Raw genomic sequence first — 123,402 nt, 5'->3', positions numbered from 1 at the left:
TAATGCAAATAAATTTCCAGCTGGTTAGATATAAAGAAGCCATTAGAATACCAAAAGACAAATGACAGCTATCTGTTGTGACTGTTGAAAGTAAATTAGATGGTACTACTGAAACAAACTTTATTGAAAAATGGATTTAAGAAGCACACAGGGCACTTTCTGTCTCTCTTCTGAATGCTGATGCTGCAGAGTAAAGTAATGTCTGACACTTTACATCATAGAAGCTGTTCTATAACTCCTTAATGCTGTAAAAATTATGTGTATTCCTGCATTACTTGCAGGCTAAATACAGATGCAGAAAACATTTTCCAATTTCTTGCTGAAGTGCCTTGAGATTACATTTTTGTTTAAGGTCTTTTTGATGCAAGATATTAATGTTGCTGGCTTTACCATTCTGTTAAAGCAATGGGATTCTGTCATTTAGACATAGGTCACTTTAGCTCACTCAGTATTTTGTCATCTGTGCATAAGGTTTGTTGCATTTGTGAAAACTGTTGTTGTCAGTATTGTCTCTGGCAGATAATTGGGATTCTCTTTGCCATTATTGCTAAGAGCGGGGTCTCTGTCTGTGTCTGTGTCATGGTGCTGGTGAGAGCTGTGCACACAGTCTCCAAGAAGGAGATTTCTCCTCTGGATTGAGATTACCAAAAGTGCTTCAGATAGGAAGGTTTTATTTTACTGGGAATTAGAAAATGAGTTGTTGTGATTAAAAATCACTATGTGTATGCTCTTGCTTTTTAAGACATTCTCTATTGAGTTCCTAAAGGATTTCCATGGTGATACTCAATTGAAATAATGGACAGGAGTGCATGTTGAAGGGGGGGTTTATAAATATTAGAATGGAAATGTACAGCTATAGCCTTCTGCATTTGTTAGATGCACAAACAAATTTCATTTTATTACATTTGTGATGTTAAAATCCGTTACATAGTAAACTAGTAGGCTGTTCAATGTGCTGCACCAAAAGCTAAACTGAGTTTTATTCAAATTAAATTTCTCCCTTTGTAAACTGCTTCTGGTAATAGTAGATGTTACAGTTAGGCAATGAAAGTGTGAAATAGGCATAGTAAAAACACCAAGATTTTATTACCATGTAATCAACATGGTAATAAAATTGTGAACAAAATGTGAAAAAATATGCAGGGCTCTAGACTAACTTTTTGCCGCGGTTGCACTGGTGCACCTAACTTTTTATCTTACGTGCACTAGCACAAAAATTTGTCAACCACATCGCTTAACACCGCAGCTTTACATGTTCACTTGTTTTTTTAAAATTTCTGTCCATACAGACAATATTGATTTGTAAATGATTAACTAACAATCTTGTTAACACAAAGTTCTTTATTTGGAGCACATTTCTACAAGAAAGATAAGTTACCGCATTTTTTGGACCATAGGGCACACTGGATTATAAGGCGCATTAGGCGAAATCAAACCGCTTCGTAAGCATGTCTCTTAACATGTGCCATTTTGGGGTCCTTATACACACGCAATACGGTACTATTATGTTGAACATGGTACGTATTACTCTGCGAGGCTCCTGACTACGGTAGCCGTAATGCTCCATGAATCCATCAAGCGGTACGGCTTCATAGCTTACCAAAGTCGTACTAAAACATTTTGACAGATTTTTGAGCGCCGTGTACCACATAAAATCAGTTCGTGGTCAGTAAGCACAACCAGAATTCATACATAAGGCACACTTTTGAGGAGATGAAAGGATTTTAGTGCGCCTTATAGTCCAAAAAATACGGTACTGAAAAAGTTCTTGTGCTTAAAGTGCTTCACTGAGCTGAAATTTAAACTTAAAATATCTCAAGGTATATAAAATAAAAAGAAAGTCAAAATTAAAAGTACCTCAAAGGCTTCAAAATGAACATCTCAATATCTGAATATCTTACCTTGGGCATGGGCATCTGAGAGGTTCCGCCCTTGACTATCTTTGATTGGTTTAGACAATGATATGGGCATAATGTGTGTCTGTTGTTGACCACACAGAGACTTTCAGAGTTGCAGAGACTTTTTTATTTTTTTATTTTATTTTACTTGAACGGCTGGTCGCACCGGTGCGACCTAGGAATTTTTTGGCGGAACATTGGCACATTGGCGGAATGTGCAGGTGTCGCCGTGCGCTATTGGATTATTGTGGGAATTCCCTACGTCATTTCCCCTCTCTGTGCGTCTGTGCAGAGACCCGTGCATGACATACAAATCGATCAAACAGCAGGAGCACCGAGTTGGTGCTGCGGCGCTTCAGCGGCCTAAGCAGCACATTCATGATTGGTTTAGGCCATGATATGGGCATAGTGTTGTCTGCTGTTGACCACACAGAGACTTTCAGATTTGAGGAGACTTTTTTATTTTTTTTACTCGAACGGCTAGGATGCGACCTGGGATTTTTTCTTTAGTCGCACCATTGACAAAATAGTTCGCATTTGCAAACAAATTGGTTGCAATCTAGAGCCATTTTATTATTTTATCCTCAGGTTTTCAATTCTGCAAACGAAATCTAGGCTGTTTTGAACTTGAGTAAGTTCATGAAAGTCAGGTTCAGTGGCAGAGTTAAAAATGTGAAGGACAGCAGACAAGTGATCATTGCTGAAAGAGGTTGTTTATCTTTATTTGTTAAACTTCAGGACTGATAATGTTTGCTCACCAACATCTTCTGAGCACGTCTCTTTATGTATGGAAGGCTATCCTCTTTGAGAAAAGAATAAAAATCCAGCAATCACACTGACTTCAAGTGCTTTGCCAGCAGTGAATTGAAAGTGTAACAGAGTAGGTCAGCGCTCTTACCCTGATGAAGTTAGCTATTTTAGCTGAAACATCAACAGCATAGTTAATTTTTAGCAGTGACTTACACAACACCTTCTGGTGTATATAATAGTGCAAAAATGCCAATTTCAGTTCTAGGTTCATTTTTCTCACTTTATACTGTATCTGATTCAAAAGTCAGATGTTTTTTCCTTTCAGATTTGGACAGCCATCGCTTTTAACACCTGCCAGTTTGTCCCAATTTAGCCCCAGCTTATCAATTCATGCAGTTACCTCCGTGAACAAGTAACTCCCTGTCACAGTCCCTTTCATAGAGTGCGTTTCTGCCAGCTCCTTTGTAATCTCACACTCTTTTGTTATCCTACGTACAAAGATGAGAAACTGGGCTGTGTTGCAGACATAACCGCGCTCATCCAGAACCGAAGAGAAAAGTTAAAATTGTATGGGGGTTTTTTGTTTGTTTTTTCCAACTAAAGCCTCACATTTTTCAGTGTCCTTGATCCGTCTTGTTACTGTTTGCACATTTTCAAATGCTTCTTTTATCTCAGGGATAATTAGCTGGGCAGAGTCCACCAAATACTCTTTGTTAAACTCCTTATCTGAGAACAGCTTACTAATGGCTTACGAGCCACCATGATGTCCCATCAACAGGCAACTGGGCATTTTAGGATCAAGAGCTGCTGAGACATCTCTTCTGTGAAATGATGCCCTTTATTTCAGTAAGAACTTCTCTAACTGTGTCTGAGCTAACTGCAGTACAAGGTGTCATCTTCATTGATTCATCATTCATTGATTCATCATTCATTCATCTTCCTATATTCTGCTACCAGGTCCAGTCTCTTCTCATAAAAAAGTGCCCCACCCCAATAAAGAAGTGACAAACGCAATCCATTTTAATGGAATAAAATTCTGGTTTGAACAGCCTGAGTCAAGGAGGCTGAGGATCAATCTTTTTTTTTTTTGCAGGCTGGCCTGGATTTCCACTTGCGAAGATCTGCGTCTTTTGGCAGAGCTCTGCAAACATTAGCTTAAGTCCAGGGAGACAGAGTCAAAAGTTAAAAGTCCTTTGTGAGAAGTTGAGTGTTATGGTGGTGAGGACCCAGGACAATGTGGCACACTAGATCAAGGTCAAGATTTTCACTATTATGGCTGGCTGCCTTTTCAGAATCCTTTGAGTGACATCTTTACATGTTCCTGAGGCTAGGGATCACAGCTTCTGCTTTTTACTGGCATAGCGTAACAGAGAATACCGTTCACCTGTAGTCTGGTCACCTCGGGCTCAGAAAAGTTGATTGCTTCCTTATCGTCACTGGATCTGGTTACCTGCTTTTCACAGCAGTAATATAAAACATACAGGGAGTGCAGAATTATTAGGCAAATGAGTATTTTGTCCACATCATCCTCTTCATGCATGTTGTCTTACTCCAAGCTGTATAGGCTTGAAAGCCTACTACCAATTAAGCATATTAGGTGATGTGCATCTCTGTAATGAGAAGGGGTGTGGTCTAATGACATCAACACCCTATATCAGGTGTGCATAATTATTAGGCAACTTCCTTTCCTTTGGCAAAATGGGTCAAAAGAAGGACTTGACAGGCTCAGAAAAGTCAAAAATAGTGAGATATCTTGCAGAGGGATGCAGCAGTCGTAAAATTGCAAAGCTTCTGAGCGTGATCATCGAACAATCAAGCGTTCATTCAAAATAGTCAACAGGGTCGCAAGAAGCGTGTGGAAAAACCAAGGCGCAAAATAACTGCCCATGAACTGAGAAAAGTCAAGCGTGCAGCTGCCAAGATGCCACTTGCCACCAGTTTGGCCATATTTCAGAGCTGCAACATCACTGGAGTGCCCAAAAGCACAAGGTGTGCAATACTCAGAGACATGGCCAAGGTAAGAAAGGCTGAAAGACGACCACCACTGAACAAGACACACAAGCTGAAACGTCAAGACTGGGCCAAGAAATATCTCAAGACTGATTTTTCTAAGGTTTTATGGACTGATGAAATGAGAGTGAGTCTTGATGGGCCAGATGGATGGGCCCGTGGTTGGATTGGTAAAGGGCAGAGAGCTCCAGTCCGACTCAGACGCCAGCAAGGTGGAGGTGGAGTACTGGTTTGGGCCTTTTCGGGTTGAGGATGGAGTCAAGCTCAACTCCCAGTCCTGCTGCCAGTTTCTGGAAGACACCTTCTTCAAGCAGTGGTACAGGAAGAAGTCTGCATCCTTCAAGAAAAACATGATTTTCATGCAGGACAATGCTCCATCACACGCGTCCAAGTACTCAGTTCAGTTCAGTTCAGTTCAGTTCATTTTTATTTCAAACATATACATTCACCAACATTTCATAAAATCATTCCATGCAGTTGTTTGAAAAGGAGTAGGCTGAAGTATATACTTATTTAGCCCTACCCCTCAGGTTTACATCCTCATCATCTAAATTTGAACAACAAAACGTTTACAATGCCTTCAACTTAGAACATAATAACATCACAAAAAAAAAAAAAAAAAAAATTGTCATGTTCAACAAGAAAATCAAGAAAATAAACATCAGTTTGACTGCTGTCTTGGGTTAATTGCATTTTCTTCATTCTTATACTTATTTAAAATTTCTTTTTGAGTTTTATTTTAAACTGGTTTATATCACTACTGACCTTTATTTCTTCTTTTAACTCATTCCAAAATTTAACTCCGCTATTGAAATAGACATCCTTTTCAATGTTGTTCTTACTTTTTGTAATTTTAAATTCCACTTCCTCTAAAATTATACCTCCTTCTCTTTCTAAGAACCATTTACTTATTTCGATTGGGAGCATCCCTTTCCTTGCCTTATATATTATTTGCACTGTTTTAAACTTCACCAGATCCTGGAATTTTATAGCTTATGTCTTAATAAAGAGCGGGTTTGTGTGAGCCCTATACCCCTCCTGATTTATTAGTCTAATAGCCCTTTTCTGCATTATAATTATAGTCTGAATATTACTTTTATATGTATTTCCCCAAACCTCTACACAATAACTCATGTATGGTAATAGTAAAGCACAATATAACATATACAATGTTTTCCTATCCAAAATTGTTTTACTTTCCCCAAGACAGCAATGCCCGTGCTAACTTTCCCCTCACATAAGTGATGTGTGATTTCCAACAGGCCTTATGATCAATGATCACACCAAGAAATTTTATGGTATTAACCCTTTCTAGATATACATTATCAACACAAATTTCAATATTAATTTTTTTCTTATAGTTTCCGAATAACATAAATTTTGTTTTATTTAAATTTAAGGACAATTTGTTTCTATCAAACCACTTCTTTAACATCTTTAACTCCTGTGTGATCACCTCCAAAACCTGTTGAAATTCCACACCTGAACAAAGTATATTGGTATCATCTGCAAAATTACAAACTTTAGTATCTTCGATACTTTACAAATATCATTTATATACATAATAAACATTTTTGGTCCCAATACTGATCCTTGAGGTACTCCACATTCAATATCCATCAGTTTAGATTTAAACTCATTTATTTGTACATATTGCTGTCGATTCATCACATAGCTTTTTATCCAATCTAATACCACACCCCTAAACCCATATTTTTCCAGTTTGATTATTAGAATTTTGTGGTCAACAGTATCAAATGCTTTTTTTAGATCTAGAAAGACTCCAAGTGCATACTTCTTCTTATCCATACATTCAGTTATTTCTTCCATTAAATCCATCAATGCCAAAACTGTTGATCTGTTATTTCTAAACCCATACTGGCAATTTGCCAACAATTCATGTTTATCCACAAAGTTATCAAATCTCTTTAGAAATAGTTTTTCCAGTATCTTAGAAAACTGGGAGAGTACCGACACTGGTCTATAATTTGTAAAACAATGCTTTTCACCTGATTTATAAATGGGAATAATTTTTGCAACTTTCATTTTTTGTGGAAAAACCCCTTCCTGGAAAGACAAATTAAAAATATGTTGTAGCGGTTTTACAATACCATCAATTACTCTCTTTACCGTTACCATATCAATATCATGACAGTCAGTACTTGTTTTGTTCTTAAGTCCACTGACAATATCATATATCTCCTTCTCTTCCACTGCTCTTAAAAACATTGAACTTGCATTCCTTTCAATGTTTCCTCCAGTCTCCTTTCTATCATATCAACCTTTATTTCCGCAGCCAATTTTGGCCCTATATTTATAAAAAAAAATCATTGAATCCATCTACTACTTCGTTCATTTTAGTAATAGTATTTGTCCCTTCCATAAAATACCCAGGGTAGTCATTAGTCCTTGGTCCATTTTTTATTATACTATTTAATACCTTCCATATCCCTTTCATGCTATCTTTATTATCTTCTAACTTTTTGATGAAGTATTCTTTTTTACAAGTTCTCACAGCGTAGCTGGCAAGAAAGGGTATAAAAGAAGAAAAACTAATGACATGGCCTCCTTGTTCACCTGATCTGAACCCCATTGAGAACCTGTGGTCCATCATCAAATGTGAGATTTACAAGGAGGGAAAACAGTACACCTCTCTGAACAGTGTCTGGGAGGCTGTGGTTGCTGCTGCACGCAATGTTGATGGTGAACAGATCAAAACACTGACAGAATCCATGGATGGCAGGCTTTTGAGTGTCCTTGCAAACAAAGGTGGCTATATTGGTCGCTGATTTGTTTGTGTTTTGTTTTTGAATGTCAGAAATGTATATTTGTGAATGTGGAGATGTTATATTGGTTTCACTGGTAAAAATAAATAATTGAAATGGGTATATATTTGTTTTTTGTTAAGTTGCCTAATAATTATGCACAGTAATAGTCACCTGCACACACAGATATCCCCCTAAAATAGCTAAAACTAAAACAAACTAAAAACTACTTCCAAAACATTCAGCTTTGATATTGATGAGTTTTTTGGGTTCATTGAGAACATGGTTGTTGTTCAATAATAAAATTATTCCTCAAAAATACAACTTGCCTAATAATTCTGCACTCCCTGTAAAGCTGCCACAACCTTTCCATGTTTCTCTTAGGTTTTATCTCTAAATGGTTGACAGAAAAGAAAGAACACTGTTGTGGCTGCAGCTGCCATGTTTGCATAAGTTGAGTTGTTTCTTTACAGCACCCGCCCAAAGTGAATCTTAATAGCAACCGGCTCACCTGGTGGTTCCAGATGTTGTAGTTGGTGTTATCAGAAGGCTGTGATCAGCATCAATGATAAAAACAAAGGATGTACTTGAAGAAAAGACTGCCTGGGAAGATCTAAGAAATGATAGAAATGGTCAGTAAGCCGAAGTCATTTGGCAGTGAAGGCTGCAGTGATCTCCAAGGTCTTATGAGATTGGGATATCTGGAACTATCCAGAAGAGCCATTAATGGTTTGGATTCCTTGGTCGTTTGTTCTCAGTGCAAAGCTCTCATCAGTGCCATGGATACCAAGTTTTTTTTTATTTCTACTTAAATAGCTCTGTAGCTTGAGGAGGCAAATGGTTTTTGACAGAAATCTTTAATCGGATCAAACTCACTTGGATCCCTAGTCCCAAAGTCAGGTGTAATTTGTGTAGATTAACAGTAGGTATATTCTTAAAGTGCCTGGAAAGTCTGTGGTTGCACAGGAGCCCCATAGTAAGGCCTTTGACAGCTAGCTGATAGTTTTACACCTAATATAAACGTCACATGGATGCAATAATAAAATTAAACCATGTTTACAGCATCTAAAGGGCATAGCCAGTAAAGACTAACAAAGTCTAAACTACAAGAGATCATCCTCCAAAAAATGCATGGGGGAGTGTTGTTAATTTCCACATGTAGAACAAATAACAGTAACATTGATATCGCACTGTAAACTCTGAGTTTACAACACTAAAATGTGTCTAAGAAAGTCCCATTAACAAAAACACTGCAGGTTAATGAATAACTCACATCTGGAGCAATGAAGCACACTAAAAACACCACTTCAGCATCCACTTTGGCACTAATAAGCTGCTGATTCCTGATGGAAGTACAGATGGAAATACAGCGCAGCCTTCAGCGCACTTAGACTGTTATAAGTATAGTAGTAAGTAGTTTCATTGTGACATGTTTATATTACATGCACAAAACCTTTAATACTTCATAATAAAGGTGAGTAAGGATCACATCTATGCAAGGCTAACAGCTGATGTAAAGAAACACAAACAAAAAAAACACACCAAAACTTGAAATTCCCTGGATTAGGGTGACCCGCCCAAATGAAGCTTGAAAAGAAGCACAGGCCCCCCTCATTCTTTTTTCCTCCTTTAAAGTGCTGTTTAGTTCTCAGGAACTGACACCATGAATGAAAACACTGAAAAGGTTGCAGAGTGTCATAACACGAAAGGATCTTATGGAATGACTGAAAACAGAACATTTACTATCACTGCACCATTAAGAGTTTTTTACTTTATGGGTGTTTGAGCAGAGCCAGGACCTTGCTTTACTCCTGCTGTTCCATTTCTCTGCAAGGCTTCAAACATTTCACAACCTGATTCACAGACATTTAAGATGGTAAAATAGCCTGTATTTGTATAGCACTTTACTTAGTCCCTAAGGACCCCAAGAGGTTTACACTAAATTCAATCATTCACCCATTCACACACGCATTCACACACTGGTGATGACAAGCTACATTGTAGTCACAGCTGCCCTGGGGCGCACTGACAGAGGCGAGGCTGTTTCAGCGATGTTTCCACCAGCAAACACAGGCACAAACAGGCCTTTAAGGAGAAAACACACGTTTTTTCTGACAAACCTTTGTGCTTATTTTTTTGTTAAAGAAGAAACAAAAACTAATAAAATGGGTTGCTATTGATATTGTCATAATTTTATACAGATAAAATAAAACTAAGCAAAAGTTGTTTGTGTGTTTGTCTGTGCACAGCCTATATAAAAACTCACAGGCCACTTCAGTAGTTACACCTTTTTTGCCTTCAGAGCTGCTTTAATTGTTCGTGGTAGATGCAACAAGGTGCTGGAAAGATTCCTGAGAGAGTTTAGTTCATGTTGACATGATACCGTCACACAGTTCCTGTAGATTTGTCAGCTGCTCATCCATGATGAAAATATCATTTTCAACCACATCTCAAAGGCTGCTGAACCACTGATACCAGGATGGATCCATGCTTTCATGTTGTTTACACCTATCATCTGCATGTTGCAGTACAAATGGAGACTCATCAGACCAGGTGACATTTTCCCAATCTTCTTCTCTCCAATTTTGAATTACAGCCTCAGTTTCCTATTTTTAGCTAACAGGAGTGTCACATGTGTGATCTGCTGCTGTTGTAGCCCATCTGCTTTAAGGTTTGCCATTCTGTGTGTTCAGGGGTGTTCTTCTGCGTACCTTGGCTGTAACGAGTGCTTATTGGGTTCCTGTTGCCTTCAACATTCTCCTCTGGCTGCTGACATCAACAAAATATTTTCTAGTTTTGGGCATGACTGTCTGTAAACCCTAGAAAGAGTTGTTTGAGAAAATCAAAACAGTTTCTGAAATACCTGCCTGTGTTGCACTAACAACCATGCCACGTTCAAAGTCACTTAAATCCCCTTTCCTTAAACCTTTATATACTTAAATGTAGACTTTTTTTTTTTCTTTTGTAATTTTGGCTCTGTACACCACCGCAGAAGTTGAAATCAAGCAATCATGAAGTAGTTGGAGTGCAGACTTGCAGATTTAATTCAAGGGGTTTTGCAAAAGTATTGTATTATCTGTTCTGAAGTTACAGCTATTTTTAAGCATAGTCCCCGGTTTTCATTGGCTCTTCTATGGTTTGCAGAAACCCAAAACGGAACTTCACTGGCTCATGAAGTGCCAGTGTAGCTGAGTGTACGTTATGCTCAGTAAGTAACTATTGCCACCTTCAGGCCAATGATAAATATTACAACAGGATGCTGAAAAAAGGAAACTTACTATTTATCGAAAATCACTAATTTTGTGTGTAAAGTCAGACACGTAGATATCTCCTGAGCGGTTAATCCACTCAGACAGGGCTCTTTGTATTGGGCGTAACCTTTTAAATTAAATGCATGTAATAAGAAGTCACCACAGTAAGTCCCAAGATTGTTTGTGTTTAATATGAGCATTTGTAAATATAATACATTAGTATAAACAAGTGTTTCGTTAATTGTTAAAGATTGTTCCAGTCATTCTTTAAAAGGATTTTAACTCACTTCACAGATCATGAACTGCAGTGTGCAGAGCCCAGTTACGCTTTATGTACTCTATAATAAACCTAACATGTGTGTTGAAGTCCATAAAAGCTTTTTGTGCTTCCTCAAATATTCAGTGCGCATGTTTGAACCGCTACAATAACGAAACAGGAAGCAGACCGCGTTAAAGGGAACTATCTGGGATGAATTTGTTTCATTCAGCAGCTCAGGAGCTGGCTGCGCAGTCTGTGCTGCGCACTGCTCAGCTCCGCATCGGCGTTATTAATGTGAGAGCGGAGAAATAAGGAGCTGGGAAGCCTGTGAGGAGGTTAGTGACAAGTCAAAGAAACTTTAAAACACGTGTGTGTGTGTGTGTGTGTGTGTGTGTGTGTGTGTGTGTGTGTGTGTGTGTGTGTGTGTGTGTGCTGTGCAGACAGAAGCATCTCACCCGTATAGCGTGTGACTCGGAATCACATCTATAAAATAGTTATTGCTAAACTTAAAGTGCGACACTTTAATGTTCTCTAGTGCCGATGTACAACTATACAATGTGACCTTTATACAGAAAAACTATATGCTACCTTACATCATAACAGTGGCAGTGATGTGACCTGGACATTATGTGTCAGGGGCTGCATAGTTTTAAGGCAGCTTAGGATGGACCTGGCAGTAAAACAATAAAAAGATCAGTAAAAAGTAAAACAGTAAAAAGAATCATTGTTAGATCTCAGTGAGCTGTTTTGACTGCACTTTAACCTCATCTCGATTCTTGATAAAAGTGCCACTGTTCAAGCTGAACCCTGTTTGATGCAGTTTTCACAATTAGTGTGGGAGCAGATCAAAGGAGACATCATATTTTAGGCATCAGGCAACTTCAGGGCATTTTCCACCAAACTGATAGTAAAAGTCACAATGTTGCTTTTTAAATCATGTTTGTGTCTGGAAGCTACCGAGTGTTCATGTACACGATTGTGTTGTAGCATTATCAGAACATGCTACACTTGCCTTGATATGTGTTGTGGTGGTTTTGTGTGGAATTTACCCTTTTTTCTCCAGCGGTCATGTGACTTTACTGTATAAAACAATAATCACATCACTGGAAAGAAGTCATCTTTGTTTATTCTTGACATTCTTGGTGTTGTGGGGTAGCTGTTAATTTAGACTAAACAAGGGCATAGTCTCACCCTGTTCCCATGGTTACTTGGTCAAGGTTAAGATATTGTCAGAATGAGTTGAGTACTGATGTCCCTGTGAGAGCATTTAAAGTACTTTTGTGTTGCTCAGATTCTAAGAAAGTCCGTTCAGTCTTTTAAGTATATCAAAGCCAGCTGGTAGTATATCAACTCATGTAGAACTTGTGGCCTACTTCTAAGTAATCTCTGCTTTCTGTGCATGTTTCCATCTACCTCTGCACACATGATCCCAATTTTCCAAGAAAAAACTAGACTGTCTGGAACATCAGAGAAATGTGATGTGGTGATTAAGCTTTAAGGAAGGAGAAGCAGATGATAAAGGGAATAAGATGCCTATTGACAGGATTTATACTACTACTAATAACAATAATAATAATAATCTGTACAGCCAAAGATAATAATACAGTGTGGGCATAATTGTGGAAACTGTGCTACAGAAAATATATGCGGTACTTTGAATGTACTGTCCACACTTTCCACATGTAATCATGTAAAGTATGGGCTGACTGATTTACTTAATGGTTGCCTTCAGATTAAAGCTGCAAGGCTACATTTTGTCAATATTATTGGCCATTTATTGTCGTTCATTTTACAGGCCACAACATATTAGTATGCTTTGTTTCATTAAGCAAGTCTGAGAGTTAAACAACCAGCATTAAAGGTTTAGCTGCTGAATAAACTGTAGTGAAAAATTTGGACTGTCCACATCATAAATTACAACTGTATTTATAACGCAGTTAAAAAGTGATGTACAGTGCAGTGACAACCAGAAAGCTGTTAGTCATCATGCCTTGAATAAGTTGCCGAGGTTCATTTTATATTGTCGCAGAACCCTTTTAGCACTCAGCCAGCAGCTTTAAACTTATGATGTCATCACCATGTCTCAGGAGTTTTGTTGTTTGGCACGAAAACTGAAAAATTATGTTTTTATTTGGCAAATCCTACCATTCTTTTGTGGTATCAATCTGTAAAATCAGTCAGACAGTAATGGTTTGACATGTTAAAGTATGAAATGGAGAAATGTTGTGATATAATTTTCTAAGAAGTTAGAGCCCTGTGCATTTAAATTGGAGTAACAAGAGATGCTTTGCACTGTATAGATACTTTTCTCTTTGAATTAATTTCAACCGACTATGGAGGGAAGTGCAAAAACAAGTGCACAACAGAATCATTCAGCATGTCTTATTAAATGACATGGTGTTGTGCAACTGATGTAAAACAAACATGTAACAAATAATAACTGCAGCAGGACACTTGATCTGATAAGATCAAAAATTCTCTTATAGGTTCTGTGAACATCTTGTATTCGTCAAAGCTTTTTTGACAGCGTGTGTCTTTCACCTAAAACTGTCTCACGGGTTTCTGAGAAGTTTTCATCTGAACCGTTTTTCTCATGATGTTGACTCTAATAATGAGGTGGAACAGCTGCTCGGTCATGTGTTATAGCCTTATTTAGCTGAGAGGTGTTGTTTTTAAAGCGAAGGATGAAGATAAGAGCGCTTAGACAACTGTCTGATTTATTACTACACAAACAAGTGTAAGTGTATTTGTTTCTTCTATCTTTACCTTTTCATGCACATTTAATTTCTGGCTCATTTTACTTCAGCCTGCCTTTCTATTTCTTCAGATCCAGCACATCTGAGTGGACCCTTGGTCAGGTTGATTTAACCAGGTCGTGGATCGGTTTCAGAGATGGCAGACTCTTTGCCACCTGCTCTGCTGGAAGCCTGTGTGGTGGTTGGAGCATCCAGTGACAAACTCAAGGAAATCTGCCAGGTTTTTGCCTTAAAATACACTCCGATACAAAAATGTTTGACATGAGTAATTTACTATAAACTGATAAAAGGGTGATGGTAATGATAAACAGAAACCTTTACTGGTTGTATCAGCAAAGTTCTAGTTTAGGTACATTAACATCATATATTTTCAATATCATACTTCATACACTATGAGAAAAGACTCTCCTCCCCCTTCCCACCCTCTTAAATCTTTCCCATTTTCTGTCCCATTCAGACCATTAACAATGATGGAACTGTCGAACACCTCCTGTTGGAGCCGGAGGTTCTTTCAGTCTTGGCGCCACCTTTTGTTAGCAGAACACAGGCTGAGAGTGAAATGTTGAGATCACATGGGAAGCTGCGGCGCTCTTTTATCAGGAAAAAGAGGGAACTGCCTCCTTCAGTTGCACCAACACCCAATCAAGGTCTGCTACATTTGACCCATAAATACACCAGTTGGAACATAAAAAAAACACTTTATTATTAAATACAAAACAATTATTGATCTTTAAAATTGTATTTCTTAATTTTACCCATCTTAGCATAGATTCTTTGTGTCTTGGAGTTTTTATGTCTCTCCAACCAGCTGCCTTTTTGCAGGTGGAGATGAAGCAGGTGGAAGAATAGAAGATATAAGTGTACCTAAAAACATCGATCTCATGGCTTTACCTCAGCTCTGCTTCCCCGGTAAAAGGTTTTCCATAGCACACACAGCATCACACTCAAAGACACACTAAGACGACACACTCACACGTATAGTACATGTACACAGACACAAACAGTGCAAGATGAAAGCTCATGTTACTGACGTCCACTGGAACATGGTAATGGCTCTTTTAATGGGGATGAAACATTCAGATGGCGGACACTGGCAAACTTACATGTTCAGTTCAGCCAGGTCAGCATGTGAATACACATACAGTCCTGTGCAAAAGTCTTGGCCCACCTGTCTTTTTTTAATGTTTGGCTTCCAAAGAGTCAGACTTTCTTGAAACATCTGTAAATGGTCTTGAGCAATAGTTCTTTAACAAGCTTTATTAAGGTCTTTCAGAGTTTTTCTTTGGACACTGGCTGCTTTTTCACAAATCTTCAGTCAGTAAAAAATTGAGGAATCTGGACAAGTGGAGCATATGCTACTGGCAGGATCAACCAGGTAGCCCCTCGGGTGGCGGCGGCACCGCTGCGTGCGTGCGAGCGCATTATGACAGCTGGGATAGGCTCCAGCGCCCCCCGCGACCCTGAAAAGGATAAGCGGAAGCGAATGGATGGATGGATGGACAAGTGGAGTACAAAAGAAGTGGTAGACCTAAAAACAATCTACAGCAGATGAAAGTCACGTCCTTATGAAATAAGAGAAAATCCACCAAAGACCTGACACACGGACTCAGAGATGCATCTGGCCTTTCAGCTGGTCCAGCTACTGTTCACTGAAGCCTCATCAGAAATGATCTCAGTGGAAGGGTGGCTGTTAAGAAGCCTTTCTTCAGGAAGGGAAACAGGGAGAAAAGCCTCAGGTATGTTAAATTACTCAAGAACTGGAGCGAAAATCAGTGGCAACGGCTCTGATAGAGTGAATCTACGGAGGAGGACAGGAGAGAAGTACAACAGTGAGTGTCTACAGGCATCAGTAAAAATGGTGGAGGTGCTTTCATTGTTTCAAACTGCATGTTATTATGATCCACCATGCAACACCAGATCATTAGAATAGTACAAACTCTTTTTTTGCCTTATATACTGTATGTCCATTCATGTTTGCATGTTTCAATAAATTTCTGCACCTGTTCCCTGTTTTTCTAGCAAAATATAAAGAATGAAGAAATGGGGGTGGCTCAAGACTTTTGCACTGTACTCTATATATTGCACCTAAATACCATCAAAAAACACCAACAGTCTTCTCTTAAATATCATTATATTTTAATTATAGAGTTTTTCAGAGATTTTGTACGTGTGCCTTCTGGCTGTGTGACACATTGTATTCATAAAAAACACAGTGTATATGTACATTTCCACTTTTAAACCAGGTGGCCTCCAAGTAACCAGTGAACAGAAAGAGGAACAATTCCACTTCCTGGTTTTCACAGACATCCTTGGTAACAAGACCCACGGAGTAGTAATGCAGTGCTACCGTCCAATACTGGTACGCATTACTTACACATAATACTGCATATAATAGTATAATGATAATATAAGCAGTCAGCTTGTGTGCAGTGTACTGTAATGTTTCATGAAACTAACAAAGCCCTTAAAAGAAAATAAGTCCCTGTTGGATTATCTGTGTTTCCACAGGAAGGGATGTCTCTCTATCAAAATGATAGAGGGTCTTCAAAGTGTCCTAAACTCTTCTGTGCCTACAGCATCTGTGTCATATCCAAGCATCCTTACTTCACTGCACTCAAAGACTGTCTTTCATGGTAAGAAACCCAAGAACTGAACCTAATTACTCAGCAAATTAAATTGCTAAGATCAAAAAGGGGGTTTTGTGACATTTTTGACTCTTGAGGTTAAAAATAGCTGTAAGAAATCTGATTTCAGAAGTGTGGTTAGGGCAGGTTAGAGAGCCTTCTTCTTGTCTGACTCTTTCTGTTGATTTGCTAGTCTTTTAATCCAGCTGAGAACCTGTCGACTGTCAGACATGGAAGAGAGAGTGAAGGAGTTTGCGGCCAAACTGACACTTGTGCCAATTCCACCTCCTGGACAGCTGCACTTGGTTTGTGTGTGTTTGTAACCGGCTTAAATAAAGACTTTAAAATTTGTCTTTAAGAGACTTCAAAATCTGGAGCTCAGAGTAGGCCAGTGTATCCAGCACAGTGCACTACATTCGTATCCACATGTTTTCCAGATGTTTACAATACGTCCTCTGACCATCATACTGCCATCCAGAGAAGACAAGGACCACCCAGTTATAGATTTAGACCTCCACCTGCCCTTCCTTTGCTTCAGGCCACAGCAGCTGCTGCAGGTACCACACACATGTTTTGTGTTTGTGTTAATCGAACGAGTGGAGACTCATATTCATTTCCACTTCCCTCCCTCTGTTTGTCTGTCCTTCTGTCTCCCGCCCTGTAGGTCCTGTCTTGTCTCTTGCAGGAGCAGCGGGTGGTGTTATTTTCTGCTGACTGGGCTAGACTCACGCTGGTGGCAGAGAGCTTGTTGTTGTTTCTGCAGGTTAGATCAAAATCCACAGTATGTCTTTAAGGGTCTAGAGTTAGTATAAGCATGCAATACTAACTTTTTTCAAATAAAGTATTGAGAGAGTCTTAAAGGGTCAGTGCCACAGTTAAAAGGAAGGGTGCAGCTGGAAACCTTGGGAATATGGATATTTTATAAATTTTGCGAAAACCCTCTTATGTAAATGAGTGTGTCTGGATGATGAATGTTAATTGATATTAATGTTACACCAAATTTCAGTAAGGGATATAAAAAATGGATGACTCAATTATTAATTTCTCTTTAAGTATTAAAAAAGTCACATATATTAAACTTTAGAGCGTCTGTATAGAAAACCTAAATTAGTATGTCTAAAAAGTGCCAACACTAGTGGGCGATGGACCCCCTCAGTCCATAATAAAGCCATCCACTCCTTAATCTTTGGTCCATTCATTTCTTCCTTGCCTTTCTAATAACTCTTCCAGCCTCTGTTGTGGCAGCACCCATATGTTCCTGTCCTGGCTAAAGGCATGCTGGACTTTCTAATGGCTCCTACAGCCTTTCTTATGGGCTGCCATCTCAGTCATTTTGCAGACGTATCAGCTGTAAGTACATAACCTTTTACTTTCAATTTCCCATTAATTCGTCCACCTCTTGTAAAGGATAAGGTTAAGAAATGGAGTTACCCCCAAGCTCAAATATATTTTAGTAGTTCTATAATTGTTTGAGCCTGATTCATGTTACTGTCTTATTACTCTCTACAGGAAACAGATGATCTGATCTTAATTAACATTGATAATGGAAGTCTCAGCACTTCTACTTTTGATACTGTTGACCTACCAGACATTCCTCCAGTTGCTGCACACTGCTTCACACAGAGGTACTTTATTTTACTGCCAAGAACTGTAAATACTATGCTGTAATACCAGGTAATGATTAAAAAGCCAGAGTCTTACAGTCATGTGAAAAGCAAAGTACACCCTCTTTTTATTGTAAGACTTTAAATTGAAGTACATAATTAAAAAACAAATCATCTCATCCTAAGTAGGTCTTACAGTAATTTAGTTACAGCCTCAGATGAACAAGAACATATTACACTGTGTCATCGTTTATTACAAACTAAGCCAAGATCCAGTAGCGGTGAGTAAAAACTAAATACACCTTATGATTCAAAAGCTTGTAGAACCATTTTTAGCTACTGGGCAGCTAAAGGTTGGCCTCACATTTGACACTAGAATGCTTCGGTATACAGAGGAGTTCAGCTCAGTGACTGCAAGGTGCTCAGGGGTGGGTGCAAAATAAGCCCAAATCATCACCCCTCCACCACTGTGCTTGATCGTTGCTTTAAGGTGTGTGTGCTAATATGCTCCATTTGGTTTTCATCAAATATTAATCTGTGCATTAGGGTCAAACATCTCCACTTTGGTCCTTTGCCCAAAGGACACTGTGCCAGAAGCCTTGTGATGACTGTGCTGCCTTATTTTTCTAAATAGAAAAAGAATCTTTATCCTCTGTTCAGTCTTTTTCTAATTTTGCTGTCATGAACTTTAACATCTAACCTGAGTTTGAGATGCAGCTCTTGAGTTATTGGCACTTTCTTTGAGCACTGCACAGCCTGACAATGGGGTGAATTTGCTGGGATGTCAACTCCTGAGAAGATTGGCAACTGTCTTGAAAGTTTTTCACTTATAAATAATCTTTCTCCCTGTATGATAATGGACTTTAAATTGTTTGGAAAGTACTTTAAACCCTTCTGTGACTGACGGGTAGCAGCAGGTGCTTCTTTAAGATCATTGCTGTTGTCGTTCCTTTAGCATTTTATTAACATACAGCTGAATACTCCAGACCTGCAAACTGCCGAAACTTCTGCTTTTATAGAGATGCTCACATTTGTTAATGATCTTGGAAGTGCATTAGATTAGCAGCAACTGGCTGCTACTTAAGGAGTAAGGGTGTATTTAGTTTTTCACACACTGCTTCTGCATTCTGGATTAGTTAAATAAGTAGCAACATGGTGTAGAACTTGATAAGAACCTGATTTGAGGGTGTACTTTCACTTAACTTGATTTTATTTTGCAGGTGTAAGTTATTGCGAATACATTTTGACTTGGATCAGTGCCACCATGCAAGTTGCACTGACATCAGTGAACAGCGGGCACAGAGGCGAACGTGGCAACGCAGTCTTAACAGCGACATCCAGAGGATTGCACTAGAATTAATTGTCAACATTTTCAGGTTCTGAATTTATTGATCAGTCCACTATTGGTGGGAGGCTTCTTTTAAATATGTGTTAATATTTTGCTGATGTGTGTGTGTGTGTGTGTGTAACAGGGATGTGAGCAGTCATCTGAATTATGAACATCGAGTGTTTCACAGTGAAGAGTTCCTGAAAACCAGAGAGCCAGCTGAGCAACTTTTTTACAAGAAGGTAAAGGGTGACTCAGTGCTGCTTTACTTAGACGGGCGATAGATCAGCCGGCATCTTTCAACAGACATTGATGCTGCAGAGGTTACGCATCCGTAAAAAAACTGACATGACTGTGTTGCAGGTGCTGGAAACGCATATCTTCCATTCATTTCTCAAGGATCGTCTCAACAGGAAAATGGATAGCTTTGCACGAATGGAGCTAAGCACTCGTTCTGAGATGCAAAAGTATGTACATTTTTTTAAAGTTTAAATTAAGCATCGAGGTAACTGATAATATTAAAAGAGGCACAAATCTGGGGGTCAAACCGCTCTTGGAAAAACTCAGAAGCACCACAACCTTCATCAAGTTAGGATCTGTTACAGGGACATCGCGTTTGGCTGTATCAGCTTTACTTACATGTACCTGTTAAACTGGAAAGTAAAAATATATTCAGATATAAAGTTATGATGGAAATGCTTAGTACAAATATATACCTGATTATGTTCAGTATATGACAGCTACACTGCTGGTAAATGTTCAGGTGAACACTTTTTCTGCAGCGCTCTATTGTCTCTATCCTCCATCCTCTAGAATGAAGGCCATGGTTGAAGCCCCACACAGACCCACCATGCAGCAGATTCAAGCCAGGAGAAAGGGCTCCATCACAGAGAAGAGGCTGAGTAAGAGACTGGGCATGAGTCTCCCTAACTTGAGAGAAGATCAGATTATCGGCTTCCAAAGAAACACACCGCTCTCCAAGATCTCCATATCTGACCCCGGTGAGACCCCCAGGGTTAATACCCAGTTAGATATAACACTTGATTGACTGATTTAATGAAGGAAACACTGTCAAGACAAAGAAAAGCCACTGCTCCTCCTTCCCTCGTTGTCTTGTCTCTTAATCTGCCTTCCTCCCCTTTGTTTTTTTGTCTCTACCAGCACCAAGCACAACTCCAAAACCTATAAAGGTGTTCAAACTTGCAGACTTCCCAGCGTCTCTGTCCTTCCACTCTGTCCAAAGTTATTACATTGAGCTCATCCAGCAGCTCGGAAAAGCCATTTTCTCTGTGCAAAGTGAGAACTCTGCCATGCTGGCCAGGTATTCTCTTGTTATTCTTTATACGCACCTATATATTATATTATATACAGCTATATCTATATTTATGTGCTTCCCGCTGCTTAGAATCAGCTTTCCCTGTTTTTTATTCCTTTTTAAAGTTGTGTATTCTTTTATAAAGTTTTTCAGTGCTGTTGCTGACATCAGTGACCTGAGACATGAATAAAATAAGTTTGCTCCTGCAGATACTACTACTTGCGTGGTTTAATCAACACACTGTGCTCGCGGCGACTGGATGCACTGAGCGACTTCCAAAACCTCAATAAGACCGACACTGCAATTTTCCCCACTCGCTTGGTCACATGGCTCGTAGACTCGCTGCAAAGAGATGAGAGACAACAAGCTCAAAGGCGGCCTGAACTCAAGAGACTCATCCTCAAGGTCGGTTCATGCGCGTTTTCATCGTGGTTGAAGTTCTGCACCTGCTGGTGATGAAGCAGTGATGATGTCTTTTTTTTTTTGCCTTAGGTTAAGACAGACAATGAGAAGCCGCTGGTGGAGCCTGATGACCATGTAAAGAAGTTTCAGCTTCCCTGTAAGCCTCTGCATCAGGAGGAGTTTATGCGATGCGTTCAAGAGTGTAGGATTGTTAGAGATGTGGCGACCATACAGCGTTTATTTGATGCTCTCACTGACAGTAAGTCAAACAGAAAAGCTGCCTTCTGCTTTTTGAAGCTTTCTCTTATGAGCTGTGTGTAACCTCAAGATCCCTCAGATTAAAACTGTTACGTGTGTATTTGTAGGAGTGCAAGCCAAGGGAACTCACTAAAATGCTGCGGTGCACAATTGGCTTGTGAATCTCCAAGACATTTTTCAGGTCATTTTATTAAATGACCTGATATGATGGACACAGAAGTTACTTACACTAATTATTTTCTCCATTAACGCTCCAGAGTTGCCATTATGGTTAACTCAAGCAGCTGTCAGATGATCTAGTATAATCCTTTATCAATGGATTACAGCTTAACGAAGAAATGATCATTTCTGATTCGCATATCTGTCTCAGATTGAGTCTTTCAGGCCATAGTTTGGGTTTGTACAACCAAGACTTTAATAGTTTAAGATCATTCTCTTTACTCTTATCAGCTGCTGAAATTAAAAACTGTATGCTAATGCATATAAAAAGAAACTCTGTGAACAAACCAAAGCTTCCCATTTATCAGTTTTTTAACTACTTAGTGATTTCAGGGTTGTGGGGCAGCTGGATGCTTGGCAAGAAGCAATGCTAGCAAAACCCAGAGGGCTAGCAAACAACAACATCAACAACAAAAGAGCTAAAAGGAGAGTAAATACTGGCCTTTAATTCACTCTGTGGTGGAAGAACATGACTCCAAATGCTAACTGTTTCAATGCTGAGTGTGAAAATGTATTGCTCATGGTGTAGTATTTTGCCGGTTGTCTTTAGAACAGCTGTTTTCAGCTGTGCACCAAAGCAGTGGACCTTAGCACAGGCATGTTTTTGGTCTGCCGCTTTCTCTGCAACTACTAGCTATAAGCTATAATTCACAGCTCTTGGTAAAGCTGTGGATAAATGGACAAAGGAAAAACCACTGAAATTTTGGTTTGGATCACTTTAAGATTGTAAGATTGGGTGTCTTTGTCTTCTATATCTCTGTCTGTTTGCATCCAGTTGCATATGCACACCCCTCTCTCCGAGGTCAGCCAAAGCAGGTGGACCCTGAACTTTTCAGAGTCTTCTACACATTCTGGAAAGACATGGAAGCTGAAGCACAAGATGTCAACCTGCCCTCTGATGTCATTGACCGACTTGACAATAGTGAGTGTGTCTACAAGTTGTCCTCCTGTGTCAAGACTTCCCACGGTGTTGGCAAAATCGCCATGACGCAGAAACGCCTGTTTTTGCTCACTGAAGGACGGCCCGGTTTCTTGGAAATCACAAAGTTCAGAGATATACAGGTCAAGTAGCATCTTTAACACTGTTTTTGTGCCTTCTGTGTTCTCTTTCTCTTGTGTTAATAAATAAATAATCTCTTACAGGAGGTAAAAATTACCTCAGTTCCCTTTCTGCTCGTTCGTATTCCATCCCTTCGTATCCAGACGTCCAGCAGGCCTGAAGCGTTTGAGGCCAACCTAAAGACAGAGACTGAGCTCTGGAATCTTGTGATCAAAGAAATGTGGGCTGGACGCAAGATGGCAGATCAGCACAAGGTGCAGAAAACAAAAATGATCTTAAAACAGTTTAACAGATGTGATTTTATTAGACGCACCTTCCCAGTCCACATCTATGTAATGCTGAGGATTGAGGATTTAGTGTCCTTGAAGTTGTCAGCCATAGACGTTTGGCTGCTGCTTGCATGCTGCGTCTAAATTATACTTTTTACCTGTCAGCCATAAAAGGCTGATGGGGTATTGTCATCACCCTGCCTGGCGAGTGGGCAGGCGATGTGGACACCCAAGTTTGTTAGTTTGATAACTCAAGAACAAAGTGAGGTAGGACTTTCAATTTGATTCCACACCTGTATCTACTAAAAATCTCACATCATGAGTTTGAATCTCAGTGACGTCGACCTCAAAACTTGTCAGAGTTTTCTGAAAATCTTGTGACAGCTCAAGAAATAAGTCACCTGACATTTTTAAATTGATACCATGGGTGTATCTACTGGGAGGCTGATGGGTACGGCTGGTGGTCGCCAGTATTTTTATAGCTTTTGCTGCAGTGTTACTGATTTAGCTACTCTGTTGGTTTGCCATTACTTTTCTGTTCTTAAGTGCAACCTCCCTTACCCCCTTCTTTTAATCCTTTTGTTATTATTTTAGGTTTTTAATCTGACTTTGTGTCTCTAGGACCCTCAGTACATGACTCAGGCTCTGACCAACGTTCTGCTAATAGATGCTGTCACAGGCTGCCTGCAGAATCAGAGATCCATCACTGCTGCTTCAAAGCTGGCTTACTTTGATAAAATCAGACAAGAAGGTCTGGGCTCTGAGTTTGTTTTTGTTTTTTTACTGTTTCTGTCAAATCGTGTAATTTTGATAAAAGAAAAAATAAATAAATATAGAAGAGTATGTTCAGTATATGCTGTTTATATTTGTTTATCGTGTTTTTGTCTCTGGCCAGTGCCTATGATAGTGCCTAAAACTACCTCAGAGACTCTCAAACACAAGATCAACCCATCATTGGACCTGGCTGAGCCACAGACCGTACATGTGCTGCTTTATAGTCCAGGTATCATGGAAACGAGGGAGAGGCTACTTACCTTTACAACAGAATATCACTAAACCTATTTATATTTTGTCAATATTAACATTGGTTAAAAAAGCTGATTTTCTATGAGGCGTTGTCCACCTTTCTCCATACACACTGTTTTGAAGAGGATCTGATATTTGTACAACTATATAAAACAGCTATTACCATGTGATATAGTTATTGAAAAAAACTGTGTATGGAAAATGTGAAATAAGTGTTAATTAATGAATTTAAAATCAGTGTTAACTGACTGCTGTTATCTTTTTTTATGTATTTAGAACACTTTTTCTTATTTTTTGCATGTTTCTTTCTCATTTCAGGTCAGCTGACTGGTACTGGCAAAGTGGGTGATATGAACCCAAAGCTGTGGGTGGCTCTCAGTGGGGGTAAGGTGGTTGTATTCGATGCAGCGAGTTGGTCAATGCTGCAGGACTGCATCCAGGTCGGACAGTCGCAGCTGGTGAGAGGAGGCGTGCTTTTACTATTTGAGCTATGAGCTATTTAATGTATCTCTCCACTGATTTTGTCCATGAAAATGAAACATGCTTATAGATCTCAAACAACATGTGTATAAAGTTTCATAACTGTTTGACTTAGTTATTCCTATACTGAAAATGCAATAAGTTTTTGCATTGATAACTAGTAACTAACTATAACTAGATTGTTATAGTACTCAGTGATTCAAACTTTAGACCATCTTGCAACATTATCACACAAGCTGCCAGATTTTAGACCACAGCTGTAGTCAGAAATATCATGCTGAGTTAAAAATACATGGGAAGTGTAAAGCTGGGTCATGTCTGTCCCTTCTGCTGAGAGGAGGTTTGGGACATTTCCACATTAGCTTCACTGTTCAGACCCAGAGGCTACATCCAATTGTTTATCCACAGTCTATGTTTACCACACCATGCAGAGGATGTGAAGGGACACAGGAAGCGTGGTCGATGCACACATTTGTTTTGGTCGAGGGCTTTAGTGCAACAGTCAGTTGTTTTCAGTATTGTTGTTCTCTGTGTTTAATATTATTCACAGAGAGCAGGTTTATAGTAATAGAAGTAAAACAGACTAATATTTAAACATTGTAATACCTTTGTGTTCTAAGATATAGTGATTTTCATTAAACTACATGAAAGTTCCCATCACATTTTTACTTTTATCTATTATTGTTTAAGATTCTAAATTAAATTCATACTTAATTTGGACATTTGTTTCTTCTCTAATTTCGAATTAGTTTTTACCTTTAGACATTTGTAGTCTATTTGATTGAGCTACATACTCATCTTCTTATTTAAACTATTTGTTATTTGTTTGTTTTGCTTAACTGTTGTAAAAAATAGAAATTTGGCACCTTTGAGCTGAATAAAATCCATCTTATCTTATCCTCTGTGTAGAACTGTATGATAGGACTGGTCCAGGAGCAGGTGTGGATTGGTTCTCAGGACTCTGTAATCTACATCATCGACACTCACAGCATGTCCTGCAACAAACAGCTGACCGAACACAGACATGACGTGACTGGCCTCGCAGTGGACGCCAGCGACCAACCCAACAGGTAGAGACGTGTTAATCTGCAGTTCGTACAAAGCACACAAACCAACACATGCACAAAAATGAGAGCAGTCTTATTACAGTGAGTCTCAATGTGTTAATGAACATGTTGTGATGCTGTATTAAATGAGCCTTCTTTCCCAGCCTGCTGACATACTCCTGCAGCCGCGATGGGATGATCCTGCAATGGGACTCATCCAGTCTTAAAGTGAAGCGGCAGTTTTTACTCAGCTGTGATTATCTCTCCTCCATACAGATCCACAACAGTGCTCTGTGGTGCTGTGAGTACACGCTGTCTCCTCTTTCTCCCTCATTTAATCAATGTTTCTGATTATGTGTATCGGAGTAATGAGTTCTCTCTCAAGAGCTCCATGTCACAGAGCGGGCGTGTGACAGGCAATAGCAGAGCAGAGTTGATGGTAATTTACAAACGCAAAAGCAGACTGAGAAAAGCTTACACACAATGAGGGAGATGCTGACAATACATGCAGGTGAAGAGGAAACAGGTGGGAGCACAGCTGCCAATCAAAGACATGGCAAGTTAAACCAAACATATTGCACAAGAGACGACGGAGTGTCAAAATAAAACAGGAAGCATAAACACTAAGGCAGAGACTAAGACACACCTGCTTGATCAAGACTTATAAAAACAGAGACTTGACAGACTTTAAGGGGACACAAAAAGGATGAACACAGGATGAAACACAGAGAGATGACTACAGGGACAGGATGGGACTAACACGGGGATCAGGGCTTAAGATGTAACAACTTGGCAAGACAGGGAAACCATACAGCCATGGAGACAGGACACAGGGAGACCAGACTGGGGAGAAAAAAGGGTAACAAAACACAGAGACAAGACAAGGAGACGAGACTAGGACAGAGTGGACACAAAAGGGAACTAACATAAACAAGAACCAAGAATTAACAATATAAATAACAAAAACGCAGCGGTACTCGTAAATACTGAACTCCAGACTCAGTAATACAGAGCTTGAATTTGCATATTTCTTAAATCCAAGGAAGTGAATAATAAGTCCAGAAAAAAACAAAACACTGGGTTGGAGGCCCAGGAGCATGACAGTCCACTTGTTCTCATTGCTTACATACATTGCCCAGAGGTATCTTTTCAGCTTTCTGACTGGACATGCCTGACATTTTTTCTTGGTGGTCTAAGTAGACCAATTATGTCTACACATTAAGCCACCTTAAGCCAAATGTGTTTGGATAATGATTTGAGGATGTGTGTTCGTGCAGGTTGTGGTGACGGCATTGTGGAATTGAAAAAGAGTGGGACACCACAAAGAAAGATAACACTTCATAAGGACCTGCAGAGCATGCCCAGTAGTTTCAGCAGCTTCATTTATATACCAGAGGTGACTTTACAATCCTTGCTTATATGTCTGTAAATTAAGAACGCTAGTGGTGATTCATTCTGTCAATCCATGTCTCAGTCAGTAGATGGCATTCAGTCACAGTGTAGATGCAACAATGTGTCACTGAAATTCAGTTACAGGATTGTTCATGTGTTTTGTGTGTTTGTTTCAGCGGGGACAGTTGTGGACAGGCTGTGCAGACTCAGTAGAGTTGTGTCTCTGGCACACAAACAATCACAGGCATCCATTTAAAATAATCTCCCTGCCTGGAAGTTCAGGGGTCACCTGTATGATTCGTGTCAAAGACCAGGTGAGCTGTGATTAGCATGTCAGGTCACGAAATGGTCTTGTGTTTGCTGCTTTGTATTGATATTTTTACCATTGATGCCAGCATGTCTTGTGAGGTTTACACAAACATGTCAACCATTCAGTTATTTTAATCATTCAAAAATTTTCATTTATCCAATGAAACCTTTCATTGATGTCCTTTTGTATTCTTAGATCTGGGTTGGCTGTCGTGGAAGGAGTGATGCCGAGGGTCAGTGTAATGGTCAGCTGAGTAGCCAAGTGTTGGTAGTGGACATAGAGAGCCACACGGTAGCAAAGGAGCTGCAGGCACATTCAGACAGCATTCAGACTCTCTGCTCTGCCGAGGATCGATACGTCCTCAGTGGCTCTGCGTGTCGTGACGGCAAGATCGCCATCTGGAAGGTTGAATAGAGTCCAAAAAAGAAGAAGGATCCAAAGAGATGGAAGAAGAAGAGAAAAAAGAACTCAGAGCCAAATAAGAAAATTACTATTTTTGACCAGTTTTGTTAGTCTGAAAGCCAATGCATGTCTTAAACCAGCATTATTATTACATTTGTTTTTGTAGAAAAAAAGAAAAAGCAGGGTGCAACTCATCTTGCTGAAAAAAGAATGTGTGGAGGAAAAATGACCCTACCTCTCATTTATTCACACCATCAGTAAACACTTTTCTAAAATATTTATGGTTTAAGTCGTTACTCAAGTTGTATTTAAGCGTGACGTTCACTAAATGATGGCAAAATAGACTTTAATGCAAAGTATACCTCTGTGAAAGGAAAAAGTGGAAACTCCTAAAAGGAGTCCACAAAAGAGCTGCAACACTTTTCTTTTTTAATGAAACAGCAAGATATCACTGGAAATGAATTCATAACTCATGTTTGAAGACACATTATCTGTTACTGTACACAGATCATTTGTGATAGTAATACAACAAAGTTGAAAAGGCTGATGACTAAAAAAGGGGAAAACATTTGTACCGATATTTCAAATGTAAATGATATCTAAGAACAAAAAACCCCTCATCTCAAAAAGCCCTTAAACAGGGCGTTTTGAGATTTTAATTTTAGCATATTCACAACATGTAAAAAGATTCAATCTGCCACATGATTGTGTGATTTTAAACTAATTCATATGCTTCCCATCCTTTAAATATCAGTTCTACGTGGAATTGTTGTCAGTTTATTGGTGTTTTTCAAAAACAATTGAAATCAAATTTCTCTTGGAGAAATTCTTCTGCACACAGTGCTTAACAAATGTATTAGACCACCTCCCAATGTAAGGTTTATGTCACAGCTGCTGCAAATTAACAGTATTCGTAGTTATCAAAATCATTTTTTATGTTTTTAATCGTCAGTACACCAAAGTGTGCAAGGTCTTTAATCAAAGTTATATTTGTAATGCCAAAATATCGTTGTTAGTCAAAAATTTGCAAATGTACTGTTTTGCAAAAAATCATTAATTTTGATTTTTGATTAAGATCCTGAATCAAGATGCAGAAAAAATTATTTTAATTTTAATAGAAGTCCAATGTGCCAGCTCAAATTTGGGTGTAAAAATCCAAATTGTTTATTATTTGCTTAATAAACAACATAATTTTAGTTTAAATTATTTTTTGACAAATTTCTAAAATATCTGTGTGTGCTTGTATTTATGGCGGTTGCACTGCATATTAGCTATAAAGACCTCTGCCAAATTAATTTAAAAAGTTATCCTTAACCATTAAAACTGATAACCCAACATCTGGAGTGAATCACATGTGCAGTGTTAACATTTGTGAAACACATAGTAGGTTGGAAAAGGTCAGCACACATTAAAAACTTTGAATTTTGTAATTGATTTGACAGTCATAAAATTCATTATTAATATAAATACAATGCAATCAGTCAAAGATTTGCAAAAAACACACATCTGTGAATTTTTGAAATAGTGATTAACCCTTTTTTATTTTGTCAAAAGCATTTAGGAAGTTTGGAAAATTCATAAATTTCTGAAATTAAAGGCTTTAAATACATAAATCTCAGTGAAATGCAGATAAGTGTTGAATTGGGTGATATTCTCCTGGTTTGTCATGTTCTGTGAATAAAGGATGCTTTCATGCATGTCACTGGATGAAAGGCTGAAATTTCTTCTATGATCTCAGTAGTATAATTCCTGATCCCACCAACCTGTGAAATAGCAAGAGATAGATTCATCGTCATGGAATGAGAATGGTTAATTTAATGATGATTGAAGAAGAAGAAGATTTTTAAACTTACTTCCTGGGTGTCTTCTCACTCCCAACTTCCTGATCTCATCATAGACAAAGATTAAAATACCATATGGAACTGGAACAAACCACCACTGAACCCTGAAGAGAAAATAACCCAATGTGTTAACATTTAAAGAACCTTTTGGTTATTAACAAGCAAAAATGATTGTGTAAGTTAGTAAGTATAATATTAAACATTTTCTACCTATTGTTCCAACATTATGTTTTAATAAAAGATGCGTTCTGTAGATTACTGACAATTTGTTTTCTAATCTAGTCTGAACTATGATTTTAAGATGGTGACCATGTAAATGAGGACCTGTGTTTTTACCTGATGGGCATAAAGTTGAAGATATTGGGCATTCCAGGGCAGTAGCAAAGCAGATTACCCAGGCAGAGCTGGAAGACTATGGCGGACACCAGGACTCGGTTCCTGCACACGAAAACATAAAATCTCCCAGTCGGATCTTGTTACAGTCACTTATTAGACCAAAGTTACCTTTATGGCAAAACACATGGGAAATTTCCCAGATAAATGTATCAGTTTTGTGTTTAGGAATTGCAAAATTAGTGTTTAACAAAGACTCTGTAGTCAGCTGTAGCTCTTAAGAAAAGTGGCTATACAAGCGTCTAATGTTGCCACTTTCCTGACTCTAGTTTCATGTGTTGCACTTTAAGCTCTTTTTGCTTAACTTCGAGACAGTCAGCAGGGTTAGCTATCTTGGATAACAGTTAAACACTCAGACAGGAATTATGCTGGTTTTCTACTTCATCCTGCTTTCACAGTTATTGACAAACTAAAAATGTTCCCGCTTCACATTTAGCTAGTAGCAAGTCATGGTATAGACGGGTCTTTGCTGACCTGAAGAAGCCTTGCTGGAATGCAGAGAGACGTCGTGTTTTCCTGATGAGCACATCTGCGATCTGGCAAATCTCTATACTGACGAAAAACACGGTGTAGCACGTATATTCTTGATACAGCCTCTGACTGAAGGTCTGCACACAGAGAAGAGGAAATGAGAGAGTAAGTCCTTCCATAAAAAAATTACAAATATCCCTATTACCAAAAACACTTATATTAACACTGAGAATAAAACAGAAGGTCTAAACTAACCCATTCTTGTCCATAGCTGTCTTGTAAGTCTTGAAGTTTGACGTCTTCCCACTGACCCCGCAGGCCAACGCATAAGAGTGGAAACCAACCCTCCTGAGCCATGGCGGTGAAATAATCAGTAAAACCTGCAAAAGACTGGATGGCTCCTAAAAGAGAGATAGAATAAAAAGGGTCAGAAGTTTCTAAACAGTATGTAGATGCAGGGAGACCAAAATAGATATTCTAAGTATTAGCAGTACCATCTCATCTGCTGCACTTTACAGGATGGACTGAGATAGTTTTGTGTTTGTCATTCAGTTAAGGGTAACTGGGATAAGCAATTCCAATAGTAAAACTGTACTGCATGTATATTTTAATGACACAAACACTTATAGCCGCACCTATCTGGAAGTACGAGTACACAGCCAGGGCTTCGTTCACTAGGCGATCACGCCGGGGGTTCCTAGGTTTAAGGTGCATGATGTCACTCTCTGCTTTCTCGTATGCCAGAGAAACAGAGGGGAACTACACCAGAGAGAGAAATAAACATACGAGATATCAGTCCAAAGCACATATGAGACTGAAGAATATATTAATATCACTAAATCACCCACTGTTAAGGGCTAAACTGTGTGTGAGTGGTGCAAGCAAATATAGGATAACAGCAATCATCACCAGTTAAACCAAATTATCAGTGTAATGACCGTAATTAAGCAATTTTCTTCCTTAAGGAACTGGTACTAATGACATAATTACTCACAATGTCAGTGGCCAGTTCAATGAACAGGATGGTGATGCAGCCGAGAGGAAGAGGCACGCTGACGGTGATGTAGACCAGATATGGAGTCAGCTCAGGAATGTTCTTTGTTAGCGTGTAGGCAATAGACTTCTTCAGGTTGTCAAAGATAAGACGGCCTACAAACACACATATACAGGTGTGACAACAAAAGGACTCAATGTGCTTTAGCTTTAACTGTTCATTGCTTAGTACAAGCAACTGCAGGATCTTTATATTTACCATAGGTTTAACCTCAAAATCAATAGTACTCTAAGTAGGAAGATATAAATTCACTCTACATACGACCACTTTTAATACACAGCAGAGTTTCTTCTCAAGTCTCACCCTGCTCCACTCCGGTGACAATAGAAGCAAAGTTGTCGTCCAGTAAGATCATGTCTGCTGCGTTCTTCGCAGCATCTGAGCCAGCGATCCCCATGGCGACGCCAATATCGGCCTTCTTAAGAGCGGGAGAGTCGTTCACGCCATCACCGGTCACAGCCACAATGGAGCCCTGGAGTGGTGAAAGATGAAAACAGTCATTAACCTGAACACACTGGGTAAAATGATATGAGCAAACCAATCTCTTCCCCTGCTGCTTCTTCATTCATTGTCCTCACAGGGGGACCATAATATCTAATATCTTACTGTAAGGGGACCGTAAGATATTAGCATATGTTTTTATGAAACATGTGCACAACAAGTTTAAAAGTCAGGCCGCGAGTTATGAGGTGGAGGCAGGGTAGTGAGAGGTCACAGTGTATTTGTATTTACCAAACGCTGACAGCTCTCCACAATAATCAGTTTCTGCTGAGGGGATGTTCTTGCAAACACCATCTCAGGATGGTTGCGCAGCGCCTCGTCCAATTCATCGCTGCTCATGTCTTTCAGCTGGCCACCGCTGATCACACAAGCACGAGCTTCACTGTGCAGACCCATACAATAAATATACATAGTTTATTTGTTTGTCACAGACATATGCTGAATGATTGTGAGAAATAAACATTAGACTCAAATGTACAGACAGTCAAATGTATAAGCCACTGAAATGGGAATTGTTTAAACTGTGGACTGAAGCGATGCAGTCACCTCTTGTTGACTTGTTCCACAGGTATGCGCTTCCTCTGGGCAATATCTTCTACTGTTTCACTGCCTTCTGAGATGATGCCAACATTAGCTGCTATTGCCTTTGCAGTAATTGGATGGTCTCCAGTTACCATGATAACCTAAAGTTATGAGGAAATAAATTGCATTACGTGAGTAAAAACTATTTTTTAGAACTCAAATCATCTAAAAAACAAGCCGTTTAAGTGTGGCCATAGTAACGCACCCTGATACCAGCAGTACGGCATTTCATCACTGCATCGGGTACAGTGGCTCTTGGTGGGTCAATCATTGAGATGAGGCCAGCAAAGCACAATCCAGATGTGGGGAAATTCATGTCATCCGTTTCAAAGTGATAGCCACGAGGAAACTCTTTCTCATTTAGATAAAGGTGACAGAAACCTGGGAGCGCAGGGAAGGATGGTTAAAAATACAAAACCCAAAGCACCACCAAAATTAATGATGTACTATCAATTATTACGGGCCATAAAACAAAACTGATTACAGTGAAAATGTTTTGAAAGATTTGCTCAAACCTCCAACAGTGTGTGGCGGGAAAAACAAACAACTCTAGCAACATTTTAATGAGAAGCACTCTAACCCAGTACTCTTTCTCCCAGCCCTCCCAGGTCCATGTAAGCCGTCTGAAAAGATTCGCTCCACTGCTCATCCAGCGGCAGCTCCTGGCCTTTTACCAAAATGGTGGAGCAGCGTTCCAAGATACGTTCTGGTGCTCCCTTCATCACCAGCAGATAGCGCAGGTCCAGTGGATCCTCTAGTTCATGGATAGACAGCTAAGGATCAGACAAGACAATTAAGTAATGTAAAACTCCAGGTGACCACAAAATGATCTCTTTTTTTATCATTAAGAATGCAGGGATTCATCAATCATGAAAAAATATCTCTGTTGCTACCTGAAACTTGTTGGTGGAGTTGAAAGGCACTTCCACAATTTTCTTAAAGCGGTTTCGGTAGTCCATGGTGTTTCCTACAGTGAGCTCAGTGAACTTGAGCAGAGCAGTCTCAGATGCATCTCCAACCACAATCCGCTATGAGAGGCGGTAAAAGCAATGTGATGAGAACAAATCTTTTCATGAAAGAATTAGATAATGGGCCACCGAGCTACTATAACTTTATATAATGTTTATAATAAAGCAAGACTAAATGCAACATTTTGCAGGGTCAGAGTTGCACTATATGCAAGCTAACTCCAAATCAAGTCACACCAAGTTTAATTAAATAGCACAGAGTTCACGTAATTACGTACATATGAGACAGTAACACCAGAAAATATCCTGTACCTTAGGAATGGGTATTCCTTCCTGGTCCGGTTTGAATATAGCTCTGTTGCAGAGGGCTGCAACTCTCGCCAGGGAACGCCATGTCTCTGATGACTGATCAAAACTTTGACCTATGCATATTTAATTATTGTTATATAGAACTGTTTACAGCAACACAACTGGGTGATTTCAAAAGGCACTGCTTTAAATGTGCTTATTTACCAGACTGATCTTCTGTGGTATCAGCAGCGTGAATGTGGTTGTCAAACCAAAGGTGAGCTACAGTCATCCTGTTCTGGGTCAGTGTGCCCGTCTTATCCGAACAGATCACTGAAGTGGAGCCTAAGCACACAAGGGTCAAAGGTTACACACGCGTCTTCTTTACGTACGAGAGACTGGATTTTATGAGGACATTTTTACGATGTTATGAACTGCATACGTGATAAACTTTTTGATGAATGGCAATGGCAGTTTTTATTCATAAGACATTTCATTACATATGCTTCATATGAAAGAGAAAACATAAAAAAATGTAGGTTTATTATAACTTGAGACAATAAAACTGCCAAAAAAAACAATTTAACACACAGATAGATATAAACTGTCAAGCCTGTGAAAAACCACTCAGCACATTATTAACTAATATCTAAATATTGCCAAACTTGCAATGATTTTATCACCACAATTCAACTCAGTGAGACTTTAAATAATCTAATTATAAATAAAATGATCCCTTTCATCATGAAGTGATCTTATAATACGCTGTCTCTGTTGAGTAACAGTCTGATATGCTGACCTAATGTCTCCACGGCCTCCAGGTTCTTCACAACACAGTTCTTCCTGGCAAGTCGCTTAGCAGTGAGAGACAGACAAACCTGTGAAAAAGAAACAGTTTGTTATGGGCTAGTGTGTTACTACAAAGAAGAACCACAGAGAAAACGAGTAACTGCATTAATCTGTGTACTAATACATAACACGTGATTCTTCAAAATGAGCACTTGTAAAGCTGGGTTCTCTTATTATAAGACAGACAGGTATTTGACACACACAGATGTTATAGTAGATGTGAAACTTACGGTTACTGTAGCAAGTAGCCCTTCTGGCACATAAGCCACCACAATAGCCATGAAGAAGATCATGGCTTCCAGGAAGGCATATCCAATAAACATGGCAACCACAAAGAAGGTAAACCCAAAAAAGATCGCAAGACCAGCAATGATGTCCACAAAATGCTCAATCTCGATAGCGATAGGCGTCTTCTCGTTTCCGACACCACTTGCTAAGCTGGCAATCCGACCAATGATGGTACGATCGCCTGTGTTAATGATCACGCCAGTGGCCACACCTGGAGAGGAGAGGAGATACTGTATGTCTGTTTACCATGTTTAGTTACTGCTTCTGCTTCACAACAAACTGAAAAATATTAGCAGAAGCCATCATAGGCCTATTTTAAGCAAAGATAATGTGTTAAACAGTACAAAAGCCAAACCTATTATCTAATGTACCTTCCAGACAGGTTGTGGAGAAGAAAGCAATGTTCCTGGTCTCCAGGGGATTCTCGTGAGTACATTCGGGGCTCCTGGTTTGTGGTTCAGACTCCCCAGTCAAGGACGAGTTGTCAACCTGGCACACAAAGTATATTTACAAAAGATTTCCTACATATCTGCATGTTGAAATCGAGATAAGAAACAGAGGTGTACGATAATGGACCGAGCTCTTTCATGTTTTTAATTCCATTAGCCAAGTAAATGTGAACCTTTTAGTGTCCCTCCATTATTCAAATCATCAACTCGTGTTATTTAAAGAAATTTTACTTTTTAAAGTTTGATCATAGGCCTGCATTATAACATAGCATTATAACATTTCTAACAAAGCATCCAATGCTATAGGACAGTATCCTGTCCACAGTGCACTGCAGTATGTGTGTATTTTACCTTGCAGCCCTGACTAGTGATGATGCGAATATCAGCAGGGACTCTGTCTCCTCCTTTGATCTCCACCAGATCCCCCACCACTAGTTCGTAGGCATTGATCTGGTTCTTCTGACCATCACGGATTACTAGGGCTTGCTAATGTTGGAGAGTGGGTTGCCAGATTAGACAAGATGAAAGAGGATTAAAACATGAAGGCCAGAGAGATATAACAGAAGTCATTAATAATATAGGCCAACATTTGGTAACATTTTGACACCTGCATTTGTGCAACTTACTTGTGGAACTAGGTTTTTGAAGCTGGCAATGATGTTGGTACTCTTGAATTCTTGGTAGTAACCAAAACAACCGGTTACCACGACAACAGCAATAAGGACAATGGCCAAGTACAGCTGGAGTGAGAGAGAGGGAGAGACAGAGGATGTTAAAATAGGATGTTGTTGCCCTCCTTCCCACTCTCTCTTCATTTACCTCCCAGTTCTCTCCGATACTTCCTGCTCAAATCAATTTACATGAGCCATAATGCATTCGGTCTTCCCCCCCCCCAGTTGTACACTAAAGGAGAAGCAAGAGAAAGGGAAGAGTGCCGACTCACATCATCAAAGCTTGTGAGGTTCCCTCTTCCAAGTTCAATTCCAAAGGCGATGAAGCAGATAACAGCGGCAACCCACATGAGACACTGGAGGCCTCCAGCCAGCTGCCTGGCAAACTTCACATACTCAGGAGTTCCTTTAGGAGGCTTCAGCTCATTAAGACCATCTCTCTCCAAGATCTCTCGGGCGAATGAGGAGGTCAAGCCCTGTGGATGGAGTACAGAGCAAGACACATGAAAAAAAAGTGAACTTTAAAAAAGGACAGAGGAACCGCCTTTGTCTTGTTTAATGTTGCATAATAAATAATAAATAAACAAGAGTGAAAACAAGACTGAAATAAAAGATGAGAAATGTCTTACTTTATCGACACTGGTGGTGTACCTCATTTCAAGCTCTTCAATTGTTATTTCATGGTCATCCTGCAGAAGGAGACAGACAAAATTACAGATTCAGAAATCTTCCAAAGGGGAGATAGGAGTGAGCTAAGGTTATGTACTCATATCTGAATCGATGCATTTTGGTCAGATCTCAACAGCAGCTGGAATAAGTCATAAAAGTCACGTGGAAAGTCATAGGACCTTTAATCAAGTAACGCCCAATCCATTCTATATGATTAAAGGTGATAAAAGAACAGCTTTCTTAAAATCACTCACTATATCCATTTCTTTCTTCATGCCCTCCAGCTTTTCCTTCTTCTTCATCTTTTTCTTCTTCTTCTTGTCCATCTCGCCATTCATTTCAAACATGTCGTATGAGTCCTGAATGCAGGTAGATATGGAAACAATACTTAAGTCCATATATTTTTGATGGTGAAGAGACCAAAACAAAATAATTTCATACATTTGGTATACACAGTACCCTTCAATGTGACCTATTTGTATTGCTAACATTAAACTGTTATTAAATGAGGTTTATGTTAAATTAATATTTTTTACCACCTGATTACGAAACCCACAGATAAACTGTACAATTAGATAAATAATACATATGTATTTATGTATATACCTGAAATTATACATTGCTATTTTCAACTGAGCCATTTCTGTATACTGCACAGTTGTTTATAGACATCTTTAAGCATATAAACTCCTTAGAACCCATTTATAAATATACCAGAAATGACAAAACAGACCAATTTTATTCTTTAATAGATCTACCTGCTGCTCTTTTTCACACTTAATTCATAATATTCTGCGTCACCTACCTTCATGGTTGCAGGTGTGACAGGGGAAGGTGCTCCCAAATCAATGGAGGTCCACACCACTCGATCCTTCTTTGTCCCCGAAATTTTGTCACTTAAGGTACAGTCCCGAACACGCGCCCTGTTTCTCACTCTCTCTCTCTCACACACACGCGATCATACACACACACACAATGGTCTGAGACACAACAAATTTTCTGGGAAAGGTTTTTATACCTCAAAAAGTCCTTTTAATTTGCACATGCGCACTCACACTGCTGGAAACAGACTCGTGTTTATCAAGCAGCCTGCGTAAAATGTCACCTCTAGTCAGGTTACACAGAACACACACACACACACACACACACACACACACACACACACACACACACACACACACACACACACACACACACACACACACACACACACTAGCTTATGATATGAGTGAAACTGTATTGTGTATCTCTTATCTAACCTTAGCATGTTTTTCCTGATAAACTGAATGAAATTAAAAGCAAAGAACAGTGAAGGTTAAAAGAAACCAATGTCATTCTAACCACATAATCTTAACATTGCAGTGCACCCACTTCCTCCCAGTGCTGAACAACAATCCACTTTACATTGATAGATTCAGATAAATATCTAATTGGCTGAATTTTTGAAAATTATTAACTGATTATTACTAATTATATAAATATATAACAAAATGTAGTTCTAATGGCAAAGACGTGAAAAAACAGACAGCCTAACAGCTGTGCCACAGGACCAGACAGCCAATGACGGCCTGCAGCTCCACAAAGCAAAATACAAACAGAAACATCAGAGGGAAAATTGCCTGCAGCTGGGGTTAATCAGCTGTCACACCTGCTGCCAATCTCAGCTTATCCGCAGTGCTGGAGCAGGTTACCTCGACCACAGAGGAAGGTTAATGGTGTCGGCGTGTTCACTGATGTCGCTTGCCTCCCGCTGCAAGTTGAGTGTCACAGAGACTGGCACTGTGACAGCTCATGCTCGATCGGTCTAAGCCCATATCCCCCTTCGTTAACAGCATTAACCCCTCACTACCGCCACATGTGATTAATGCACTCCTGTCTGTCCACAGGTGTGGAAAGTGGTTGCCATTTATGTTTGTTTGTGATCCCCACAGCTGCATCACAGCACTAAAAATGAATGGTAAAACCAAACAAATCATGAGCACTAGATCACATATATGTGTAAGTTTATTGTGCTTTGCCAAATAGGTAAAGAACCCATTCAAATATGCATGTGATGTATATATGGTGTTTTAAAATTCTGTTATATGCAAAGTTACTACAACAAGTGAACGAACGCCTTTCAGGGCATTTGAAAATAATAAATGGCCAGTTCAGAGTTGATTTATGTATCTATATATATTTTAACTACAATAGCCTGTGGTCATGTACCAAACAGAGTTAAGGTCATACTGTCCCTTACCTGTTCCTACGTAGAACTCTTTGCATGCTGCGTAAATAAAAAGATAAATAGCAGGTACGATAAGCTGTGTTTAAGGGAGTCAATATTATACCACGCTGTATAATAGTCTAACAGTGGTTAGATAATCAAAGTATTTTTATCAGTTCTAAGCATGCAGTGCTGGAGGGTGGATAGGTGAGAGGAAACTCTCTGCTCAGATTGTCATCTGCAGCCCCAAACATGACAGAGCCTCCGCTGTGTTTTTACAGATGTCTGCAGACACTCATTGTTGTACCACTGTCCCTTCCTCATTTATACATAATGACAACAGCTTGAACGAAAAATTTCAAATTTTTAATCATTGCTCCATCAGACTTCTCACCACTGATTTTTGTTCAGTTTTTGTGTAATTTGACATATATCAGCCTTTTCTCCCAGTTTCCCTTCCTTAAGCATGTCTTCATTACAGCCAACCTTCCACTGAGACCATTTCTGATTAGGCTTTAGCAAACAGTAGATGGGTAGAATAAAGATCCAGATGCATATCTCATGTTCTGTATCAGGACTTTGCTTAATTGTTTCCAATTTCATGAGAACATGACTTTCAGATACTATTCATCTGTTGTAAATAGTGTTTTGGGATGCTACTTATTCTTTTCTCCTCCATCCAGGGCTGAACTCTTAGTCGAGGTGGCTCACAATGATTACTCAGTATATATTTATTATTGATACTGACACAAGTTTTAGTCAGTTGGTACTATAAGCAGTGGCCATTCACTGGTCGAGTAGCCATTAATTTTGCCTGAACCCTTGAACTTCTCCCTTCCTTATAATGTCCCTCCATCTATTTTCTTACCGAGTTAATTTAACCCCTCTGTCTCTTCCTCACTCTGTTGTTGGGGCTGCTGTCCCGCCTCCTGCATTTCTCCATGACTAATGCTAACAACAGCAGCCTCCTGTGACTGCGAGAAAGTCACCATAAAAGGTTTGTAACTAGTTGTAACAAGCGAGGGCTGGTTAGTAGATTTTGCTGGTACTGTGTGTGTGTGTGTTTGTTTGTTTGTTTTTTCTCTCTCTCTCAGCTTTTCAGCTCCACCTTTTCACCACTTTCATTAGACTTTCCATTGGCCCATTAAATCCAGGTATGGCACATTCAGACAGCCCAGCCCTGCCTCCGCCGCTCTGGTTTCCTCAAGTTTTTGTTTTTGCTGTAGCTCTTTGGAAATCACTTTGCCTGTCAAACCTACAATAATATAGAAAATGAAATGGGAACTAGTGATGGGTTTTTGTGGCATTCTGCTATAACAAAGTGCCTAAAGATAGAATTTAAAATTGGTTCTTTGCTAAGTTGTCTGCTAGGTGTAGACACAGCACTGGTTCACCCCTTTTTGAATGATTCATTGGTTGTTAAGTAGCTGATCAAAAACAAAACAAAAAAGAAGAAGAAGAAAAAGAGAAAGCCAAATTCCTGTGAAAAAGGCCAGGTACAAGGACAGTGCTGAAAATGAATGAAAAAGCAGCCAATGTCCAAAGAATGACTGACCCTCAGGAAATCTGGAGAACTATTGCTCAAGAAAAAAAATATGTAAGCAACATATAAAAAGTAATGCAGTGGGTGGTTCAAGAGTTTTGCACAGTGCTTTCTCCTGTCAAGTGTGATGAGAGCGTTCACACCAACTGTGACGGTAAGCTAGGCTAAGTAGCTTGCAGATAAGACAGATTTGCCCTGAATGTGAGCTTCATTTCATTCATGAACCGGTGAACGTTTGGATTTGGTTTATATAGAAATGCATTACATTATAAAATAAACAGATTTAAATACAAGGCTGGTTTTTGTCCAACGCTAAAGTCAAACACACGTTTTGCGCTATTGAACGCGACCTGGACTCTCGATTCTTGTCGGGCGACTCGAAACATTTCCAGCCAATGACAGCGACATCCGCGGATCACGTGACAGTGTCCGACGACGTCAATTTTCTGCGACCATCTCTCCTAGACACTGTCCATGTGAACAACTTTCGCCAAAATGATCGTAAATTAAAGGTAAGCCTTTGGTTATTTGGGTAGCCGGTGAAACTGTGCAGTGAGTCTGCTCTCCGAGGCACAGGCACGAGTATTATGAGGGGAGGTAGATGGAAGACCGGCGTTTCACTGCGCCTCTTCCTCTCTACAAGGTCAGGATTCAACGTTACATGACAAGACCAGCGTATTCTCTCTGGCTGCCGGGTTCCGTGTACAGAAGAGGGATTTTAATCCGCGTTACAATAGCATGTACTGCAGAGCTAGCTTTAGATGCATTATTGACGAACAGAAAGTGCGTACCACTGGTTATACAACCACTTTTATCACCATTAGCGATACTGTTCAGGAAATCTGTATCACAAGTAGAAGATGAAACATGGCTAAAGCATTTGGCGGACTTGAAGATGTGTTAACTTGTAGTGAGATTGAAAAGGCGACCCTTTTCTTATAGCCACACTTAATGTTGAATTCTCTACTGCCCCCTCAGGTTTAAAGTGGGATGGTGACACCAGCTGCTGAGCCGTGAGAAAGCCCTTCTTTCCTGTCTGTAGCCACTCTCTGTCTCTCAGACTCCATGGCTGGCCGCCTCCTGGGCAGATGTGCCCGTCTGCTCTGCAGGTCCTCCACTCAGGCCTCAGCTGCTGCTGCTGCTGCTCGCCTACCTCTATCTGCTGCTGGGCCTGCAGAGTTTCAAAAAGCCAAGGGCTGGCCATGGCTCACAGAGAGGTCAATGTGTGAAAGAACAGCAGTTACCAAAGAAGACCACTATTCAGTGAGCCCTACTCGCACACAGCTGGACGAATCGGTGGACAAGGCAACAGTGCCAGAGGACATCCTGTCTGCTTGGGAAAAGTATGGAGGTAATGGTAATCAAGCTGCCACCGCCCTCATGAAGTGGGCCCAGCTGGTACTAAAAACAAAGGGGAAGTTTAAGGAACAACAACCAGAGCTGATGACGGATTCAAGGCTCCTGGATATGATGAATACTTTATCTCGGCAGGTACATGAGTGAGGTGTACTAGCTCTGCCCTCATCTATTAAAGTTATCAAACTCAAAAGGATTTTAAGCTTGTCTGTTGAGATAAACATCTCATGTGTCTTTGTGCATTCTAGGTGTCTTCTGTGTGGAACAGCAGTCTAGTGTCTGTCTTGCGAACTCTCTGGATTATGGGCGTTTCCCCCGGCGATCTGGTGCTCAGTTCTGTCCAGACAGAAGTCCTGTGGAGAATTCGAAGGCTGACGTACAGACAGCTGGGCTACTTGGTTGACTGGGGAGCAGGCAGGAAAGGTCAGCAGGATGTGGAACTAGTGAACGCTACGCTTAAACAACTTGAGCTGCGCTGGACTGAGATTGCTGATGCGAAAACTGTCAGTGCGCTGATATCCAAAGGAGAACACATGTCGCCAAGCTTGATGGACAGACTGGAGGACAAGGTATCACACTTCAAACAACGTTTACCTTTAAAACATGGTTAAATTTCCAGTTTTGAAGTTTCAAGTTTTATTGTCAGTGTTTTAGGCAGATTTCTGTGTTTAAAAGTTTGGCCCTTCTAACTGGCTTAAAGTCATTTGCATGCAATCCCATGAGATTGCTAAATGGAGAAAGCATGTGTGAAATTTTATACATCATATTATAGAAAAAGTTGAAATATTAATGTGTTGAATACAAAATATAAAAATGATTGTGTCTGTAGTGGCAGCAGAGTGAAAGTTACTTATAGTTAGAAACGGTGTCCATATAAATAAAACTCTGTACAGAGACTTTCTCTAGTATTTAAGGCAGTGATACAGTTATGTTCTTCTTTCATTTAACTTCTTTTGGAGTATAAATATAACCTAAGAGTGGGATATGTTAATATATTTTGCCTCAGCTTACTGTCATTTTCCTCTGTGCATTTCTTCTAGTATTATTTTACTGTTTTCATCTAACTTACTATTATCATTTTTATATTATTGCTCCATTCCCTAATTATTTTTATTGTTTTTATTCTTCTTGAATTACTTGTATTGTTTCTTTGTTAATTTTAGTTGCTGTGCAGCTGGTTGCATTTAATGTGCTATATGAATAAATTGATTTGACTTGACATATATTGAAATCATATGAAGGATCCTCTTTCTCCACTTTTAGGCTTTGGAGCTTGCAGAGGGCTTTTCAGGAGAGGATATTCGCAAAGTCTGTGTATCTTTGGCAGCTCAGAGGCGCAGAAGTGTCCCACTTCTCAGGGCTCTGTCCTACCACCTTCTCCAGAAACCCTCGGCAGAGTTCACCACACCTTTGATAATGGACATGGCCTTTGCATACGGTAATAACACCATAAATAATAGGCTATGTATGTGTTATCATCACAAGTCTTTATATTAGGTTTGATAAATCTGATGAATGAGGTTTGGTTGTGTTTTTTCTATATGACTGTCTGCTCACACACTCTGCACTGCTAACAACAGAACCTTTATCATTGCTTTTAGGGAAGCTGAGTTTCCACCATTCTCAGGTATTTCAGCGAATGGCCTCAGAGTTGTTACCCAGAGTCCCTGAGCTCAGTTCTGGTGACATCACACGCTGTGCTAAGTCACTTGGTTTTCTCAAATGGCTCCATATCCCTCTCTTTGAAGCCTTTGCTGAGGTGAGTAATCTTCCCCTGATAAAAGTCATTTTCAAAACATTGTGCATCTGTGATCTTAAATTCTCTCTCTGTACATTTTGTTTTATCAGCACTACACAGCAAACAGCGACAAGTATAGTACTCCTCAGCTGTGTAATCTGCTCATGACGTTCGCCAGACTGGGCTTTCAGCCCAGCAAAGGAGACGAGTTCTTTAACAAGGTGCTAATGTCATTAAAGGCTTTTGCTTGATTGTGCACATTTCGTTCTGGTTCCTAACTAAAACGAATGCTCTCTGTGGCATTTTGATTAAAGGTGCACTCTGTGTTGGAGAAGGCTCTCTCAGGCCTGGAACCCTTTCTGAAAACGGATGTGGTTTGGTCTCTGTGTGTGCTACAGCAGGCCAAGCCCCACTATCTCATTCCCCTCATACAGCAAAATCACGTTTCCAGACTTTCAGGTAAGACTCAGTACTGTGTGTGCGTTTATCCTCAATTCTCAGTTCTGCGGTTTTTAATAAGTGAATGCAGATATGCGCTTTATATGACACAGCAAGTAAATCAAGTTTCCTCTAAATTGTCAGACGTTTAGGGTGAAATACACGGCCTGCTCCTTTAAAGTAGGAGAGGCTGGTGAATGTGCTTCAGGTAACTGATAAGGAAGCCCATATCACATTACCAAAATTCCTGGCATGCGTTGAGGCAGAAACAACAGATGATAACAGCAGGACATCCAGTCAGACCCAGAAAACCAGCACAAAGATTGTTTTGCCAAATAAAATAAAAGACTTGAAAAACATCCCTCCCACAATTCAGACCCGAATCCCCACACAGCACGTATGTGATACCACAGAGGAAAGAGATACTGGCTGAAAGTTTTACAAGCTGAAACATGGAGGAAATGTTCACCACAGCTGTCATGGAGACCGATACATAAAGCAGCTCAAAGATTGTAAACTAAATAGTCACACCACAATAAAGAGCTGACAGGAACATGTTGGCATGGGATACTTTTTTAGTGCAGTTGGTTCATTTTATTCTGACTTCATGTGCATTACAGTAATGTAATGCTTGTTTTACCTTTACTGCAAACTTCTTCAAGTATATTTAAAAGAAAATAGATTTTAGATACAAAATATGATACTGTTCCCTTAAAAATAAATACTGAGCTGCCTTGGTGGTGGTCTGCGTTCTCTGAGTCTCTCTTGTATTTTATGTTGTATTTGTTCAGTTTTTGAGAGATTTTGAGTTTGTTCGGTTGCTACCTTTGCCAGGTCTCCCTTGTAAAACCAGATTTGATCTCAGTGGTACTTCCTGGTTAAATAAAGGGAATAGATGAATTAAAATGAATCGACCCCGTAGTTTTCTTAATCACAGCTTTTAGCCCAAACTGTGGTTGGTGTGCACAAACAAAGACAATTGGATAGACCTCTTACCGCTCAGAGTAGCTGGTGAAGTAGAGCTGAGCGACTGAATCAATGTAACTGCAATGCAGGGATGCTAACCACGAAACTGTCCATGAAACTGTCTGGGCTATAGGCAAGACAGGAAGGAAATTTTAAAAATATATATATTAAAAAAAAAATGACCTCAGATTTCTCTGATTCCCTTTCCCCCCCCCCCCCTTTTTTATGTTGTGTTGTAGTGTCTTTCTGGGCATTTATGGTTAACCACCTAAATACCCTTCCTGCTCAGCAGATGGCAGTACCACACCACTATACTTCTGACAGGACAAGATTGATCATCAGTCCCATTTTCCGATAGAGACAAAACATTGCTTTGTTTCCTCAAACCTTCTTGTGAGGGTTTTGGAAGCCCTGTTGCCAGTGAGTTGTCGTCACTCATTCTCTCTTTCCTTTGTTTTTTTTTCTCCTCACTATAGAAGGAAGTCCAGCTCGAGCGGAGAACTACAAACTGAAGCTCTTGCATATCGCTGCTACTCTCAGCTTGGAGCATCCTGGTTCTTTGGGTACTCTGCCCTCTCAGAGTGTCCTGTCTGTCCCAGCCAGCAGCTCCCCCCTGTCCCCTCTGCAGAGAACCCTGAGAGAAACATTACTGAAGTTTGTGGGCGGGAAGTCAGAGGCCCTTCGCACTGGTGTTGACACAGTGTATGGATGGAGTATTGGTAAGGAGATATAATAAGCCTGGAGATATAATATGACTTTACATGCATCATCACTACTATAGCGGATTTGTTTTTTATGTTGTTCTCAGATGGTGAGCTGATCGTGGATGCTGACAACAAACCAGTTGACATGGTAACAATAAAAGCCCCTCATCTACCAAGCGGAGGAGGAGATCAGGCTTTACCCACAGGAGCACGACGGTGAGTCATAGGGAAGAGTCATGTGGGTTTGGGTACTTAAAGATTTATTTTGAGCCTTTTAATGTTGCAGCATCTTTTGCTCCAGGAATCTAAATATATTTGTCCTGCTGTTTCCCCACATATGTGTTTTTAGGGTAGCTTTCCTATCTTGGGAATTTCCCAACTTTGGCTCAAAGAGTAAAGACCTTCTGGGACGTTTTGTCATGATGAGGCGACATCTTCAGTTGGCTGGCTTCATCACAGTGGAGGTGAGGAGAAGCCAGCGTTGTAGGAGTGCCTGAGATGGTGGTGTTTTTCCCCCCACAGTGACTGAATAATTTCCTCTGTATAGGCTGAACAGCTCTGTTTGTTCTTTAGATTAGTTTTTTTTATTGCACAAACTCACACGAACACTAAAGCCAGCAGAAACAGGGATCTTCTGGTGTTTTCTCTGCTAGTGAGAAAAATTTCAAAGAAAAGAGGCAGAGAAGCAGCATCGCCGCTACTGCTTCTGTCAGGCTGATTGTGTGCAAACAATGGAGCTAATACTTGTAGGGCTGAGAGTAAGGTGGGCCCCGCTGCAGTCTGTGGTATAAATAGAGCTCCAGCCGCAGCTCTGCCTCATCTAGGCCAATCCAAGCTCTGTCTCTTCTCTCATCTAGGACAATCTCCTTAGCCAACAGTGGACTCACTTGCCTGTCGGGTTTGCAGTGTTTCAGACTCTGTTAATTGACCAACTATATGAATCTAAGAGTGAAAACCAACATTTTTTTTAAATATACATCTTTATTGGTGACAGGTGGTCATCAGCTCTGTTAACACATGCTTTGTCTGGTTTATTTTCTTTCAGGTGCCGTATTACGAGTGGCTGGAGCTCAAGACAGAGTGGCAGAAATTAGCCTACCTCAAAGATAAAATGGGGAAGGCTGTTGCCGAGGACATGGCCAAGTGAACTGGGCAACATTTGCAGGCTCAGCTAAATCGGAGCTTTCCCAATGTGGGACCACCGGGAATACACACACGCCCACGTTCACACACTCAGAGCAGCATTGCAGAGAAGCTCTCATATACTGGCACGAAAAAAAGAAAAGGGAGGGAAAAAAAAGCATATTTTCCATCTGGTTCCCTTGGAAACGTGTGGGGCTTTCCCTGTTTCCATGGTGACCATGATAAAGAGGTTTGGAGCCAGAGAGAGACTGAAATGAACACAACGGCTTCTGCAGAAATTATATGATCGAGGACTAAGTCATCAGTGGTGACAAGGCAAAACCGAAGCAGCACGGCTGTGTTTAAATTTGCTCCTAATGTGCTCAGCGTCAGCGTGTGAATATACTGAAATAACTTATCTCTGAATGTGTGTCATCTTGTGATGGAATAAATTGTTTTATTGAGATTTTTTTTACCTCCTTTTGTGTTTTAATGCTGTTGCGTTAGTTTGCTTTGAGTGGCAGCTAGTGTGCACATCACTCTCGTGTGTGTGTGTGTGTGTGTGTGTGTGTGTGTTGATGAATCTTCTCACTGCTGTGTCAGATAAAATGACGATTCATTTGATATCAAGATTTACTGTATTGAGTGGCAACATGAATTTTGTGAATGCTTTTTTTCTTAATATAACTCCACCGCGTTTGAATTAATTTTTCCAAACTTCATATGTATGTGCATTAATGTGCATGTTTACTGAAGCCCAGCAGTGCTGCCATGATGAAACAGCTAGGGTAAGCTTCACTGATAAAACACTTTGCTCACTTGAAACTGCTTACACATCATCATGGGCAGCTGCAGCAGCTCTCAGTTCAGAGGCTGTTGTGGCGTATAGAGGAAGACTGACAACTGCAAACCAGGGCAGAGGAGAGAACTTAACGATGGTTAAAGCAACCAGAGCCAAGAATGAGGCAGCAAGAAAGAAAATATTACTTAACTCGAATGCACTTTCCAAAGAAATCGATTTGAGGTTGCTGCTTCTTCTGTCCTTTGTTTCCTGCTGTTTAAAAGTTTTAGCTTAATGGTGTTAAGCAAAATTTCAGGATAAAAGTCAGATAGGGTTAAAGTGAAATTATTACCTGAACAGTATTTCTGGTAAAAAACAAAAACATGAAATGTGTAACTTTTTGTGTTGCGTGTTTCACAGAAACAATCTATGGTAGCACTGTGACAATACAGAAAATTAAATGTGTGTTTATGGTCCACACTTTTGACTCCCACTTTCTGCATGTTATTAATCACAAATATCTGCAGATTTGACAAAATTAGCTGATGACACCTTCCTGTGACTGCTTAGTGGGATTGCTGATGTTAAAGTAAGTGAAATCAAATAAGGAAAAGTGTGGCATCTTGACACTAAAGGACACTTTCTCTGATGTTCAATCAGTGACTTGGGCAAGACTGCAGGCATTTTCAAGCTCTGTACCTGAATCAAGGAGTAATAACAGAACAAAAAGTGAAGTGTAATGGTAACACTGGTGATGGCTATGTTGACAGCATGTACTCTGGAAATCTGCTACATTTTCATTTTGCTCAACTCCACTCTTTAACCTCCATCAAGACCAGGAGGTTAACAGAGCTTCACACAAGCACTGACCAAAAATGAGATTAGATCTGTTGGCCTCGAATCACTGACGAGGGAAAGCTGAGTTTACACCATCCCCCAAAGTACGTCATCATATATGATGCAATGTCCAAATGCAGATTAAGAGAAGTCATTGATTTAGTATGATATAGTATGATATCGGGCACGAATCGGGCACGGTCAAAAATTCACCCAAAATATTCTGGCTGTTGTCAGCTTCTCCCACTCCAGCTGTTAGTATATTGAACCACAAAGTAAGCCATATTATTTGTTATATATGCATTACACCACATGCCTGAGCCAGACGTCCAGCTCAGCATTCATCTGTCAGTTAAAGAAGCCCTAAACTGAAGCCTAAATAAATCTGTAGTTTTTTGCTTTCGTTTTTTAAATCACCTTTGCTCCTAGCACATGGCTTCAGGTGCAGATTTAATGGGCACAGCAGCACTTTCACGTGAAACTCACAATCTGAGAGGACAATCTGGGAGCTGAAACACAGAAACACATTTTTCTTTCAGTTTTTTAAGCTTTGAAGGTTGAGGTCAACTGTGCTGCACAGAGACTATCAGACTTTATCGGACCAGTGAAGCATTAATTACTTGTGCTGAGCTGGCACTCCATCATGGGAAGTTTTGGGTTGCCATGGAAACTACCACTGCTGTTTGTTTTGCTCACTGCTGCCACCCCCTCTCGTGCTTTCTATTTCTAGCTAGATTTCCTTCGCTTGTTGTCTACAAAGGAGGGGGAAAAACCCAGTGATTGATAGGCAGTTGATTATTTAAAGAGTCTTAATCTGAGACAAATGATTGACAAAACCACTGAGAGGCTTTCATCTTTTGTCTCAGATTCTTTTTATTTTATTTATTTTTTATTCACAACAATAAAGAGAAAACTGCCGAGGACTTCTGGGGTAAGCTGAGCTGTTGGAACCCACACATGCATTCAAGGGCACACGGTGGTTTTCTTTTTTGGAAAAAAAAAAGATATTTTAAGCAATGTTGTTAACGCCTTCCTGACAGCTTCAATGTTTTCAGTAGTTTGCTGTTTTCTGCTGTTATAATGATTATGCTAAATTTCTTTCTGTGGCATTTACATCAATGAGACACCAAATTTTTACTCTATTGCAATTTTATGAGAAAAGGTAAAAGAACATCTTTGAAAATCAGGAAGCAGCTCCACTGAAGAGGAAAGAAAACACATTCAGATTGAGTATGAATCACATCTAAGAAGACATTAGTTTGACATAAATGAGGAAAAACAAGAGTTTTCTTTTGACATGGTCAGCAGAAATAAATTATTGTTTATCACTGCTGCGACTCTGACTAATCCCCAACACAGTTACCCTTGACTCCTTATCTCTGAGTAAATGTAATGAGTTTGCACCATTTTTTAATTGAAAACATGACAGTGGCCATAAATTGCTCCATGTTGAACAATGGAACAAGGGTTCCTGCTCTAGGTGTGCAGAAAATGAACTGGCTACACTGTACAGCCAACAAAGTCGAAACTCTGGAGGACATAATGGAGCATTTTAATTCATCCACCCGCTGTTCTGACCTTGACACCATTGTTTCTTGAATTATTAATTTAATACAGACCCATTATTAAATCCTTTTAAAGAAAAACATGTTGAGAAAGCTGTTTTGAATAACTTGCCTCAAGAAATGCAAATACCCTTTTGGTCACATTTCAGCCAGAGTCATTGAAAATGGTAAATGGCCTGTATTTGTATAGTGCTTTACTAGTCCCTAAGGACCCCAAAGCGCTTTACACAACCAGTCATCCACCCATTCACACACTGGTGATGGCAAGCTACATTGTAGCCACAGCCACCCTGGGGCGCACTGACAGAGGTGAGGCTGCCGGACACTGGCACCACTGGGCCCTCTGACCACCACCAGCAGGCAGCGGGTGAAGTGTCTTGCCCAAGGACACAACGACCGAGACTGTCGGAGCCGGGGCTCGAACCGGCAACCTTCCGATTACAAGGCGAACTCCCAACTCTTGAGCTTGGTCCTAATATCGTCTTTGCACATGCCGTTGAAATGGATCATATTCATGTTAAATGAAATGAGGTGTAGATGCATATGTTAGCGGTTCTATCCCTAAAATAGCACCACTTATCTTCTTTTCGGTCCTGCTGTTTATAAGGAGCAGCCAATCAAATAAAAAAGTTGGCCTAAAGGCAGGGCAAAGGGAGGTAAAATGACCATGGAGCTGGGAAAGGGTATAATCACTACCATTTAAGTGAGAAAAACTTCTCATCTGATCTAATTATAGCAGCTTTAGTCACAATGAAAATCTTAACTCTTCTACTGTGGTTTTGATTGATAAGTTTCTTTGTTCTACTGTTACTTTGTTTCTTGTTGCAATTTGAGACCGTTATTATCAATTATAGCTTCACTGAAACAGTATTGCCACTCTGTTTCTGGCCTGCTGTTATTTTATTTCCCCCCTTTAGATGAGAAATATTTGGCATATCATTTAGATATACAAAAGAATTAGCCAATCAACCATATAAACAACAGACTTTGGTCTATCAGGTATCTTAGAACTAGATTACTTGAGTATTATAAAGTACACTGCTCAAAAGAGTGTGATACTTGATCATCACAGTATAACACAAAGTCACCTAAACTTAAGCAACATCAGTCCATTCAGAATGGAGGCATAAACCACTGTAAGCCAGGTGAACAAGACAACCCTCCTGAAGATTGATGGTTTTGCAGGTGGTGGCTACGGGTCATTGCTATCTCCTTATCCCGTCTGACTGATTTTACTCCAGTTTTGCTTGTTGCAAGTGTCCACTGCATGTAGTATGATATTGTACCTGCAGCCCATTCAGGTGGCAGCTAAACCAACTCCTTGAGGAGAGCACATCACAAGAAGGTTTTCTGTATTTCTCAGCAGAGTCTGAAGAGTGTGGGAGAGATACCAGGAGAATAGCTGTTACAGGAGCACTCCTAGAGCCCTACAAAATGACCCCAACAGAATAATAATGTGCATGTTCCTCATTTAACTATCAGAGTGAGCCTCTATAAGCATAGCATGATGTCCCAAAATCCTTTGCTCAAAGATTAACACCATAGAGACTGACTGGGATTTGTCAAAGAACACCAGAACTTGTACCCAGAGGCCCAGGCACAACCTTTTTCTTAAGCATATGAGGTACTTGCATGTGCCGTGTCCATGTGGAAGTTTGGGCTTAGAAAGCAGAGGGTCGAGCTGCAAACGAGAGGGCTATCTTTTTTGTTGTTGTTGTTTTTTGTATTTGAATTTTCTTCTATTACCCACTTAGTCTTTGTAAGGCACTTTGAATTGGCTTTTTAAATGATGCTGTTTTAATGAGAGTTGAAGATGGAGGGCAGAAACAGATGTTTTAGTGGCCCTCGGGGCAAATATCTCCTTCTTGATTCCTGTGGGATCAAATCAGAGCAAGAGGCAAAGGGTGTAATTAGCAGTATACTTTCAGGATTCATTTCTGCACATTAGATTCTCTGTGTTCCAGGTTTCTCTTTCCACCGTCTGTTTTGTTTTCCATTTGATTTATCCATTTCACTCTTGTTTTTGCAGTACCGGTTCTTTCCTTTAAGGTTGGGGGCAGCACTGAGAGATCAGCAGAAATGTGCTGACATCATCTCCAAAGATCCAGTCATAGCATGGATGGGAGTGAAGGGAAGGGTGGGGGACCAGGGAGGAGAGGAGGGAGAGAGATACAGGGAGGATGGAAGAAGCGAGGAAGAGGAGGAGGGAGGAAAGCAGGAACTGGGCATCAAGAGAGAATACTGCAGCTCCCTCTCAGATTCTACACACACACACACACACCACACACACACACGGATGAACTGGATCATGAGGCTCTAAAGCACACGCCCACAACAGCAGCATCACTGTGCTGCACCACAGAGAGAGACCAGCCTATACTCCCATCTCTGACTCTCCCTCTTTCAGTCTCTGTTTGCCTCATTCTCTTTCACACACAAACACACACACACACACACACACACATAGAGGCAGACACGTGCTGCAGGGAAGATCTGAGTGTTGGGTCGCTGAGCATTCATATCCCCCTCCCCTTCTCCTTCTTTCTCACTCTCACTCGCTCTCCTCGTTCACCTTGTCTGTTCTGGCTGTATGGTTTATCGTTGCGTCAGAGCCAAAGACAGCCAGCGAGAAGCATGCCGGGGGAGAGCACCCACAGATCCGTGCCCAGCGACAAGCATCCAGGGCAGGAACCTGAGGAAACAGGGCTCCCTGGACCAGGTAGGACCACTGGGCTTGAACACTGGGAAAGGAGAGGGTTTCCATTGATACTAATTAAGACAGAGACCAGGGCGTAATCGAGAAGAAAGGCTCAAGACTGTGTTGAGCAAGTAGTATTTAACAGATAGGATAGGAAGGATGGAAGAATTAGCAGGAAGGAAAGCAAAGGTAAAGGATTATTTGACAAGTACTAACTGCTCAAAAGTACCTGGGAGATCTCACTTTAGACCTGGGTGATTTCTGTGTGTCTGTTGACATGTGCAGGCTGAGTAAGCTGTGATTCAGCTGCATGTTTGCTTCCTCAGTAAACTGCATGTTGCCTCTCCTTCCTCCTTGCAGCTATTAGCAGCCTCCCAAGAGATTCCACCCTTTGATATCAACTATTACCTCGTCTGTTTTTACTCCTCATTACAGAATCCAAATTAGCAATCTGTTCCTTTCAGCTACCAGAGTTTTGTATGTACCCATTGATTTCCGAAACCATTGTGTAACTGCCCCCCCCAGCATCCAGCCTCAGTCCTCATCGGATTCCCAGTGCTCTTACCCCCACCCTAAATCTGGCCTCCTTACCCCCTATCACTCCTCCCACTGCCCCATGCCACATCCGCATCCCCATCTCTACATCAGTTTTATGCAAGCTGTAAGTGCAGAGCAGTGTGGTGTAGCTCCTCCCTACCCCCAGCTTCAACAGGAACATGACACAGCAGCATGGCAGAGCACAGTTTAGCACAAAAACACAACCTCACAGGTACAAGAGCTTTCATTATTTTTGTTGTTTATTGTTTACTATATAACATCATTAAATATGTAATTGATAACAAGAAGGGGTTACTTTGATCTTATTAGAGTATAGGTGAAAAGATAGATAGATAGATAGACAGATAGATAGATAGATAGATAGATAGATAGATAGATAGATAGATAGATAGATAGATAGATAGATAGATAGATAGATAGATAGATAGATAGATAGATAGATAGATAGATAGATAGAACAGAGACTCGCTCTTGGGGGTGGCAAATCCAGCACTGCATCCACTGTGACGCAGCTTTAGTCTGCTCAACTGCGGCCTGTTCTTCATACAGCAAGCTAGGTGCTCAGTTTAACTGCATTCCCTGAGACCAGGCTTCAAGGCCGGGCAGTCATATTATGTCACTGACTTATTTAGCAGCCTAGCCAAACAGTTTTTATGTACTTCCTATGATTGTCACTAAAGCACGATAGAGCATTTCTAGATGTGTTTAGGGTATATATTGCTTGATTTTCTTGAACTCAGATATGGTGTTGAAAACCAGTTCTATATTAGCCTTTGTCACTGTAGCATAGTGAGGTTTTGTTGAGCTCCTGCAGGAGGAGACAATCAGAATCACCCTGTTTATGTTCTGTTGAGACTAGGCTGTGCTGTAGCAGAGGAGTTGTCTTTTGTGCATTATGTATTGTGCATCTCTCTGACCTAACAGCAGCTTTTAGTCTATGTGGCGTGACTCAGCACATACACAAACACACCTTGATCTTAATATTGGAGCAGTGATCGGGAAGAGCTTCTAAGTGCTGATGCTTGCATCTGCCGCCTCCCCAGGGAGGGCAGGACAGCAGCGAGGGAGGAGAAGCAAAGAGCATGTGCTTAGTTACTACTACGCCCTGCTAGATACATCTGCGCACAAAGCCGAACCAAAGCGAGGATCAGATAGGAAAAGGCTAAGGGGTAATATAAGGGAGTGATAGAAAGAATGAGCTACATAACAGTGAGTGAATGTGATATCTATGCTCCGAGGAGAACAAAACACGTGCATGTGTCAGTGAGGGCGTGTGTACATGTGGCTGGCACTGAGCTGAGCCACTTGTGTGTTGTAATGACCAATCAGCATGTGAATTGAGGTCACCCTACAAATGGCCCAGTTAAATGAGGGTTCTGTTCTCGGTGTGTGGATGACAAAGAGCTTAGAGCATATGTTCTGAGGGATTTTTTGAAAAAGTAAAATTTTGCATTGTAGTAATCAAAGAACATCGAAGAACTGATTTAAGATGGCAGCTTGAATTTTAATTTTTTTATCGTCTTGCTTTTGACTTTCTTACTCATACCCAAGACTTCCTCTACTCCCTGTTGATTCATGTCCTTCATTCAGCCTGACATTTCATCTCAGTGATTTCTCCATTCCCAATGACAGGTGAGGACACAAGATGATAGCAAGGTCTAGAAGGACAAGAGGACAGAGAACGCTGTAATAGAATAACAGCTCATTTTGCCTCTGGCTAATTGTGCAATTGTGGAGGTTTACTTGGAAAGAAAGACTTGAGAGGAGAAAGAGACTTGCAGAGGTTAAGATTGTTGTGTATGTGAAGAAACATTGTTTCTGACTTCCATCTATAGAGACCAAGCTTTTGGAGGACTGGCGCACGCATTACAAAAATAAAAAAAATAATAAATAAATTAAAACAGTCTTGTTTTCAGTCCCAGTACTCTTTTTCTACTTAAAGCCATTTGCTGTGTCAGAATAACAGCTGAGGGGTATTTGTTTACTGACTGGCATTTTGGTGTAATTTTCTTTTGCTCTTTCTGAACTAATGTGTGGGCTAAGAAAAGTGAAGCTCAAACACTGAAATCTAAAGTCTAATATTATACAATAAAAGAGGCATGACTTTCAGGTGATTTAGTCAGCTTGCTTTATATGATATCTTTGTTAAATGTAAGAGTTCAAATGTATTAATATTTGGCTTTTTTTTTTAACTAATGAAGTTGTTTTATTTTCATTTCTCTTTTTCAGACATGACCAGACACCCATCTACTGACTCCACACCAAGTGACAGTGGTTCATCCCCAAGTGACAGTGGTTCTAGTCCCTCTCCTAGTACTCCACAAAAGCTGCTCCCAGCATGCACTTCTCCATTTGGACCACGACTATTTCATGTGTCCCCTAGCTCTTCTGGTACTCCAAGACCTCAACCTGAAGGCTCCGATCATCGCAACAACAGCACACCCAGACTGTCTGGAAAATTAGGTGGCCATGGACCATGTGGCCGCCATGTCCCTGTTAAGATGGAGCGAATCAAGGTGCGTGTGTTGTGTGTGTGTGTGTGCACGTATGTGTGTTTGATCATGTTGTAGCTTCATAGCACTTAGGATACCATTATGAACATTTGTAATTGTGTATGTACAATGTTTTATTCCCAGGTCCTAACTGGTTCTGAGGTGGAGAGTGACTACCAGGAGCCACAAACTATTGATACAAGGGTGGTGATGGGTGAAGAAACACTGCTGAAAACAACAGAGATCAAGAAAGGGAATCCCTTTACTGCCCCAAGTGATCAGGCTGCACCTTTACCAGATATTCAAAGCTTTTCAGATCCTCAGGCACAGGCAAAAGAGACTCAGTTGGAAACAAGAAAAGAGGAAAATCAACCCCCAAAACAGGAGGCTCAGCAAAAAGACCGTGCAGACCCCTCAGTGACTCTCCCTATCCCTTTTCACAACCCCCTGCTCCCTCCCTCTACCTCCCCAGGGTCACTCACGACAGATGACAGCTTGACGGAGAAAAAAGAAGAGTGTCAAAGCCTCTCTCAAGATGAAGTGCCTTCCCACTCTTTTTCTGAGCCTGCCTGTCCAGTTGCTTTGTCGTTTTCTGAGCCAGTCTGTGCTGTTGACCCACTACGAGTGGGTGTCCCCTCATCTCTTGACCCTGACCTTTACTACACTGCCCCTTCTACCCCAATTAAAATGGCATCTCGCTCTTCACACCTGAAACATCATTCATATCCTGGCTCCCCTGTCTCTCCACTGTCCCCTGGTTCTCCCTCTGACAGTGAGGACCTCTGTTCCCCGCTCACTTCTCCTTCTGGCTCTTACATCACAGCAGAGGGAGGCAGCTGGACCTCCTCTTACACATCCTCCACCTCCCCCTCCACATCTCCAAATCCACTCCTCACAGAAGAAACACAGGAGGCTCCTGCTTGTTTTGTGGGGTCTTTGTCTGAAATTGGAGATGAAGTTGGGGAGGAAAAGGGAAGAACAGGTCCAGAACGCGAGGAAGAAAGGGCAGGGCACTTCTGTCTGTACCATGAGGGGGATTTTGCTATGAATTCCCCAATAGGTATAACAGACACAGTCATCGTTGAGGAGGAAGAAACTTTAAAAGACGACGAGCTCAGTGTTTCTAGAGAAAGTTGTCGCCCCTGCTGGGTAACTGAGGACACATCCCCTCTGAGGAGCAGTAGCAGTAGTGACTCCCAGGAGGATGGAGGAGGTTATGAAAGTTCTCTCTGCCCTCTAGATGAGGACAGTATAGAAAGAGCTGAGTCGTCAAGACCTATCCAGTCGGGACTGAGGCTGCAACTCGAGGCATGCGTATCAGAGGAGCATTATGGACAGATGGATGTCCACCAAGAGCCTCCTTCAACCGCCTTGACTCCTGACACAGAGAACATGACCATGGCCTCATCAAGCCTTAGCCCTGACTCGCCTGTCCTCTCCCTGGATGCCTTCTTTCCTGGAGCGTTTGATAGGCTTGGTCCCAGTTCCTTCATACTATCCCAGGCAGCCTGTGCTGATGATATACCAGAGGAGGAGAGGATGATCCCTGCCTCCCTCATCTCCTTTCCCCTTCACACCAGCCTTATCTTTAAGGCCGATTCAATGGAAATCACCCTCTTCCCCACTGAAGAAGAGAATGAAATAGAAGTTAATGACAGAAATGAAGAAAAGGACGTTGATGCCTATGCAGCGGGAGAAGAGGAGGCAGATGTAGAAGATGACGATGAAGACGAAGAGGATGACGATTATGATTATGATGATGATTTTGATGGTAATGCTAATGGTGCTGTCAGCTGTGATGAATATGAGGAAACTAATAAAGATGATGGCAGTGATGACCGTAAAGAGTCAGGCGAGGAAGCTAAGGTGGAAGTGAAAGTGGTAGAAGAGGACGAAGAGGAGGAGGAAGAAGAAGAAGAAGATGTGGACGATGATGAATGTCATAGCAGAGCAGTGGAGGATCCCACAGATGAGGATAGCTCAGCATCCTTCCTTCATTCGCTTTCAGAAACTTCTCTTAATGAGGGGTTGGATGAGTCTTTTTGTTTCCAAGACGATACAGAGGAGTCATCAGATTCTGCCTCCTACAACGGGGAGGAAGACGAACGTCTGTACAGCACTGAGAGGCATGCACAATCATTAGAACCAACATCAGCAGATGGACCTGATCCAGGTCAAGTACAATCAGAACCTGAACGGGCAACTATCACTGACACAGTACAAAATGAACCTTTGCTCTCACAGCAGAGCGTGGATGAACTAGTGGATCGCTGCAAAACCACCTGTCTGTCTGAAGCCACTGCCCACCCTAAAGGAAACAATGTAGATCCCAGTCCTGTGGATGCATGTAAAACCCCTGAGACCCAATCAGACCCTGAACTAGAATCTACCAGCGAAATAGGTCAGGCAAAACATTTACCTGTACAAGCGAGCACAGACAAACCACTGGGTCACCAGAAACTATCCTGTCCTGCAGAAGCGAATTCTTCTCTGTCAGACTCCTCCGACGACCCGAATAAGAGTGCGAATGAGAGTGAGATGACTTATCTTGATCTTTTCTCCGATCCTCTTGAGGGGCCTAAACCCAGTCCCTTTTTTAACCCTTCCTCCACTCCTGATACCAGCCGTGTGTCACCTTCTTTTGCAACAGAGTCCCACATGTCCCACATTCCTCCCTCTGCTACTTCTGTGCAGGAAACAACAGACCAGAACATTTCAGTTTTTCCAGAAGGAGATCACCAGGGCAAAGATGTTGATTTCAAATTGCCCAGTAATAGTGGCACAGTGGAAAAAGAACCAGAAAGAGACTCTTTGAAATTGCACAGTGATAACTCAGCAACTGAGCCCATAAATGGGCCAGAAAGAGATTCTTTCAAATTGCTCATCAAGCCTCGCCATTATCACTCTGAAAGCCAAAGGACTGTGGGAGCAAGTAGACGTGTGTTGTCAAAGTCTTTCTGCAGTAAATATGATGTGCCTGTAGGGGCAGAGGCCATGTGCAGATCCAGTATTCACAGTGAGTCTGATATTGACCTTGACCAGAAGAATGGGAATGTTTCAGCAGAGTCTGTGAGTGTGGAGTGTAGAGTCAGTGATTCTGGTCCTTCTCTGAACAATGTCATTGCTACTAATGACTTGAATAAAGGTGTTCCTCTTCTATCTTGTCCTAAAGACCCTAGTCCCAATCCCAGTAATATCCCTGTTTCCGCCTCTCCAGAAGTCATCTCAGAACTAGCTGACAATCTGGCCCTAACACCTGAACACGGCCCTGGTGACTCTTCCCAGGAGAACCTGAGGGAAAACACCCTTAGTACTGATGAGGGAGTACTGGGAGCTGTTGGTTCCCCACACTCACCTTTTGCCATCTCTCCGAAAAGGGAAAATTCAGAAACGGACACAAGCAGAGAGATGGGTTCTGTAGCTGGGGCATGGTGTGACACCAGGGTGGGAATGGGGTTCAGTCTTGGGTTAGGAGCAGAGGCTGAGTTTGGTGTCTGGGGAGCAGGGGAATCTCTATCATTGTCTCTGGGGAAGAGGTATGAGTTAGAGGCGGAAAGTCTGCTCATGTGTGATGCAGAAGGCCAAAGCAAGCAGACGGCCATGGTTTCTAACATGAGCAGTGAAGAGTGCAAAAATTATGACAATGTTCTCGGCTCTATGCTAGATGAAGACGATAACAACAGTTTGCATGGAGAGAAGCGCCAAACAGATACCGAAGAACTGGTTGGAGAGGGAGTTTCTGAGTCCAACTTGGCACGCTGTAAGTCCACTGAGGAGATTTCAGTAGAAGGAGGGGGAGAAGATGGGAACGCCAGCTTCCTGGAGGATGATGTCAGTAATCTAAATCCACACAATGACGGCGATAACACAGAAACACAAATACAAAACACTTGGAAGAATTGTAACAATAACAGTGAGTCTGCCTTTGGCTCTGCGCATGGGAGTCTCAATGCTCTGTCAGAGGAAGTCAGACACCAGAGTGTGAGTGTCAGTGTTAGAGACTCTGTCTCTAATATTCCACTTGAGGAGATGCCACCTCAGGTTTCGGACATGATTCCTGATGAAGGCAGGAAATCAACAGATAGTTTGATAAACCAGACACCAGAAACAACACCGACACCATTCCCCGAGAAAGGTGGCTCCAGCGTCTCAGTGCCATTAACTGAAACTCACTCAGATGCAGCTGCAACAAACAAACAATTTGATTTAAAAAATAAAACCAACTTAAGAAGTCATACAGGCCCAGAGTGTCACACAGTCACTCCAGAGAGTGACACATCATTTTCTTTGGTACAGGGATCCTTTGGATCGTTCACTCCTAAATGCAAATCCGATGATTCCAGACCAAGTAAAGCTTGTCAAGAAAAGGTCAATACTGGTTCTTTGTCAGAAACAGAGATAATAGAGTCTCAGACAGAAAGCCAAAGAAAATGTGATGGCAGTCCCCTCGTGGACAAAGTTGTCGATGAACCAAAGACTAAAGATGCCTTTAGAGAACAACAGCATGTTGTTTATAACTCAGGGGAAGACAATGAAGAAGACAAAGTGGAAGAGAAAGCAAAAGAGAGAGGTGCAAAAAAAGATAAGAAGAAGAAACAGGAAAGAAAATCCCGTTCTGCACAAAACGACTCAGAGCACTTTCCCTGTGACAGCCCCAAGGAGGGACATTGCACGGATACATCATTTGATGCAAAGAAAGGAAGGAGAGGAAGACAGAACAAACAGAGGGCACCGCTGACAGACAGTCAAGGTGCCTCTAGCCCCGAATCTGTTGTTGATCCAGAGAAACCTGCTGTTCCTTTAAATAACACACCAGAGGTACGGTCAAAGGGGAATGCAGAAACATCCAAATCTAAGACAGGACATAATGCAAGCAACAAGTTTTCATCACTGGATTGTCAACAGAAGACGCCTGGGACAGACAAGGTTGAATCTGGTTCACAGCTCCAGGTAGAAAACAATCCAAGTCCTGATGTCAAAGGTCCTAGTCATGCAGTGTGCAGCTCTACCATACACACAACAGACAACCTAAATATTGTTGTGGCGATGAACCAAGACTTAGAGCAGGAAGTTCTTGATAATAGACCGCTACCTGATAATCAGAGAGGAGTTACAGTGGACATTAATGATAACAACATAGATATTACCCACAATACCATACCATACTCTCTGAATCCACTTTGCTACTCAGCATCTCCTGTTTCCTCTTCCTCTTCCTCCTGCTCTCTACCTTGTGCCTCAACAGACCCGGAGCATGATCTTTCCACACCAGTGCAGGAATCCCAACCTGACCTCTCAGCCCAACAACGACAAGAACCTTCACTGTTCACGTGCCGCACCACCCCTGTCCATTTGTCAACCTCTCCTACAACACAGAACACCCCTGATTCCCAGTTCCTTCCTACCACTAACCTCCAAGAGATCACTGATGTCCTCAGTACATCAACTATGTCTGCCACAACAGTCTCTTCACCCTCATTCTCCACTGCCGTGCCATTAAGTCTGTCTCAGTCTACCCAGGAGTCATCTTTACCCGAGGTGGGGAATCTAGATGCAGGTTGTATTCCAGACTCTAGTTCCCATCCCCAGTCTCAGTCATACTCCCAGTCTCATGCTAACGCCAGCGTACAGTCTCACAAACAAGTCAGTCAAGGTCACACATGGAGCACACAAGACAGGTGCAAAGGTGAGTAAAGTCATGATTACCTCAAACCAAACATTTCCTCTCTAACCCAAACACTTGAGTTAGCGAGTTTGTCAAAGAAAAGGTAAACACGTCCTAAAACTGTTATCATAAAAGCTGTGATAAATCATTGTGTGCTCTGTAAGGTCCTAGTTTGGCTGAGGAAGAGACAGACAGTGAGGGCGATGGAGGTAAAAAATCCCAGCCCAAAGGAGTTCAAGGAAGCAGAAATGGATCACTACAGAAAGACTCTGGTCCAGTCAATCAAAGGGAAATCCAGCCCTTCGCTACCCACCAACTTACAGCCAGGCAGCCCAGCTGTCCTATGAAACACAGCCACAACATTTCTGAAGAGACTGACCTATCATTCCAGAGCAATTGTAAGTGGTTTCTTACCTCCCCTGGGGCATTGAAATCCCCCAAAATTTCTTTAGCTATGTGTTATACAACCCACCCTTCTCTCTTTCTCTTTCTCTTTCTCTTTCTCTTTCTCTTTCATTCTCTCTTTTAGGTTATGCAACATGATAACGCTTTCTCCATCTTACATTTATAAGTTTACTGACAGAGAGGATATTTTAAACTGTTCCAAAGTTTGCAACCTAAATTATGGATGAAGTGTTATTACCCAGCAAGGAAAGTGCACTTATCAATGTGTGCCAGCATTCTGTCATTTTCATGTTTGTTCAGGCTGGAGTTGAGCACACTGCTACGTTGTGTTGCATACTATTGTGAAGCCACATTGCAAAAGACGTGAACATCACATTGTGATTTATATTATATTTTTAATCAACATAAGCTAATTAAAGTCTCTGGTACTGATTAGATATCAGATATACATTATTCATGTAGATAATTGGTACATAATTAGTCTATCTATCATTAAAATAGGCTAATTATGTACTAATTAGGTAGCTCATTAGATAGATAGATAAATTATTTTTACTCTGCTTTTCCTATGGACTTATTTTATATATATGTGCTTTGAATATGTTTTTGTGAAGGTTCAGTGCTGGCTTCATGTAATGAGTCTGAGAGTGAGGGTTCAGTTCCTGAGCTGGAAGAACTGGAGCCACTGAGACCATCAGAGCCACAGGTGAGTTTGTCTGTGGGATTTTAAAGGTGACCATCTTTTCCTCTACTAAAAAAAATACACAAATTAAAAATGTTTTTAAATAGATTATTTAATTTTTTTAATTAAATGTATATACAATAACATCTGCTAGAGAAGTTACAGACTTAAGTTATATTTCAGCAGTATTATAGAGAGAAGTCCCTTTGAGTATGGGTTTGGCCGTAGTGTGGAGAGAAAAGAATTCCCTGGCAGAACCAGACGCAGGGAGGAACAGCTGTCCATTTACCAAGAACATCCTGCAGTTTGGGATGACACTCAAGTTACACTGATAAAAAGAACTTATTTTTTCAAGATCCTGATGCTTTCAGAGCCAGCAGAATTATGCGCTCATGCTCGGAGACCCTGAAAAAAAACACCCCAATTGTAACTGTTTGTATAACTACTTTACATTGAACTCCTAAGCTCATAAATAAGAAATTGACATGTTAATGCCAGAGATTTCTTTCTTTGCTGGTTGTGAATAACCTCAAATTAGGGTTAACATGACCCCATCTGAAAGGATTTTATATATATATATATATATATATATATATATATATATATATATATATATATATATATATATATATATATATATATATATGTATATATGTTTTTTTTTTTTTTAACACAACCTACTTCTGGCCAAGCATGTTGTTTAACATGTTGTTCAACTAGCCTTGCATTTTAAGCTAATAAACTCTAATATTCATCAGATGTTGGCCTTTTTGCTATTTAGCCAGTAGCACTGACAGACCTGATTTCCAGCTACTCTTTAAGGCAAATTTTAATCAAAATGTTGCTGCTATTGCTAAAAGCAAACAAAAAAACTAAACAAAACAGAAGCATCACGAGTTTTTTTGGTATATTAGCATAAGCATATTAGCAAAATTTGCATATTGAAAGCATAATGGATTATTTCATAAACTTCACTGTTTTTTTCTAGTCTATCTCCTCTGCAGATGAAGGGTTAAACAGACCAAAGCAGAGCCGCAGTGAAAAGAAGGCCCGCAAGGTCGGACTACTATATGCTACTACGTATACTTATAAAGTGGTCAAATATCATATTGCAAGTGATACGATTTTTTTTTCTTTCATTTCAATCCCTAATTCTCGTTTTCTCTATTGTGCGTTTAGGCCATGTCTAAGCTGGGTTTGAAGCCAGTCCACGGTGTGACCAGAATCACTATTAGGAAGTCCAAGAGCATCTTGTTTGTCATCAGCAGACCAGATGTATTCAAAAGCCCCGTATCAGACATTTATATTGTGTTCGGAGAGGCAAAGGTGAGTACTCTTTGTCTATTTGGTTACTCAAGTTTCAGCTTTCAGGTTTACCTTACTTATTTGGTCCTTTTCTCTCCTCAGATTGAGGACCTATCTCAGCAGGCTCACAAAGCAGCCGCAGAGAAATTCAAGGTGCCTGTGACCTCTTCTCCCTTAGCCCCACCTGTCCCACCCAGCCTCACCATCAAGGAGGAGAGTGAAGAGGAAGAAGAAGAGGTATTTTCTGAACTATTGTTTCTGAATACCTTTTTCAACAACCGTTAAAACGTATGTTCTGAAATCTCTCTTTATCCTTGCTTCTTTCTTTCTTTCTATACATCAGGTGGATGAGGGAGGCCTTGAGCAGAGAGACATTGAGCTGGTGATGGCTCAGGCCAATGTGTCACGAGCCAAAGCCGTCCGTGCGCTGAAACACAACAAGAATGACATTGTGAATGCTATCATGGTGAGAAAAGATGAGGCTGAAGGCGGGAAAGAGAGGGGAAGACAGAGAGTGTGGAGGGAGGGCAGATGGTGAATAAAATAATGAGTCATAGCCAGTGAGCAGGGAGGGGGTGAGATGAAAGAGCAGAGGACAAATGACAAGTAGAATTTCTCCCCAGTAACTGAATAACCTCCACTGTTCTGTAGGTCATCGGTACAGTCTCATGGCCACTAGATGGCAGCAAGTGCTCTGATAAGAACTGGAGCTGTTCAAGTGACGCAGATGTTTTGTTTCTTGATGCAGGATAAAATACTATTAAGATCACTGAGAAATGAAGCCCATATAATGATTATCCCTTTTTATTATATACATATATAGAGATATGTTCCACAGTGGCACATGTTTTTCATTGGGTAGAAGTGAAGATAGTATTTTTGTTGTTATAATTTATCTTGAATTCCATTTTCCATTTTTTGTCCTTCTCACCTTCACTTTTCTCCCCTGCATTTTCACAGGAGCTGACCATGTGAGCGGTGAGGACGATTCAACTCCTGACTCCTTTATTCCAGCCTATAAAGCCTAAACACCTGACTCTTCTATATCGCTGCTACTATATGTTGCATCCCCAATATCTGCTAAATAAAGTCTGTTCCAAAGTGGGCTCTGACTGGACCCTGAAACTGATCTTACTGAAAAGATTAGTCTTTCACATTCATTAAACCAAACATGCTATATTGATCCTTTAGCCCAACTTTCACTTCAGGAGAAGTAAAAAAAAATCAGACACACACCTGAAAATATTGAAATGAAAGAAGAAGCCAAATGTTTCTAATTGGTTATCGGAAGCAAAATCTGTGCTATTCAATTCTATGCTAGAGTTACGTCCTTAATTTGTTGGACAAAAACATCACTCTTGCAGTTTTGCATCTGTATACCACCACAGGGGATTTGAAATCAAACAATTTTAAATCCCATGTTTGAAAAGCTCAAAAATAATTAGAACAATCAAGTGGAAAACAGTTTCATAGCCAGTTGAGGCTCAGTCTCTTGTAATTTCATTACAAATGAAGCAGAAATGAAGCAGTGTTTTATAGCATTTTACTGTAATGTAAAAATATAAAGTTAAACGATATCAGTGCAAGTCAGGAAGGTCGTCAGTCGGCTGAAAAACCAAATCCACCAAGTGACTAAATCAACAATTTGTTAGATTATTAAAAAGAAAGAATGCAGTGACCAGCTAAGCAACAACAAAGGGTCTGACAGATCACAGACGACAAGTAAATTGAATGATTGCAGAATTATTTCCATGGTTAAGAAAAACCACTTCACAGCATTTAACTAAGGCAAGAACTATATTGAGAAGGTAGGCTTTATTGTCTACAATCAAGAGATGCCGTCACAAATACAGAAAATAGAAATACAGACATTTTACAACAAGGTGCAAAAGACCAGTTACAACAAAGAACAAGAAATCCAAATTAGACTTTTCCAGAAAACAGATAAAAGATTATTCACTAGCTGGGCCCATGTCCTCAGTTTAGGTTGGGCAGCAGTTTTTAGTAGATAGAGGCGAATGGCTTAATCAAGAATTGAGCTACGGTTTGGGGAAGGCCTCGAAGGGGACTGGCGGCAGCTCCTGGGCCTGGCAGATCCCCATCTGCCAGGCCCAGGAGAGGGGGGGGGGCGTGGTGTCATATATAGATAGGACCCAGAAGGGGCATGTTTGGAGGCGTGGTCCCGCTCCTGAAATTCAGATAATTTATCTCTAATATATAGTACCAGAGTGGTGGAGGAAATAAGTATGAAGAAGGAAAGAAACAGCTCATGATCCAAAGCATACCACATCATCTGTCAAACATGGTTATGATGCCAGTGGAACTAGGTTAATACTGTTTATTGATGATGTGACTGCTGATAGAAGCAGCAGGATGAACTGTGCAGTGTACAGGGCTGTACTCTGACTGACCCAGACAAAGCAATTAGGTAAGAAGCCAAAGCAAACAGCAAAGGCAGCCCAAGAAGCAAACAAATGGGATGTTCTGTAAAAAGTCAGTTGCCTAATCTCAGTTCAGTAGAGCAGCTTTTCAGTTATTGAAGATAAAACTTAATGCAGAAAGACCCACAAAGAAGCAGCGACTGAAGGTGGTTGCACTAAAGGCTCAGAAGAACAGAGCATTTATTGACTTTAATTTGGTCTAGATATCAGGCAGTCACTGAGTGCAAACAATACTTATCCAAATATTAAAAACCATGTTAATGTTAATTAATTTGAGCCTATGAAAATGAGTGAGGTGGGTGTATAAAAATGTCAGTAATTCCAAAATAGTTAATGCAGTTTTTTTTCTGAAATCCCTTGAATTACATCTGAAAGTCTGCACGCATACATATTTATGATCAGCTGATTTCCAATCCGCTGTGGTCATGTACAAAGACAAAACTGCCTAACTGTGTGAGATAAATGAAGACTGTATAAAATATGCTTGGCACAGTATATTGTATATCGATGACCTTTATTAAATTGGCCACAGGTTGTATCTTAAACAAACATTACAAGTAATTGTTTTAATGTTTCGGAAGGCAATCTTAAGTGTATGTGACCTAAAATGAAAATTCACCCTCACATCTTACATATAACAATGTCCCATAAAAGAAAAAAAACAATCCCAGAGAGATGCCAAATGATTTTTTTTTTTTTTTTTATTGTACAAAAGTGGTTAAAATACAAGGCATAGATATGGAATTGCTGGGTCTGTTTTGACAAGTAGAGGCAAGAACACAGTGACTGATCACTGGTTAATCATTTAAAACTTAAATACAACTACAAAAAATAAGGGAAAATAATACTATGTATATGTGTCACTGACACTAAAGTGCAGTGTTCTGTTGCATGACATTTTCAGTACAAATATCTACTTGCTAGTGTGAGTGATCTACCTACATTTGACATTTACTGGGTGCTTTGTTAAAAAAAAAGCCTGCACACTGATCCAGATGAATCACCAAATTACAAGCAATGACTGTTAATGAGTATTGCCTGTTCCTTTGACTGAATTAACTCCCACACGTACACAAAAGCAGATGTGAAGGACAGTATGTCTGTTTCAGTCTGTGATCGTATTAAAAGGAAAATGATGCCATAGGTAAAAAACTATAAAACAAGATTAAACAGTCGGCATGGTCAGTGGAAATGTACTGTTAGCAAACATCAAACAGTGGTAAATCTTTCATTATGAACACACACAGATCCTTCCAAAATATAAACATAGGACTTAAAGCCTGAGTGCTTTGTATCATCAAAATTCATCCAAAATTGTAGTACAGCAAGAAGTGATTATCACCTCAGTGTTCTGCACAGCAGTTCAAGCAGGCAACTTCTCTTCTGGAAAACTGAATAAATGCCTTTTCTGGCCCGAGTCAGGCCAAGAGATCAATATCTCTTTAAGAGCTGCTTTTGGCTGGGAGGACATTATTCTCAAAGTGTCCCTGGTTGGTGATGTTCCCTGCTGGGGAGTATCTGGCCACCACAAAGGAAGAACCATCTGATGCAATGGCCTTACCGACACCCAGCTGTTTAGTGCTCTTCCACACCATTGCTGTGAAATGGCCTAGGCGACATATAAAAGGAGAAATGATGAATAGAAAGAAATTACAAAGCCAAAATCTGGACCACGTAACAGAGAGACAGACATGCTTTTACTGTAATGAACAGTTGAGGCTGAGTGCACACGCTCTTCAGTTTATCCAAATATTTGCAGAAACAGGAATTTTAATTCCTCTCTCATTCATCGCTTCGATTCCTCTCCTCTTGCCTTGACCGCTTTAGTCCTTTCTTAAGGGAACTTTGCATGACTCAGTGTGAATCACTGCGATGACCTACTAGTGATCTGCTTCATGTGTGATTAAGTTACACCAGCTCATGCACACTGGTGTCTAAGGCTATGGGAAACCATCTGGAGGAATTAAGGCACAATGGATGTGGCATGCAGGGTTAGAAGTGATGCATAGGGTTGTAATTTCCCCTCAGTTTCCCCTTGGCTGGTCACAGTCAAGCAGTCGCACGTTGTCTGAGGTGTGACATCAGCACAAGAATAACAACAACCTTCTCCATGCCTGAATAAATGTGACACTGAGAGGGAGAAACTGACATCGAGTAAACAAAAAACGACAAAGAAACAGAGAAAGCAACGAACTGAAAAAAAAGAAGATGAAAAAAGACAGTTAGAGATAGATGTGCATGAATCTCACCGGTGCCAGAGGAGAAACCGGGACGGTTGAAGTTGTACTGTTTCACTTCATCATACCAGCGGTCTGCCACATCCTTACCTGCACATGCAAACAACTGGCTTGAACTCAAAGGAAAATCAAATTAGCCTTGTGTCACACAGTAAGCAGAAAGCACCCTACAAATCCTCCTTAAGCTCCTGCTTACAGTGCTGCACTTTTTGTCACGCTGTGCCTCACTGTGTGTGTATCTTGTGAAATACACCGGCCTGTGCTGACATATTTCTGCACTGAGTCATAGTATCTGAAGTGGAAGGGAAATGGATCCCAGCTGTTAACTTGCAGGGTTTGGCAGACACCACAGAGGATCTAATTTAGGCTTCACAGGCTAAAATAATGCATCTGTGGAAGAATGTGTCTTATTAGATTTTCCTGTCACATTCTTACAGAAACCTACATGTACAGGACATCTGAATTACTGTAAAGTTTAGACAAACTCAAAGTGTCATGCAAGTCATTTTTAGTGTATATGTGCAGAAAATAACCTGTCTGGTCATACGAGGCCCAAGCCAGGTTTTCGCCACAGCTCCCTCTACTGGACTCCACACTGTGTTTTAGGATCCGTGTGCTGGCCAGACTTTCAGCATAACTGTAAAGAGAGACAAAGGAAATTGTACATTGCACTGCTTGAATAGAGTTAAATCCCATTTATACTTTGAGTGATGCATTCACAATTTAAAAAGTCCAACTCTTCATCAGTAGACTGAAGATCTTGGAAAAAAAAAAGAAAAAAAAAGGGGTAACTGGACTTCTTTAAGTTGTTAAAGAAATTTTGCTTGTCATTTCAGGCTTCTTCAGTTCTAAAAACAAACGGTGAACAGTCTCAGATATTTTGGAGGTGGTTGTTGACAAGGCAAGGTGTGAGCGGGGGTTGATTGATTGATTGATTGATTGATTGATCATACTTTATTCATCCCGAGGGAAATTGGGTTAAGGCTGCCAGCCGTGCCAGCGCCGTCTTGAAGCACCTGGTAAGGGATCTCAAGACAGGACTATGAAGCATCTACAATGCAGTCTCTTCCCAGGTGCTTCAACCCCCCACTCAAAATACCCGCAATGCTCCACCTTATGTTTTAAGAACTGAAGGAGCATGTTGGATGAGAGGTCTTGAGATGTCTTCAGTCCAGTTGCTTTCTTTTTAAAAAGCTCTTAGGACTACCTGGATGAATGAGAACTTATACAGACATGTTTTATCAGTAGCAATTTCAAGAGCTTTCACGTTTTTAAAGCTTGCTGCAATATCTTGTTCTCCACTTTTACAAGAAACAGAACAACAACCTTCAACCTGTGGCGCAGAAACAGAAACCATTCCCTCTGTAAACAGTTTGGGTTAGCCCAACCCTTGGATCATTTCAAGGGGTCACAATAAGTTTTTACACCATAATTTGACGTTGTTAAGTCATAAAGTTCACTCACTACAACCATAAAGGAGTAACTGCTGGCCTATGAATTCTGTAGTGATATCATTCAGGAGCAGTGTCCAGGATATTCTAATTTATAATCTATTCCAAGGTAGTTTCTACAGTTTTCACGTGTTAGCATAGCTGTTCGTATAGGTGTGCAGCGGCCTGAGCGACCCACACAATGTGGTGTGGATTCAGAATGTATGTTAAATTCTTCCTTGTCGAGGTCACTTTGGATGAAAAGAAAAACATATGTTGTCAAAGCAGTGAGATCTATTACCCATTTTGGCTGAACTGTGCTCTAAACTTAGTTTATTTATGTTTTTCATACACAAATCATGTCCAAGACACACAGCGTCTAAGAGCTGTGTGACCAGTCAGTTTACACAAAGAGTGAGACAGACCCACCATTCATCGAATTCCAGTGAACTGAGTTTCCATGCAAGCATCAGATTATCTCCAAATTCCAATACTGACCGCCATAGATATTACAGTTAAGTTCATACATGTCTTTTAAAATAATACTGTCATTTTAATTTGTGCTTCAAATGTTTCTGTCAGGGATCACACAACTGAAGATGTTTTTAAGCTCCATGTTATTGTGGCTTTGCACCATCTCACATGCTCAAGAAAATGGAGAGAGACTTTTATGACTAGCTGCCTCAGTCCTTCCTGACAGCGGTGGACAAGCTGACATACTCGAGAGATTTAACTCTCTTGTGGAGCTTCTGTAAGAGTCTAGTGGAAATTAAGCTTTATTCAAACTTCATTTGAATAAAATGCTAATGCAGCTGCAATTAGTGACAACAAATTGTCAACAAAACCTGTAATCACAATGAAAACAAACCAAACACCCAAGATATCATTTTTATAATTTGTGGTTATTGCATCTGACAGGCTACGCTGGAACTGTCACTGTTATCCGGAGCAGTTTGACAGTGACTAGTATGTGCAGTCCTTGCTAATTAGGTTTCTAATTTGATCTGTGCGTGCATTAACCCACCGGGCAGCCTCTTTGCTCAACTTGCTGCTCAACTTTAGTGGTGGAGCCTGGTGCTTCATCCTGTAGTCGTTGTGGCACCGCAGCACCTCCTCAGCAAACTGCTTTGAGGCTGGGAGACAAACAGGACAGACAGGAAGATTTAGTCAACCCATGACAGCATCTGACAAAACAGACGTAATGATGCAACATGAAGACTCAGGGAAGGCTGCAGAATACAAACTCAAGCTGAAACCTAGCAGCCTGAGTGACCTCAGATAGCGAGTACCAACTTGGTGACAGGTGATGAAGTACAAAACGTCATGTGGATCAACCCCCTCCCCCATACCACCACCACCACTACTGGTGCCTATCACTCATGGGGCTTTTCATAAGTCTCGCAGTCTCTTGAGCACTCACACAATAGGCACATTGAAACAGTCCCACAGAAACAACAAGGCTGAGAGAAAGCATGCCGCACCACTATTAATCTTACCTTACAATTCAGTGCCATCAAAGAGGACAGTAAATTAATAACGGAAAAGGACATCGGACAGAAATTAGATTTAGACTTCTGTATGTGGTCTGTTCTAATTTTAAAAGCGCATTGTCCACAAATGCAGACAGTAAACAAGCATGCTGGCTCTTGTACAGCTACAAGTTCAGCCAACAATAAACATCAAAACCTTCAGGGTGTGATATCTGCTTACCTGATTTTCCCATGTTGCTGACACAGGAAGCCTTCAAGTAAGATCAGTAACAAGCTTAGAGCAAACTAGAAGCAGCCTCTCCTCTGTGCTGTTTTCAGACGCCACTCTCTCACTGTTACTTGCTCTTTCTCTTTCTTAAGTGCAGTGTAATGCTGGCACTCTGACAGTGCTTCTAATGCATTTAATCCTCGATTTCTCCTCTCATTCTACCGTGAACTCACATAAACTATGCAATCTTCCGCTTTAGCTCTATCAGGATGTAACAATTATTGCTCAACTGTTCCTTTTTTTTCAATTGTCCCTCTTTGGCCACAAACCATACTATCTACATGCCCTACTTCTCCCTTTCTGGCCTAGAGAGGCACACACCCAAGCAGGGGAGCCCCTGCAGTCACTGGTGACATCATCTCTGTGAGACACATGCCCATATATGGCTCTGAACTCCTTATATTCAGGAGAACGTTGCCCCTGGTAGCCCTGTGCTTCTTTTCTCACAATCTACATGTTCATGATGAAGAATTAATCTAAATAGCGTGCACTAAGGACAATAAATGTCTTTCACTTTCACTCCTGGGAGTGCTTTTAGTCCTTTTAATACCCCCAGGATCAATATATTCCATTGTTATTTCCAGTGCACCCAAATGAAAATGAGTGATTCCTTAATTCCCTCCCTGGATTGAAATTAGTAACTGACAAATTTCCCCTTGAAACAAAGTGATTCAATATTCATCATGCTACAGAAAAGCTGCAGAGCTTCTGCTACGTTACCCACCTCACTTTATCTATGTCTTCTACTAAAGATATTTGTCATTTCAAAATAAATAATAAAAGCAGGGCTGGCTTGCAGCAAAACCTCACATAGAATTACCTCATATTTTATCACACATCTGTCTGACTCTGCTTTAGAAATTGTGTCTGGAGTATTTTCTTCATGTTACAGCTTGTATAAAGAATACTTTAGAAAACAAAACACTCTTACAGCTCTCTTACTGCCATCAATAGGACTTCATAGTGTCAGCACCAAAGTGCTCTGATGAAACTGCTTAATGTTTAAAAGCAGATGATGCAGAGTCTTTACTGGCTAATTTCCCAGTAGTGAGTGTAAGTTCAGCCACAATTTGCTGGGCTTGAATAAATCAAGGCCAATGAGGACACACAGCACGGAATATGAATGCACGTAGGATCAAGATCTTTAAACGTCTTGCAAATATGCAGATATTTTAAAGACTGATGGATGCACGCTGTAAAATCTTGACAGTCTACTTATAATGACATAAATACAAAACTAATCATGTCTTCAGCTGTATTTTGCATTTGGCAGTAATGCTGACATGCTCAACAACTGAACAGAATAAACAGCTGTATATTTCGTGAGCCTATTGCTGTGCCTGCTAGTGTTATCGTGTAGTTTAGAGGACCGCTGTGAAACCACTCAGACTTAAAAGGATTTATATTTGGCTTCGTAGGGCAGCGGTTTACACACTTGCCTAACAAGTGAAAGATCCCTGTTTTGATCCCAGACGAATACACAAATCCCTTTGGGGTTGTGTCAGGAAGGACATCTGGTGTAAAAATCTGCTAAATCAAATATGTTGAACTACCTGCTGAGGCGACCCCTTGTGAATAAGGGGGTAGATGAAAGTAGCTCTATACTGAGGCTATGCTCTCTGCACCGGTTTGTAATTTTTGCTGTTCTGGCAACTGATGCAGCAGTTCATGCCATGAATACAATACAAGGTAATCCCAAAGACAACTTCGTAAATGAGTCAGCTGAATGTTAATTTGCAGTATAGGCTTCAGGTGTTAGTCTCTAATGAGATGCAATAAAACTAAATGATTCAGCATTTAAAAATGTGAAATTTGGAAAAGTGGGGAAAATGGGTCCTTGTTTTGTCAGACGACATATGTGCTGTTCTCTGGGCCAAAAATTCAAGAACATGTCCAGAAATGGTGGTTAAATAGGTGTGACACATATCTAAAGTTAGTTATATATCCTACTGAGGCAATCATCCACTCATCTTTAATAAATGAAAATAAGAGTTTACTGACAAACTCTGTGATGCTTTGAATTGCAATTATTTCATTTGCCACAAGGTGGGACTGTTAGCAAAGGTACTCAGTGTGACCATTAGTCACACTAAGTGCAACTAATGGCATCTTGGTTTCATAATACGAGTGGACATGATGGGATTCAAGTGAAAAGTCAAGCCACTTGATTTCTCATTAGCTGGATAGTGCTATCTTAACAAATAGATTTCCTCCCTGCTACCATCTGCAGAGTGATGGGACTGGACAGCTGGAAGAAGACATTTACATAGTGCTCTCGACACGCCAGAACTTTACAGTAATATATCTTAATTCGTACTAATTGAGATAGTTGTTGAGTGTGTAATATCAAAGAGTATACGCAGTGAGAATGTGTGTTTGTGTGCATGTGGTAGCAGAGATAGCACAATTTATAAGGGGAGCCCCTTTTAGAGGGACAGTACAGACATTGATCCATGCAGATATTAGATCATTTATCTCTGCACACTGTCTTTATCTGCTGTAGTTATTGCTTGGCTCCCCTCCCTGTCAGCTGTGGCATCGTTCCTTAACTTCTCTCCCCGTCCCTATCTCTTTCTCCAGGTCTCATATCCCGGACCACCACACCGTCAACCTGTAATTTTCTTTTTTTTTTCACTTGAAACCGCCGATGAAAATCTTCCCGCAGGTCTTGTCCGAAAGAGAAGAGAAAACCAAATTCTTTCTTGAACAGAACAGGTTTTCCACTCCTGTCATGACTGCAGTGGATGTGGATTTATGACAACAGAAATGTGAAATAACTCATACTGGGGCTGTAAGTGCACTTAGTTTCATATAATTCCTCTTTAGCAGTCCCAGGAGGAAGGTGAGGACTTTTTAATAACTCCTTCCATTCACCTCCATCCTCATTAAGGGGTCTAGTTGAGTGAAAATGGAGACATCTACTGAGGGGGTGTTGAGAGGATTGATCTAGGCTGAGAAAAAAAAAGAAAGTGAGGGGGCTGCACTTTTTTTTTCCAGGCAGTTGTTGGATTCTCTCTCTCCAGAGCTCTGCTCCAGAATTTGACACATGAAGAAGTCTTTTATGGTGTCATTAGTGCAACTGTTCCATGGAGGACAAATGATTCTGTGGGTTAAGAGGAGTTAATCACCTGCCAGTCAAACCTCATCAAGCCGCCTCTACGGATGAGGCGCTATACAAATCTCATCATATTTATGGAGCCTCAATTAAGCCGATACAGGCAAGGAGACACATGCATAAAGGAGAGAGTGACAGGGGTAGGAGAGGGAAGGCTTGGAGAGTGGGAAAGAAAGAAAACGAGATAGAGGGAGACAGTAAGAGCTGGACGACGCTTGTCTGACACTAAGCAGCAGAAATGTAATGTCTTAAAAGGCCATCGCAGTCAATAAAGTTCCTAATGTGCTTAAAGCAATTACTGTGTCCGGAGAGGAACAGAGTGCATGCAGGATATTAACCTCAGTAACCCACTCTATCTGGACCATAATTAAATTATCCTCACATCCTCATTCTCATACAGACACACATGCACGCACTCAAACCACACACTTCAGCAAGCATGCATTCATTTATGCATGTTCACAGGAAGTGTGTGCTGAACTGTGTGTCAGCTGATACCTTGAACTGTGAAAAGAGGAGAAAGTAACTGGCTGATTATGATGTGGATCTATGGGAGCAGCACTAACAAGTATTATTTGACCTTGGCATTGATTGATGTGTCATGTTTTGATTAAAACAAGGAGACTGCCAGTCTCTCAGAAAACTGCAGGCTCTCATGCATCAATTGTCAGTCGACGGGTCGGTGATGTCTCCGACAGTATATAATAATCTTCAGTAATTACTTATTTCAAGGGCCCTTTAGTTCCATTTAAAAGTGATGTGTGTAATAATTGACAGGTTCCAGCAAAGGTATTTATAATTTAGTATTAAGTCTAAGGGGGTGATGACTAATTGATACCAAGGAAGAAAGTGAATTCAATCAACTTTTTCCCACTCGTCCATCTGTTTGTACATAATTTCAATTTCCTTCTAGCTCTTAGTGTTTAAAGAGGCTTTCTAATTCTTTTTAGCATTTGGATCTGCTGCCCGTTCCTTCTGCTCTGCTTCTTTTCACCCGGCATTATGTATATTCAAATTTAAATAGTTATGCCCAAGTAATATAGCTAATAAGCTTCTCGGGCTGATTTAATGCCATTTAATAGTTGTCATACAAAATGATATTTGCAGAGCCAGGGAGAATTCTTGACACTACAGACCCTAATTATTGCCTCTGAAAATAACAACCCAGCCTTAAGCATTCTGCATGGGCTCCCGAAGGCGCTTTTCTCAGCATCTGGGACAGCTTTTGTGGCTGGGCTTGGCGGCATGCTAATTTTGTATTTCTAGATGGTGCCTCTTTGGTTTATTTTGGGCTGTGCTTGTATCATTAAGTACTTTTTCATGACCTTGCTTTGGGAATGCTAAGGTGTTTCTTCAGGTTAGTGTTAAATAAAGTTCCCTTAAACGCCACAATTAGGTTTGCACGTATTTGCACAGCGACACAATTGTTGTAGTTTTGCCTCAGTACAGCACTGCAGTGCATAATTTCAGCTTTAATTCAAGGGGTAAACAAAAGCATCACCTCAGCTGTTTAGGAGTTACAATCATTTTCATACATATCCCCTCATTTTCACAGGCTCAAAGTTAATTAGACAATTGACTGACAAGCAGTTTCTCTATTTTATGACAAATTAAGTAGATAAGAAAAATGCATGTTAAACTTCCATTTGGTAGCTGGTCACTGGAACTCTTAATAAGAAGGCCTGGACCGTGGTGTAACCTGCCCTTGCACTATGGCGGCTGTGACAGGCTCTAGACGCCCCATCCCTGATAAGGATGAGTCAAAGAGACTGGATACATGGATGAACCTATCAGAGAGCTAGCAAAAAACTTGAAGTGGCCAAATTGAAAATCCGGTACATTTCTAAAAAGAATGAATGCACTGATCAGGTCAGCAACACCAAAAAAACCTTAAGGTCCACAGAATATGACTAAAGTGGATGATCGTGAAATTCTTTCCTTGGTGAAGAAGAAAATCCTCTAGCCTCTAAATGTCTAGCCAAGTCAAGAACACTCTGGGGGAGGCAGGTGTATCATTGTCAAAGTCTGGGGGAGGCAGGTGTATCATTGTCAAAGTCTGGGGGAGGCAGGTGTATTATTGTCAAAGTCTGGGGGAGGTGGGTGTATCATTGTCAAAGTCTGGGGGAGGTGGGTGTATCATTGTCAAAGTTTAGCACTTGTCAAGAGATTTCTTGCTGAATGAAATACAGAGCGTTTACAACAAGGGTGTCAAAAACGAGGCCCCGGGGCCCGACAAAGACTCCGATCTAGCCCACTGGACAGTTTTGGAAAATTTGTTGACTTTGAACTATATTTGGATCATTTTAACAGCTTTTCCTACTGATAAAGTCCTCCCCTATTAGCAATTATGCTACACTAAAATAAACAAGCAATAGACAAACAGTGAAATTAAAATTTTTTCATTGTTTCTCTAAAAATATCTTCTTCTTTTTTTCTTTTTTTTACAATGGGCCCACAATTTAAAATAATAATAAAAATTAATGATAATATCTGTGATTTAAAATTAACAGCCTGCTTTATAGTTAAAGGACAGTCTTTTTTTGTAATTTTTCACATTTATGTCTTATTTTTTGCATTTTAAGCCCCAAGAGTCACACTGACAGATTTCTTTATTACAACAGCATTTTATTTAATCACACTGAAAAAAAATCGAGATTTGCTGTTGAAATTGTGTGCTTTGTTTTTCTTCTTCTTACATTAAATATCACAGACATCAAATGTGTAATTACACTTCCTCACACTAGTAGAAAGCAAAGTTTCACTGAAATGACTCACTTACCATCAAAGAGGGCTGTATGTGCCCCCTGATGTGAAACGAGTTTGACATCTCTGGTTTACAACAAGATGCAAACCACTGGTTACATTTAAGAACAAGAAGGAAAGATTGTCAGTGTTACGCATGGGCATGTATGGCTGCCAGTGGAACCGGGTCACTAGTTTTTACTGATAATGTGAGTGGAGATGGAAGTAGCAGGCTCTGAAGTGTACAGGGCTATGCTCTCTTCTCAGATTCAGCCAAATGCTGAAAAACTGACAAGTGGATAATGACCCAAAGCATACTACAAGATAAAAGCAACCCAAGAGTTTATCAAACCAAAGAACTGGCATATTTTTAATGACAAAGTCAGTCACCATATGTCAACCCAACAGAGAATGCTTTTCAGTTATGAAGGACAAAACAAAAGGATGAGACAGCCACAAACAAATAACACCTTAAGGCGGCTGCAGTAAAAGCCTACCAAATCATTTCAGCTAAGGGGACATGGCATTTAGTGATGTCCACTGGCTCTCAGCTAGGCAGGTATTGATGGCAAAGGATTTTCATCATTTATCTTTATATTTAAAATTTGGTCCTGTGTATAAAAATGTATGTAAATCCCAAACAGTTAATACCAAACTTTTGTTAAAACCGCTTGAAATAAAGCTGAAAATTTGCACTTTAATTACATGTTGATCATTGTGGTGGACAAAGGTGGAAAACTACTAGCACAATTATTGGATTGTCCAAATACTTACAGACTTAATTGCATGCTTGTGAATATAGAGATAGATGGATCTGAGGGACATTTATTATGCTGAATGGGTCTCCAAAGCTGTAGTGAGAGGGGAAAAAGGTGTTAGTCCATCAGCAGACTGTCAACCACACACACACACACACACACACACACACACACACACACACACACACACACACACACACACACACACACACACACACACACACACACACACACACACACACACACACACACACACACACACACATAGGAAAACATAGAAAGAAAGAGAGCGAGGGAGAGAGACATGAATAATATTCAGCCATCAACTCTTGAACGATAGGAAGGATATTTTTTGCCAGTGGTCACCTCCAGTCTGTTGCATCCACCAGTAGGCATGCATATCCAAGAACTGCCTATGCATATGGATATGCAGGCCTTTTCATATGAGCAACAATTTGTCACCCTGCTGTGTTTAAGCTGACACAATGAACAGAGTGTGAGTATTATGAACTGAGTTCGTGCATTGAATTTAATCAAACCAACTGCTGCAAACCCAGCAGGAATTACATCTTAAACCACATTACAGCAAGTAAGCACTCTTCAAATATTCATACATACGTCCTTGGGGTATTTGACTATCACATGTTAATGAATATTTCATGATAAAAATAGTAACCTCTGAGCGGACTAGATTTTCAAACATGCTTTAGAGCAGATTTAAGGAACTTTCTCAGTGTGTTAGCTGATAGGAAATTATGATATTAATCAGTACGTGCAGAACTGTATCTGTGCTTCAATCTGCTGCTCCTCCAGTGTTGTGAACTGATTGCCTCCTCACTGCACTGAAGAGTAGAATGTGAATGAACAGCATTGTTGCATTACTACACAGATATCAGCTGCATAAGATTTGTAATCATATCTAGTAGAATAAGATCTTTGGCACCATTGTGCCCCTCTCAAATACAAATACAAGCATAGTCTTCCTGACTGTCACACATGGCTGTAAGTCATGATTGGAATTAATGCATCCAGCCCATTGCAGGCTAATTTCATTAACTTTTACGAAGGTCATGTTCTATAGAGATGCAGTGCGTACAAGCGACAGCCTCCATGTCTGGAAAATTAAAACAGCCTCAAAGTGCCAAAAACCGCACCAACATGAGTGGCCACTTGAAGCTGGCTCCAAATGAGAATTTGATTAGACTCCCATATTAAAATGTGCAACTTTACAGAAGAAATAAACATGGTTATAATGTGGTAGAGATGATGTGTTTGGCTTCTATGTCCAAGTTTCCCAGTTTTTATAAGATGTTTAAATTATATACTTAAAGGCTGTATAATTAAAAGTCTGTCAGCCTGGACTGACACTTGTAACACATGTGGCTAGTAGCTGTATGCTGGTCTTCACCTCTGCTAATTCAAATCAATAAACCTGAACAATTATCTGATAAATAGCATGGCTTGCTTTGTGATTACAAAAGAGTAGAAGAACAGCTCAGGTTGAGCGATTTGGAGACAAAATAAGAGAGGCAAGGTTGAGATGGTGGATTTACTAGGAATAGGATGTTGAAGATGGCGCTGCCAAGCTGGAGGAAAAGAGGAAGGCCACAGAAAAGATTCATGGATGGAAGGAGGACATGCAGAGGGTTGGCATGACAGCAAAGGATGCAAGAGATGGAGTGAGATGGAGATACCTGAGGCTGTACTGTGAAGAAGAAGAAGCCTGTAACAGGAGCTTTTGCACGCACTGTCCAGCTTTCGCTAGTGTAATTCTAATTTATTTGCATACCTCTTCTCAGGTATCTGTATCTGTGGGATTTACCAATAAATAGTCACCTTCAAGTACTTCTTTTGTATGCAAACTAAAACTGCATACTGTGTATCATACTAATATATCAGAGACTAATTTAGCCTAAGGATGGTGAAGTCAAAATTCTGTTTGTGACAAGTGCAAGCATCTACTTCTACCGCTCAAAATAAGCTAATCTTATAGTGCAAATATGTGAGTATAAATGTAAGTCACTGTCGATACGGAGCAAATTCAAAAGTCCAGAAAGCATTTTTGTTTGCCTTGAGAAGTGCAAGCAAATATTTCAGTGAGAGATAAAGCCACTGGACAGCTCAATCCTGCATGTCTGTACCGCTAATATTCATTTTGTTTGCCCTCACTGCTCATTCTCTCTTCTTGTGGTCATGAATCACAGAAGGCCAGGAAGTACAAACAAAAAAATTAATATGAAGTGAAAATGCATGACCGTAGCCTTGGGGAATAGAAGGACAGCAGGGTAGAGACCATTTGTGTCTGTATGTGTGCATGTGCGAGAGACATCAAGAAAAGGAGCATTTCTCTCAGAGCAAAAATGAGATTGCGGAATTGGATAGAACGCTCCTCCACCCCTCCAATGAAGGGGGCTTTCTCATATTGCAGGAGGACGTATGAGGTGCGAAGCAAAGGCATTGGATCATGACAGGGTTCCCAAGCGTCTCGAAGACTTGATAAGGAAAAAAAATTACTGCAGCAGAATTAAGGGCTCATCATTTGGAGAAATTGCTTGGGAAACATCCAGAATTGTACCAATGTAAACGCTGATAAAGAAACTTCCTGAGAGCGAGCGTCAGTGTTTCAGCCTGAGAAACAAACGCTGATGGGCCGTACAGCATGTTTTAACACCGCAGTGCACAATATACAGCATCCAGCTCAACTCAACTCACTCACTCTATCACTGTGAATGTGCTTAGGATGGCACATGTACAGCTATACCCACACAACAAGCACCCACACACACACATTAAAAGATACACACACACACACACACAAACAAGCCAAGGTAGTAGACAGCCAGTGTGGAGATAGATGGAAGAGGTAAATAGGGGTGTCATGGCAGTGTGATGGAATGAGGCAAAGGAGAATTCATCCTGTGTTTCCTCTAGCCTCTGTCCCCCTGCTGACAGCATCCTGAAATAGGGCCCGCTGTGTCTGTATATAAGTGACCGTGTGTGTCTGTGTATGTTTGTGTGTGAGCATCTCTCTTTTCTATATGCTTCCTCCTCTTGCTGTGGGTATGTTTTTTTATTTATTTATTTGTTTATTTTTTAATTCCGTGTGTCTCCCTGTGCGTTTTTTCCTCTCTGTGTTGTGTATCATCTCAGTTCTGGAAACAGGATGAAAGCAGCCAATGTGAGGAGAGATAACAGTAGGGAATGAGCTAAAAGAGGGAGAGAGCCCCCTGGGGGAAGATGAAACATCCTTACTGTTTCGTTTTTATGCTCAGATCTGGTTTGAACGGAAATCCCATCGGGCCAGTGGTCAGTAAAGTGTTATTAGATCCCACAGAGGATCTGTCTTTTGGATTGGCAATACAGCAGGTAATCCTTTAAATGTTGTTGCTTTAAGGTACAAAGGACATAGTTGTGAATGTGGTAGGTATTTAGTGCATTCTGGGACACGTTTGGGTCAATCGCAAGGCATTTGTATTTAGAAAAGAGCGAGAAAACAATCCACGTTTGATGGCCTAATGGTTAGCCTGGCAGATAAAAACACTTTAACCTTCTGCTGCCTTTTTAACAGTGCCAAAAGAACAGTGACTTAATTATGCACAGTGTTTAAGTTAACCAATCACTGGCTACTTTGGTAGATATAACGTCTAAATGTCTAATTAACACAAATATCTAATCAGCCAATCACATGGCAGAAATACGATGCATTTAGGCATTTACACATCAATTCAATTCCATTCAAATTTCTTTATTATGGCAGCAAACAGTTGCCAACATTTGCCTCAAGCCTCTTTATACTGTAAGGTAAAGACCCTACAATAATACAGAGGAAACTTCAATAATCAGACAGAACTAGCAATCTGTTGGCAAAAGTGGGACAGAAAAACTTAGTTTTAACAGGAAGAAACCTCTGGGAGATCCAGGCTTAGGGAGAGGCAGCCATCTGCTGTGACCAGCTGGGGGTAAGGAGAGTAAGACACTTCAGCCTACCTTTATGACCACACTGTACAGTGTAAGCATCTTCTGATTGCGGTTTCCAGTAGGATAATGCGCCATGTCAAAAAGGTCAAATCATCTCAAACTATTTTCTTGACCATGACAATGGGTTCACAGTCCTCAAATGGTCTCCATGGTCACCAGATTGCAATCTAATAGAGGACCTTTGGGATGTGGTGGAACAGGTAAATCACATCAACGATTCACTGCCGACAAATCTGCAAGAATGTGTCATGTTATCATGAACGATAATGTTTCCAGCTTCTTGTTGAATCTATGCCATGAAGAATTAAGGCAGTTGAAGGCAAAAGGGAGTCTAAATAAAGTTGCTGGTGAGTAAATTTTTAATCAGGCAATTGACCAAAATGAAGCTTTTTCTCATCTTTCTGCCACATTTGTGTTATTAAATAAGTGCTCTTTGGCAGATATAACGAAGCCCTCTCGGGCACGAAACACACTATCAGTGAAGCAGGAGAAAAAATTCTGCAGAAGCAGTGGCAAAACCTGACTTTAGGCGCTCCTTTGCAAATCAGCAAGAGATCATTTTTTTAATGCATTTGAATATATACTGTCTCCAGGTAGGTTCGGATTAGAAACTTCTTCAATATTACAGAACCTTTCTTTGGGCTCACCTACTCATTCTTAAATGGCACATTTGTATTTTTGCTGCCATTTACCTCATCAAATAAAATATACCTTTAAGTCGTTGTTGGAGTGCTGTGGGCTGGCCCTGCCATTTATAAATCGAAGTGGTTTTAAGCCAGCCTTCAATGAAATAGTGGAGCGCAAAGTAGTACTCTTATCCCCACTTGTTTAGTTCTCCCCATTTTTTCACTTTCAACTGTCTGTTTCTTTTTTTCGCTCTCATTTTCTGGCTCCGTCTGGCTTTGTCTCCTCCAGTCTCTCCTTCTTTCTGTCCCAAGGGATAAAGACCCTCCCAGCCTAGAGCTCGTTGTGCGTGTGTTTAGTAATTAGAATTAAAGTATTAGAGTTAAAAAGGAGGATTTCAGTCTGATTATGATGAAGGAAAAAATAATCCAAACTCTCCCTTATGGGTTTGAAAAGAAAAAAAAAAAACAATTCAGTGCAATACCACCTTTCAAGTGAACAGAGCTAAACAGACCAAACATGATTTGCTTTTAAGTAAAGCTGTCAGCGGGTTTGTGCATGTTTTCTTCGGGTGTGCATGAACATGTCTGAGTGTTCATAGGTGTGTGGATAAAGTGTGTCTCTTTGTGAGTGGCTATAAGTGAATGGGTCTCATCCGTCTGCCTTTCTTTTTTTTGCGGTGACTTTTCTTCTCGATTAAAAATGAATGCCTCCCCTTCTGCTCTCTGTCACTTTTCCCTGCTTCTGCTCCCACTCCCTCTCTTTTTCACTATTATCCCCTCTATATCCTCTCTATTTTCTTCAAGCTATCTCTATATATCACTCTGCGCATGCACGCGCACACACGCGTGCACACACACACAGTGCCACTTTCTTCCCTCCTTGCTCCTCGTAGCTCTCTCCTCCCATCTCATTCTCTGAGACCCCCTCTCTCTCTCTCTCTCTCTCTCGCTTTCTGAACATATTTCATCAAAGGCCCTGCACACAGGTAACACTCACCCTGATCTCATTAACTGCTGCTAAGCGCGCAAGACTTGAAAGAACACACTGTTTCAAACACACACACGTGCACACACACACACACAGCTTGTATAACCCTAACAGTTGCATAGGACAAGAGAATCAAAGATGGAACCTTCCAGAGGGCTCATGTATAATTCTTAAACTGAGAAGTGTTATAACGATCTAATGATTTCAGGCTAAGGTGCGAATGCTGAGATAGGCCTTTATATTGGCTCTGTGTATGCATGAGTGTGGATACGTGTGTGTGTGTGTGTGTGTGTGTGTGTGTGTGTGTGTGTGTGTGTGTGTGTGTGTGTGTGTGTGTGTGTGTGTGTGTGTGTATACACCCCCCCCACTCAGTCTCTGTCCTGTTAGTAGCGGTATTAACCTGGGGTCTCTCTGCTCTCCCGATCAGTGTAACCCCATTAACTCCCATTAAGTCTCATTACTTCCCTCGTGAGGGTCGTTACAGCTTCCTTTATCTCATTACCTAAACACCACAGTATGCATTCTGTGGATTTCTGCTCAGTGCCACATAATTTTTGCAAGTAATTGCGACTCCTTATGTGTTTCATTGGAGGTAGGACCAGGTATGAATGGTGGTTTGTAAGCCTGCAACTGACAGTAATTGAGCAATCCACTTCCTCCCAAAGACGAGAAGGCAGCCCACACTGCCAAGGAAACAGTTTTTTTTTTTGTTTTTTTTTTTTGAGGCCTGAAGGGCTGTGTGGAGAAACTACCAGCGAGGGGGCAGTAGAGTGACAGCTTGACACAGAGTCATAATTATACATGACTGTCAGAGTGAAATATTCAGCAGTGTGTGGTCATGGGGATGAATTATATATTCACTACTGTGAGGACTTCTGTTCCAGAGTGGGATTTGATGTTGTAGGTGCTGAGAAGGAATGGGTTCTGGAGTCAAATGGAGGGGAAAAACACAGAAACGGAGTGAGCGGTGTGATTAAAAGACACGAAGGGTGGCCACATTAGGTCAGATGTGGAGGAAGTGAAGTTTTACTCAACAGCTCACAGATGTCTGCAATACTCTAGGTGCATGAAAGATGTATGCCAGGCACAAGCGACTTAGAGCCTTACACAGTTTTTTTTTTTTAATTGTTGTTTTCACTCTAACATATGCTGTTCACAAATTTGCAGTTTAAACACTGAGTAAACTTCCTTCTGGTCATTTGCAGTTAGAGATGATTCACTGAAGCATAATACATACATATTTACAAAAGTGATGAGTGGTCTGTTCTCCTTCCACTTTATACACTTTCACTTCTTGTTTTTAGTGTGTTTGGAAAGAGGTGTTTTTGGCAAATCATAAAACTCATAAAACTTAGTAAAATTTTAGAATAGGTTGCTTTTCACTCCCTATAGCATGTTTGTCAGATTACACAAAGAATAAATCCTAAATGGCATAAATGGAGCAAAGCCTACAAAGCTAGTTCAGGCAGACAATTTGCGCAGCACTTCCAGACTCTCATGTGACACACTATTTGCTGCAACATCCAACTGAGTCTTTGTAATAAGGTGGTGTATTTAAGCTGTCAAAAGCCCCGGTTACACCCCTGCTCTGCCAGTGTAGCTGCTTTTATGGCTCACTTTGCAACTCGTGCTGCCACGGTTACCGCTGCTTCTGCTGCTGCTAAATTTCATCAACAGCTGGTACCTGACCCACACACAGGGCTCATAAGATAGAAGTTTCTCTTGGGAGATGGTTGCTTAAGGTCGTAAAATAGTCAAAGATGACGGAAAAAGTCCCACATAATGCGGCACATATGACAGACGTGTCTGCCTCTGATGTTGCTCTCGGATTTATACACCGCATCATTCAAACTGCATGCCTAAAAACCTTGCTATTGTAATATTTATTATCACATATGCGGCTTTCAAATGCAGGCATCATTTATTAAGATCTTAACTCCAAAACCCTAAAATGTGATTTAATCCAGCTGACTAAAACCCAGTGGCTGTTGTCAGATTCTGTATATTAACATTTGAAACATCAGATCATTTAACTGGGTTCCATTGCTCATAAAAAAATAGAAATTCAATGCCTAAAATATCTTTGAGCAGAGCGATGAAGGAGCCAGCTAAGAGAATTGGCAAACAACAAACAAATAAATCCCCTTAGAAGTCATTTACTTTACAAGAGCAAAGACAGAAGCTAAAACATTTCACATTTCATTTTCACTTGTGAGTTAAGTATGTGGTTAGTGTTGTGGACCAAAATAATAAATCAATCCCAAAATCTGATTCCATGCAAGTCCACCTATTTGTGCAAAGCACCAGAGAGGTAATACTGTAGCCTATGTGTTGAAATAGGAAGTACCGGATTACAAATTAATTTGGTCACTGTGTTCTTCTGCCGGGAAAGTCCGTATTACAAAACACACAACAAGGAACTGATAGAAAAGACTGAAAACTGGGTTATAAAAGTGCAAAAACATAATACACTAATCCCCGCACATACAAACGTACAGGTGTAGTCCCACAACAGACAAACAATTAGCCTAAACAGAAAGAAATAGATTTAGTTAGGTCAAATGGTGTGCCCTAAAGTATACTTGGTAGTGTGCACTCAAAAAGTAGTCTTGGCCCCCAGTAAACATGGAGTGATAATTTTGAGTAAAATGCAACTGAAACATACAAAATCAAAAGTTTATTTATTCAGATAGTTAAGCATCAAGGAAAATGAGCTTGGTTTAAACAGAATGTTCCAGAATGACCAGATTCCATTAAATTGATCATTTTATATTGTACTTATGTAACCAAATCATATGGAAAGGTTTTACAGGTTATCAACTTGCTTAATGTCAGAATTTTGGGCATAAATATTTCATTGATTGTGTGAGCTCTTTGCTGCTCCCCATATTTGTGTCTCTCTAACTTTGGCTATCTAATACAGGCAAATATAAAAACGTACCTGCCTTTGTATTCAAGGATATTAAAGTTATTAAATAACTTCGCACACACATTAACTGAAATAAAACAGAGGTTACACCAAAGTAGGTTGTAGCTACATGTGTGGTGGCTCCATCTGCGGTTCTATCGTTGTATTTCTTCACTTTTCCCTTATTATAGGATGACTAATCTACACAATACCTGTAGAAGAGCAGCAGACATTTGAAACACATGTACCCCTGTTTTGCGGACACTGCACTGGGACAGTCAATCACGTTCTTGCTTGCTATGTTATCACTAATCAAGCTGACTGTTCACGGCAGGCCATGAGGAAATGTTCCCCACCGACATGTTTTCAATTACTCTGGATGTTTGGTATGGTAAGCTTAACTTTGGTGGTTTTACGCAGGATACTATGAATGATAACAGAAGGAACTGCACTGCCTCCAACCCAAACCAGTTTGGACAAGCAGGCCCGAGTAAAGGTCTAATCAGGCAAGCAGATACCTGTGAGTGTTTGTAGAAGCTTTAGGGGCCCAACGCCTCCACATAATTTTAGTGTTATTTTGAGGGGGCAGAATGGGCCGTGTCAACAGCACACACTAAGTGGACCCAATATCCAGAGTCTCAGGTCCCCTCCAGTATTGCATACATCAGTGTTGCCAAGACAACCACTCAATCTTTCAGTCAGGTTTTATAACCACTGTGATTAGGGTTCATAAAGCTGAGACCATATCCTGATGTTGTTCTGCATTGTAAGAGATAGAGAGACAGATATATGAGTGGAGGCGAGGGAGCACATGTGTGTGTGCGGATGTGCATGTGGAGTGAAGTGTGTTACAAGGAAAGATTGGATCTGACCCATTAACTTTACAGATCACTCATTGAGCTCCAGAGCACTAGGGGTCAGGAGGGAGATTTCACTGTAAATCTCTAAAACGATCAAAATGATAGACCAGAGAGCTGAGGGACAGCGAGAGGGAGGGAGGGAGAAAGAGAGGGAGAGTAGCAGAGCAACGAGCAAGCACAGCTTGCAGCAATGTTTCTGACTCTGTCCAAAGCCAAGATAAGTTTCACTATGGATGTCATCTGCGTCCAAAACAGCCAGCTGGACTTTATTTTCCTCTGTTACTCGTGTAAACATTTAGCAAAAACGAGGTTTGCTATTTTCAGTGTAAATGGTGAAAAAGTACCTTTGCCAAAAAAATAAAAATAAAAGAGTTCATAAACCCTCCTGAATTATGAGGATTAGGCAAACCTAATCAGACTAAACTAATAATGCACAAACAGTTGTACTTCTCATCTGTTTATTGAGCACATTTAATCAAGTAACTGCAAACTGCATTGGGTTGTGTCTAAAAAAACAGCTTTTTGCAGCAGCGACATTCCTCACATGTTTATGTTTGTGAGATTTGGACGATAGGTGGAAAAGGAGGAGGGATTTTGGACTCTTTTGTAACTGTGTCTGGTTCTCAACATTTCCAGGATATCTTGATTAACAGTTCTCTGCAGTTCATATCAAATCATCTTGGGTGGGTTAAGGTTGGGTTCTGAGTTGGGTTTTCTCATAAAAAAATACTGGATCAGGTAGAAAAACATCCCTCAGCCAGTGACATATTCCTCATCATATTTCAGAGTTGCCCTTTTCCTCTACACATATTGTGCTTTTTTTTTTGCTTTTTTTTGCCAAAAACTTCAACTTTTGCCCCATCTGTCCACAAATGGTTTCTGGATGGTCTTTGATAGGTGTTGGCTGCTGGTGTTTTTCTGTTGCACACAGGTTATTTTCACCTATTTCGGCACTCCACATTGTGCTGCAGATGGAATTTCTGTAAGGTGCCCACTGCAGCAGCAGTTCTGAATTTTCTCCATGTGTAGAAAGTTTCCCTTACTGAGGACTGGTGAACCCCCAAAATTTCATAAAGGTTTTGTAGCCTATTACTACACTATTACTATTACTGTGATCCAACCTTTTATGAGAGCAGATTTTGTTCTTAATCAGCTTTAATATATCATATTGTTTTTACGCCGGTACTGATCTGGAGCCCACAAATCCAATCTTATTTTTAAAGTTTTGATGAAGTCATTAGTACAGAGCACAGTGATTATTTTTTCAAACACAAACTTTGTCTTATTAGTTTTTTCAGACTCTGTTTGTCTGTAATTTTGAATCAGATGGAGAGAAGAACACATTTTATGTATAATCAATGCACAAATCCTGGTGAATGTTCAAAAAGATTTTCTTGCAACTAGCCCTGGGTTATTTTTCCTTCTGGGTTTCTGCCTCAAGAAGGATGTTTTTAGATGTGGCCTTTCTGGCTGTGTTGGGTCATGGCCTGCAACCCAAAACATTACCTCAAAAAGATAGCTAAGGAGGTTCACATGAGGACATTCAGCGCCTTAAGGTAAACACAAACAGCAGATGTGTCATGTAGAGGAGGTGAAGCGAGAAGAGGGAAAAGTCACTGTACTAAACTTTAGCCTCAGACCAGGATGTTTTTTTGCTCTTCTCTTTTGCCCAGTGGCACAGGAGCTTGTTTGCTTGGTCACACCTCAGATCCAACGACCTCTACCCGTCAAACCTCTACAGTATTGTGGAACCATTATCTAGAATGACTTCTAACAAACCAACCACCTCTTTGTATAATCGTCCTCTTGATTTTAGACATCCAATCACAATCTACAGGAAATTTTTCTGCTGTGTGTCACTATCACTACAACCGACCATCACACTCAGATAATCTATAACCTGGTGTCCATCTCATCCAGTAACACATGATCAAGGTCTAAGTTCTAAGTATGTATGCACCGAAACCTTGAACAGCGTGACTAAAAGTCAATCTTTTTCACTATAACACCAAAGAAAGCTGGATGTTACTCTATCTGTAAGCCTCATTTCATGCAGAAAAATCTATTAACATAGTATGGGGCTGTAATGCAGTCTGGCTTTTGCTTAGACACTCATATATTGCAGAGTGTAAAGCCAATCATGGTAATGGCTTTAGCCAGGGAATACTGGAAGGCCCAATCATCAGCCTGAGAGTGCCTTTTTTTCAGACTTGACATTTGATATGTGATTGCTGCTTCCATTCAGTTTTGTTTTGATCATCAGAAATCCACCCACGCTGTTTTAAGCTAGATTGTTTGGTGCTCAGAAGTACTTAAGTGCAGCTCTTGTGCTCACTGAGGTCTACCTCTGCGCTTTAGTGCCTGGGCTTTTACTGGTTGAACTCTGAACTTTTGTCTAAGAGGCTAAGGAACTCTTGGTTAGTTATAACTGACCGCTTGATATGAGAAAAAAACAAACACTGCATCATATAAATAACACTGACCTCCTACATTTACATAAACTATTTTTTTCACCCAGCAGACGTTCATTTGTTTACTTTTCTTCTTACTGTATTTACTGATCTGATCAAGCCAGACCCCTTCTCTTGAACGCTGCTTTCCTTCCGACCTTGGTATCTTGTGGGAGGAAGAGCAAGTGAGTAATTGTTTACCAAGTAGGAGATTAATTGCAGTTAAGGTCTCTGCCTAGTTATGGGCCAAGAACCCAGATCAGCAACAAATTTCATTACTTTTTTTTTTTGTTTCTTTGTGAATATATGCATGTGTGCTTGAGTGTGTGTATGTTTGCATTAGTAAAGTATTGTTATTTTTGTGTCGCACATGCTCATGCACATGCCAGCCACTTAGTGATGCAGCACAGCAGAGGGAGTAATTACAGATTAGGACAGGTCACTAGGCCTGAGGTTCACCTCAGCCCTGAACGGTGGAGCTATTTTGGACCTCTGGGAAAATAGGAAGGGCTGCACTCAGAGTCCAGCTTAAGTTATGAGGCTAAGAACATTAATTACTCACTGGGACAACACATGAGTGCAGCTTAGACTGTAATTGGTGGGTTTGCCTACAAACTCCATGAATCAGGGTGCACCTCTTCTGACCACTGTATCACTGGCTGATTATGAGGATTGTGTTCTTTGACTCCCAGTGAACCACAATTATCCTTATGCTATTAAAATAAGTGTTATTTGTTTTGCACTCAAGACCAAGCAATTATGTAGGTACAGGACGTGGGAATTTTACAGTCATAACGTGGGGATTGTGCAATGAAACAGAGGAGAGGGGGGTGGGAGCATACCAGTACATTGTGCTTGCATTCTGTGACCTGGAATTGGTACACATAGTCTGTTTGGGGAGAGCTCAGTGCAACAATGTGAATTTTTCCATGAGCAAACTTTAACATGTAACATGAGGTGACTGTGTTGTCTATCGAGGTTTTTCTGTGTTTAATTAAAGGGACTGTTTGCATCTACATGCACAAACCTGTTATGGTGAGCTTGTCTGAGCAGAAACATTCCACACTTTGATTCTTAACTGTGCATTTCCGTCATGTCATCATATCAACAACTTTCATCTACTGCATAATCTGGGTTTCTTGTGCTTTGACTTTATGTGATAAATTGGGGAAAATGGTTTTTTTTTCCAGCCAGAGTACATTAAATTCTTGTTTTCCAGTGTTGCATAATCTGTGTGGTTTCCCAGAAGCCTGCCATAATTCTTTACTTTGCCACAGTTTTCCTGGCAAAGCAAAGCACAGAGACACAGAGAGACAGAGAGGCTCAGATAGAAAACTAAAGGGCTCTCTGAAACCTGCCTCCAACCTTTTGCCACGGAGTTTCCAAGATTAAACAGACTTCCGTCTGAGCCAATCCTAAAATGGGAGGGGATAGACCAATACAAAAACTGACTCAGGACTGAAAAATCTGTCAGTCTAGAAAGTGACAGAACAGACACATGAACTTGAGAGGCAGTCAGATGGTCCACTGGCACTTTTTCCAGAAGATTTCCTTATTTGAAGTAACAGTAATTTAGTTACAGCTGTCTTGAACTTGGACACATTACTCATAATATTCACATTGCAGTCCAGCTGTCACTGTGCTGGCAGAAGACCTGGTAGAGCGTTTTGTTCTTTCAGAACCACAGGAGGTATTCTCCCTTTTTGTGTCAGACTGTGGCCGTGTTGTGTGACAGACTGAGCAGCATGTCAAAGGAGGTGACTTCAGAGAGCGTATCTCTGTGTCCTTTGAGCACAGCAGCAGCCACTGAGCAGGAGATGCTATGTATCTTTGGGACGGGGGACTTAGGGCGCTCTCTGGGCCAGCGTTTTCTCCAGACTGGCTACAAGGTGGTGTACGGCAGCCGCAGACCCCACAGCTGTGGCCCATTGCCTCCGGGAACTCAGGTACAGTGCATGATGTCTGTTGTTTTTGTTGTTATTGTTCTTATTTGACTGCTGATATCACAACATGTGAATTGACCAAAACAAATACCTGTGTTCAAAGTGCATAGTTAGTGCTGTGAGAAAAGCAGCTCTTCTAATCAGGCTTGACCTTGTTTAGCTAAACTAGTTTGCTGATAATTTGTGTACGTGCAAGCATCTCTCCAGATGTTGCTGTTTTTTGTTTGTGCTCTACATCCTGCATTGCTTTGGTTTTTGTCTTGACTGAACTAGAATCTCAAAATAAATGAAACCTTTTGTCAGCGGTTGGGTTACCATGTGTCGTGACCGTGCGTGACAGTTCTCCTGTGTTTATGTCTTGTGCAGGCGATGAGCCATGTGGCTGCAGCCCAATCAGCCAGGCTGGTTTTTATTTGTATTCACAGAGAAAACTATGATTTCCTGGAGACTCTTGCACCTCAGCTCAAGGGGAAGGTACTTTGTTGCACTGTGAGATGACTTTGTGTGACAAAGCACTTAGATCATTTCTAACTTTTCATCCACTCTATTGATTTAATTGATTGGAAGGTCCTGGTGGATGTCAGCAACAACCTCAAGAAGAATATGTACCCCGAGGCCAATGCTGAATATCTGCAGCGGTAAGGGGAAACTAGGGCAGCAATGTAATAAAATGAAATATTGGGATATCTCATGGACCATGTGGGTTAAATCACCAAAAAAAAAACTGTAAGCCTGTAAGAACATGAGGCAAATGATTGTTGTTTAATAACCAGGCTAATCCCTGGAGCTCAGGTGGTGAAGGGTTTCAACACCTTGTCTGCGTGGGCCCTTCAGAATGGACCTTCAGATGCCAACAGACAGGTAATAAATGCATCTGCTTGTTGTGTTAAAGTCTCCTTGTTTGCATGGTATACTAGGGAAAAGGTAAAAAGTATTACATATTTGCATGCAGAACCACATGCATTTGACAGTTCTCTGATCTGTTCACACAGCTGGGGATGACCAACAAGTTAAAAATAATAATCTCTTTCCTAAAGGAAAGTATTTCCGTCCAAATTATATTATTAACTCATTTTGAAGTTTTGATCAAACCGAAGCCAAGCGAAAGAGGAGGAGAGGAGTCAGCCTCGTGTCTTTCCTGAGAATGCTGTCTCTGTGGTATCCTTGAATCAATTAACTCCACACTCTCTCTTAGATCTAAGCTTCCCATCAAGTATTTTGCTCTCTCACTGCAGCATGTGTTTTGCTCATTTTGATCCAGTTTCGGAGTCCCAGTGGACAATAAATTAAAAAAAAAAAACCACAGGAGAACGCATGTGTTGTGGGGAGTACATGTTTATGCACTGGACTGTGTTTAATTTTGAGCACCATCAGCAACATTGCATAGGTGTTGAGCATTCCTATGACCACATTGACTGTCAGTGTGTCTCTATTGGTTGATCATCATGTGTGCGAGTGCATAAAATTAAATGTGTAAATGTAGAATGATGAAAACCTGCACTTTGCACATGGGGCACTTCTCAAGCTTTAAAAATTATAGATTGTTTTTCTTTCCTCTCCAGGTGTACGTGTGTGGGAACAGTCTTGAAGCAAAGCAGGCAGTAATAGAGGTGGCTACCAAATTAGGCTTCACTGTTCTGGACAGGGGGTCTCTGACTGCAGCCAGAGAGCTGGAGGACTTCCCTCTGCAGCTGTTCCCAGAGTGGAGGCTGCCCTTGAAATTGGCCACTGGCCTCACTGCCTTCTTCTTCTTCTATCTACTCATCAGAGATGTCATCTATTCGTATGTGGTGAATGATAAAGACGTCTCTTTTAGAATCATGGCATCCTTGGCCAACAAGGTAAATTCGTTTATTACCTTACAAATTAGCACATGGTACACTTTGAAAAGTCACCGCCAAATATATCCCATAAAAATGACTAAACAAATAAAAAGTTTTCACTTAAAACTCATGGATTTTATCCTCAAAACAAGTTGCGCTGTAATTGTCTCCTTCTGTCAGGTGTTCCCCATCGTGTCGCTCATTATGCTGTCTTTGTGCTACTTGCCTGGAGTCATAGCTGCCTTCCTTCAGCTCTACAGAGGAACTAAATACAAGTCAGTAATCAAAATAGGATGCAATTATATTTAATCCCAGCAGAGAGGTGTGCGATTTTCTAATCATTTTTGTGCCATACTACTCAAACCTATGTTTCAGGCGTTTCCCCGACTGGTTGGATCGTTGGATGTTGTGCAGGAAACAGCTGGGACTCGTTGCTCTTGCCTTGGCTTCTCTGCATGTGCTCTACACTCTTATCATCCCTATCAGGTGTGTAAGAGCTGCACATCTTCGTCCCTCTTCATTAACCATATCTGGGGCTGTTTTTAACTGTTTATAACTGCTCATTAGAATAACATTGTTTGGGAAGATGTACATGATCCCAAATGTTATTGACTTTCTTTTGGTCTCTGGTCATCACATCATTGACAAATGCTTCATGTGTGGATTCAACTTTAAGCACTAGTTTTAGACTAGATGACATTTCAGGGTCTGGTTGCCTAGGTAACCCTTTCACATATTTACTACTATCATATGTTAATCAGTGATATCCTGCTCTGGTATCAAACGCTAACCTGAAAGCTGAGAAGTTTATTTCAGTCCCGTCCACTTTGTGTCACCATTGGTTAATTTTCTTGTAGTTGCATAATGTTGACAGATGTCCTTCCCTTTCTGATGTTCTTTGGTCATCACGTTGTTGCACACATCCTACTAATCTATTACTACAGAATATGCAGCTATAATGATAAGCCTAAATCACTCTTTAATAAACTTGTGAATAATGTTAATTCAGCAATTCTTGTGAAGTCTTCATCTAGGTTTTATTTTAGATCTTAAAGAGTTATGCCCATCTGAATTGTCCACATGATTTTTCTCTAAATAATCATTTTTGCCCTCAGATATTATGTGAGATACAGACTGGCAGCACATACTATCTCACAGGTAAGACTTGGTAACATTTTTAATCATACCTCTCTCACTCTGTAAATAGCTGGTAAAAATGTCTGTTCTTTGTTTATTGTGATTTTAAGATCAGGGAGAACAAAACGTCACCATTTGATACCACCATGGCCTGGCGTACTGACTCGTACTACGTTATTGGGATTCTGGGATTTGGCCTGTATCTCCTTTTGGGAATAACCTCCCTCCCTTCTGTCAGCAATATACTCAGCTGGAGAGAGTTCAGCTTTATACAGGTAAGACGGATATAAAATGTAGTGTCTGGAGTGATGTATCCCTAGCAGAAGGGGATTGATCTTTGAATTTGTTAGAAGTCTGGCAGCCAAGTTTTCAATGAGCTGGAAGCAGAAGAGGAGGGATTTATAATAGCCTAAACATCATGAGATGAAAGCATGGAGCACTTTAGCAAGATCTGCTAGACAGTAAAGAAAAGAAAGTAATAAAAACATTAACTGGAGAAAGCTTAGACCCAAAGTTGCCTTGTAAACCTGTCCTAACAAGTTAATAGAATTGACCTGCTCATTCAATTCAGTCTCCCATTTATTTAGAAAATATAGATGACTTAAATGTTCTTATTGAATAAAAGAGGCCGGAACTATATACTGTACCCTGTTAACTTAAGTTGTGATTCAGGAGGGTCAGTTTTTCAAAGACATCTATACAATCACACACTTTTTACAACCAGAGGAACTGTCCTCCAGTCACTAAAACAAATGCAGGTTTTCCATCTTTGATTTATAGTATGTGGTTCGTGCAAACTCATATTGGCACATTAGCGAAACAAAACTCTTGGCCTGATGACTGAATCCTGTTTATAAGAAGATAAACTTTAAGTCACAAGTGAAGGAATGAGAGTGTGGGATTTTTCCCTGGAGCTGGCCCACTGATGTTACGAGCAATCCATCCAACAGATTTGTGCTTGCACAGAAGTTGGCATCTTTGCTTATTACTGGAATCAATTAATATCAGATAGAAAATGGAAAACATGCTCTCCATCTAGAGCAGGATGGGTCAGAATCAGCCCGGTGAAGACTCCAAATCAACCAACTGGATGGTTTTGGAAACAGAACATTTGGACATTTACATCTGTGTTTTCAGAAGTTTTACAGATTTTCCTGATGATAAAGAGATTCCCTGTGGCTATCCATACAAAGCCAAACTAATTAAGTTATAGATTTCTATAATTTAAAGATGTCACAAAGATAAAATGTGTTTGACATCCCGGATCTACAGTAAATGAACATTTTTACTACTCTCTGGTTTACTCAATCACGCTTACAAGTAAAAACAAAAATAACAGAAGTTTCAAAACTTATTTTTTTTTAAACAGAGAACAAATAAACACAGTGGCAGGAAAAAGCATTTCTGTGATATTTAATCTGTCAATTTCTCATAACATGAGTACAATAAAGCTCACTGGTAAATTTAATTTTTTTCAACTGATCATCTCATTACTTGGCCAGGAAAAGCTGCAAATGAAACCAGATTGATGATTTAATTAACACAGGGATGCTTTATATGAAATATCCCTAGTTGGCACTCACTTCTAATATGTCTGCTGGAGATGCTTTAAAGTGCACCATGAAATGTTCCACGTACTGCCACTCCACTATTGCACCTGTTTATACTCGAGGCTGCTGAGGAGCAGTTAGTGTGGAAATTGACAGAGAGGCTACTGGGCCTTTAAGGAAGGATTCTGGCTGAAAAACTGTTTGGTAAATTCTTCACATTGTGTCTAATTTGCAAAAGTACAAACTGTGACTGGATAGGAAAACACACGCATGGGCCAGGCAGCTGTGTTAAAGTTCCCACTGGAAACAAACTGTCAGAAATCTGTTAGTTATATTTCCCTCCTTCGCTTTCTAACTCTGTCTTTACTTGAACAGACACAAATAATGTTTACCTTTGTTCCCACTCTGACCAATCAAAAATGAAATGGGACACACTACAGGGAACAAACTCATTCATAAATGTATCTGGGTCATGTCAAGCTCATATTCTTATTCCACCCCTCCCTTTACTCCAGCCCAAATTAGAGCAGAGATTTAAATGTTAAGTTATGCATCAGATGTAATTTGGGGGCATACATTATCCTGGGCCTCAGTCCTAAGGCTTTGTTCATGTGTATATAATGTATTTAAATGTGCACAAGTATGTATCGGCACCTTTATGTATATGAGTACACAAAGTCAAAGAGTGCATGCATTGCACATATGGAGCTATGTCTCTATTAAGGTCAGTCTGTCACTGCAGTTGATTTGATATAATACATTTCTATGAAAGAAATTGTCTTTTATCTTTGTTCTTTTTTATTTTATTCACATTTATCCCTCAGCACCTCTCTCCTCTGAGTAGCTGAGGCATTCGCACACGGACGACATGTTCCTGATGCATAAATGAAACCAAATTTGCCAGAAAGAAAACCGACTGCACATCATAACCTCAATGTTTTCTGAAAATAAATGAGTGAATGTACTTAGTAAATGTAACATATTGAACCTGTTTCATTGCTTTACTGTCTTTCAGTCCAAGCTGGGCTACCTGACACTGTTCTTCTGTACATTTCACACCTACCTGTACGGATGGGATAAGTTTCTTCAGCCTTCATCCTACAAATGGTTTATGCTCCCTGGCTACATGCTTAGTCTGGTGGTGCCTTCTGTGGTGCTAGTGCTCAAGCTGCTTCTCCTCCTGCCTTGCGTGGACAGCACTCTCACCCGGATTCGACAGGGCTGGGAGAGAACTGATCCCGAGCAAGAACGCAAAAAATTACTCCTAACATGAGGCAATGGCACTGCAGGTACAAATGAATTATAAACACAGACGCAAGGGCATAGATGTCATAGAGCCAGGATTATATAATTACAAGAAAACTGTTGAGTGTTGTAAACGTGGTACATGTAAAAGCAGCTTTCCTTTGCCTTTGTGTTCGTCTCCATTAGAGCTTAATATTTTTCCACATGTACCTCCAGAAGTGTTACATAATGTAATTTGAGATTCTGTGTTGTGTCCTCTATGACATCCTTAAAAAAAATAAAGAAAAAAGAAAAAATACCATCAATCTGAACTTGCGGTGTGTAGTGGGTTATGTTTATTGCATTTATTGTTACGTATTTGGTTCTCACTGCTTTTCCTTTGTTCTTTCTTGTTAAACACCCATTATGTTAATTGTAACCAATGTAAATACTCTTTAAAATAAACAACAGTGTAACAGACCAAGATTGTCTTGTCTTGTCTCTCTTTCTATATCTCATTCTATCCAGAAGCTCAAACTTTGGGAGATTTCCCTGCTGAGTTGGCTGTGTCTCGCTTAGTCGTCTCGGTCTGATCCCTCTCCAGGGTTCATCCCTGGCCGATCAGATAGCGTTCTCTCAGAAACATTTGCTCTGAAGACCAGCCTTCTCCCCAGTCACTGCTGGATCTCATCACTAGGAAAGAGGAATCTGAAGACTCCTCCATCACTGTCGTCTGTTGAAAGAATCTAATGTTGGGTTGTCACAGTGCAGATAGCCCCGTGATGTTGCCCTGCATCAAGTCATTTCCTGAAGTGAGTAAAAACACATAGACGTCATTTTATTAGTAGCTGTAAATGAAATCTAATCATGACAAGTACAGGCGTAGATGTGAAAGAATGTATTCATAGTAAAGGATACACCATTCCTGTGACTCCCGCTCAGATAAAACCTCCAGTCTCATAAAGTTGCCCTTTAAATGGCCCTTATCACTGAGTGAAAGCATTAAAAAACAGGACGGGGTGTTAAAGATCTATGCCACCGCTGGTGTTGTCAGTCAAAGTTGAACTGTTTGCCATTTCCATAAACAGGTGACGTGATAACAACTTACTTGAGCCAGTTAGGATATGAAGGAGTGGCCTTATAACATCATCTAATAAGGACAGTTCAAGGAATGCTATCTCTGGTAATCATAACACGTAATAAAGCAATTAAAGGACTCCAGATACAAAATATAAACTAAGAGGCAGTTTTATTGCTGGGAGTTACAAATGAAAATACAAAATACAAACTCTTGACATGGCAAGGCATGAACCACATACACAGAACTTTAAGCTAGACACAGGAAATGAAGCAGAGCACACAGCGCAGAGAAAACACAGCGGCAAGACTGACATGAAGACTGACAACATGACAGGAAACAGAAGGAAACTGAGGACTTAAATACAAAGGGGAGGCAAAACAAAACATAACCAGTGTTGGGACTAACGCGTTATTAAGTAACGCGTTACAGTAACTACGTTATTATTGTGGTAACGAGCACGGTAACTAGTTATTATGCCAAAACCAGGAACGCGTTACTCGTTACTGGGATTTAGATAGGCTCGTTACTCGTTACTTCGTGTGGTGGATATCGCGGAGCTTCCACAGATTCAATAACATTAGCAAGTGGTGGAAGCCAGCAGGTGGATGAAGGAAAAGGGAGGCAAGAGGAGAGACCCGAAGCGGCCGCCGGTCCGCGTGTCAGGTGAACTGAACTTCAGGTAAGAAGTTATGACCTGCAGTCTATCGGAGTCAGATATAAACCAAGTTTAGGTGGAGTTTATTTTCGGTATGCTGACATTTTCGTACTGCGTGCTAGCTAGCATGACGGAGTTTCTATACAGCTGTGTGGGTGCTATGTTACTGATGTTGAACTTTATTTTGTTCATACGGTTAATTATTAGTTGCCAACCGTCCCCTAAAAAACAGAATCGTCTGGTATTCAGAGAAAATATTACGCGTTTCGTACTGAGGTGAAAAGGAACACAGTTTGTCCCGGACTTCAGCTACAATGAAAAAGACACAAAGCTGGAGCTGCACAGCTGCCTCTTCTTCTCTCATTCTCTCCCGTTTCTACTTCAATTATGAAACTGATCAATGATCAGCTGATCGGCTTTTCTCTCTTGTTTATTTATCGCCCACTTTGCGCCAGAAAGAGGAAACCAGCGGATGTCGCGTTAAACAACAGCAGCACGTTTAAGCTTGATCAGCTGTTGTTAGAATTTATTTAATATTAATTTCTAGTATCAGCTGATGTTTGCTGGAGCCACAGCTGTAAAGCTACTGGTCATGATATCGGTTTGGTTATCTGGTGAGAGGGAAACATGAAGATGAAACCAGGAGATGTCCTTACTGAATCATCAGAGTTGAACAGGTGATGGAGAAACAGGTTTACCTTTTAGGTGACATGAATGAGTTGAAGGGAAGTTATGAACTGTTTCTGAGAGACAAATAACACCAGGATCCTTTTCTACGTAGCTGACAGCTGGTAACTGTGCAGGGGCGGGTCTAGCAAAGTGTTGCCAGGGGGCCAGGTAGGGTATTAACAGGGAAAGGGGGGCACAAGGAAATACTTTTCTTTATTATTCTCATTTAAAATGTCTCGCTTTTAAAAAAATAATTATCTGAGTCTTACAACAAACAATTGATAGATTGATACATATATACCATCAGAACAGTGTACATCACTGTCACAACAGTGTTTATTTTCATTCAAAGGCTTTATGATTTTTCCTATAATGGTGGGCCGGTCTCTAGTCAAAATGCCCGGGATGATTGTTTTGTCCCAGTCCAGCTCATCTGCAGTCTGGTGTTACCTACATCTTCCTATTCAGAAGGCAGAATTTCCAAGTTCTGAGTACAATCAAAAGCACCACGACTGCAGTTTTTGTGTTGGATGTAAAAAGCAGGCTAGAATCATGGCGGCGGTCAACGACGGTCCAGGCGTCGGTTTCTCTCGTGGAAATGTGTACATTATTTTTCCTTTCTGTTGGTAGGTGGCACAGTGCACTTGTGGCAAGTAAGCAAGCTAGAAGACTGGCAATCTGGCTGGGTATCCAGTTACGGAAGCAACACATTAACAAGAGAATTCTGAGTAAAACCAAAGTTACTTTCCCTAGTAACTAGTTACTCTGAAAGTAACGAGTAACTTGAAGTAACTGAGTTACTTTTTTAGAGAAGTAACTAGTAATGTAACTAAGTTACTAATTTAAAGTAACTTACCCAACACTGAACATAACACACGCAGGACAAGAGACTATCAAAATAAGACAGGAAGTAACACATACTAAGACCCACATTAAGACATGTGAACTAGACAGTGGGATATGACCGGGCTGAGGAACAGAGAAGGAGAGAGGGACACACAGAGACGGAGAGATGGGAAAAAACAGGTAAACATGGAGACATGAGGACAAAACACAAAAACCAAAAGCAATCTAACAATGTCAAACAAGACTAGAGACTCAAGACTAAACCGCACAAAGCTCGAACTTAAATAATCTTCTTAAGGTAAAAATGCAAAATAAAAGTCAAAACCCTGGGTCAAAGATTCAGGACCATGACATGAAGACTTAACACTTATTTGATGCTTTCCAAGCAAATACTCAAAACACTAATTACCTTCTGTTTTGCAAGATGCTAGACATAAAGAAAGTGCTTGTTGGTACTGATGTGTGATGTCCATGTGAGGGATTATGTGTTTTTGTTTGTTTTATTGTGACATCCACAAGAAAATAGCTACATACCTGGGAATACCATCAGCTGGAGGGCACTGGAGTTACAGACTTTAGAAAGAGTGCTGAACAGGCACATGCACAGATAGACCCCAGGTGGTGCTCAAGCACCTGACCCTTTGGGCAGGAAAGTTTTTTCCCCCACGTGTGTCTATTTTATAATTTTACATTTTAATTTTAAAGTTGTCCCATGGCATCAATTCCTAATTGAAAGCATGTAACGCCCAACAATTTTGTTTTTATAATTCTGCAAAGCCGTACAGCCCCTGGCCCTGGCCCCTTCCTTGTTGTCACAATCAGTTGCTCGTGCCATTGGAGAGCTCTGAGGAGCAGCGTCACATCTCAGACCTGCTTTTACTGATGACAGACAGGTAACAGCAGTGTCTGCACTGGCCTCATCCATATTTGTTATTGCTATGTAATTAAAAAACCACTAAAACACATCAATTTAGGCAGTCAAACATTAGCAATTACAACATTAGCTTATCAAATGGAAGGTACTCAGATTTAAAATCAACAAGAGAAGTCCATTTCAATCTGACAACAGAAATAATTATGTGATCATTAGTCTAATATTTTGGTGTCAGAAAGTTTAGTCCTCAAGCTATCGTACATGTCATACATGTCAGTTTTCACAGAATGTTCAAAACTGAACTATTATCAGTACCATTGTTCATTACATTATTATTATCATTATAAATGCCTTAGTGTAATACAGAATAACCATTAATTATCATGTACAAAGTTAACTTTGAATTTACCAATGACAGCTCAATGCCAACAAAGGACATGTTATAAAACAGCAAGACAGAGATCTACAGCAGACATCCCTCTTCTGTCCATGATCACACCATCTAACAGTGAGGAAGATGAAAAAACAAGTAGCTTATATAAGCAAGTAATAGCTGTGGTCCTGGATACCATTTGATTTTTAATATATATGCCCCCAAAAATGTGGCATTATTGTGTTGTTAACTATACAATGTAGCATCAGCAACAACTCTTAGGCATCACTTTGAGAATTTTCCATAATAATTTCATATCTCACTGTTTTATTTCACTCAGTCAAACGTTTTAAGCTTATTAGTCTCCCGCTGATACTCAGTTCATGGTTTAGTTGAGTATTAGTACAAACCAAGGAAAGTTTCAACTGAGATGACTTTCACCACAATTAACATCATACTGCAGATTACAGCAAAAAAGAAAAAGGTAGGAAAAAAGAAGAAGTGGATGAAGGAAGTGAACACACTGACACAGACAAATCGCCAGAAATGGGGAAGAAGTATATAAAACTCAAACTTTCACAACATTCACAACTGCTGCACAGACAGTACCAGACACAGATTTCAAGGTAAGATGAGACATTCAAAACTGGCATGTGTAAGAACGTAAACTTCATTCTGCTATATACAAAACTTCATTTTCTTTCCTTTTGTTTTTACAATGAGCAATACAGGTGAAGTAGATAATTTACGCCTCTATTGTTTATTGTAGGAATCCAAGGCAAGCAGTAAACTGGTGTCACTAGTCTTGAGAATAATTTGAAAAAGTTCCATTTATATAATTATGTATAATTTGTGCTGTGATTTTTGGCCTTGTATTAGATGAAGCTGTTCTCTGTACTGGTGATGCTGACAGCATGTGCTGCAAGACCTCAAGGTATTTTGTTTTTTTTCTGAACAAAGTGAATACAACAGCAGATTTCTACGATGTTCATGTATTTTGTTATTCACTTTCAATGATACTTTGTTTTTTAATAACGTTATTAAAATTTCTAGCCAATCTTTGTAACAAGACTGAGAAACAAAAAGGGTTTAGATAAATTTAAAATTTGTATTTTTAATGTTGTTTCTTTCTGACTTCATGTGAATTTGACTCACTGAAAACCTTTGAGAAAAATATAGTATTTCCTTCTTTTAAGTTTTCTTACTAATCTTATTAATTTCTTATTAAATCTGAGTGTTGGCGGGACCCCGCGCATATGCTTCTCTGTGTTCATAACTTCCTGCATTTTCCTTTTTCATAAAAAAAAGGAAAACCACTTGAAAAGTGTCTTCCTCTTTCTCTCGTCTCAGATTTGTCTGGTAAAATGTTCACTTTCCCACTGGAATCCAACACCGCTCATGTGAGGCTGAATGCGTCAAGATTGGATTCCAGTTCTTTAACACTCTGTCACAGGTAGCAATGAATATGTATACATTTCCTATAAGAAGCAACTGTATCTCTGACTGTGAAATAAGTCGTCCTTTGCTATGCCTGCAGATCATTTACAGACCTTAAAAGAGACCACGTTTTGTTCTCTCTGGCTACACCTGTTCATTCCAATGACTTCCTGATCTTCTGGGATTATACAAATAAAGAGATTGAGCCCCATATCAAGAACAGGAAAGCTGAATTTGGAGGACGAGACTACAAGCCAAACATGTGGCACTCTATCTGCACTACGTGGGACTCTGAGTCTGGACTGGTGCAGATTTGGTTTAATGGGCTACCTTCGATTAGGAAATTTGTCAGCACTGGAACAAACATCGTAGGACCTGTTATAATAATTTTAGGACAGGTACAATTTTATTGATAAATTATAAATACTTATTTAGAGCTGTATATACTAATAATGTACTATATGTACTATAATGTACAATGTAGTTTTAATCTATTGTATCTCAACACTGCATTCTTTACAGGAGCAAGATTCCCACGGTGGCGGATTTGACCTTAAGCAGTCTTTCGTTGGCATGATGTCTGACGTCCACTTGTGGGATCACATCCTTTCCTCCTGTGAAATTCAAAACTATGTGGATGAACTAAACTTCACGCCAGGGAACGTGCTGAACTGGAGCGCACTGGAGTTTGAGATCATAGATAGAGTACTGATAGAAAATAAACTCATGACGTGTCACTAATCAGAAAATTACAAAGTCAAAAATCTGGTCAAATAAACTACTAAAGAATATTTGATGATTTTTTAAACCCTTTTACAATAATCATATGAAAGCGTTACACTGGTCGCTGTGATTACGTTACATGTTGGTTAATCCATGAGCAACATTGAGAACAAAAACTGGTGAGCATGAATATAAAAAATAATTTTACGAATTTCTAATTGTAAATTTATTGTAAAAGATGAACAATAAATTGACAATTCATCAACTTGTGCTATAAATGTTTTTCGAGTCAGTGACTTCTGTGTATGACAATAAAATGTAAAAAAAAAAAAAAGAAGAAGAAGAAGCTTTTTTTTTTGCCAGAACATCACCATCAGCACTGTGTCACAAAGTGCAATCGACAGAGAAGTCCACACTTCTCCATTAAATCTGAAAACTCTACATCTCTACTTAAGTACTTCAACTTAATCTAAAAGGTGGTGTTTTAGATGTCGCCCTCTACTGGCCAAAACTGATAAATGACGTTTTTTTCCTTGTTTTGGCTTTTTTAAAAATAATCAGATTGTTCAAGTACTATTTGTGTAATTTTATGAGCACTTAAATAAATATATACATTAGCTGGATAGCAGTATAAATATATAAATGGACCTATACCATATACAAAGAAGACTCGGGGATTTTTATTGTTTATGTGAGTAGTTCCTTTTTAACAGATGCCCGACGGTGGTGCAATCAGTGAAACTCACAGATGAACACACACTGTGTAAGAACACTGATAGGAAAGCTGTGTTTGTTTTATTTCTTTAAATCACACATGACGAAACACATAAAAGTGTTTTTCGATTACCATAGAGATGATTAACGCACACATCTATTAAATCTTTATGTATTTACAATACAGAAATGGCATTGCCATGAAAATTGTGTTGTTATGTTCAGTTCAAATGTTAAAACGATCAATGAGTTTAAGTAAACAAGTCCAAGGAGCACATGCAGGAGCAAACAAGTGCTTTGATAATAAAATGGTGAAAAACGTGCACTCACGTGGACTTTTGATTGCCGTGCAGGTCGTTCTTCAGCCAAACAAATACTAGCGGTCAATAAAAGTCAATAAAACTACTTCTGCCTTTCATGCATCCAAAATCAAAGTGAAAGTACAGAGACTTGATCTGTAAATGACTCTGCACAATATCAGCTCTGGTAGAAAAACAACTCACCAATCACCTCTATTTTTGATATTTATTTTTGTCTTATATATTTTTGTTGGGAACTTAAAAGAACCTCTGGAAGGCCCGATTCTTAGTGTTAGTGACCTTCTGCATTTCCACTAAAAAATAAAAAAAATAAAAAATTCAACAGTAAATTTGCATTTCTTACATGTAACTTAGCACTGGCTGGAATTAAATAGGACACAATAATGCTATAAAGGGCGTAAGATATTTTAGTTTGGACCAAACTGTAATGCAACTGGTGACCGAAGTAGGACTTACAGCTTTATTTACAGTCTCCCACTTTCAGAGGCTCAAAGGAAGTTTATCAAACTAATATAAGGATTGTTTTAATATGAAAATAGGATGAAAATTCTTTAGTGTCTGGAATCCAGAACCCATGAACATCATCTGATGTTGTATTTTCTGGCTTTAGATGCTGTCCAAGGCCTTTATAGCAGCCACATTCAGATGCTGCTTGTTTGTGGGGGGTTTAAGCCATCAGTTTTGTCTTTGGAAGCTGAAAAACTAATTAAGTCAAGTTAAATTTGGTTTAATCTGTCCAAAGATTTGTTTCCTGTGCATGCTCTTTTACATGTTTTCTGGCAAAGTCTACTCAGCCATTTTTGTTCCAAGTAACCAGTTGTTAGCACTTTGTAAACTCTCTGTATTTACGCTCAGGAAGGTGCAGCTTGATTGAAGACTTTGACAACAATATATCTGCTTCATTGAGATTGTTGTTTCTTAACAATGGTCTTCCAGGCCTTTTGGCTTTTAGTGTGCAGCAGGTTTATTTTATTTTTCCCCCTGATGATGGTCATAAGATGGAAGAAAAAGCTACCAAATTACAAGTTTAACACTTTGAATTATCTCCAGATCTTTTATCTGTTAAATCTGACATGAAATATTGAATAAACAGATCTGATTTGGCCATGAAACTACTCATATAGATAATAAAATTTTATATAATATATAATATTGTATTATACATTGTCGCAGGATGCCCTGAGCTACAGAAAACTTATTTCTAAGTCAAATATTAAAAATCTAAGCAATGTTTGATTTGCAATATGAGTAGTGTCTTTGTATTAGATGGCACTGTGGCTTCTATTGTTGATGCTGGCATCATTGCTGCCAGTCCTAAAAGTACAGAAAATAAATATTAAAATAAAACTCAAAGAAAATTCACGCTGATGAAAATTGTGTGCAGGATTTAGATGTGTTAAGTTTTAATGCTTGTTATCGCTTAATGGTTTGATTTAAGGATGAAACTAACATTACTAGATCTTAAACCCATGCCTCCTACAGCAACAGCAATACCTAAATTATACAGGTTCTCCATAATTGTATATCTGTTGTCTTATAGATTGTATTTTGACTTTTGGTTGCTCCATAAATTTGCTGACTTGCACAGCTGACTTGTTGTGCACTAACAAGGAGCTCATCAGGCTAAGTAAACAAGTCCAATGTCCAAAGGCATGTCAGAGATAATGAAGCTTTGGCAAACATAAAAATCAGAGTGGATTAGTGGGAATTTTGGCAGCTCACGAGGACGAAGTTACTGATAAATGGAGGTTGGTCAAAAACATTTCCATATTGTGACGGAAGAGATGATACATTAGATTAATGTTTTTGGTAGAACAGCTGTTAAAACGTTTAATGTTTCAGAGAAGACATGCATCTAAATATTAAAGATACTTCTATCATATACTTCTATAGACTGTTTTAGACTGAGATATGACAACAACACAACTCATTTGTGTGTCTAGAAAGGAGGAAAAAATACAGCCAAGTCCTCACTAAAGCAAAAGTACACTGAACTACTTCTGTTTCACAGGATAGATAATACTCAGTTCAATGCTTAAAAGTAATATTGTTTTAAAGTAATATTGATACTCCAGCTGCTTCCTCTTGCCCATAGTGGCCATAAAGAGATCTCAGTTAGACAAAATAACAGGACATCTTTCAATGGTGCACTTTTGGACAAAATGCCTTTGTGTTACTGGACTCACTGTCTATGGTCATACAAAGAAGGGAAAGGAACTTTAGAAAATATCAATTTAATCTGACTAACTCAGACTTCTGAAGTTTTATGGTAGCATAGAAAGAGGACTATGGAATTCACTTTTCATTGGAGAAGAGACCTCTTCTCAGCCATTATAATTAGAGCAGTAAATACACAACGTCATGTGAAGCATCCTTTCACAGACTTGAAAATGTGACCCACATGTTTCAGAATGACATCGTAATACGTTATTTTTACTGTAGCTTTCATAAATCCCAGTGCAGTCAAGCGCAATAGGTCATCGAGTGCAGTAAACTGATGGATTTTACATGTAACACCTTTTTTTCCTTCACAAAAATGCAAACTATATAGTATTCAATGAGTAAATGACATGGTATATCAAAATGTCTATTAAGTGTTACGGGTCTGCTGTTCTGTGGTAGCAAGTTGTTCTACGATTTACAATTGGTTAAGAAAATTTGAGACTTTCAGCCTAATGAGAACTAGAGATGGACCGATCCGATATTACGTATCGGTATCGGTCCGATACTGACCTAAATTACTGGATCGGATATCGGCCAGAAATAAAAAATGTAATCCGATCCATTAAATAACAAAAAAGCACCTCACAAAACTTGCGACACTGCGTAACTCTGCTCATAACCGTAGCATGTCGGAGCAGTGTGCTCACGTGATAGAGCGGTTGTGTGTATTTAGCATTTCATCTCCGAGGAAGTGATCCCAGAGAGAAGTAAAGCAAGTGTGTAAGTTCATCTCTGAATGTTTGTAAAGCGTTCCCATGTTAAGCTTAACAACCGATATATGGAGCGACTGCCTCTCTCTCTCTCCTGCGCTACTTCATGAAACTGCTTAATGATCAGTTGATCGGCTTTTCTGTCGCGAGTCTGTCTCTTTTCTTTGTTTTTGGCCCACTTTGCACCAGAAAGAGGAAACCAGCGGCTGAACAACAGCAGCACGTTTAAGCTTGATAACCTGTCGTTAGAATATATTTAATATTACTTTCTACACCAGGATCCTTTTCTACGTAGCTGACGGCTGGTAACTGTGCAGGGGCGGATCTAGCAAAGTTTAGCCAGGGGGGCCGATATGGCATTAACAGGGAAAAGGGGGGCAGTGATTGCAGCCATTCCCCAACTCTCTGTGAATGGTACTCATGGCCATTGATCAGTGGTCTTTGATCAGTGGGTTTTGGTCAGTGGTCGTTGATCAATGGTCAAGAGAATTTGCATAATTATGATTAAGGAACTGACCTCCCAGCCCATTGTTCCTTCAGTGGGCTGGTTTCAGTCATTATGCAAATTTACTGTTCATAAGATTTGGGGAAACCTGCAGTCAGCTGAGACTGAAGAAGTCACTTGGATGAGTGACGAAACGTTTCTCCCACAAAACGCTACGTCCAGATGAACAGAATCAACTTTTGGATATTTTCATAAAATACCAACCCAACAGACCTCACATTGCTATGAAACTGCCTTTCAGTCAGTTGTCCTGTTAGTTTTAAGTTAAAATTGTGGGGCAATCAATCAGAACGGTTAAAATTCCTACAAAGTTAATGCAACACTTTGGAAAAACCCCTTGTATCAAAGTCTGTACTCCAGTCATGTTGATTGTTTGATTTAAAATCCAGTGGTTGTTTACAGAGGTAATATTACAAAAGATGCTTTGTTCTTGATCTAAGGGCAGGACAAACCCAGAGTCAATGACCTCAATGAAGAAGACCCATTTTCACCAACAAACACTGTCACTATAAAACTCACTCCCTTGCTTGCCTCATGCAACACAACATCCTGAGACTGAATTCAAGGTAAGACATGATATACATGGCAAATTAAATTAATGCTTTCCACTTCTGCCTGTATTATATATTGTAGCAGGTTGCCTTAAGTGACAGACACCTTATTTCCCGAGGTGCACATAAGTGGTCCACAGGTGCGCATTCACTGTCAAAATAAAAGATGCGCACCAGACAAGAAGTTGCAACGCGCATTTGCGTACATAACTCTTAAAGATGTCGAAGAAGCAAGCTCCTTTAAGCAATTACTTTGGTGTTCCTCCACCTCCAAAGAAATGTCAGAAGGAGTCCGAACTGCAAAAGAAGCGCGTATTCTCGGAAAAGTGGTTGCAGGAGGTGAGCTGGCTTCAAACAAATGATGAACGCGCAGAGATGTGGTGCAAAATATGCCGTGAAAATCCCACTCTAGCGGACAAAAACAAAGCCTTTTATATGTACGCAAACGCGTGCTGCAACTTCTTATCTGGTGCGCGTCTTTTATTTTGACAGCAAATGCGCACCTGCGGACCACTTATGTGCACCCCTGATTATTTCCACACTAAAGTTGAAAGGTGAAAATTTGAGCAGTGTTTGTTTTGCATTATTGTATTTTCTTTGTATCAGATGGCGCTGCTGCTTTTACTGGTGACGCTGGCATCGTGCGCTGCCACTCCACAAGGTAAATTTATGTATTATGTTATTAAAGACTAGGTGTGAGAAATCTGGTCTGGTTATCAGCATCACTGAAAGTTACTGATCATGTTATTAATTTATTTCTCTAATTCCTTTAAGACCTGGCAAGGAAAATGTTCACCTTCCCAGAAGCGACAAATACAGGTCACGTGAAGCTTTTAACAACAAAACAAGATTTAAGTGCTGTAACTGTCTGTCTCAGGTAGTGTTGAATATGCAAAATCAAATATTAATAATAATGATAATAAAAACATCATCATGTATGTCAGTGTCTTATCATTGCTTACAGATCCTTTACAGACCTCAGAAGAGGCCACCCTGTTTTCTCTTTGGCAACATCGCTTGCTTCCAATGACTTTCTGATATTCAAACTAGATGCAAGTGATTTGTTTGATCTGTGGGCCAGGGACAAAAAAGCTGAATTTGCATTGCAAGGCTACAAGCTGAACACGTGGAATGCGATTTGTTCCACTTGGGATGCTACATCTGGACTAATTCAGCTGTGGGTAAATGGAAAGCCTTCCAGCAGGAAATTCGTCAGCTCTGGATCCAACATCATTGGACCCATGTCTATTGTTTTAGGACAGGTACAGTTCAAACACCACTGTGACTGGTGCACACTAGTTGCTTATATTAGATAAAGTACAGTGATTTGGTCTGAGAGGTTAATTATGTTAGCTTAGCACAGAGCGATGGGGAAACAGGCTGAAGCGCTGGATCTGTAACCAACATACTTGTGCTTCAAGTTCACTTTATATTAAAGACAAGAATTAAAGTGAAAACCACAATTTTAGTTTTAACAAAAAGAGGATAAGACCTGACAATACTTGTCTGGAACCTGTGCTGATATCCATAAGGATTGCAGCTCCAAACTTCTAGTGAAGCATTTTTCCTGGTTTGGTTTTAGTATTTTTGGGATCAGCATTGCTTTGGATTTCCCCATTTTCATTTTATGTACTATGCTAAGGTGACTCAAACTACTTATCTTGGACAAACAATATTGTTATTATGTTATATAATTAAAATGTTTCTAAATGTCTCAGCATTTATTTAATATGTTTTCCAAATATACTCATTCTCTTTATTTGTGACTTTGTGTCAGTCAGAAAAAAAATATGTAACAGTGCAATGCAACTGTTAATTCAACTCTTTGGCATTTCTCAGGAACAGGATTCCTATGGTGGAGGATTTGATATTAATCAGTCTTTTATTGGCATGATATCCGATGTCCATATGTGGGACTACACCATGTCTTCCTGTGAGATCCAGAACTACTCCGATGAGCTGAGCTTCACTCTGGGGAATGTGCTGAACTGGAATGCTCTGGATTTTCAGATAACAGGAAGAGTGTTGATAGAAGACAAGCAAAGGATCTGTTGATAATTTTGGCACACAGTTAATATGTGTTGCACAGTTAAAAGAGTTTTATGTAATTTTATGTCCAATCAAAAGGATAAGGTTTAAAAAATAAAAATTTGTTATCGTATACCAAATAAAAAATGCTAAAAAGTTTGTTGCAATACTTCTGTTTGTTTTTGTTTTTGTTTTGTTTTTTGCTTTCTAAGATAAACACCATTCTTTGATTTTCATATTGTTCTAAATACTACTGTTCGACTTCTGAGCACAGCAGTAGTCTTTACATGCTCATCATGACTTTTTCAGTTTTTCAGTGTTGTGCAAATTGATAAAGTTTGATAGAACTATATATGACTATCAGAAATATATACGACATAGACTGCCGTTGGTCAAGTATGGACAAGCCTCCTAATGGTGGCTTTGGGTTTTTTATTATCCATACGGTAACCATATCAAATCCTCTGCTGACAAAAATACATATAATGTTATTTATGAATTTACCTTAACTGATACCGTCACAATATAGGAATAATTTGAAATTATAACAATGGCATACAGTACAGACTTTTACAGAAAGGCAATGATAGAAAATTTATTTTAGAGACAAATGTTCCCCATTAGTATTAAATGGATTAATACTGCTGTATATTTTAAGGCTCAGCTCATTTGAAATATTTTATTTTCTGTTTAATGTTTATATTCTATAAATGGCATTTGTAATGGTTCTCCTGTAAGGACCACGCAGCTCTAAAAAACACTTGTACACAAGCTCACAGAAACAGACCTAAATCTTGATTTAAAAAATAAATAAATATGGGAATAATAAATAAAACTAGCTGGATTAAAAAGCTAGAGCACAGTGCTACATCGTTAACTATCAATATCAAGCATGCTGGACTTCCCTCAGTTTACCGTGAAAGACCAGAGGTTTGTCCACAATGCACATAAGCAAACCACCAGAAAAGAAAGCTGCTGGGCTCTTAGCTTACCTAGCTCAAGTCACTGTTAATAAGAGAACAACACATTCATAAAATGGAGAAAGCCACAATCACCTCAGATCGACAGTTGGATGCTTAAAACTTGTACACAGTTGGTAGTTCCAGCAAGACAACAATCTCAAAGATAAATCCAAACTTATTTTGAAATGAATAAGGCAGGCTAACACAGAATAACCTTCCGAAACCCCCGACATCTAGCCTTGAAAATTTGAAAACTGTTATTCAAAAAAAATAAAAAATAATTTCAGTCTTGTGCCCCCAATTGTTTTTTTAAGTCATTAAAGATGTATTTTTCCCTTAAAAAAAAAAGAAGAAAATATTAAAGAAATAATTAAAGGCCGCAAATTATTATGACATTAAAACTCACACAAACTTTATTCTTGAACCAAAAACACAGAGGTAAACTTGACAAGGGATTTGTCTAAAGTGGCATGGGCAAAGAGTGGTGAGCACAGGGCGTGGCTTGTGGCGTGGTGATCTAGTGAGGTACAGTGAGAATAAAGAAGATGACAGTTAGCAGGTTCACAAAACTCATCCAGGAGGGAAAAGACTGTTAATGCACTACTTTGCAGGCAGAGTATTTAAGCTTGGACAGGCAGGTGAAGCTCTGACTGGCGAGTTCAGAGCAGTGATGAAGGGCTGACCTGAGTTCCAGAACTCCCTGTGAACATCGGTGACAGGAGGGCAAGCAGGTGGGTGTGGTACAGATTTCCTTCCAGGGAAACAGAGCGAGGAGCGGATGATGTGAATCCAGTGAGAGTTTGACCAACATCCAAAAGGCAAGTTCAGCTGTAGACAGGACCAGTGGCGTGGCAGGTACCTAAAGCACAAAGAGATCGAGGTAAGTTGACTACCAGTGAAAAGTTAGAGAACACCCCAATTTTTCCAGTTATTTATTGAAATTCAAATAGCTTGAAATGGTACAAAGGTAAGTGGAGGAAAGTTGCCCAGTAAGCAAGCAGAGCGAATAAAAACCCAGTAAAACTGCAGTATCGGGTCCGTCATTGTTACAGTTGTGTTGAAACCCAGAAGGTGGCATGGCGCAAACACAACGGACCCCGCCAGTGGAGGCGCTGGCCTGGGTGGTGGCTGGGCTTGCGGATATGCAGAGGGAGCAGACTGCAGGCTGCTGGGACCTGCTCGGCCCGAGCCAGAGGTCAGTGCGCCGGAGGGACCAACGTTGTTTTCACCAAAGGTCAGCACGCCGTCTGGTCCTGCCTCGTCTGGTCCTGCGCACTGGCCACCTGCCAAGCCACTTGTGATTCTTGGGTCACAGCCAAGCTTTCCACGCTGTCAGCCTTCGAACCAGCTGCGTCGCTGCGAAAGTCAAGATCTGGCCGACCCAAACCCAAAACTGAATAAGAGGACAAGTTTCTAAGAATTAACTGCTTGCGTTATAGGTGGCTGACAGGACAACAGCTTCAAGCACAGCTTAATAGTGGTCGTAGTAAGCAAGTCTTAGTTTCAATCAGAATCAGCATCAGAATCAGCATACTTTATTAATCCCTAATGAAATTATGTACCTGTGGTTTGCAGGTTTGACAGGATGAGTTGCAGCAAGATAGCCATTGCTAAGACGTCAGAATAAGAATACAATAGAATAGAATAAGGATGGTTCTCCTTTCCTTACCATCCATTTTAGGCAGGGCATTCTCAAGTGTCATGCTCTACTGGACAATGCAACTAATGTGTTGATTTTTTTTCTTGTTTTTGAATCCCTAGATGAGAAGAACACGATGTCATTGCATTTCCTCTTTATGTCTATAATGTAACATATTGCCGAGTGTTGTATAATATAAACCTCATTGGTCTGTAGTTTTCTCTGCTTTACACACTTTCGTAGCATTTATAATATAACACTATATATGATCATGGGCTCTCTTTGGGTGCTCCAGCTTCCATACACAGTCCAAGGACATGCAGATCACAGTTATATGTCTACCTCCTTGAGAGTGTTTTTGAGTTGGGTGGAGGTTGTGAAGGGTTTTTTTTATAATATCAAGGAATTTAATCATCCGTATAGTTGTCTCTGTCTGTGGTGTAACAGGCTTTTTAATGTTTCTGAGCTGGCTAGTGCACTACTTTTATTTTAGTTTTTCATCCTGATGATGCCGTGCAGATGCAAGGAAGTTACCAGAGTAACTGAGTGAACTTTAGATCTTTTATTTGCTTAATTTGACATGAAATAATGAGGGAACAGACCACACTTTGCTATCAAATACTTGTCAGTCAATTTACATAACGTTACTTTTGAGTCACTGAAAATGGAAGATTATGTATCAAAATAGCTGAAATTCCTAAAAAGCCAATGCAATATTTTTTTCAGACCCATTTAATTAAAGCTAAAAGTCTGCACTTCAATCACTTGTTGACTGTCTGATTTCAAATCCACTGTGTACAAAGGTAATATTACAAAATGTGTCATTTAACAAAAGTGGAAGGAAAGACAAACACAGATGCAGTGACCATAATAAAGAACAAACAAACGGCATCAGTATAAAACACACAATCCCTCTCTGTAGCACACAACATCCTAACAATGACTTCAAGGTAATACACCCTATTTACAGCAAATTAAATTAAAATTAATACCTTCGACACAAAAACTTTTAAACTTTCCTGCCTGTATTTCTGCAGGATGCCTTAAGTGACAGAGACCTTGTTTCTAATTTAAGTGGTAAAAGTTTGAACAATGTTTGATTATGTGTGTTTTCCCTGTATCAGATGGCGCTGTTGCTTTTACTGGTGATGCTGACATCATGTGCTGCTGCACCTCAAAGTAAAGAACAAAACAAAACAAAACAAATAGAAATTGTGGATTATAACTAGAATTTGAGGATTAAAATGTGTTCACTACTCATGTTAATTATTTTGTCTACTGTTTTCACTATACACTGAAAAAGAGGAATAGGCCATCTCTTGGATTTATATAAGCATCTTGCATGTATTCAACACAATTCCCTCATGCTTTAAAGTGAAGTGTAACTATATGGTGTAGAAATTACATGATATGCAGAGAGGGTGTATTAAATTGTTCATATTATGTTCGAGTGAAGTGAGTCAATAATATAGCAATGTTAAATCTCATGACACCGCACGGGGTTCAAATCTGCAATCTCCAGAATACCTGGGGAGAACCCATGGGTTCTCCCCAGGTATTCTACCCAGGAAGAACCCAGGGATTCTAGCCAGGGAAAACCCCTGGCTAGAATCCCTGGGTAGAAGCTGGGATTCTACCCACAGTTAAAAATCATGCAGTTATTACAGTTAGGAGTTAGGAGAGTTAGGTTAATTGGTGATTCCAAATTGCCCATGAATGTGAGTGCAAATGGTTGTTTGTCTCTATGTGATGGACTGGTGAGCTGCACAAAACTAATAATGTAGCATAATATGGCAATAGGGGCATAATTCCTCTAGAATTAAATGAAATTTCCATGTGTTATCTGAAATAACTTAATGTATGTAATTACATTTAACGGGGTAATAAATCAAGTTTTTACAAACAATCAAATAAGAAAAATCAACCAAACAATTTCTCAATCAGCCAATTTCCTTCTTCTTCCATTGAGTGTAATTCCTAAGTTTAGTCCAGTTTCTCCAAAAAGTTGATTTATTATGTCATTATGTCACCAGGCTCAAGAAACTGTGATCTGTTTATCAGCATCACTGAAAGTTACTGGTTGTGTTAATAACGTGTTTCTTTCAATTTTGTAAGATCTAGCAAGGAAAATGTTCACTTTCCCAGAAGAGACAGACACAGCTCATGTGAAGCTGTTAACAACAAAACAAGACTTAAGTGCTGTAACTGTCTGTCTCAGGTAGAGGTAAATATGCAAAATGAAATAGCAACAATAATCATAATAATGATAACAAAAACAGGATTATGTATCTCAATGTCTTTTAGTTGCTTACACGTCCTTTACAGACCTCAGAAGAATCCACTTAATTTTCTCTTTGGCAACGGCGTCTGCTTTCAATGACTTTCTGTTGATGAAACAAGCTGAAGGTGATTTGCTTTATTTGTGGGTCAGGGACAAAGAAGCTGAATTTCCATTGCAAGACTACAAGCTGAACACGTGCAACTCTATTTGTTCCACCTGGAATGGTACCTCTGGATTGACTCACAAAGACAAAGTTCAGGGATTTGGTCTGAGAGGTTAATTATGTTAGCATAGCTTAGCACAGAGCAATGGGGAAACTAGCTAGTGTCAGTCCAAAGCTCTGGATCTGTAACCAACTTACTAGTGCATCAAAAGTTCACGTCATGCTCAAGGAAAATAATGAAAGTGAAAAACACAATTCGCTATTTAACAAACAGAGATATGTACTAGACTGTGTCTTAGCCTCCGTGAAGCAGCATTTTTCCTGGTTTAGTTTTAGCACTTTTGGAATGAACATTGCTTGGATTTCACCATTTCCATTTTGTGTACTATGCTAAGCTGGCTCAGACTACTTATCCAGGACAAACAATATTATTAATGTTATCAAAATATTTCAAAATGTCAGAGAATTTCTATAATGTGTTTTCCAAATATGCTCATTTAATGTGAATGTGTATTGGTATAAAAATATTTTTTAAATCATTGCATTGTTAGTCATTCGATTTCTCTCTGCCATTTCTCAGGAACAGGACTCCTTTGTTGGGGGATTTGACAAAGCGCAGTCGTTTGTAGGCATGATGTCTGATGTCCACATGTGGGACTACGTCCTTTTCCCCTGTGAGATCCAGAATGAGCGGCCCTTTACTCCAGGGAATGTGCTGAACTGGAGTGCTCTGGATTTTCAGGAAGAGTGTTGATAGAAGACAAGCAAAACTGTTAATACCAATTTTATGCCCAACGTAAAGAATTTTTTCAATCTATACTATTAATATGTTTCACAATAAAAATGGTTTTAAAGCTTATATTGCATTTTTTATTACATATTGTGGAGTTTTCAAAGCTGAGCTTTGTGTGTAATGTATTGATACGTACCCCTTTTTCTTCTGTTTCATTTGTAAGAATGAAATGCACAATTTTGTGTCACTTATAATTGACAAGATTGTCAAAACACTCTACTCCGCATACTCTAACTTATGTCTATAACCCAAAGACATGAATGTTAGTGACTGTTGATTCAAACTTCGCTATAGGTGTGAAGGGGAAGTTTTCAGATTCCTCGGATCTAATCCCGTAAGTTGTAAACACAAGTGCGGGAAGTAGGAACTTGGAAATTTACAGAAACAATGACTGCCATAAAAAATTAGCCATTTACAACAGCAGCCATGATATAAAAGGAACCATTCTGCACTGTTAAAAAACAAACCATTCACAAAAGGACCCCGAGTATAGAAGGCTCTATCCTGCACTGTTGCACAGAGTCCTGACACTGAATCCAAGGTAAGATATGATTTTCATATTGAAACAAAATGTATTGCATGTGCAGAAACCCTTACGTTTTTTACATGTATTGTGGTGCGGAAGGCTGATGAAAGTGACAACAGATTTGTTTGTATCACCAGTACCAATAAACAATGTGAATTGTTATGTTTGTATGTCTTTGTATTAGATGTTGCTGGTGCTTCTACTGGTGATGCTGACATCGTGCACTGCAGTCCCTCAAAGTACTTTTTATTTTTTTTATTTATCTTAATTATGAAGTATTTAACATATGCAACCAAAATTAATAACAATGTAACAGTGTGTAGCCTGCTGTGCTGATAAATACTAATATTAGAGGTGTTGTTTACCATTTTAGATATATACCAACTCCTTCATCCTTATTCAAAACAAAAGCAGGAATAGATGTCACGGTCCTGGGTCGGTGACCCGGTGTTTCGTTTTTTTGTATTATTATTTTTGATCTTGGATTTCATCATGGTCGCTTACGACTTCTAGTTTTGTATTTCTAGCACTCAAGTTCTTCTATGTTCTGTAAATTCTGGTTTTTAGGTTTTGTTTGTGTCCTCGTGTTCAGTGTAGGTTTAGCTCAGTGTCAAGTCTGTGCCTGTCGTGTGCTTCCTGTTTTACTTTGAAGGTCCTATCTCATGTCAGTGTTTCTAGTTTTGCTTCCCTTGGTCTCGTCAGGTTTGATTGCTCCCAGCTGTGCTCTCCTCCTGTGTCTCATTCACTCGTTTTCCCTCAGTGTGTTCAAGCACTGTGTTTCTCTCGGTTGTGTCCTCTGCATTAGTTGTGTGTTCCTCACTTGTCATGTTATGTCAGGTTATGTCATACCACATCATGAACTCCCAGTTTAGATCATCCTTCCTAGTTTGAGTTTTGGTTTTATTTCTAGTGCTCAAGTATTGTGTTTCTAAGTTCCTTTTCTGCCAGTGAATAAAAACTGCCACCTTTAGGTTTAATACTCTGTCTCAGTCCTGCGTTTGGGTCCAACCACTGCCTGCCACACAGCTTACGATATAAAGAGACAGAATATGTTTAAACACCACACCATACGTTCGCTTGGCAAAACTTATGGCTAAACCAATTTTCCTTCCTTTCAAATTATATACCTATTATTGTAATTGTTTTTTTAATACATTTGATACATAGTGTTAGAGGCAGGGATTAGTTCCAAATATGTCAGAAATAATCAAAGAATGGCAAATATCAATATGCAGTGATCTGAGTTTCCAGCTAGAATGTTTCAGGGCACACAGATATGGGCAGGTATTATGGAGGGAAAAGTCGAGCTTTGAAAGGTTGCATTCAACATTTTCACTACCAATGAAATTTGTATACATTTAATTTGAATGCACATTGGTAATGATAAAATATTGCATAAATCATTGCATGTCTGCAATATGTTTTCCAAATAAGCTCATTATTCTTCTATGAGACTTTTTGTCATCTGTCATAAAAACATGAGTCAAAAATACATAACAGTGCAATACAGCTGCTAATTCATCTCTCTGCCATTTCTCAGGAACAGAATTCCTATAGTTAATGTTTAATGTGAATGTGAAGTGTTGTTCTATTGTGAAGCATTAGCTACACTAGTGCTGTTGCTCTGTGGAGGGCAAACTTTTCTATTTGCATTATTCATATGTTTCTCTATTTTTTTTTTTAAAGATCTGTCAAATAAAATATTCACCTTCCCACAACAAACCAACACAGCTCATGTGAGGGTGACTACATCAAGACAAGATCTGAAGGCTGTAACCGTGTGTTTCAGGTATTTTTAATTAAACAAACTGAATTAAACAAACAAATAAGTAACTGCCGCATATCAGACTATAAAATCTATTTTTCACTGCTTTTAGGTCCTTTACTGACCTCAATAGAGACCATTCCTTGTTCTCTCTGGCTACACCCTCTGCTATCAATAACTTCCTGATATTCAAGAAAGCTGCAAATGGCTTATTTGACCTGTGGGCCAGGGGCAAGTCGAATAAAGTTGAAGGGATTGCCTACAAGTTGAACACATGGCATTCTATTTGTTCTACGTGGGACTCTACCTCTGGACTCATGCAGCTGTGGGTCAATGGAGTCCCCTCAAGCAAAAAATTCACCAATTCTGGATCCAACATCAATGGACCCATTATCATTGTCTTAGGACAGGTACCTTTACAAAGCACCACACATAGCAAACTGTTACTTTATCTTCAAACAAACAGATACTGACAAATATAAGATAGTCGCAAAATTTGATCCATTTGCTCCAGTTCATGGATATGTGCTACATTGTGGCAAGTTTGGATATAGAGTATGTTTTATGGGTCACATGTGTTTTCAAGAGTTGTCTGACCAGATATTATACCTGGAAGTGCTGAAATAAGTGTTTGATGTATTTTATACCAAAGATTTATTTTTTATTTATTTATTAATAATATATTTGCCCAGAGGCCAAATATATTATATTATAATATTAATATTATATATAATATATTATATTATATTATATTATACATACATACATACATACATACATACATACATACATACATGTTTTCCTGTAGACTCCTGGTGGAGCATAGGGCTGCATATATAAATATATATATATATACCAACTCACACCTCTAGATATTAACTGAATGATCCTTTATCAAATTGGAAGCACTGTTCGTTCCATGAATCCAGATGAGTAGATACTGTTTTATGACTACTTGACAAAAAGCATAGAAGCAATTTAATGAACTACACTGTTGGCCAAACGTGTGTTCACAAACTCGTTGATTGCATTTTGTGACTATTTCATTAGAATGAATTGAGCATACATTCTACCAGCACATTTGACACTATCTGATGTGCCATTTCACAATGAATATCAGACTGATTAAAAATCTGGGAATTGTTTACATGAATGTCTTGTGAAAGGTCATTGCTAGTGATCCACCACAGGAAATTCTGAGAGATCTAAAACATCTAAAAATCACAGAGGTGCCCAAGAAGATCTAGAATAAACTGTTCTGTGCTAAACTGCCTAAGCTAAATATCTATGGTAACCTATGCTGGCAAAAATGTTAGTGCTTCCAAAAGTCTGAGTAAAGATTCAAAAAGTTTCCAAATGTCCCGTAAAATCTGTTCGATTTCTTAAATATTTATTCTGTATATCAGGGGGAAAAGGAACAATACATCTTCTAATTAAACTCTTTGCCATTTCTCAGGAACAGGATACCCATGGTGGGGGATTTGACATCAAACAGTCCTTTGTTGGCATGATGTCCGATGTCCACATGTGGGACCACACCCTTTCCCCCTGTGAGATCCAGAACTACTCGAATAATCGGAGCTTCACGCCAGGCAATGTGCTGAACTGGAATGCATTTGAGTTTCAGATTGTTGGAAGAGTGCTGATAGAAAACAAACAAGAGTTGTGTCAATAAGAAAGAATTCTGAATTCTTATAAGATTTTAAAAATCAATATCTGAAGTTGAATTTTATGTTAAAGACAAAGGTTTAAATTTTAATATTCTGAAAAAGTACAAAAACCTTACTATCTACGTATTGCAATGTAAATGTATATATCTAAAATCAGGTCTGTTTTTTAACAATTTTTACTTTTCTACACTTTTTCTTTGTTTTTTCTGTTTGTCTGATAATGTTTGGTGTAACTCTACTGTTTCTTTGATCTTTTTGTTGTATTGTTAGTGTTGCATTATTGGTGTAAAATTAAACAGCATATTTCTTAAAATGCTCAGTGTTGAAATACTTTGGACAAATATGTTATCTTTTTATACATATAACAAATTGTGTTACTGTTTTCCATTTCAATTATTTCTGTTGTTTTGGGGTATTTTTACTACTTGTGTACTGGAAGCATGATCAAAGCAGGAAGTCTTGCTTTTTATAGTAACATTTAAATTCTATTCAATATACATTAATTTCATATGTATGTCTTTTGTAATAGTATGATAATTCAACACTTTTAATGGACAATCACAAAAAAAGCAGGAGAACTGGGTGGTGTTATAAACACCATATTAGTGGACCGTGGCCGGAGGTCTTATTGTTACAGAGCCAGTGAATGCAATGAAAAATGAACCATTTATACCAGCAGCCACAGTATAAAAAGCACCACCCTGCACTGCTGTGTATAAGGTGCTGACACTGCATTCAAAAAAAGATTTTAAATGAACTACAAGTTAAATTAAATACATGCACAAAACCCTTCAACTTTTTACCTGTATTGTGCTGTGAAAGGATGAGAAAATCAACATCAGTTTTAAGATTAAGTCCAAACTTTCCAGAGATAATCTAACAATACCGAACATCATGCAGTGAGCTCAGGGGAATTTCCAGCTCCAGTTCTTCTTCTATGGAAAGATTCAAGCTCAATATAATTTTTATAACAAGCAACAACTTCATTGTGTGAAATTCACAAACTTTCAAACTGAGAAAATTAAAGGAAGAAAAGTAGCAGGTTGTTACTTTAACTTTGTACAAACAGATGGGAAAAGAGCTTGCCTGGTTTAAATTTTTAGCCCCTGTCTAATACACTAGTCGGGTCTCGTGGGAAAACGTGAATTAGTCGCAAAATTAATCTGTTTGTTCATGTTCATTGACACAAATTTTCTTTCAATGTGACAGTAAGTACTAATTAGTTTATATTTGAGGTGTTTTGTGCTAGGACGAGTGTTAAGGTTGTTAATTTAAAAAAAAGATTAACATATTACACATTACTCTTTGCTTTTCTTAAAACAGTATCAAAATTATAATAATTAAAAAGTAATTCATTACACTACTCGTTACTTTCACATTACTTTGTAAAATGACCTGAAATAAATTGTCACACAATTACCATTTAACAATATAAACCTCAGCCTACAGTTCCACACACCAACACAAATCCCTGAGGACACACATTAATCTTTCTTCTTTGTTTTAGTTTTTACATGTGAACACAAAATAAAAGCAATCACCAAGGTGATATTACTGTAGAAACATGTAAAGCTTGAAGTGAAAGCTAAAATGCTGCAAATCATTCTGCCTTTACTACTTATTGAAGTTTAGGGTCTGGCTGCTGGGCTGAGGTCAAAATGTAATATAAATTTATATATCTACAATGGGGAAATAAAAACTCAGGTCTGTCATATTTTTAAGACCTTTGAAAAGGAAAAAACTGAACTGAAAACAGCCACAAACACAATCGTGCACCCAGGAAATAGGCTGAAATCAATAATAGAGGAATAATTCAATCCAAGTGGGTGTAAATGTATTGATACTCACCTCTTTTTCTTCTGTGTTTCATTTGTAAGAATGAAATGTACAATTTTGTGTCACTTATAAAGCAGGATTTGCGGCAAGATACTTCTTAGCCTTTTCCACTGTCTACTGGGGCGCCCCAGGGATCTGTTCATGATCCCCTTCTTTTCATTATTTACCTCATTCCACTTGGACACATTTTCCGTAAATATAATATTCAGTTTAACTGCTATGCCGACGACACCCAGCTTTACCTGTCCACCAAACCCGACTCTACTCTTCCTCCTCCCTCTCTTACCCTCTGTTTAGCCGAACTTAATTCATGGTTTTCCTCCAACTTTCTTAAACTCAACAGCAACAAATCAGAACTTCTCCTGGTTGGCTCTAAATCATCGCTATCTAGAACTACCCTTTTTTCTGTTACTATCAATAACCTGCCAGTTTCTATCTCGCCCTCTGTGAAAAGTTTGGGTGTCATTCTTGACAGTACGATATCCTTCAATTTACACATCAACACATCAGCGTATTTCCATATCCGTAACATCAATCGCCTCTGCCCCTTCCTCACTCCTCATGCCACTGCCATTCTCGTTC

The 123,402-nt window shown here is 39.9% G+C and overlaps 9 protein-coding genes across 11 annotated transcripts; 7 read left to right on the top strand and 2 right to left on the bottom strand.

Moving 5' to 3' along the window:
• Positions 1-11,131: 11,131 nt before the first annotated feature.
• LOC116331358 (DENN domain-containing protein 3-like) lies at positions 11,132-27,700 on the top strand. The gene is made up of 28 exons (XM_031754017.2): positions 11,132-11,268; positions 13,761-13,909; positions 14,147-14,336; positions 14,512-14,598; positions 15,933-16,048; positions 16,198-16,322; positions 16,507-16,618; positions 16,751-16,870; positions 16,978-17,076; positions 17,544-17,663; positions 17,823-17,938; positions 19,138-19,293; positions 19,390-19,486; positions 19,608-19,711; positions 20,058-20,245; positions 20,406-20,565; positions 20,769-20,964; positions 21,052-21,220; positions 22,214-22,500; positions 22,582-22,752; positions 23,389-23,518; positions 23,663-23,770; positions 24,112-24,251; positions 25,183-25,343; positions 25,484-25,620; positions 26,597-26,715; positions 26,888-27,025; positions 27,217-27,700. The coding sequence occupies exons 2-28, from the start codon at positions 13,826-13,828 to the stop codon at positions 27,433-27,435; spliced, it is 3,849 nt and encodes a 1,282-aa protein (XP_031609877.1). The 5' UTR covers positions 11,132-11,268; positions 13,761-13,825; the 3' UTR covers positions 27,436-27,700.
• Positions 27,701-28,945: 1,245 nt separating this feature from the next.
• Positions 28,946-37,445, bottom strand: LOC116331347 (potassium-transporting ATPase alpha chain 1). The gene is made up of 24 exons (XM_031754006.2): positions 37,253-37,445; positions 36,702-36,806; positions 36,408-36,467; positions 36,051-36,254; positions 35,734-35,847; positions 35,459-35,593; positions 35,030-35,147; positions 34,601-34,869; positions 34,321-34,399; positions 33,747-33,866; positions 33,546-33,655; positions 33,159-33,293; positions 32,846-33,038; positions 32,471-32,646; positions 32,230-32,366; positions 31,915-32,065; positions 31,486-31,654; positions 31,123-31,277; positions 30,764-30,887; positions 30,384-30,529; positions 30,132-30,265; positions 29,601-29,702; positions 29,277-29,368; positions 28,946-29,186 (listed from the first exon to the last, which is right to left on the bottom strand). Exons 1-24 carry the CDS (start codon positions 37,256-37,258, stop codon positions 29,158-29,160), a joined length of 3,063 nt encoding a protein of 1,020 aa, XP_031609866.1. The 5' UTR covers positions 37,259-37,445; the 3' UTR covers positions 28,946-29,157.
• A 3,142-nt stretch (positions 37,446-40,587) lies between these two features.
• On the top strand, positions 40,588-46,991 carry tbrg4 (transforming growth factor beta regulator 4). Its single transcript, XM_031754027.2, has 11 exons — positions 40,588-40,708; positions 41,175-41,687; positions 41,801-42,121; positions 42,816-42,990; positions 43,154-43,311; positions 43,401-43,511; positions 43,605-43,749; positions 45,171-45,413; positions 45,503-45,614; positions 45,748-45,862; positions 46,444-46,991. Exons 2-11 carry the CDS (start codon positions 41,262-41,264, stop codon positions 46,543-46,545), a joined length of 1,908 nt encoding a protein of 635 aa, XP_031609887.1. The 5' UTR covers positions 40,588-40,708; positions 41,175-41,261; the 3' UTR covers positions 46,546-46,991.
• Positions 46,992-48,909: 1,918 nt separating this feature from the next.
• nacad (NAC alpha domain containing) lies at positions 48,910-64,620 on the top strand. Of its 2 annotated transcripts, XM_039620164.1 has the most exons (11): positions 48,910-49,069; positions 52,314-52,422; positions 55,189-55,475; positions 55,596-61,137; positions 61,281-61,514; positions 62,136-62,227; positions 63,192-63,260; positions 63,383-63,529; positions 63,611-63,745; positions 63,852-63,974; positions 64,469-64,620. In XM_039620164.1, exons 1-11 carry the CDS (start codon positions 48,962-48,964, stop codon positions 64,481-64,483), a joined length of 6,861 nt encoding a protein of 2,286 aa, XP_039476098.1. In that variant the 5' UTR covers positions 48,910-48,961; the 3' UTR covers positions 64,484-64,620. The 2 variants fall into 2 exon arrangements, with proteins under 2 accessions (XP_039476098.1, XP_031609865.2); XM_031754005.2 differs by lacking the exon at positions 48,910-49,069 and having other exon boundaries at positions 51,739-52,422.
• Positions 64,621-66,446: 1,826 nt separating this feature from the next.
• glipr2l (GLI pathogenesis-related 2, like) lies at positions 66,447-71,711 on the bottom strand. The gene is made up of 5 exons (XM_031754048.2): positions 71,327-71,711; positions 70,641-70,749; positions 68,720-68,823; positions 68,199-68,276; positions 66,447-67,558 (listed from the first exon to the last, which is right to left on the bottom strand). The coding sequence occupies exons 1-5, from the start codon at positions 71,337-71,339 to the stop codon at positions 67,392-67,394; spliced, it is 471 nt and encodes a 156-aa protein (XP_031609908.1). The 5' UTR covers positions 71,340-71,711; the 3' UTR covers positions 66,447-67,391.
• Positions 71,712-91,194: 19,483 nt separating this feature from the next.
• On the top strand, positions 91,195-97,962 carry LOC116331331 (STEAP family member 4). Its single transcript, XM_031753982.2, has 10 exons — positions 91,195-91,745; positions 92,109-92,216; positions 92,310-92,380; positions 92,516-92,603; positions 93,305-93,583; positions 93,746-93,840; positions 93,941-94,051; positions 94,681-94,723; positions 94,813-94,977; positions 97,268-97,962. The coding sequence occupies exons 1-10, from the start codon at positions 91,545-91,547 to the stop codon at positions 97,523-97,525; spliced, it is 1,419 nt and encodes a 472-aa protein (XP_031609842.1). The 5' UTR covers positions 91,195-91,544; the 3' UTR covers positions 97,526-97,962.
• Positions 97,963-102,462: 4,500 nt separating this feature from the next.
• On the top strand, positions 102,463-104,416 carry LOC116331340 (serum amyloid P-component-like). Its single transcript, XM_031753997.2, has 5 exons — positions 102,463-102,600; positions 102,854-102,908; positions 103,325-103,427; positions 103,512-103,809; positions 103,934-104,416. The coding sequence occupies exons 2-5, from the start codon at positions 102,854-102,856 to the stop codon at positions 104,150-104,152; spliced, it is 675 nt and encodes a 224-aa protein (XP_031609857.1). The 5' UTR covers positions 102,463-102,600; the 3' UTR covers positions 104,153-104,416.
• A 2,411-nt stretch (positions 104,417-106,827) lies between these two features.
• LOC116331342 (serum amyloid P-component-like) lies at positions 106,828-111,344 on the top strand. 2 transcript variants are annotated; one of them, XM_031754000.2, is made up of 6 exons: positions 106,828-106,916; positions 109,047-109,172; positions 109,764-109,818; positions 109,932-110,034; positions 110,122-110,419; positions 110,997-111,344. In XM_031754000.2, the coding sequence occupies exons 3-6, from the start codon at positions 109,764-109,766 to the stop codon at positions 111,210-111,212; spliced, it is 672 nt and encodes a 223-aa protein (XP_031609860.1). In that variant the 5' UTR covers positions 106,828-106,916; positions 109,047-109,172; the 3' UTR covers positions 111,213-111,344. The 2 variants fall into 2 exon arrangements, with proteins under 2 accessions (XP_031609860.1, XP_039475102.1); XM_039619168.1 differs by having other exon boundaries at positions 106,899-106,916; positions 109,052-109,172.
• A 6,150-nt stretch (positions 111,345-117,494) lies between these two features.
• On the top strand, positions 117,495-121,208 carry LOC116331344 (serum amyloid P-component-like). Its single transcript, XM_039620100.1, has 5 exons — positions 117,495-117,564; positions 117,734-117,788; positions 119,236-119,338; positions 119,427-119,724; positions 120,771-121,208. Exons 2-5 carry the CDS (start codon positions 117,734-117,736, stop codon positions 120,987-120,989), a joined length of 675 nt encoding a protein of 224 aa, XP_039476034.1. The 5' UTR covers positions 117,495-117,564; the 3' UTR covers positions 120,990-121,208.
• The last annotated feature ends 2,194 nt before the right edge of the window (positions 121,209-123,402 follow it).

The sequence above is a fragment of the Oreochromis aureus genome, linkage group 11 (genome assembly GCF_013358895.1).
Source record: "Oreochromis aureus strain Israel breed Guangdong linkage group 11, ZZ_aureus, whole genome shotgun sequence".
NCBI classification, from domain to species: Eukaryota; Metazoa; Chordata; class Actinopteri; order Cichliformes; family Cichlidae; genus Oreochromis; species Oreochromis aureus.
Note: the sequence above shows the minus strand (reverse complement) of the source record. Positions and strands in the feature narration are given on the sequence as shown.

What these genes read in the sequence shown, in the direction of transcription:
- LOC116331358 (XM_031754017.2), top strand. Translation starts at nt 13,826, where the DNA reads ATGGCAGACTCTTTGCCACCTGCTCTGCTGGAAGCCTGTGTGGTGGTT. An exon ending in CTCCTGGACAGCTGCACTTG is followed by an intron (nt 16,619 to 16,750) that starts GTTTGTGTGTGT and finishes CATGTTTTCCAG; the next exon opens with ATGTTTACAATACGTCCTCT. An exon ending in GCTTCATTTATATACCAGAG is followed by an intron (nt 26,716 to 26,887) that starts GTGACTTTACAA and finishes TGTTTGTTTCAG; the next exon opens with CGGGGACAGTTGTGGACAGG.
- LOC116331347 (XM_031754006.2), bottom strand. An exon ending in ACTCCACCAACAAGTTTCAG is followed by an intron (nt 33,039 to 33,158) that starts GTAGCAACAGAG and finishes TCTGATCCTTAG; the next exon opens with CTGTCTATCCATGAACTAGA. An exon ending in TTCCAGCAAGGCTTCTTCAG is followed by an intron (nt 29,703 to 30,131) that starts GTCAGCAAAGAC and finishes TTTCGTGTGCAG; the next exon opens with GAACCGAGTCCTGGTGTCCG.
- tbrg4 (XM_031754027.2), top strand. Translation starts at nt 41,262, where the DNA reads ATGGCTGGCCGCCTCCTGGGCAGATGTGCCCGTCTGCTCTGCAGGTCC. An exon ending in GGACATGGCCTTTGCATACG is followed by an intron (nt 42,991 to 43,153) that starts GTAATAACACCA and finishes CATTGCTTTTAG; the next exon opens with GGAAGCTGAGTTTCCACCAT. An exon ending in TCTTTGAAGCCTTTGCTGAG is followed by an intron (nt 43,312 to 43,400) that starts GTGAGTAATCTT and finishes TTGTTTTATCAG; the next exon opens with CACTACACAGCAAACAGCGA.
- nacad (XM_031754005.2), top strand. Translation starts at nt 51,819, where the DNA reads ATGGATGGGAGTGAAGGGAAGGGTGGGGGACCAGGGAGGAGAGGAGGG. An exon ending in TGAGACCATCAGAGCCACAG is followed by an intron (nt 62,228 to 63,191) that starts GTGAGTTTGTCT and finishes GTTTTTTTCTAG; the next exon opens with TCTATCTCCTCTGCAGATGA. An exon ending in TTGTGTTCGGAGAGGCAAAG is followed by an intron (nt 63,530 to 63,610) that starts GTGAGTACTCTT and finishes TTCTCTCCTCAG; the next exon opens with ATTGAGGACCTATCTCAGCA.
- glipr2l (XM_031754048.2), bottom strand. An exon ending in GGCCTCGTATGACCAGACAG is followed by an intron (nt 68,277 to 68,719) that starts GTTATTTTCTGC and finishes TTGCATGTGCAG; the next exon opens with GTAAGGATGTGGCAGACCGC. An exon ending in CGGTTTCTCCTCTGGCACCG is followed by an intron (nt 67,559 to 68,198) that starts GTGAGATTCATG and finishes TATGTCGCCTAG; the next exon opens with GCCATTTCACAGCAATGGTG.
- LOC116331331 (XM_031753982.2), top strand. Translation starts at nt 91,545, where the DNA reads ATGTCAAAGGAGGTGACTTCAGAGAGCGTATCTCTGTGTCCTTTGAGC. An exon ending in TACAGAGGAACTAAATACAA is followed by an intron (nt 93,841 to 93,940) that starts GTCAGTAATCAA and finishes CCTATGTTTCAG; the next exon opens with GCGTTTCCCCGACTGGTTGG. An exon ending in GAGAGTTCAGCTTTATACAG is followed by an intron (nt 94,978 to 97,267) that starts GTAAGACGGATA and finishes ACTGTCTTTCAG; the next exon opens with TCCAAGCTGGGCTACCTGAC.
- LOC116331340 (XM_031753997.2), top strand. Translation starts at nt 102,854, where the DNA reads ATGAAGCTGTTCTCTGTACTGGTGATGCTGACAGCATGTGCTGCAAGA. An exon ending in ATGTGCTGCAAGACCTCAAG is followed by an intron (nt 102,909 to 103,324) that starts GTATTTTGTTTT and finishes CTCTCGTCTCAG; the next exon opens with ATTTGTCTGGTAAAATGTTC. An exon ending in TTATAATAATTTTAGGACAG is followed by an intron (nt 103,810 to 103,933) that starts GTACAATTTTAT and finishes CATTCTTTACAG; the next exon opens with GAGCAAGATTCCCACGGTGG.
- LOC116331342 (XM_031754000.2), top strand. Translation starts at nt 109,764, where the DNA reads ATGGCGCTGCTGCTTTTACTGGTGACGCTGGCATCGTGCGCTGCCACT. An exon ending in GTGCGCTGCCACTCCACAAG is followed by an intron (nt 109,819 to 109,931) that starts GTAAATTTATGT and finishes AATTCCTTTAAG; the next exon opens with ACCTGGCAAGGAAAATGTTC. An exon ending in GCTGTAACTGTCTGTCTCAG is followed by an intron (nt 110,035 to 110,121) that starts GTAGTGTTGAAT and finishes CATTGCTTACAG; the next exon opens with ATCCTTTACAGACCTCAGAA.
- LOC116331344 (XM_039620100.1), top strand. Translation starts at nt 117,734, where the DNA reads ATGTTGCTGGTGCTTCTACTGGTGATGCTGACATCGTGCACTGCAGTC. An exon ending in GCTGTAACCGTGTGTTTCAG is followed by an intron (nt 119,339 to 119,426) that starts GTATTTTTAATT and finishes CACTGCTTTTAG; the next exon opens with GTCCTTTACTGACCTCAATA. An exon ending in TTATCATTGTCTTAGGACAG is followed by an intron (nt 119,725 to 120,770) that starts GTACCTTTACAA and finishes GCCATTTCTCAG; the next exon opens with GAACAGGATACCCATGGTGG.